Source organism: Sebastes umbrosus, chromosome 1, assembly GCF_015220745.1.
Source record: "Sebastes umbrosus isolate fSebUmb1 chromosome 1, fSebUmb1.pri, whole genome shotgun sequence".
Classification (NCBI taxonomy): domain Eukaryota; kingdom Metazoa; phylum Chordata; class Actinopteri; order Perciformes; family Sebastidae; genus Sebastes; species Sebastes umbrosus.
The window spans coordinates 1186314-1330492 of record NC_051269.1 but is presented as its reverse complement, the minus strand read 5'-3'; the positions used below and the strand labels follow the sequence as shown (position 1 = coordinate 1330492).

Sequence of the window (144179 nt, the reverse complement as noted above, 5' to 3'; positions counted from 1 at the left end):
GAAGGTTCCCGAAGCGCCCCGTGCCTCGACTGCTGAGGGGCGCCGGTCTGGCCGCGTCCTCACTAAATATATACTATACGCTGTGCTGGAGTCACAGAGAGAGATTGTCAATACAATGAAAGATAAAATATATATATGCAACGAATTAAAAAGAATGAATGACGTTCTTGGTGGGATAAGTCATATATTAAAAGACCTTGTTGAAAAATAAATGTTTGTCTCAACTCACCTCGTTGCTTTACATTCTGTGTATCTCATCTAAACGGCGCCGTATAGCTGCTGCATTTGGCTCATTGTTAGGTGTGCCAGGGTCCGGTTAATCCATCTGTAGCTCCAGGGGACACAGGCTCACCACGGTGGTTTGCCACATTGTGCAGCATGCAATTTTGTTTTTGGCACGGTGGTTAAGGCATGTCATCTCTGGGAAATTAGTTTAAATGTGTTTTTGTTGTGCCTTTGTGATGTTAAACATTATGCGCAAACTAGTTAAGAAATATATGTTGTTGTTTTTTTGATCCCACATCATAAATAAAGCTCAGTAAGTTGAGTGGAAAAATTATTTGTACACATTTAGCGAGTTTCAGTACTTTGTAGTTTGACACTGCCAGATGACAGAGTTTGGAGGACGGCCCGCACATTCTCACGACTGGTCTAGAGTTTGCGGCACGGTCCGCACATTCTCAGGTCACGTTGATTTTTATACATCCCGGCGTGAGCGTGAAACACAGCGTACGCAACATTTTAGTACGTGCGCACCGTTTATACATGAGGCCCCAGGAGTTTAGGACCAATACTGATCACACACAACCACGGAGTGCAGGACCAATACTGATCACACACAACCACGGAGTCCAGGACCGATACTGATCACACACACAACCACGGAGTCCAGGACCGATACTGATCACACACACAACCACGGAGTCCAGGACCAATACTGATCACACACTCAACCACGGAGTGCAGGACCGATACTGATCACATACACAACCACGGAGTCCAGGACCAATACTGATCACACACATAGCCACAGAGTCCAGGACCGATACTGATCACACACACAACCACGGAGTGCAGGACCGATACTGATCACACACTCAACCACGGAGTCCAGGACCAATACTGATTACACACATAGCCACGGAGTCCAGGACCAATACTGATTACACACATAGCCACGGAGTCCAGGACCAATACTGATTACACACATAGCCACGGAGTCCAGGACCAATACTGATGTCAACACGAATCACTCCTCCATATATACTATATGTACAGTAGTATATTCAGTGTTTACCTGTTTAACTCACCAGCATTCATTGTGTCTGTGTGAATCTGTGTGTGGCTACAGCCTGTTTGTGTTGTGTATAAGTGAAGTCACTCTGTAGTGTGTGTTGTGTAGTCAGTGTGTAGTGTGTCTTGGCTCAGGCTGGTGGCGGCCCCTCTCTAGAACCCCCCAGCTCCGTCTCTCCTGCCAATAGCTAATTGATTTGGCTCCATCCTGCCTGCTCTACTTACTCAAGTAGTTAATTAACTTAACTTTTAATTTGTTTCCACGCGGCGCCGGAGTAAAACACAGAGCTGACACCGGCTGCACACGACCACTCGCTCTGTTTTTGTCTGACGGAGCACACAGAGCTGGAGTCCAACAGCTCGTAAACGGGGCCCGGAGCGGTCGGGAAGTTTACTGCTCACGTCAGAGACTTTACTTCATTCTGTTCTCTTTACTTAATGCTCTGCCGTCTCCTCTCTGCAGCTTTGTAATGGCTTCTCTGTTAAATGTACATTCATTATGATTTTAATTGGCACATATAACACCACATTACCATACTACATCTGCATGGGGTTGATGAGGTTCTTGATTAATAGCAATTACTGGGCGATTAGTTCACCAGGTGCTGAGATGTCTGGCTTTCAAAAGTCACTTTCTCTTGTGGAACAAAAGCTGGTCTCAAACCTACTCTACCTGCCTGTTAGCAGCCCAACAATACAGAACGCTGCTAAAAACAAGCTGCTGCCAACACAACGCCTCGTATGTGAAGGCCTAAAAAGCCCCATTCTCCCGCCAAATAAAAGCACACGACATAGCAGGATGATTGTTCCATTTCTAAGGCTGATATATGTATCACCTCTCACCACGTGGTACTCATTTCTAATGGGACTACTGAGGATGGAGACAGTGTGTGTGAGCACTAATGTAGACGGAGATATTCCTGAACAGTGAACAGCCAGACACTCACTAGAAAGTCTGCTGGTGATGTGTGGGAGATGGGTGGAGGGGGGGGTTTTATACAGTTTTGTTTTCTACTATTATTATTTATTCAAACCATGATTGCTACTGAGCAATCCGATTATAACACCACATATGTGTGTTTATTATTTATATAATTGCATTCAATATGTTTTTTTTTACATGTTTTTTTTTTAATTTTCTATTAATATTTCTTTATTATTTCAATCATTACAGTGAATGTATCTTATATTTTTATATTTTAATTAACTCATTATTATAATAATAATTATTATAATTATTATGTATTTAAAATATATTTGATACAAGGATGGGTTCATTATCAATAATATATCATTACCAGATTTCTTTCTATAATTATTAATTTGGGCGTTGTTGAATACCGGATTCTGATTGGTCAATCACGGTGTTCTACAGTCTATTATTTCTTTATAACATGCCGTTATAACAGGTCTGGTATTTCTTTATAACAGACCGTTACTGTGTATAACAGACAGTTGCTATCTATAACAGACCATTGCTATGTATAACAGACCGTTGCTATGTATAGCAGACCATTGCTATGTATAACAGACCATTGCTATGTATAACAGACCGTAGCTGTGAATAACAGACCGTTGCTATTTATAACTGACTGTTGCTATGTATACCAGACCGTAGCTGTGTATAACAGACCATTGCTATCTGTAATAGGCCGTTGCTATGTTTTTAAGATCGTTGCTATGTATAACAGACTGTTTCTATGTATAACAGACCATTTCTATGTATAACAGACCATCGCTATGTATAACAGACCGTTGCTATGTATATCAGACTTTTGCTATGTATAACAGACCGTTGCTACGGATAACAGATCGTTGCTATGTATAACAGACCGTTGCTATATATAACAGAATGTTGCTATGCATAACAGAGCGTAGATACATATAACAGACTGTTGCTATGTATAACAGACCGTTGCTATGTATAGCAGACCGTTGTTATGTATAACAGACCGCTGCTGTTTATAACAGACTGTTGCTATGTATAACAGACTGTTGCTATGTATAACAGACCGTTAATACACATAACAGACCGTTGTTATGTATAACAGACTGTTGCTATGTATAACAGACCGTTGCTATGTATAGCAGACCGTTGCTACATATATCAGACCCTTGCTATGTATAACAGACCGTTGCTATGTATAACAGACCGTTGCTATGTATAACAGACCGTTGCTATGTATAACAGACCATTGCTATTGTAGGGATCCACCAATGTGACTGGTGGCAAGTGACCACATAAACTCAGTAACATGATCCTTGACCCATGGACTCAGCTCAGCTCAGTAGCCATTGGCTGAGGACTCAGCTCAGTAGCCATTGGCTACTGTAGCATTCACACATAGGTGTGACATTCACCCAGGACAAAACCAGAGGAATCTCTTTGTTCCTCCTCTTTCTGCTCTTTCTTCTCACCTTTGCTGACCTGCAGAGGTCAGCTGCTGCTCTCCCCACCTAAGTTCTCTGATCAATGGCCTGTTAGGAAACAGCCATAGGAACACAAGGATCTTCTAAGGCAGAGGATGCGAGAGCCTGCCTTTTTACCTACTAACTTCAAGCAACAACCGCAAGGAAGTTAGCATTAAGCTATCAAGCTGCTGGGAAGAAAGTATTGGAGCGACCAGCTTCCTCCAATCTGCACAACTTGATTTGAGCAACATCTTTGACTTGGAACCACAACTTCAACACATGGAATTACAAACCCTGTTTATTCCATGGATTGGTAATGTACTGGGCTTACCTTAGCAGTAGCGATTGCACATGGCTGAGCAAGACTGTTCAACTTTGATTTCTAGAATGTACTTGTATTGATTTGGTTTTAATGTTATTCATTGAGATTGACTGTTGTGATTCTATTTGTAGTTAAGATATTCAGGTAGCTGGCTTCGCCACATCTGATGTGTTTAGTTATGCCTCACATAGACAAAGTCTTGCATGCAAACTAACCATCTTTTCTAACCCACTGCATTATCTGACACACATTAAGATCACATACAGAAACTGTGAATTAGTTAAACATAAACATACAGCTTCAGATAATCTTAACCCCCCACATCACCCCCCTCTCTGTCTTTCCTGAGCACATGTGAGGCCATGTGGTGACATGTTGGCGGCCATCTTTGATCCCGCCATCTTTGTAGTTTTACAGTGCTCGCCCCTTTTTTCTGTAGGCAGACATCTTGAGACAAGAAGCCATCTTGTCTCTCTTCCTCTCTCTCTCTCTCTCTCTCTCTCTCTCTCTCTCACACATACACACACACACACACACACATGCTCACACACTTTGTTTGGTTTGTTTAGTTTAGTTATTTAGTTAGATTAATATTGTGTTTTAAACCTTTATTATCTTGTAAATAAATGTTTGTGGAATATACATGCTGGTCTCTTTAATGTTGTACAAGAGTGAATAATGCCAACCTCTGCTATGTCAAGAACTCCGATATCCTTCAACCTTTACTATCTATTTTGGTTATAGTTATTAATTTAATTATTAATCAACGTTCCAAATTGATAGTTTAGTATATTTATGAGACTACATTAACGTTTTGGTTATTGGTCCCTAATTCCAGGGTGGTTCCCCGTTTATTATTAATGTTTATTGATAATTCTTATTAATACTACTAATTCTATTATTATTATTAATTAATTTGCTAATAACCAAATCTGTTGCTGCCAAGTCCCTACAATACTCACATTCCTCGAGACACCGGCCGAGGAGGTGGAGTTGCAGCCATCTTCGACTCAAGACTGTTAATAAACCCTAAAACTAAACTAAATTATAACTCATTTGAAAGCCTTGTTCTTAGTCTTTCACACCCAACCTGGAAAACACTACAGCCAATTTTATTTGTTATAGTGTACCGCGCTCCAGGCCCATATTCTGAATTTCTATCTGAATTCTCAGAGTTTCTATCAAGCTTAGTCCTGAAAACAGATAAAGTCATTATACAGACGTAGGCAAAGTTGTTGGTACCCTTCCGTTAAAGAAAGAAAAACCCACAATGGTCACTGAAATAACTTGAAACTGCCAAAAGTAATAATAAATAAAAATGTACTGAAAATTAACTAATGAAAATCAGCTATTGTTTTTGAATTGTGGTTCAGCAGAATCATTTTAAAAAACAAACTAATGAAACTGGTCTGGACAAAAATGATAGTACCCTTAACTTAATATTTTGTTGCACAACCTTTTGAGGCAATCACTGCAATCAAGTGATTTCTGTAACTCTCAATGAGACTTCTGCACCTGTCGACAGGTATTTTGGCCCACTCCTCGTGAGCAAACTGCTCCAGCTGTCTCAGGTTTGAAGGGTGCCTTCTCCAGACTGCATGTTTCAGCTCCTTCCACAGATGTTCAATAGGATTTAGATCAGGGCTCATAGAAGGCCACTTCATAACAGTCCAATGTTTAGTTCTTAGCCATTCTTGGGTGTTTTTAGCTGTGTTTTGGGTCATTATCCTGTTGGAGGACCCATGACCTGCAACTGAGACCAAGCTTTCTGACACTGGGCAGCACATTTAGCTCCAGAATGCCTTGATAGTCTTCAGATTTCATTGTACCCTGCACAGATTCAAGACACCCTGTGCCAGATGCAGCAAAGCAGCCCCAGAACATAACCGAGCCTCCTCCATGTTTCACATTAGGTACAGTGTTCTTTTCTTTGGATGCTTCATCTCTTCGTCTGTGAACATAGAGCTGATGTGACTTGCCAAAAAGCTCCAGTTTTGTCTCATCTGTCCAAAGGACATTCTCCCAGAAGCTTTGTGGCTTGTCAATATGCATTTTGGCAAATTCCAGTCTCGCTTTTTTATGATTTGGTGTCCTCCTGGGTCGTCTTCCATTAAGTCCACTTTGGCTCAAACAGTGACGGATGGTGCGATCGGACACTGATGTACCTTGACCTTGGAGTTCACCTCTAATCTCTTTGGAAGTTGTTCTGGGCTCTTTGGTTACCATTCGTATTATCCGTCTCTTCGATTTGTCATCAATTTTCCTCTTGCGGCCACGTCCAGGGAGATTGGCTACAGTCCCATGGACCTTAAACTTCTGAATAATATGAGCAGCTGTAGTCACAGGAACATCAGGCTGCTTGGAGATGGTCTTATAGCCTTTACCTTTAACATGAAGGTCTATAATGTTCTTTCTAATCTCCTGAGACAACTCTCTCCTTAGCTTTCTGTGGTCCATGTTCAGTGTGGTACACACCATGATACCAAACAGCACAGTGACTACTTTTCACCCTTTAAATAGGCAGACTGACTGATTACAAGTTTGAAGATACCTGTGATGCTATTTACAGGACACACCTTAGTTTAACATGTCCCTATGGTCACATTATTTTACATCTTTTCTAGGGGTACCATCATTTTTTGTCCAGGTCAGTTTCATTAGTTTGTTTTTTAAAATGATTCTGTTGAACCACAATTCAAAAACAATGTCTGATTTTCATTAGTTAATTTTCAATACATTTTTATTTATTATTACTTTTGTCAGTTTCAAGTTATTTCAGTGACCATTGTGGGTTTTTCTCTCTTTAACGGAAGGGTACCAACAACTTTGCCTACGTCTGTAGTAGGTGATTTTAATATTCATGTGGACGTTGATAATGATAGCTTCAGTACTGCGTTTATCTCTTTATTAGATTCAATTGGCTCCTCGCAGAACGTGCATAAACCCACTCACCGCTTTTACCACACCCTCGACCTTGTTCTGTCATATGGTGTTGAAATTGAACATTTAATTGTTTTTCCACAGAACTCTCTTTTATCAGACCATTATTTAATCACTTTTGAATTCTTATTACTAGACTACACACCATCAGACACAAGTGTGTATACTAGATGTCTATCTGATAGTGTTGTAGCTAAATTTAAGGAAGTGATTCCATCAGCATTAAATTCAATACCATGTCTCAATATAACAGAGGGCTCGTATGCTAACTTTAGCCCCACCCAAATTGATCATCTTGTAGATAGTGCTACAGACTCACTGCGAGTCACACTTGATTCTGTTGCCCCTCTAAAAAAGAAGTTAATAAAACAAAGGAAGTCAGCTCCATGGTATAACCCTCAAACACGCAAATTAAAGCAAGCATTGACGAAACTGGAAAGGATATGGCGTTCCACCAAACAGGAAGAATCTCATTTAGTCTGGCAAGATAGTCTTAAAACATATAAGAAGGCTCTCTGTGATGCCAGAGCAGCCCATTACTCATCATTAATAGAGACAAATAAGAACAACCCCAGGTTTCTGTTCAGCACTGTAGCCAGGCTGACAGAGAGTCACAGCTCTATTGAGCCATGTATTCCTACAACCCTCAGTAGTAGTGACTTCATGAGTTTCTTTAATGATAAAATACTAACTATTAGAGACAAAATTAATCACCTCCTACCGTCAACTTGTATAGATTATCCTCAAATTTAGGAACCTTATACAGACCTGGGGCCTGTTTCACACAGCTGGGGTTTTCCAGTTATCCTGGCTCAGTTAAGCCTTGACTCAGTTTCATGAAAGCACTGGCACATTAGTTACCATGAAGATTTATTCCGTGCAGCTAGCCTGCTCCAGACCAGACTAATAGCCAGGCTTGATTCATCCTGGTGCCTTATCTAAATGGTACAGTTAGTCCATGATCTTATGCATGTATTTTTATTAGCCTGCATGCAGGTAAAATACCATATTTTAATGCAGGTGAAAAAAAAAATCATCATTCAGTCAAGTACTATTATTTTAACATTGTGATCATCATTAATTTTATTTTTTATAATCATTCATGTGAGTCATTATTACGGTTCTATAGTGGTTATGAAGACTGCTGTTCATATTGTTGTTAGAGGTTTGATGAATATATTATTGATTAGAAATGGCTGATAAAGTTCACTGGACCAGTAACTATATAGTGTACTGTATATACATGTATATACAGTACACTATATATACATGTATATATAGTGTACTACTGTATATTATATAGTGTACTGTATATTCATGAAACAACAGGGAGAGGAAGCCATGATGCTTTGACCATTTATTATTCTTGAATCACTGGTCTGCTGAGGGAGAAACACACAGCAATGATTAATACATTGTGTTACTGTGTATACTTACAGTGTACATTGAAATTATCACTTACTTCTCTTTCTAATACCCTCAGTTTGTATTGTTAAGTGTGTGCTGTACAGACATCTGACAGTTTGTGAATTCTGTAAGACACATATCAGTTCTTAATTCTGCATGATGTGGATGTCCTACACATAACACTCACTACGATGCCAGGCTGCTCTTAGGCTGTACAGTATCTGGGTCCTGTTAAAAATGATGGTTTCCATGAGCACCACATCACTAACTTCTTATCCATTATGGACTAAATACGTATTTCCACTAGATTGACATAGGCTACATCCAGCCTTCTTTCTTTCTTTCTTTCTATATAAATAATGGTCATAATAGGGCACACCATACACAATTCCTGCTGTGCTAATTAATGTGTTTTAAAGAATTGACAAACTGTCAGATGTCTGTAGGCATACAGCACACTTAAAAAAGTAAATATAGTTTGCAGAGGTGCAAATATCAATGAAAAAAGTGATTTATTTAAAAAGAGTCGACATTTAAAACCAGAAAAAACCTGCAGGACTTGGACCGAGATCTGGAGATAAAAATACATTGAAGGAATTAGAAAGAGAAGTAAGTGATCATTCCAGTGCACACTGTCATTATGTATGTAACATAATGTATTAATCATATATATATATATACATATATATATGGTATTGTCATATTCTATTATGTGGATCAGTGGCTGAATTAAGCTTCATGGTAAATTTTCCTGAATAATATATTAACTTCCACCGATCACTTTTAAAGTGAAGTGACAGTAACTCGTTGAATGGTTTAATTATGACGGTTTCAGTTAACAGCAGTGATGAGTAAATGTAACGCTATCGCCTATTTTTAGGCTACTTACGCATTGAGTCAGTCCGCTATTGTCTGCCACTTCGTTTTCTCACTGATTTATTACAGCAGGCGACGGCCGTGTCTCCTTTGCACATATATGCTTAACTTCCTCGTAATCTTCCATTAGTAGATGTTTTTTATTGGGTTTAAAGTACGCAGAACAAGTTTACTGCATTTCAGCATCAGTAAATCTGTGATCGACCTGTGGTCTATTGAGGAAAACAGTGAAAGCCCATCTATCTGAATTACTTCCACCTGGCTCAACCTAGTCGCTCCTCCTCAGTCTGGCTCAACCTAGTCGCTCCTCCTCAGTCTGGCTCAACCTAGTTGCTCCTCCTCAGCCTGGCTTGGCCTTCGTGAAATGCATTAAGTCAGGATTAACTGACTAGACCAGGTCAAGCCTCGCTTTCTCTCTTATCCTGGATTTCTTTATTCTGCTTTTGTGAAACAGGCCCCTGGACTTAACTGTGTTCCTTGACTTGACTCCTCACCTCAATACTCCATCTGTAGCTCACTGTGAAACATCTGTTTTTAATATTAACTAAATGATGAATAAAACAGTATATATCTCCTTGACCGCTGCAACAGCTGCGAAGCAACAGAAGAAGACGCCCTATCACCTGACAAGACAAGAAGTCAGCGTCTTCTGGACATGATGAAATTAAGTGGAGATGTGAAAAATTAATAATAAAAAAACTTAAATCCCTCAAGACGCACCACCATGTCTTCACTGGTTATCAGTCTGTCTGATGCCATAGTGAATCTGTGGCTTGCAGCTGTGGTTGGAGAGCTGGTTCAGATGACCTGGACCGGCCTGTTGGGTCTCAGTAACAGCATCATATAGAGTCTCTGACTGCAGGCCCGAACACACAAACACACACAGCTGGTCTTCAGATGAATCGCTCACCGAGATCTCAGCTTAAACTGGCCTCCAACAACATGTGAATAGGATGAGGATGCCTATCGTAATGCTCAAAGTTATGATACATATAGTTTAACTAAATACAAAAGCAGGAAAAAGGAAAAAAGGTCTGCAAAGAAGCCAAAATATTCAGTTCAAATACAGAAAAGATTCAGTTGCAGCTTTGAATCGGAGCTGAGGAGAGTGACATTAACTCAGTTTCATAGTCATGTTTGTTAGGTCTGAATGTATATTGACTCTAACAAGTGTCACTTATTGAAAATTTGATGTGACATTGCTAGGGCTGTCAATCGATTAAAGTAGTTAATCAAGAATAATCACACATTTATTATTAAATCCTCTTATCAACATGGGAGTGGACAGAAATGCTGCTTTATGCAAATGTATGTATATATTTATTATTGTAAATCAGGGGTGTCCAAACTGCGGCCCGCGGGCCAACTGCGGCCCGTGGTCCACTTTTAATTGGCCCGCAGCAAATTCTAAAAATATAATGGAATGTGGCCCACACATGAAACTTGCGCGTTTTACCACTAGATGGAACTACTGCCTTCAACAAGGCAGATTCTCTGCAAAACACAATTAATCAAGGAAAAAGTTTGCCACGGATGACCAAAAATGGCAGAACCAAAGAAACGCAAGATAGTAAGTGAGTGCAGAAAATTTCAGACACGGTGGGAAAATGAATATTTTTTCATAGAAGTCAAGGGGAAGTGTGTCTGTTTGATTTGCAATGAAACTGTTGCAGTGACGAAAGAGTATAATGTACGAAGACGCTACGAAACCAAACATCAGACCTACACGTCCTACACTGGTGCTGAGCGAGAAGAGAAAGTTAAGCTAATGGCAGCCAGCCTGCTAGCTCAACAACAGTATTTTTTACGCGCTAACAAAACACAAGAAAATGCTACAATAGCTAGCTACAAAGTAGCTCAACTTATAGCATGACACGGGAAACCTTTCTCAGATGGGGACTTCATAAAACCGTGCCTCACTAAAGTCGCAGGAATAATGTGCCCGGAAAAGAATCAGGAATTCAACAACGTGAGCATGTCCAGAAACACAGTTGTGCGGCGAATCGAAGACTTGTCAGCTAACTTAAAGCATCAAGTGTCACATAAAGCTTGTGCTTTTGATTTTTACTCGATTGCATGTGATGAGAGCACAGATGCCACAGACACCGCACAGCTGTTCATTTTTTTGCGGGGAGTTGACGATAACTTTTGCATTACGGAGGAGCTGCTTGATCTCAAGGGTCTCAAAGGCACAACAACGGGTAAGGACATGTTTGAAGCTGTGTCAGATGCAATTGACAAGATGGGACTTAAATGGGACAAGTTGTGTGGAGTTACAACCGATGGGGCTCCAGCTATGACGGGCGAGCGCAAAGGAATGGCCTCTATGATGTGCGCCAAGGAGGTGAGGCTGTTAAAATGCACTGTACCATCCACCAAGAAGCCCTCTGTGCCAAGACAGTTCAGATTGGCGATGTGATGAACACAGTTGTGAAAACTGTCAACATAATTTCGAGCATGAGGGCTCCACCACAGAGAATTTCAAGCTTTCCTATCTGATGTTGATGCTGAATACGGGGACCTACTTTATCATTCTGAAGTGCGCTGGCTCAGTCGCGGCTCCGTGCTGCAGCGGTTTTATTCCCTGAGATCAGAAATTGACCAGTTTTTGAAAGAGAAGGACCGACCTCTTCATGAACTGAGTGACCCTCTATGGCTGGCAGACCTGGCATTTCTAGTTGATCTTACTGGTCGTCTCAACACACTGAACAAGAGCCTGCAAGGCAAAGACCAGCTTGTGCCACAACGTTACGCACACATGAAAGCATTCCGTGTGAAGCTTCGTCTCTTTGAGACACAACTACGTAACTTCAATGTTGCGCACTTCCCCACGCTGTCCGAAATCAAAGCTGCTTTTCCAGAGGTTAACCTTTCTGCTAAAAAGGGGAAATATGTGTCTGTCATCACATCTCTCATGACAGAATTCAGTCAGCGCTTCCAAGATTTTTCTGCCATTGAGAAAGAAATCAAGCTGTTCTCCACTCCCTTCCTGATGGATGCAGAAGAAGTGGAAAAGAGTCTGCAATTAGAACTTATCGAAATGCAGTGTGATGATTCTTTGAAGAATCAGCATCAGCTTCCTCCCTAACCGACTTCTACCGGAGCTTGGAAGAGGCCAAGTTTCCTCTGATGCGACGCCACGCAAAACGAATGATGAGTCTGTTCGGCTCAACATACATATGTGAGCAAACATTTTCTCTGTTAACTCTGAACAAAAGCAGACTGAGAACCAAAATGACCGACAGCCATCTCTGTGATGTCCTTCACATCTCAACCACCAAACTTACTCCCGACCTGCCAGCCATCCTTCAGTCCAAAGCGCAGCATCACTGTTCCCACTAAGTGCAGCGCTGTTCCCATTATAGGTGAGTTAAAATATATTACACAGTATTCATATGTTCACAAGCCCAATTACTTAATAAATTCAGTCAATTAAAGTTGATAACATTTTATCACAAACGTTAGTTGATTTGTTAACAACCCCAATACCTTGTTATTAATATACCCATCCCCTTGTCCCCTTATTGTCCCCCTGTATACAGGGCTGTGAAGGGGGATCACCATCCTGACTAAGAAGCAATCTCAGGCTGCTGTTTGGAGAATGAGCTGCCAACCCTTTTTGTAACAAAATAAATGAAAACACATTAATGGAAAGTTGTGATGTAGGATGTTTTTTTTTCTTTAAGCCTATTCAAATATCAAGCATAATTTATCTCATTTGATTAATTGTGTTAACTTTAAAACACTAGAGGTGAGGCAATATACCTCACCTCTAGTGAGTGGCCTAACCTTTCGTAAATTGTTCTGTATGTGGCCCTCAGTGAAAAAAGTTTGGACATCCCTGTTATCCCTGTAAATCAATGAACAACACAAAACAATGAAAGATATTGTCCAGTGTGTCAGTGTGCTGACTTGACTATGACTTGCCCCAAACTGCATGTGATTATTATAAAGTGGGAATGTCTTTAAAGGGGAGACTCGTGGGTAACCATAGAACCCATTCACATATCTGGAGGTCAGAGGTCAAGGGACCCCTTTGGAAAAGCACATGACAGTTTTTCCTCGCCAACATTTAGAGTAAGTTTGGAGCGTTATTTAACCTCCTTCATGACCAGCTAGTCTGACATGGTTGGTACCGATGGATTCATCAGGTTCTATAGTTTACTATGATACCAGTAGTAGTAGTAGTAGTAGTAGTAGTAGCAGTCTGACATGGTTGGTACCGATGGATTCATCGGGTTCTATATTTTACTATGATACCAGTATCTTCACTCTAACTTTACAACTGAGCCACTACAACCTAAAAATCACAAGTTGTGTTGATGTGTTAAAGACGAATTTGCGTTATTATCACATTAACAGCCCTAGACATTGCTCATTTAAAGGTTTAATGACGTGAAACATGTTTTATAGCAACTCTATGTCAGGAAAAGCATCTGTGTGTATTTGATGTCAGAATGTGTGTTCTCGACGTCTACAGAGTCACGTCTTTTTCTCAGGAACACGTTTCTGTGTCCGTACTGCAGCGAGCAGCTCGCTCCGTTAACACAGACGAGGATATTTAGGATGTCTGTCTGTTTCACAGTCTCAGATCCAGTCTGTGGTGACGTTATCAGAGCACAAACACATTTCATGGCACCTGTAGCATCTCTTCCTCCTCCTCCTCCTCTTCCTCCTCTGTCTGTCTCTTTCTTCCTGTCTTTGTTTCTGTTTGTCTCTTTCTTTTCCTTCGGGTCCGTCTGTTCATTTGTTTCGTCTTTGTCCTCGTGGGCTACAAAACACTTCAATAACCCTCTCTGGCTGACTGACTGTTTATCACTGCTGAAAACGTTCTGTTTCTGTCTGTCTCTGTTGGTTTGAAGATAGAAGGAAGAGTTAGAACTCCCAGAGTGGACGTCTCTTTCAGCTGCTGTCTCTGGACCGGTTCGGCTGTTCTGGTACAATAGAAGCCAACAGTTCATGTGTCTCTGTGTGTTCATTCATGTTCAACAGTGACAGTTTCATTCCAAAATTAAATATCCTCCATTGTGAACAAAAGGGACGAGCGTTACAACAAGACGTGTAGGAATCCCAACCAGCACGCTGTCAACATGGAGCTCATCCATTAAACGCATTACACTCCATTATAAATATAATGGAACTATCTCGGAAGCTATTCAAACATACGATGGCGCTGCACTTCAGCTGTATGGGTTTATAAAGTGTGTCTGGAGACAATAAATCTACAATAGGCTGTACATTTCTACCACGACTCTCTAGTGAACAAAGCTCTCGTTGGCCACAGACTCCTGATGATGAGCTCGTTCTATTTCATGTCATTTTCTAACTATCTGATCCACAGCGGTCCCCGACCACTCGTCTCACAGCCGGCTGCACATAGAGACCGATGTTATGTGTCCAGCTTGGAGAACTAAAGGCTGGTTGTTATTAAAATGAGCTTGTAGCTCGTTGTCTACCTCACTACGGTTAGAAAGAGCCCTCGTTGGTGTTTTAACTCTGTTTCTCTGATGAGTTATTGATCTGGGAAGTTTGAATCTGTCAATATCTTTCCCACTTTACCGAACTATCCAAGTTAGCCAAAGCTTCTGCTGACACTGGAATAAGAACTCTGACTAGTCACAATGACGTTATAGATATCTGGAATAAGAACTCTGACTAGTCACAATGACATTATAGATATCTGGAATAAGAACTCTGACTAGTCACAATGACGTTATAGATATCTGGAATAAGAACTCTGACTAGTCACAATGACGTTATAGATATCTGGAATAAGAACTCTGACTAGTCACAATGACTTTATAGATATCTGGAATAAGAACTCTGTTTTGTAACAATGACGTTCCAGATATCTGGAATAAGAACTCTGACTAGTCACAATGACGTTATAGATATCTGGGATAAGAACTCGGACTAGTCACAATGATGTTACAGATATCTGGAATAAGAACTCTGACTAGTCACAATGAAGTTATAGATATCTGGAATGATAACTCTGACTAGTCACAATGACGTTATAGATATCTGGAATAAGAACTCTGACTAGTCACAATGACGTTATAGATATCTGGAATAAGAACTCTGACTAGTCACAATGACTTTATAGATATCTGGAATAAGAACTCTGTTTTGTAACAATGACGTTCCAGATATCTGGAATAAGAACTCTGACTAGTCACAATGACGTTATAGATATCTGGGATAAGAACTCTGAGTCTTCACAATGACGTTCCAGATATCTGGAATAAGAACTCTGACTAGTTACAATGACGTTATAGATATCTGGAATAAGAACTCGGACTAGTCACAATGATGTTACAGATATCTGGAATAAGAACTCTGACTAGTCACAATGAAGTTATAGATATCTGGAATGATAACTCTGACAAGTCACAATGACATTATAGATATCTGGAATAAGAACTCTGACTAGTCACAATTACGTTATAGATATCTGAAATAAGAACTCCGACTAGTCACAATTACGTTATAGATATCTGGAATAAGAACACTGACTAGTCACAATGTAGTTGAAGATATCTCTGTTAATTCCTGATAGTCAAGCTTAGCCAATAAAGCTAAACCACAGACATCCATCCTGACATCCATCCTTACATCCATCCTGATATCCATCCAGACATCCATCATGACATCCACCCTGACATCCATCCTGACATCCACCCTGATATCCATCCAGACATCCATCCAGACATCCACCCTGACATCCATCCTGACATCCATCCAGACGTCCATCCTGACATCCATCCTGACATCCACCCTGAAATCCACCCTGACATCCACCCTGACATCCATCCAGACATCCATCATGACATCCATCCTGACATCCACCCTGACATCCACCCTGACATCCATCCTGACATCCACCCTGACATCCACCCTGACATCCACCCTGACATCCATCCTGACATCCAAACGGACATCCACCCTGACATCCACCCTGACATCCATCCTGACATCCATCATGACATCCATCCTGACATCCAAACTGACATCCACCGTGACATCCACCCTGACATCCATCCTGACATCCATCATGACATCCATCCCGACATCCATCCTGACATCCTCAACATCACACACAAACCAAAGAAGGAAACTATGACTCTGAGCCTGATGGGAGGAATTGAACCCAGAGATGAACTGAGAGGAAGACGAGATACAGCAGGCTGGTTTCAGTCTTATCAGAGACGTAATGAACCCGTTTAGGAACATGTTCTTTAACAGTACAGCGACCTGCTGAAGAGTCAACAGCTGCTTCTATGACTTATAATAACTAAACTGCATTAGTTATATCAAACCAAGTTATATGAGGAAGTAGAGAGGCTTCATGTTGGAACTGGAGAATAATGCAGACACCAGTGTCCTCTGCTGGACAATAAACTAAATAACCAGCAGTAATAACAACAGGTTGTTTAACAGGTGATAATGCACCTACCAATAGATACTGAGCTCAGAGCGCAGCTACACAACCATAGTCCATGGAAATAAAGATATACATGTTTAATATAACGCTGGTTTAGGGTAAGGGTTGTCTGTGGTTGGACGGTGCCTTAATATCACAATCTTAACATCATTAAAATAAAACAGAAATCCAAATCATACAGATCATGTGTTTATGTTGTTGATGTGTATTTATTTGCACACACATAAAACTTCATAAAATCCAGATAAAAATAAGAAATGTGAAGGAGAGATCAAGAAGCCACAGGCTTATACAACAGACAAATTAATCAAAATAATTTAATAAATACAAAAAAGATAACAAAAGCAGACACATAAAGCAGAAAAACAACAATAAAAAAAAACAAATTACTACATACAAATACACACGTCAAGAATTAATTAAACATCATGCATTAAATGCAATGATAATTTAATTTTAAAATGGCATTCTATATTTGTACGCCGGGATATCTGAGTATATATCCGGTGAAGATGATCAACCTGTCTGGTATTATATGAGTGATGATATAATATGTATTTATTATGGATATATACTGTATACTGTATAATATGAGTGAATTTGAGAATTCAATTTGAAGAAGTTGCTAAATGGTGATGGTAAAGAAAAAGGCAAAAACATGTATTTATATATGAACACCACATATCTGATAAATATTTATACTGTAAAATGATCAGTTTCCTGAATAGTGGAGCAGAGACTTTTTGTTAGAGTTTGATAAAGTCGCCAATCTTAAAAATGTTTTTTGCAGTAAATATAGTTTATGAAGAATGGGGGGGGGGGGGGGGGGGGGGGGAAGGGGGTTTTTACCAAACTGTATTACCATAAATCAAATAGGGATAATTCATGGAATGATATATTTATAAAACTTCATAGTTTGTTGATGATCTCCAGTGACTTCACAGTTTTCTTACGAACAAAATCAAAATGTGTTTTTTCAAGTTTAATTTCTCCTCAACTACAATGAAGAAACTATGCCGTCCAGTTTATAATAAAGGTTTATGATCTATTCCTCATTCAAACCTGGATATGATCCGTCACTTGGTGTTTATTTTATTTCTATCTTTGTGATGGCAGTTATTATTTTTTATAATAAATCAAACTGAAGATATACTGCTTCAGTTGTTCTTTATGCCGATGTCATTCATTTATTATTGGGCTCATTGTACAACAGCTGAAGACTGGAGAGGGTCAGCGAGCTATCTGGATCTCAATCTGTGTATTTGTATGTTGTGTTATAGAATGCCGTTGTTGTGTGTATGTGTTTTATAATTGTGTATTTATGTGTCAATATTATATTATTGTCTTGAATAAAACCTGTTGAAGCAACATGTAGAATAACATGCAGCTCTCACCACTGAGCAGCAGAGGGCAGCATCCCTCAGTCACTCTGAGGAGGAGCACTGTTTCCTAAGAGTGAATCATATTATGGGATTATATTAACAGTCACTTATAAGAGCACTTTCCAGGTGGTTGATAAAGTCTTCTGTCTATTCGGAGCAGAAGACAACATGTGATTATTGATCAGGAGGCTACTTCCTGTTCTCGACTGGATTCATCTCAACAGTTTGACTATCTCTGGGTGTTAAAACTCAGCCTGTTAATATCCTCCCTTTACTTGGTGTCACTACCAGAAAGAAAACGTGATCACATCTCACCAGTTGTTTCCTCCCTCCACTGGCTTCCTGTCTGGTCCAGGATTGTTTTTAAGGTTTGAAATGGGCTGGCACCACCTTAACACCGACAGACAATTCTATTTCTTATTGTTTAGTTTATGAAGTTTAGTCCTGAAAACAGATAAAGTAATGATTGTAAGTGATTTTAATAACGATTGACTACCAGAGATACTGGTATTAATAACTACGTATATATCTCTGTGTTTGATGTCATTCACTGTAATTCATTTTATACGGTATAAAAATCATTAGTAGACTCTTGAATCTTTATTTTTGTCTTTATATGGTATTGTAGTTTATAGGCAGATTGATTAGAAACATCTGTACTGCATTACCTCATAGTGATGTTTTAAATAAAAAAATAAGAAAAAAGAAATAGGTTGAGATGGATTACAGGACTTCAGCTAATAGAATGTCATATCATTCACAAACAAACAACAGATACCCGAAAGAGTACAACACTCCATTAGTCTCTTTGTGAAGGGATCTGTAATAAACAGGTTACATAATAATACTAATATAATAATAATAATTATTGTGTCTGTGCTTCAGAAATAGAAACAAAGATCAGATTATTATCCAGATAACTGGATAACATTATTGGACATAATTAACCAAACTTATCCACTGTCACCTTCTACACACACATCTGGATCCTCTTTACACACAGTCACTGAGCGTGTGTGTGTTTGAATGACTATGTATGTAATCATATGATGTAAACGTGTGTGTGTCTCCCTTGCCCTATTACTGAATTTGAACCAGGGCTGACAACCGATTAAAATGGTTAATCACGATTAATCACAAATCGATTGCACATCTCTTATCTGTTCAAAATGTAATTTAAAGGGAGATTAGTCAAGTATTTAATACTCTTAGGGATGCACCGATACTGACTTTGGATTGGATATCGCTGAGAATGGAGACGATCTATTCAATTAAATTCAATGTTTATATACTGTATACATTATACTGTATACTGGTAAGCTGTTTACATTTTGACCAGTTTGTTGCTGCATTAAAAAGGTTTACACTTGAATTGTAATTCCTGTTAATTTTGAAGATATTTTACCAAGTTGCTGGAGAACGATTTATTATTCATCCATCCATTATCTGTAACCTCCTATCCTACTGAGGGTGGCGTGGGGCCTGGAGCTGATCCTAGCTGACATTGGGTGAAGGCGGGGTACACCCTGGCAGGTCTCAAGACTATCACAGGGCTGAGACATAGAGACAGAAAACCATTCACGCTCACATTCACACCTACAGTACATTTAGAGTCAACAATGAACCTAACCTGCATGTCTTTGGAAAAATCCATACATTATCACAAAACATAAAATTGAAATATCCTATATTTTCTAACATCACCAAGTGTTGATATTGAATTTCAATAAGCATCTTTGTTAAATTGTAAAAAAAAAAAAAAAAAGAAAAGAAAAAAGGCAAAAGTGAGCATGGTTCACATAACCCGGTCACCGCTTGACCCTTACTAAAGTAGGACCAAAGGTTTTGCCCTTTCGGAACCAATGGGCATTACATAATTAACTAACGCGCACCCTGGACTTCAAACCCCCAAAAGACAAAACTAAGACCACAGTGTCAACCATTACACCAAACAACTAGAACACACTGGTAACCATCACACCAAACAACTAGACCACACTGTCAACCATCACACCAAACACAACTTGACCACACTGTCAACCATCATACCAATAACAAATAAGCCACACTGTTAACCATCACACCAAACACAAATAGACCACACTGTCAACTACCACACCAAACACAACTAAACCACACTGTTAACCATCACACCAAACACAAATAGACCACACTGTCAACCACCACACAAAACACAACTAAACCACACTGTTAACCATCACACCAAACACAAATAGACCACACTGTCAACCATCATACCAAACACAACTAGACCACACTGTTAACCATGACACCAAACACAAATAGACCACACTGTCAACCACCACACCAAACGCAACTAGACCAAACTGTTAACCATGACACCAAACACAACTAAACCACACAGTCAACCATCATATCAAACACAACTAGACCACACTGTCAACCATCATACCAAACACTAGTAGAACACACTGTCAACCATCATACCAAACACTAGTAGAACACACTGTTAACCATCATACCAAACAGCTAGACCACACTGTCACCCATCATATCAAACACAACTAGACCACACTATCAACCTTCATACCAAACACAACTAGACCACACTGTCAACCATCATACCAAACACTAGTAGACCACACTGTTAACCATCATACCAAACACAACTAGACTACACCGTCAACCATCACACCAAACACAACTATACCACACTGTCAACCATCAAACCAAACACAACTAGACCACAATGTCAACCATTATACCAAGCACAATTAGAACACACAGTCAACCATCACACCAAACACAACTAGACCACACTGTCAACCATCACACCAAACACAATTAGAACACACCGTCAACCATCAAACCAAACACAACTAGACCACACTGTCAACCATTATACCAAACACAATTAGATCACACTGTCAACATCACACCAAACAACTAGACCACACTGTCAACCATCACACCAAACACAACTAGACCACACTGTCAACCATCACATCAAACACAACTAGACCACACTGTTAACCATCACACCAAACAACTAGACCACACTGTCAACCATCACACCAAACATAACTAGACCAAACTGTGAACCATCAAAACAAACACAACTAGACCACACTGTCAACCATCATACCGAACACAACTAGACCATACTGTAAACCATCATACCAAACACAACTAGACCACACTGTCAACCATCACACCAAACACTACTACACCACACTGTCAACCATTATACCAAGCACAATTAGAACACACTGTTAACCATCATACCAAACACAACTAGACCACACTGTAAACCATCACACCAAAAACAACTAGACCGCACTGTCAACCATCATACCAAACAACTAGACCAGACTGTCAATCGTCATACCATCACAACTAGACCACACTGTTAATCATCATACAAACACAACTAGACCACACTGTCAACCATCATACAAAACTTAACTAGACCACACTGTCAACCATCATACCAAACAACTAAACCACACTGTCAACCATCATAGCAAACAACTAGACCACACTGTCAACCATCATACCAAACACAACTAGACCACACTGTCAACCATCATACCAAACAACTAGACCCCACTGTCAACCATCATACCAAACACAACTAGACCACACGGTCAACCATCAAACCAAACAAAACTAGACCACACTGTCAACCATTATACCAAACACAATTAGAACACACTATCAACATCACACCAAACAACTAGACCACACTGTCAACCATCACGCCAAACAAAACTAGACAACACTGTCAACCATCATACCAAACACAATTAAACCACACTGTCAACCATCACACAAAACAACTAGACCCCACTATCAACCATCATACCAAATTTGAAGTTCCTAAGTTAAATAGTTTCAGAGTTCTGCTTCTGAAACGAAAGTGTGACATGCGAACGGATGGACAGACACCCAGAGTGCTATATACCCCCCGACTACGTTGTCGCGGGGTATAAAAAGTGGTTGTTGTTGTTTACAGGTGGGGGCGGGTTCTGTTTGGACTGGGGGGGTACTTTATTGGTCAGGGTTTACATTGGAGTCAGTTGAGAGCTCAGTGCATCTCATATGCTGAGGGGTGTCTCGGTGCGTCGGTATCAGACAGCGAGGGGCGCTGACCAGGCGGAAGCTGGGAGTGAGAACGTGTTGGTGAAAAGCACCATCATGGATTTTATTCTATTATGTGCTACAGTGCAGTAATCAGCCCAATGACTCCTCTGGTCTGTCTAATAAAGCTCAGGCTTGGAGCTCGCTGCTCTATTAATGCATGATGGCGGGATGTCTGCACCCTGAAGCAAAGAAACTCTGCACGCAGCGGCGTCCTGCTGCTACGATGATCACATCAAGCTTTATTGTTTCTTCTGACCTCAGAACAGCGGGCCTTTTCTTTGTTCCTCTCTTGTTCTCCTCATGAAACCTGTGTGGAGAATGTTGCGTGATGCCCCTTTATTTCCCATCAGGTTGATTGAGTCAAGACCCAGGAGGAATCTGGTTCTGACTCTCTACGGGAGCTCCGCTTCCCATCCATCACCAGCTGAGTCACTGCACCAACAACTGATTGGTCCCATACAGAGAATACCAGTTTTATTGGTCATCTGGATAATGAATGGATGGCTTCTGTGTTGTTTTGTATATGCAGGTACTAAACATGGCATTCAGTGGATGCTGTTATCCAGAGAACCCGTCAGTGACATGACAGCACGGTATTATGGAAGAGTCCATTTCTTTACAAATATGTTTTTAGGTCTAGTTTTGGTTATCATTATAATTTATATGATATTATTTCAATTTTAATATTCATCAAGTTAATAGCTTAGAGCTGGAGATACAAGTATGGTGATTGTATATTTTGATTTATTGTGATTGTTGTTAACTTCTTTAACTCTAGACCATTGGAAAAAGTTGAATCATCCACTTCTAGGGACATTGACTTTGTATAATCTCTAAATAAATCCAGTAAAAATGTTTGATTTTCAGCATGTATGCAGTCAGAGATGTCCTGAAGTCAAATATATCAGTCATTGTTAGGAATTATTTATTACATTTTTTATCCAGCAACCCAAAAATCAAAGAATTAAGGCATTTCCCTCACAGATTAGTGGTATTTTCTTTTTCATTTATAAAGGACATTTAATGCTTTATACTTCCGGTGAATATAAGCCATCAATCTTATTTCCATAGATGTATTTTGTATATAAAGTTCCCTTTGTTAGCACCTTATTTTGAAAAGCAGACGTAGTCCCACGTGTCTACTTCCTCTAACTTCTCCAAGGTGGTCTCTAACTCTCCCGTCAGCTTCGTTCTCTTTATCCTTCCATGGTCAGCTCCATCGGGGCCGTTTCAATGCAGAGAACAGAAATGTCAGTATTGGTCCTCTACAGTTGTAGCGTCGGCCCATTTGACCACGGAGATGAGAGCGACGGCCGGCTCGACCGCACATTACCGCGATACGAATGTTTCTTGTCTGTGACAGAGTTAACATGCAGCTTTAGCCTTGATGACTACCTCTGCTTTTCCTGTCAATGTGTGAAACCCAAAGTGTTTCTATCCTTTACATGATGTGTAGTGTTTACCACACTGGATTTAACATGGGAGGGTGCAGGTCGAATCCACGCTGACCCTCCAACGTTTTAGACTTTCTGAGGTTTGTTTTGGTTGATGGATACGGAACAGATATGACGTCACGTTACTCAGACTACAACAATAAAAGCGGTAACTTCCTTCTACCTCCACATAGACTCAGATGAAGCAAATATATTGATTCTGGTATTAAAACATCTATTAAAGGGCGCCCTGAAAAGCTCGGTTGGTGGAGTGGGCACCCATATAACAAGGCTGAGTCCTAACCGCGGCGGCCCAGGTTCGAATCTGACCTGTGGCCATTTCTGCATGTCGCCCCCTCTCTCTGTCCCCCTTTCTAGACTATCCACTATCATATCAATAAAGGCTTGAAAATAGCAAAAAAATAATTTTAGCTCAATGTTACAATATCCGTAACCGACAACTACTATCACAACTAGAGATCGATGAAATACTACAACAATGCTACGGGGGAGCCAGGACAACAGGTCAGTTGGGGGATTTCACCATCATCCCCACAATCCGAGATTGGGTACCAAGCCCCAATAGATAGCCTCAGCACAAGGGCAGCTGACCTAAGAAAACATCGTAACCAACCTGGAATCCTGGAGCACCGACAAATATCAAAGTTGAGTTGCCAAGTACTTTCAGAAGATATGCTAGAAGATGTGAATGCTGCACTGAATACAATCCCTACAGGGACCATCACTGAAACCAACAAGCTGATACACAGTACAGCAACAGTAATCCTAGAGATGCTTGGGTACAAGATGAACACAGTACAGAAGAAGCAGTACCCTCCATGGAAGAGATGGTTAGAGGCTAAGATAAAGGCACCATGGAGAGAAGTTAGCCAGCTAGCAGAGCTTCAGAAAGGCAATATGGTGAATAAAGGGGTACCCAGGAAATACAACAAGCTCTCCATACCCGAGGCACAGGAGACTGCCAGACAGAGGCTAACAGCTCTGGCCACCCGGCTGAAGAGCTACACCAAAGAGGTAGAAGCCAGGAAAATAAACAGGATGTTCTCCACTGAACCAGCCAAAGTGTTCTCTCAATGGCAGGGCAATAATAGCCGGTCAGACCCACCAAGAGCTGAGATGTAAAAATACTGGAAAGGCATATGGGAAAGAGAAGCATCACACAACACCGGTGCCCAATGGCTAGTGGACCTGAGAACTGACCACAGCAGCCTCCCAGAACAAGAACCAGTAACCATTTCAATGACAGACATCCAAGAAAGAGTGTCAAAGATGAAGAGCTGGACAGCACCGGGCCCCGACATGATCCACAAATGCAGGCTGAAGAAGCTAACGGCACCCCATGAACACCTAGCAGCACAGATGAACCAGCTGCTAAGGGATGGGACCCACCCGGAGTGGTTAACCCAGGGCAGGACAGTCCTAATCATGAAGGACCCCCAGAAGGGAACCATCCCATCCAACTACCGGCCAATAACCCATCTCTGCACAACATGGAAGCTCCTGTCAGGCATCATAGCGGCTAAGATGAGTAGTCACATGGCTCAGTACATGAGCGGGGCACAGAAAGGAATTGGCAGTAACACCATAGGAGCCAAGCACCAGCTACTGGTCGACAGAGCAGTCAGACCAACCTGTGCACCGCCTGGATTGACTACAAGAAAGCCTACAACTCGATGCCACACACATGGATACTGGAATGCCTGGAACTGTACAACATCAACAGAACACTAAGAGCCTTCATCAAAAACTCAGTGGGACTGTGGAAGACGACCCTAGAGGCCAACTCAAAGCCGATTGCCCAAGTTAACATCAAGTGCGGCATATGCCAAGGAGATGCTCTGTCCCCAATGCTGTTCTGCATAGGCCTGAACCCCCTCAGCCATATCATCACAAAGAGTAGCTACGGATACTGATTCCGAAGCGGGGTAACAATCAGTCACCTGCTCTACATAGATGACATCAAGCTGTACGCCAGGAATGGGCGAGAAATCGACTCACTGATCCACACCACCAGGATCTACAGCAACGACATAGGGATGTCATTCGGATTGGACAAATGTGTTTAGATGGTATCAAAGAGAGGCAAGATGATCAGAACTGAAGGGGTTGAACTACCAGAGGGGAACATAGGAGATATACAGGACAGCTACAAGTACCTTGGGATCCCACATGCTAATGGAAACCATGAGGAGACCGCAAGTAAGTCAACCCCAGCCAAATACCTCCTGAGAGTAAGGCAAGTCCTGAGAAGTCAGCTGAATGGTAAGAACAAGGTCAGAGCCATCAACATGTACGCACTGCCAGTCATCAGATACCCAGCTGGGATCATAAGCTGGCCAAAGGAGAATAAAAAAGCCACAGATATCAAGACAAGAAAGCTCCTTACCATGCATGCAGGGTTTCACCCTAAGTCCAGCACCCTAAGGCTATACACTAAGCGGAGAAAAGGGAGGCCGAGGACTAGCGAGCGTCAGAGCCACTGTCCAGGATGAAACATCGAAAATCAAGGAGTACATCAAGAAGATGGCCCCAAATGATGAGCTTCCAAGCAGCAGAAGAGGGCAGTGGTGATAGATGTGGCGATACCAGCTGACAGCAACATCAAAAAGAAGGAACATGAAAAGGTTGAGAAGTATCAAGGGTTGAAAGAACAGCTGGAACAAATGTGGAAGGTCGACGTGGAAGGCCAACGTGATCCCCATGGTAGTAGGAGCACTCGGAGCTGTGACCCCCAAACTGGGAGAGTGGCTCCAGCAGATTCCAGGAACAACATCTGAAGCCTCAATCCAGAAGAGCGCAATCCTAGGAACAGCTAAGCTACTGCGCAGAACCCTCAAACTCCCAAGCCTCTGGTAGAGAACCTGAGCTTGAGGAAAACACAGATACAACCCCATGGAGATGAGAGGGAGATTTTATATATATATATATATATATATAAACTGGGAAAAAAAAGTTCGGAAACTTGTGTTTGGTCGAATATTTCTCTTTTGTTACAATGCTAATTGGCATTGTATTTTACATCGTTGGAAAGTCTGTTTATTTACCTTCACAATGATGTCCAACTTGTAAGGATCATGCATTTGTGGGATGAGCAGCACAGCTGATTATGTGGGTAGCGCCTAAGAAAAATTTGCCAAAATACTATGCCAATGGTAAACAATGTATCGATTCAAGGACGATATTTGACTATTCTAGAGCGATACGATTCAAGGACGATATTTGGCTCATCTACAGCGATACAGTACGATTCAATGACGTCATTTGACTCATCTAGAGCGATACGATACGATTCAAGGACGATATTTGGCTCATCTAGAGGGATATGATTGGATTCAATGACGATATTTGGCTCATCTAGAGAGGTTTCCATACAATTCAATGACGATATTTGGCTCATCTAGAGTGATACGATTCAAGGACGATATTTGTCTCATCTAGAGTGATTCAATACGATTCAGTTACAATATTTGACTCACCTAGAGCGATACAATACGATTCAAGGACAATATTTGACTCATCTAGAGCGATACGATACAATCAATGACGATATTTGACTCATCCATAGCGATACGATTCATGGACGATATTTGGCTCATCTATAGCGATACGATACGATTCAAGGACGATAGTTGGCTCATCTAGAGCGATATGATACGATTCAATGATGATATTTGGCTCATCTAGAGCAATATGACACAATTCAATGTCTATATTTGGCTCATCCAGAGTGATACAATACCAATCAAGGAAGATATTTGGCTCATCTAGAGAGATATGATACGTTTCATTGACGATATTTGACTTACCTAGAGCGATACAATACGATTCAATGAAGATATTTGGCTCATCTAGAGTGATACCATATGATTCAATGAAGATATTTGGCTCATCTAGAGCAATACCATACGATTCAATGACGATATTTGGCTCATCTAGAGCGAAAGGATACGATTCAATGATGATATTTGGCTCATCTAGAGCGATACGATACAATTCAATTACGATATTTGACTCATTTAGAACGATACGATACGGTTCAAGGACGATATTTGGCTTATCTAAAGCGATACCATAAGATTCAATGATGATATTTGGCTCATCTACAGTGATATGATTCAATGACGATATTTGGCTCCTCCAGAGCGATACAATACCATTCAAGGAAGATATCTGGCTCATCTAGAACGATAACATACGATTCAAGGACGATATTTGGCTCATTTAGAGCGATATGATACGATTCAATGACAATATTTGGCTCATCTTGAGCGATACGATACGATTCAAGGACGATATCTGTCTCATCTAAAACAATATGATACAATTCAATGACGATATTTGGCTCATCCAGAGCGATACAATACCATTCAAGGAAGATATCTGGCTCATCTAGAACGATAACATACGATTCACTTACGATATTTGGCTCATCTAGAGCGATACGATTCAGAACGATATTTTGCTATCTAAAGCGATTCGATTCAAGGACGATATTTGGCTCATCTAGAGCGATATGATATAATTCAATGACGATATTTGGCTCATCCAGAGTGATACAATACAATTCAAGGACGATATTTGGTTAATCTAGAGCGATACAATATGATTCAAGGACGATAGTTGGCTCATTTAGAGCGATATGATACGATTCAATGACGATATTTGGCTCATCTTCAGCGATACGATACAATTCAAGGGGGATATTTTGCTCATCTAGAGCGATACGATATGATTCAAGGACGATATCTGTCCCATCTAGAACAATATGATACAATTCAATGTCGATATTTGGCTCATCCAGTGCGATACTATACCATTCAAGGAAGACATTTGGCTCATCTAGAGTGAAATGATACGATTCATTGACGATATTTGGCTCAACTAGAGCAATACGATTCAATGACGATATTTGGCTCATTTAGAGCGATATGATAAAATTCAATGAAGATATTTGGCTCATCCAGTTCAATACAATACCATTCAAGGAAGATATCTGGCTCATCTAGAACGATAACATACGATTCAATGACGATATTTGTCTCATCTAGAGCGATACGATTCAAGGACGATATTTGGCTAATCTAGAGTGATACGATACGATTCAATGAAGATATTTGGCTGATCTAGAGTGATACCATACGATTCAATGACGATATATTTGGCTCATCTAGAGCGATATTATACAATTCAATGATGATATTTGGCTCATCCAGAGCGATACAATGCCATTCAAGGAAGATATCTGGCTCATCTAGAATGATAATATACGATTCACTTACAATATTTGGCTCATCTAGAGCGATACGATTCAGAACGATATTTGGCTATCTAGAGCGATTCGAATCAAGGACGATATTTGGCTCATCTAGAGCGATACCATACGATTCAATGACGATATTTGGCTCATCTAGAGCGAAAGGATACGATTCAATGACGATATTTGGCTCATCTAGAGCAATACGATACAATTCAATGACGATATTTGAGTCATCTAGAGCGATACGATTCAATGACGATACTTGGCTCATCTAGAGCGACACGATACGATTCAATTACAATATTTGTCTCATCTAGAGCGATACCATCATTTCAATGACGATATTTGGCTTATCTAGAGCGAAAGGATACGATTCAATGACGATATTTGGCTTCCTAGAGCGATACGATACAATTCAATTACGATATTTGACTCATTTAGAACAATACGATACGGTTCAAGGACGATATTTGGCTTATCTAAAGCGATACCATAACATTCAATGATGATATTTGGCTCATCTACAGCGATAAGATTCAATGACGATATTTGGCTCATCCAGAGCGACACGATACGATTCAAGGACTTGAAATCGATACAGTAAATGTGAAATAAATAGCTGATACTGGACAGAGCAGGTCAGGATTCCTCAAAGGTTTTCTTGTAAGGGAATCAGGGATAAATTCATTATGTAGTAAAGTTTTACATTTCATTAATATTAAAAATACTAAAAATATGTCCATATAATGTTTGTCCTGATTAAATACAAGTCGCAAATTCTTAGTATCGATACAATTGATTATTTACCTTGTAAATTAATATTCAATCGATATTTACCACCTGTGAAGGCCAACTTGCTTAGTACCTATCGATGTAGTTGGATCAAAGGAATATAAATAGAGACATCGATGTAGTAGATGAATCGGTATTAATATTAATGTTGTCCTTTTTTATGTTTATTTCTCATGTTTTCCATTCAACTCTTTAATGCATCACTATTACATAAAACTAAATAATCTAACTAAACTAAGTGAGTCAAATAGAGTTAAATCAATGAATATCCCTTAAATATTTGACACTTTTCAAATGCTGATCAGTCATATTTTGGTCAGAGTTTCCATCAGCCCAATTATTAATACATTTTACATTAAATATTAATATATCTTTCACATATTTCACTTGTATTGTAAAACAAATGCTCCTCCTTATGCTCAACAAACAAACATTAAATTAAACATAACCTTTGGTGTTGAGATCATTTTACTACCTGCTTTGTTATATTGAGCAGAAACGTCAAAATAAACGTCATTTTTTAAGACAACTTTTAAAAGTATGTAGCATGGTTGTAAAGCGCATTAACATTTGACAGCTCACAGCAACAGACCGGCTGACCTGAGTTCACCTCTCAGGTATGAAATAGTGCAGCATGTGGAGGTTTTTATCACCGCTGCATGCCTCTCAGATCGCCAAATGACCTGCAGCTCCTGATTGGAAGAACAGGGGGGTGGAGAGTACCAGGACCACATATCACTTATTTGATCTTTTAACTGACAATGGCTGTAAAAATAAACACTATATTAAAGTGAAGTTACTTTTAGACAATGTCCTCTATCTAGATCCAAGACCCCTAATAATAACGTTTAAATCCTACTACAGAGTCCAACGGAAAAATTTGAAAATGCATGTATACAGACAGACAGATAGACGGATACTATAGATGGATACTATGGATAAATACTTTAGATAGATAGATAGATAGATAGATAGATAGATAGATAGATAGATAGATACTGTACTGTAGATAGATAAAACGATAGATAGATAGAACGATAGATAGAACGATAGATAGATAGATAGATAGATAGATAGATAGATAGATAGACAGATAGATAGATAGATAGATAGATAGATAGATTCTTTAACAAGTTACAATGTTGTGTTCTTTAATAAGTTCCAATGTTTTATTCTTTAATAAGTTACAATGTTTTGTTCTTTAATAAGTTACAATTTTTTGTTCTTTAACAAGTTACAATGTTTTGTTCTTTAAAAAAAAATATGTATATAGATAGTAAATGTGCAAATGTAGTTGTGCAAAATTCAACATGTGCAAGAATATTACAGGACCTTTAATATTACAGGATTTATGTCGGTCTGTTGTGTTTGACCAGAGCCGAAGCAGCCAGAAGTCGATGTGCCAGAGATAGGACTAAACAGTCAATAACTCACACACAGAGCATCTGTTGTACATTTAGCCTGTGGTCGTAGCCTCGGGGAGCCCCCTGCTTCTCTTCTCTCTGATCACTCTCATTCTTCTTCTCCACAGTGCAGCCTTCATCCTCCTCTCTGTCTCTATCCTCCTCCTGCTCCTCCTCCTCATCATCATCATCAGCCCTCCTCTGTTTCCTCTCTCTATCGTTTCCTCTCCTCCGTACCTCAAACCAGGAGATTTATATCTTCAACCATACCGTTTAGTGGACATGAAGAATGTTTTTCAAGTAACTTATTTAAAGGGACTGTTTGTAACTTTTTACAGATATAAATCTACCGGGTCGGGATCCCATGCGTGCTCGCATATGCGCGCTCGCGTGTGGCTACGCTGTTCAGACCGCTCCTCTGCCTGCTTGTCTTCACTCACACAACGCGCGTTCTCGCTCCACCTCACGTTCATGCGCGCTCACTCCACCCTGCAGAAGAGTTATTGGCTCTGAGAATATCTATTGAATGTACAGTGGACATTTGTGCAGAAATAACTGCTGCAGCTCCTCCAGACCAACAGAGGTTTTCTGTGTCTTGTGAAGTGATGGGGCTCCGCAGCGAGTTACGTTATCGTCTCCGACCAAAAGTCCGGTGTCTCCCTGTTCACTCCGGCTGCGATCGGCAGACCATAACGTTTCTCTTCCTGCCTCAGCTGAGGCAGGAAAAGCCAACACTAGGATCAGCATTGATTCATGGAGAGATCTTCGTCTGGTCAGCTAACATTACTGCCAAGCAGCTGAAATATAGAGTGATATTGTGGTTTTAGCTGACGTGTGTCGCCTCACTGTTTTGAGCGATGCTCCTTCATGTCTATGTAGAGCCAGCTGACTTAACGGCCACAGGGGTCGCTGTTAACGAGCATTTCTGAAAGTCACAAATAGTCCCTTTAAAGAAGTTCAGAAGAAGAAGAAGAAGAAGAAGAAGAAGAAGAAGAAGACATACTGTTACAACCCGGCTCAAAGGTTGCAACAAAAATGGGAGACCAGACAGGTTTAAAAATAGTAACAGGCATTTATTTAACAAACTAACAATAAATAACTAAATAAACGTGGAAAGTCAGTAATCAGTGATGTAGGCATGTGTGGGTGTGTGAAAATGTCTCCCACAAACAAAACCAAAACAGGTGTGCCAGCCAAGGAAGAGAGCGGCATCTGCTGAAAGGTAGAGAGCTTTTATCCCAACCACACCAAGCCCAGGCGTGGCTCATCAGCCTGACGACCCTCTCTCCTGCAAAACAAAGGAGAACCAGCAAAAAGACACGGGACACCTAGTGGGTAGGAGGGGTTGTCACACATACGTTGGACTTTTCTTTTGCATTTCTTCGGCCTTTTACGGATATTTATTCGGACATTCTGTTGGACTTTTCTTCTGTGTTTCTTTGGCCTTTTTTCTGATATTTTTTCAGACATACGTCGGACTTTTCTTCTGCTTTTTTCGGCCTTTTTTCGGATATGTTTTTGGACATTGTTCGGACATATGTCAGACTTTTCTTCTGTGTTTCTTCATTCTTTTTTTTTACATTTTCCTGACATTTTTTGGACTTTTTCAGACATATGTTGGAATTTTCTTCTGCGTTTCGTCTGCCATTTTATGGATATTATTCAAACAAAATTATCTGGCCTTTTTTCCAGACATTCTCTGGACATTTTTAGGCCTTTCTTGTATATTTTGCACATCTTGGAGCACTGAGGGATCCACCAAGTAGTTGGAAGACACAGCTGAGTGTCGCTGCTTTTCTGGAACAACTGTAAATGGATGAATGAATGCCTTAATGTATGCATGGAGTGATGACATTATGATTAATGACATTAAAACACCTTTGGAGACAGCTTTGTACTGATGTCTGTCAGCTATGTAGATGGAACATGAAACAGGAGGACACTGAGGACTACAGATGATGTCTGGACTATAAAGTGTAACAACTGACTCATCTGGACATGGAGCCTGTTGTCTTTTCAAATTACAAACAGGCACAATTTCTCCAAACTCCCATATGATGGTTTGAATTATTCCTCAAATTATAAATGTGTAAAAAGTTGGCTATGTTATAGACTGGAAGGCACATACAGTATACAGAATACAATATGAAGCTGTCAGAATGAGATGATGGAGGGACTTTACCGGCGTCCTGGTTGGTGAAATATGACAGCGGTGTGAAGTTAACAATGTGTTTAGTGTCAGTCTGTCAACAGCTGCTTCAGTCCGTCAGTCAGTCAGCAGACAAACAGCCGCTCAGCGTTTTACTAATGATGACGGAGGAGTCTGGTCGACCTGCGGCTGTCAGCACTATCCCACATTGTAATGTGTCTTTAGTATCCGACTGCTGATTGGCTGCATTAATGAGTATTATGTTTTCTTTTGACTCAGCACGTCAGCGTTCTTCAGACCGTCCTCTGAGATGGCGTGAGACGGCGTGAGACGGCGTGCATTGAAGTGTTTCTGTTCTTCTGATCAAAATATGAGTTTTCTTTTGGGTGAGCGTGCCAACTCTTTATGGACGTTCATCTAATTGGTTTCTAGACTCTGAACTCTGCATACTTCAGTGAGTTGTTTATATGGTTTTTGAGTTCACTCCTCTATAAAACAGATTTTTCCCATTCTCCTATGACATTCCTGTTCTTTTAAATGATGGGGAGATGCTCAGCAGCGCCCGCTGAGAACGTACCAGAGACGTGTAACCTGCTAACAATCATCAGCTCACTCACTCACTTTACTTTACTCTTTATTGACCAAGAAGGAATGATTTACAATGAAAGAGAGCTTTGTAATATATATATATATATATATACTGTATATAGATTTATCTATATACAGTATATAGATGTAACTTTGCTTTATCTATATATATAGATATATATCTATATATATGGACTTGCATTTATATAGTACTTTTCTAGTCTTCCGACCACTCAAAGCTCTTTACACTACATGTCAGCATTCACACATTCATACACACATTCATACACTGATGGCAGAGGCTGTTAAGGGGGCCAACTTTGCCCATCAGGATCTAATCTAAATACTCATTCACACACCGATGGCTATCCCTTCGGGAGCAATTTGAGGATAAGTGTCTTGCTCAAGGACACATCGACATGTGACCTGGAGGAGCCGGTTATCGAGCCACTGACCTTCCGATTGGTATCTATATCTATATAGATATAGATATAGATATAGATTTAACTTTCCTTTATCTATATATACATCTATATATATGTATATGTATATCTATATCTAAATAGATATAGATATACAGATACAGATGTAACTTTGCTTTATCTATATCTATATCTATATCTATATCTATATATCTATGTCTATATAGATATAGATATAGATATATGTAACTTTGCTTTATCTATGGAGTTCTCATCTGATAGCTCTGTGCTCTGTTTCTTGTACTTATTTTAGGATCAATGAAGTCTTTTTAAAATTATGTTATGCATAAACGATGTAATAATAGCGTGCGTTGAGTTGGAGGTGAACGCTGTCTCACAACTACGGATCTGTTTTTACGAAGGCGGTCCCAGATACCGTTTTTTGGGCTTAGTAGCTTTGGGAAAGTGACGCTGCTGCACTACTGTACACAAACACCTCTACACACAACAAACTGCCATTTCCGTCTGAGAATAACTAATAATAATTAATGTTGAATATGAATAATAAATAATGTTGTGGGATTATTCCTTATTTCATGGGCTATTTTGGGATTTACTCATTATTATTATTATTACATACTTAAAAACAAAAAAACAAGCATTCAAATACTGATTTGAAGAACGATTACCATGGCAACCAACGGTTGAAGAGTCGAAGCCTTCGGGTCAGCCCCACTCTTTACCTCTTGGCTCAGTGTTTTTTTTGTATTTATTATGTATTGGGTGTCAACATGTACAACATGTTTAGGCAGCATTAAGATGCTACCAAAACAACTACTGACAGCTGCAGTGTGCACATCTGGCGATATCTAGCGGTGAGTACCCAACTGAAGCCTTTCCCGTGTGCCAAGCGTGTTGGAGAGCTACAGTAGCCGATGTGAAAGGTCGTATCTAGAGCCAGTAAAAATCCATTCACCTACAGTATGTATCACAACGATTTCTAAATAGATGTTTTAATGCCAGAATCGATATATTTCCTTCATCTGAGTCTATGTGGAGGTAGAAGGAAGTAGCAGCTTTTATTGTTGTAGTCTGAGTAACGTGACGTCATATCTGTTCCGTATCCGTCAACCAAAAAAAAACTCAGAAAGTATAAAACGTTGGAGGGTCAGCATTGATATTACCTGCACCCTCCCATGTTAAATCCAGCATGGTAAACACTACACATCCAGTAAAGGATGGAAACACTTTGGGTTTCACACATTGACAGGAAAAGCAGAGCTAGACATAATGGCTAAAGCTGCATGCTAACTCTGTCACGGACAGGAAACGTTATGGTATGGCGGTAACGTGCGGTCGAGCCGGCCGTCGCTCTCGTCTCCATGGTCAAATGGGCCGACGCTACAACTGTAGAGCACCCAGATACTGACATTTCTGTTCTCTGCATTGAAACGGCCCCGATGGAGCTGACCATGGATGGATAAAGAGAACGGAGCTGACGGGAGAGCTAGAGACCACCTTGGAGAAGTTAGAGGAAGTAAACACGTGGGACTATGTCAGCTTTTCAAAATAAGGTGCTAACAAAGGGAACTGTATGTACAAAATACATCTATGGAAATAAGATTGATTGATTATATTCACCAGAAGTATAAAACATTACATTTCCTTTATAAATTAAAAAGAAAATACTACTAATCTGTGAGGGAAATGTCTTTATTCTTTGATTTTTGGGTTGATGGATAATAAATGTAATAAATAATTCCTGACAATGATCCTGATATATTTCACTTCAGGACATCTCTGACTACATACATGCTGAAAATCAAACATTTTTACTGGATTCATTTAAAGATTTTACAAAGTAAAAGTCCCTGGAAGTGGATGATTCAACATTTTCCCATGGTCTAGAGTTAAAAATCACAATTAATCGTAATATTGAATCGCAATACTTGAAAATTGCAATATATATTGAATCGGCACCCAAGTATCATGATGGTATTGAATGAGGAGATATGCGTATCCTCCCCGCTCTAGTATATATAGAAGAAGAGGTGACTCCCTAAGCAGCAGCTCCACAGAACAATCAGAGATCTTCTAACTAAAGTTGACCACAGGCCACAGTTTACTCTGCCAAGCCTAGTAAAGAGGCTGTGGCTGCAAAGTATCTAAATAAAAACTACAAGCAGGCTTCATGAGGAAGCCTGAGAGTCACTAGAGGGATCCCTTTACTACTAAATGTGTGGGGTGGGAACCAATTCAAACCTTGAATCTCAATAGAGTCGTCTCTGCTGGAACTAAAGACGGAACAAATCAAAGTAAACTGCCAGAATAGATGAATGATGAATGTTCAGGTCTGTTGATTTCTATCAGTAAAACTAAAAATACATATTTAAAAGATACAAACATTTGAAACCACGACAATAAAAAGACCTTGAAATTGATATGTGGGTGAGTTTCATTTTTGAAGTCCACAGTCTGCATCATGTTTGACTAGCTGCTGACTGACTCTACTTCTTTTCAAGTTCAAGTTCAAGTTCAAGTTTAGTTTATTCATCACATACACATTGAGATGGCAGTGAGATTCTTTGTTCCTGTTTGTTACTCTCTCGTCCCTGTATAATAGACAATCGATCTCTCAGTCAATTGAATAACAATAATGAATTAAAATACAATCATCCTTATAAACATATAAATATAACAGCAACAATAGTAAATTGTTCGATAATATACACAGAGAATATACACCCACCCGCACACCCATAAGTGTGTGATGCAATAAGTGCAGTGTAACCAAGGTCGAGGAGGTGGGTACGAATGGATGAATGGATAGAGACAGGGCTGTAGTGGGTCAGGGTCAGTTGTGAGACTCAGCTCAGCATCCGGATGGCCTGGGGATAGAAGCTGTTTCTGAGGCGGTTGGTTTTAGCTCTGATGCTGATGTAGCCAGGCTTCCTCTTGGACTGCTTCCTGATGAAGAGGGCGTGGCTCGGGTGACTGGGATCAGCAATGATCTTGTTTGCCTTGGTTACACATCTCTTGGTGTATATGTCCTCCAAGTTAGGCAGCACTCAGGTGGTGATGCAAACGGTCATGATGCTCTCAATAGTGCACCTGTAAAAGTTCCTCAGTACAGGTGAGGACATTCCAAATTTTATCAAACCTGTTACCTTTCCTTTACGGCTTCTTTCTGAACCGTTGGGCCACCCTGACCATGTCTCAGAGACGTGAGGTGGTCGCTCAACGTGCATGTAATATTCCAGCCGTGTGGGCACGCTGCACGTTTAAAGCTCGTAGCTCATCAGGGATCCTCTCGGTTCAATAGGGCGTCTGACTTGGACAAAAACGTTTAAATGATTTCCTTGAATTCCTTGAATAGAGCAGCATTATGAAGAGATTATTGAGAGAGACGTCTGGGTTTCTTCCTATGCTGCTACCCAAAGCTGTGTCAAAGCTCTTTTACTTTTTAGAGTGTGCAAAGACAAAGTTTTAGTCCAGTCCATTAAAGTGCAGATGTTTGATCTGGTAATGAGGACTGCACCGAGTCACTCCGTCTCAATAGAGACATGACAGTGAACATGAAAGGGAGGCAAAGACAGGACAAACAACCGAGGTTAACATGCAACTAAGTGAGTGAGTCAAAGTTAAAGCCACAACACTGAGACCGCATGCTGGAGCTAATACACATTTAAATATTTAGTGTTTCATGTGACTTGATGAATGATCTGGTTAGATTGTTTTATTCACCATTGAGATGCAAGATTCGAATGTATATGTGGGAAATAGTTGTTAGCCCTCTTAGACCCTCTGAGACCCTCTGAGACCCAATCAACTTTACTTTCTTTACTGTCTTTACTGTCTTTACTGTCTTTACAATCTGTAGCAGCTGCACTTTTAAAGCTGGAGTGAAGATACAGATACAATCTAAGAAAATGTCCGTAAACTTAACAGAAAATGTACTGGTCATTTTCTGCCAGGACATTACGTGTTTTTCTACGTTTTTTTTATTAGACTGTACAGAGAGTGTTTGATATATCAAACAAAACTATAGAACCTGATGAATCCATCGGTACCAACCATGTCAGACTAGCTGGTCATGAAGGAGGTTAAATAACGCTCCAAACTTGCACTAAATGTTGGCGAGGAAAAACTGTCATGTCTATTTTCAAAGGGGTCCCTTGACCTCTGACCTCCAGATATGTGAATGTAAATGGGTTCTATGGGTACCCACGAGTCTCCCCTTTACAGACATGCCCACTTTATGATAATCACATGCAGTATAATTGTGTTATTGTCTCCTATTCTTAAATGATGTATCTGAATATTTCTGCATACTGGGGATCTTAAACATTCCTGAATTACATAAATTGTGTCTCACTATAAAGCTGAGACTCTGGTGGATCCAATGAGCCCAACTGTATTCATGTGTGATGGTGTTAGTCCCCATAGGAGACATTTCATTGACCTCCCTGTATAAAATGACCTGTGGTGACCTCTAGGATAATCACAGCCTCATGAAACTTTACAGCCACAAACTACAGACTTAGAGCATTCAGAGGATGGGCGGATCAAACTAGAGACCTAGAGCATTCAGAGGATGGATGGATCAGACTAGAGACCTAGAGCATTCAGAGGATGGATGGATCAGACTAGAGACCTAGAGCATTCAGAGGATGGATGGATCAAACTAGAGACCTAGAGCATTCAGAGGATGGATGGATCAGACTAGAGACCTAGAGCATTCAGAGGATGGATGGATCAGACTAGAGACCTAGAGCATTCAGAGGATGGATGGATCAGACTAGAGACCTAGAGCATTCAGAGGATGGATGGCTTTCCTATCTACACTGACAATAAGGGATTTTCTGAGCAGTTTACACAACACAAGTGCTCGCAATCCAATCCCCGAAAAATGCAATTCTTGCACAAATCTCCAAAGGTCAAAAGTTTTTGATTCCAAATCACAGCATGTCTTTTTCTCTGGTGTTCCTCAAGGTTCCTCTTGGTGTCTTAATATTTGGAGGGATTATTGATCATTTTTATCAAGTCTCAAGTGGTAAAAAATGATTAAATTTAGCACCAAATCTGTGTAACAAATGGTATCAACCCAACAGTTGTTGCTGCAACAGCTTCTGAGATATAATAGAGCATGGGGATGGACATCATATACTTCTGTCATAATGTTCTAAACCCTTATAGACTTTTAATGTTTATTTATTACTGTTGACCTGCCATCTCCCCCTAAAGACCTCCTGTACCCCCTAAAGACCTACTGTACCCCTTAAAAAAAGACTAAATCAGGTTTATGTGGGTCTCAGAGATCATATCATATCATGATGTTTATGTACCATTCAGATGAAATGTTATTCATTCATATATTTATGTTGATACTGAACATATTAGCAAAATGTTCACCAACAACTTGTGTCATTATCCACTCAGCAACTAAAGCATGATTGACCTTTTCTCCAACACCAACTAATCATGGATTATTCATCCACTATATAGTGTTAACAGTAACAGGCCCAACAGTACAGTAGGTTTATGATCATTCACACACTACCTGACTCCTCACACAGACAAACTAATCAATTTGACAGACATCAACAGCTGATCTCTAGTCCAACGTTGTCCAGCTGCTCTTCCTCCTCTCAGGGTGGTCACATTAACTTCAATGACTGACCACATTTTACAGGATTGCCACAGAAAACCACTTTGCCCAGAACAGGCAGAGAAAATAGAGGCGGCTAATAAAAAGAAGAGAGTGAACAACAATAGATAGAGCCAGGAGGAGGGGGCTAAAGATCACGCTGCAAATATGGAACCACTTAGGCCCTGAGAGCACCCCATAAAGGGTTAAAGATGGCTACGGGATAAGTGGAGCTCGTTTATCGCAAATTTGACAGTGGTAGTTAAATGGTGAGTTTTCCCTCCAAGCTGCCAGTCTGGGGAAGCAGACGAGGCTCTCTGCTCTCCTCACCTCCGCTCTTCTTCTGTGGTTTACGGCCGCCAGTCCGCTCATCTCAGCCCTAAATTTTTAGCGTGAAACAGGACAAAGAAGAAGAGGATTTTCTCTCCTCATCGCTGCTTTCGGCCTGAAACATCTTCTCCTCTTCATCTCCATCCAGACCTACAGCTCTCCTCCTGTCCCTTGCTGTGGAACTAAACGTGCCAACCCCGGAGTCCTCGCAGATGTCCGCAGTCTGGCGCTGAAACGGGCGCTCGCCAGCAGCCCAGATGCATTATCGACTCGTTGCCATTGTGATGTCCTCGCTGTGTGAGGTGATCAAAATGGGGTCAGGCGTCCTGCAGAAGCAGAGCGGTGAGTACACCAAGGACCAACCTGCATGTTGGGCTTCTCTAAACTCAGCTCATTCTTTACTTTATACTCAATGCAAACATGCAGAAATGCTCTTTATAAAAATCACCATGTGATAAATGTATTAATAGACAAGTCTAACTTTAACACTGAGATGACAGTATAACATTCTAACATGTTGTTTCTTATTAAATAAACTTGAATTCCTAAATGTATTATTATCATTTACTACATGGGAACACTAGACAGAGCTGACGTTGATGTTCTCTGTCATTGATTTTCATTAAATATTTGATGATAATAAAAAACAAAAACAGGCTTCTCATCACATGACGTCTCTTCACTATATGAATATTTATCTGATTTAATCAGGATAAAAGACGACATTTACAACCTCCACGGCTTCTGTAAACTATCTGTCATGTCAGCTGTCCCATCCATCGCTCCACATCCACAAATCAAACCTTCATATAGAGGAGCAGCTGAACCATCATCCACATATTTACATTGATTTATTTTGTAGTTGTGAGGCTGAACTGCTGCTCATTGTTACGCTCCACAGTGGGTTGAAACTCTCCTCCAAACCAGATCAATGGCTAACGGGTCCTCATGAACCCCCCCACTGAAACACACAGGTATGCGGTGACCCTCACGCTCACCATGTCTGGCATTTCCTCAGGAATTTGGGACTAATAGACGAGAGATCCGGTCTCAATTACACTGTCATTTTGCCCCCATAGAGGTGAGGCGTTAGATCCTGATGAGAGGGGGCTCGTGGTTCCTTCAGGTACCGCTGACTCACATTAAATACAGCAGCTTTAACAACATCACACTGACAGTTATTACAAGATGGGTACCGATCATAACAGTCAGACATCTGTTTTACAAAATAAATGATGGAAATGATGGCAGACCGTCTGAAATACTGTCCTCAGCAGGGGTGGAAGAAAATATCAGAAAAATCCAGTATCGCGATATTATGTTTTGTGATACTGCATTGATTCTCAAAAACACTGTATTGATTTTTAATTAACAGTTTACCTGCAAAGATGAACTCTTCATTCTCTTCATTTACAAAAAGATGTGTCCTCTCAGTGTCCTGCTGTGATGTTGGACGTTACATGGACTGGGATAAATGCAAAAACTCTTCTGATAGCATAAAAAAAGTAAAGTTTTTTTACTAAAATGTTATGCACATGGTGGGGTTCTTTATACTATAACAGTTTTCCTTGAATTAAATTTTAAAAAATTGCAATATATCTCAATATTTTGAATGGTAACCCCTCTATCATGATACGTAGGGCTTTACAGTTAATTGAATATTGATCGCGATAACGATTTTGGCTTCCCACAATTAACTGAAGATGATCGCCTGAGATATTGATTTTTAAAATGTTCTGCTCATAGAAAACTCTGCTGCATATTAAATCAAATGCTTCCTAAACTAACATACAGATGTTTTGACTTCACTTTTGGGGATAGATATTATCTATACAACCAATGTGATTAAATAAAGAGCATACAATAGTTTATGTAGCTCTTAATGTTGCTAATGTTGCTCTCAAAGTGCACCAGATTGAAGCATTTAACTTTAAAATGTAGCTAACAAAAGGTGAATATTCCGTTTTTTTTCATATTGCAGGAACAAATATTGTAATGTGAGTTTTTTCCAACATGGTTCAGCCCAAATCTGAATGTAGCACAGCTTGGAAGTGAAAACAGTGCTCTGTTTATTTTAATGTGAAAGTGCAATAAAAATATGTTGTCGCTAAAATCAGTGAATAATTGTGATAAATAATAACTTTGGCCATAATAGTGCAGCCCTACTGATACGTATCATATCACCAGATTATAGATTATTCATACACAGCCGTGGTCATCTACTAAATTACAAATTTACATTTAATTTAATTTCATTCAGTTGCTATTTTATATTTGCTTATGTTTATATTTATTTTAACTGCACTATTTGATGCCTTTTTTTACTTTACATTTACTTGTGTGATTTCCTCTTTTATATATAAATATTTGATGAACATTGTTGAAGGAACCTGAGACCAACGAGTTTCAGACTGCTCTGCTGGAGCCGATAGATGACAGATAAAGAAACTTGAACCTTGAAAAAGTACAAAACTTTATGGAAATCCTAGAATAAAACCTTTAATATGTCTGGTTACAATGTTAAAAATATAAATACACACAACGTTGTATAAAATCTGAATATGACATGATGCCAGCTGAGTGTTGGATGATGCTGATGGATCAGAGCAGCTTGAACCTAGAGGTCGTTTTTAGGTGTCGGGGTCAAACGCTGCTGCTGCAGGTGACCCGCCGTCACAATTCATCACTTCACAGCAGAGGGATTCATGTTGTCATTTTATTCTTCCCTCCCCCGTCGCCCTGTTTCCTCCCTTCATTTACCCCTCACCCCTCACCCCCCCTCTGTCACATCTGGACTTGGTTCCTTTAGCTGTTAAAACTCACAACTGAGGAGGTTTCAAGTGTTTCAGGAGTCAGAGGTTGAACCCATTATTCTATCCGCTCGTGTTTCTGAGACGCTGATCAACCTCTCACATCACATGATGATGAATGGTGATCTACACTCAGTCAGATGAGGTCTAATCCAGATTACACCAGGAATCAAGATTATTACAATACTTGACTCTGGTTTTAGTTCCTCGCATTAATAATCAATAATCAAAGTTGATTATTTTCACGTTTTGTATTTTGCAGCGATGTTTAAGTCCAGCCTGATGTCTTACACATAACAGAAAGATCTCAGTCACTTCCACACAGTGAAGCATACAGCTGATTAATTAAACACTGGTATTGGATTAGTACTCATTAGTGCTGGACGATCAGGATACTTGGCTGCTGATTCAGTATGTGTTGTGATTCTACAAGTATTGTGATTTATTGTGATTGTTGTTAACTGTTTTAACTCTAGACCATGAAGGGAACAAGTTAAATCATCCATTTCTAGGGACTTTTACTTTGGAAAATCTCTAAATTAATCCAGTAAAATGTTTGATTTTCAGCATGTACTGTATGTAGTCAGAGATGTCCTGAAGTCAAATATATCAGTCATTGTCAGGAATTATTTATTACATTTATTATCCATCAAGCCAAAAATCAAAGAATAAAGACCTTTCCCTCACAGATTAGTGGTATTTTCTTTTTAATTTATAAGGGACATGTAATGTTTTATACTTCTGGTGAATATAATCCATCAATCTTATTTCCATAGATGTATTTCATATATACAGTTCCCTTTGTTAACACCTTATTTTGAAAAGTGGACGTAGTCCCACGTGTCTACTTCCTCTAACTTCTCCAAGGTGGTCTCTAGCTCTCCCGTCAGCTCCGTTCTCTTTATCCATCCATGGTCAGCTCCATCGGGGCCGTTTGAATGCAGAGAACACAAATGTCAGTATCTGGGTGCTCTACAGTTGTAGCGTCGGCCCATTTGACGACGGAGACGAGAGCGACGGCCGGCTCGCCCGCACGTTACCGCGGTACGATAACGTTTCCTGTCCGTGACAGAGTTAGCATGCAGCATTAGCTCTGCTCTGTCTAGCTCTGCTTTTCCTGTCAATGTGTGAAACCCAAAGTGTTTCCATCCTTAACTGGATGTGTAGTGTTTACCACACTGGATTTAACATGTGAGGGTGCAGGTCGTATCCACGCTGACCCTCCAACATTTTAGACTTTCTGAGGTTTGTTTTGGTTGACGGATACGGAACGGATATGACGTCACGTTACTCAGACTACAACAATAAAAGTTACAACTTCCTTCTACCTCCACATGGACTCAGATGAAGCTAAGATATTGATTCTGGTATTAAAACATCTATTTAGAAATCGTAAAAAAAACAGTGAATGAAAGCAGCTTGTTGAACTGGTCACACTGGAGAAAAGTGTGTTAAATAACAGCACAACTTCAACACAACTGCTATCAATTGTGTGTAAATCCACATGTGTGTCATTAGGGACTTCTGCACATCTTGTGTTATTTTAACACGTCACCCCACCTGGCACCTTTTTCTTATTAATTTACACATTGTGGTGCATCGTGGGTATTTTGGCATCCAACAGAAGCAGCGGCTGCTGTACATTATTGAGAAATCACACCCTAAAAATATTTTTTGTTATTTCTACTAGTGAGGAGGTGGAGGATCATCCCACCTTTACCTTCCACTTCACAGGCTGATATCCAGGATAACTACTATACTGCTCTACTATATAGAATGAGAAAGAAAGGAACTGTGTAAGTAATAACTTTTGGTCTGTTTGTCTTTTTTATTATCAGGTCTTTCATTCAGAAATTATAAATAAATACAATTTTACTGAAGCCATAAAATTTATATCAAAATAAACATCTTTCAGATCATTTGATTATAATAAAGGAAGTTTAACAAGCAGCCATATTTAACCAAAGGTCGGCATGCTGCGTCACTAAAGCTCAGGATATTAACATGACATATGGTGATATTGGATAGGCCATTGGAGAAGCTGCAATATGATTTCATTATTATTTGTTTTCTGTTTGTTTGTTGCATAACATTTACCCAAAAGCATTTTGACAGCACTTTATGTCGGGAATAAACAAATCTTACATCATACATTTGGCATTTTTTAATGTTGTTTTGCTGTCACAACTTGGTGGCGTGTCAATCAGACTTTATTTCCTCTGTTCCATCTGTCCTACCTTTCTTAACACTTCTTACCTTCAGCATTCAGTTTTAGGGTGGAATGCCCCTTTTAAACACTAGCATGTTTCCCTGAAACCCAAATGGACCTCGTTACACCTGGTGTTTGTTAAAAACCCAGTGCAATCCCATGCAAGGTCAAAGGTCGGCGTTTTACGCTACCTAAACCTGCCGAGCCTCTAAAAGTCCCTTAAGCCTGCAGATCGATAGCATGTGTGCAGAGAACTGGTTCTCTTTGACCTCAGAGTGAGGTCCCAGATATGTTCTCCTCTACAGCGGACTCTTCTGTACCTAGTAAGCATCTTCTCATCTCTATTCTCAACCATTAATAACTCTTCTAAACTGAGATTACGTGGAAACACATCCCTAACTTGTGCAAGGTCAAAGGTCATTGTTAAGTGCTACCTAAACCAGCACAAAAACAATGACAGACTGACAAGAGAATCACTTCAAAATGGGTTTGGAGGCCCAGCAAGAGTTCTGGTGCACGGCAGCTGGATTCTCACGATATCACGAGATCACACGGAAATGTCTTCAAGTAAAGTGTCTGAGGAGCGACTGCAGCTACGGGCTGGTTCCGGTTCAGCAGCAAGTGACGGCTGCCTCGCTGAATCGCTGTGTGTCTCACGTGTGTGGCGTCCACATCGGCAGCCTTTCTGCTGCGGTTCTGCTGCTGTCAGCCTTTTCTTTCTACAGAGGGTTGTCCTTTCATAACGGCCATTTCATCTCATTAGAAATGTCATTTAGATTTAGTTTACACACAAAAATGTTAAGAAGCGTGTGGTAATATGTAAATAATAGTAATAATCCACAACTCTGTTCTTTATTCATTCATGGAGCCGTCACTGCACTTCTACTGACCACATGTCCACCTGGCAGGTTCTGGACTGGTTCTTATACTGACCACATGTCCAGCTGGCAGGTTCTGGACTTGTTCTTATACTGGCCACATGTCCAGCTGGCAGGTTCTGGACTGGTTCTTATACTGACCACATGTCCAGCTGGCAGGTTCTGGACTGGTTCTTATACTGGCCACATGTCCACCTGGCAGGTTCTGGACTGGTTCTTATACTGGCCACATGTCCAGCTGGCAGGTTCTGGACTGGTTCTTATACTGGCCACATGTCCACCTGGCAGGTTCTGGACTGATTCTGTAACCCGTCTCTGGCATCACTAATGAATTGAGGAAGAACTGACACCTTTAATTTTCAGTTGGTTCAGAAGTACATATTTTAGAATGTCATTATTATAATAATTTTCTATAAGTCTGATTAGAGTGTTGCCTTGAAAGGAGGGAACATGCTGAAAGGCTAGAAATCAACCAGTTAAACCGTGTGGCTGAAGTTAAACCTCAGGTACAGGGAGCTCTAGGAGGCCCTCTAGAGGCCCAGCCCCTGAACCAACGCTCACTGAGCCTCTACAGTAGCTGCAGGAGTCCAGGTGATCTCTACAGGACGCAGCAGCCCAGTTCAGACTGAACCACAGGTCCAGTTTAGCTGGGGGTTCTAGTGATCATGTGACGGCGACCCAGACAATGCAGGTTTTTAATGCCAGAGGAATAGTATGTAGTGGGTTTAATGCCAGAGGAATAGTATGTGGTGTATTTAATACCAGAGGAATAATATGTAGTGGGTTTAATGCCAGAGGAATAGTATGTAGTGGGTTTAATGCCAGAGGAATTATATGCAGTGGGTTTAATGCCAGAGGAATTATATGTAGTGGGTTTAATGCCAGAGGAATTATATGCAGTGGGTTTAATGCCAGAGGAATATATTGAATCAACCAGCTACTGGACCGTCTCTGACTGGAACACCTGACACCTGTCAAATCTATTATTCATCTACTGCTCCTTCAATCACAGTTGTTTGGTGTTACTACCCTCATACTCCTGTCTCTGTCCCTGTCTCTGTCTCTGTCTCTGTCTCTGTCTCTGTTTCTGTCTCTGTGTCTGTCTCTGTCTCTGTGCCTGTCCCTGTCCCTGTCCCTGTCTCTGTTTCCGTCTCTGTCTCTGTGTCTGTGTCTGTCTCTGTCTCTGTCTCTGTTTCTGTCTCTGTGTCTGTCTCTGTCTCTGTGCCTGTGCCTGTGCCTGTCCCTGTCCCTGTCCCTGTCTCTGTCCCTGTCTCTGCCTCTGTCTCTGTTTCCGTCTCTGTCTCTGTGTCTGTGTCTGTGTCTGTGTCTGTCTCTGTCTCTGTCTCTGTCTCTGTTTCTGTCTCTGTCTCTGTCTCTGTTTCTGTCCCTGTCCCTGTCCCTGTCCCTGTCTCTGTCCCTGTCTCTGCCTCTGTCTCTGTTTCCGTCTCTGTCTCTGTGTCTGTGTCTGTGTCTGTCTCTGTCTCTGTCTCTGTCTCTGTTTCTGTCTCTGTCTCTGTCTCTGTCTCTGTCTCTGTCCCTGTTTCTGTATATGTATATACTATTTATATATACTGTATATAAACTCTGAAAAAAAAGTTTGGAAACTTGTGTTTGGTGGATTATTTCTCTGTTGTTACAATGCTAATGGTCATTGTATTCTACATGGTTGGAAAGCCTGTTTATTGACCTTCACAATGATGTCCAACTTGTAAGGATCATGCATTTGTGGGAAGAGCAGCACAGCTGATTATGTGGGTAGCACCCAAGAAAAATGTTCCAAAATGCTCCGTCAATGGTAAACAGTGTTTTCTCCTGTTGGTACTGACTCTTGTTTTGAGTTGTTTGGTGGATTGGATGATTGAACTCTCTATCAGTAACAAGGAACAAACAAGACATATTGGCTATTTTACACTTTATTCATTTAATCCACCGTCAGGAGCCTCAGTAGAAGTGGAAGATCCATACGCAGCCACAACAGCCTGGCACCTCCTCCTCATGCTGGTCACCAACCTGGTCACACGTTGCTGTGGGATGGCGTTCCATTCCTCAACCAGGATTCATTGCAGGTCAGCCAGCGTGGTTGTGTTGGTCATCTCACTGCATTGAGATGGCCTTCAATGATGACAAGCCTTGTTTTGCCAGTGACATCATTGAGGGAACACACAACCACGGGGGCTGTTCTGCAACGAATCCTGGTTGAGGAATGGAACGCCATCCCACAGCAACGTGTGACCAGGTTGGTGACCAGCATGAGGAGGAGGTGCCAGGCTGTTGTGGCTGCGTATGGATTTTCCACCTTTACTGAGGCTGTATTAAATGATATATAACCATTTCACTCTGCCTCAGCCTCTTGTTCCCAGTATAACCAGTCCATTCAGCCTCTGGTTCCCAGTATAACCGGTCCACTCAGCCTCAGTCCACTTGGCCTCTGGTTCCCATGTATAACCAGTCAAATCAGCCTCTGGTTCCCAATATAACCAGTCCACTCAACCTCAGCCTCTGGTTCCCAGTGTAACCAGTCCACTCAGCCTCTGGTACCCAGTATAACCTGTCCACTAAGCCTCTGGTTTCCATAAAACCAGTCCACTCAGCCTCTGGTTCCCATTATAACCAGTCCACTCAGCATCTCGTTCCCAGTATAACCAGTCCACTCAGCCTCTGGTTCCCAGTATAACCAGTCCACTCAGCCTCAGTCCACTCAGCCTCTGGTTCCCAGTATAACCAGTCCACTCAGCCTCTGGTTCCCATTATAACCAGTCCACTCAGCCCTGGTTCCCATGTATAACCAGTCCACTCATCCTCTGGTTCCCAGTATAACCAGTCCACTCTGCCTCAGCCTCTGGTTCCCAGTATAACCAGTCCACTTAGCCTCTGGTACCCAGTATAACCAGTCCACTCAGCCTCAGTCCACTCAGCCTCAGCCTCTGGTTCCCAGTATAACCAGTCCACTCAGCCTCTTGTTCCCAGTATAACCAGTCCACTCAGCTTCTGGTAACCAATATAACCAGTCTACTCAACCTCACTCCACTCCGCCTCTGGTTCCCAGTATAACCAGTCCACTCAGCCTCTGGTACCCAGTATAACCAGTCCACTCAGCCTCAGTCCACTCAGCCTCAGCCTCTGGTTCCTAGTATAACCTGTCTACTCAGCCTCTGGTTCTCAGTATAACCAGTCTACTCAGCCTCAGTCCATTTACCCTCTGGTTCCCAGTATAACCAGTCTACTCAGCCTCTGGTTCCTAGTATAACCAGTCCACTCAGCCTCTGGTTCCCATTATAACCATTCCAATCAGCCTCTGGTTCCCAGTATAACCAGTCCACTCAGCCCCTGGTTCCCATGTCCAACCAGTCCACTCAGCCTCTGGTTCCAAGTATAACCAGTCCACTCAGCCTCTGGTTCCTAGTATAACCAGTCCACTCAGCCCCTGGTTCCCATGTCCAACCAGTCCACTCAGCCTCTGGTTCCCAGTATAACCAGTCCTCTCAGCCTCTGGTACCCAGTATAACCAGTCCACTCAGCCTCAGTCCACTCAGCCTCAGTCCACTCAGCCTCAGCCTCTGGTTCCCAGTATAACCAGTCCACTCAGCCTCTGGTTCCCAGTATAACCAGTCCACTCAGCCTCAGTCCATTCAGCCTCTGCTTCCCCGTATAACCAGTCCACTCAACCTCAGTCCACTTGGCCTCTAGTTCCCAGTATAACCAGTCCACTCAGACTCTTGTTCCCAGTATAACCAGTCCACTCAACCTTAGTCCACTCAGCCTCTGGTTCCCAGTATAACCAATCCACTCAGCCCTGGTTCCCATGTATAACCAGTCCACTCATCCTCTGGTTCCCAGTATAACCAGTCCACTCTGCCACAGCCTCTGGTTCCCAGTATAACCAGTCCACTCAGCCTCTGGTACCCAGTATAACCAGTCCACTCAGCCTCAGTCCACTCAGCCTCAGCCTCTGGTTCCCAGTATAACCAGTCCACTCAGCCTCTGGTTCCCAGTATAACCAATCCACTCAGCTTCTTTTTCCCAGTATAACCAGTCCACTCAGCCTTTTGTTCCCAGTATAACCAGTTCACTCAGCCTCTGGTTCCCAGTATACCAAGTCCACTCAGCTTCTGGTTCCCAGTATAACCAGTCCACTCAGCCTCTTGCTCCCAGTACAACCAGTTCACTCAGCCTCTGGTTCCCAGTATAACCAGTACACTCAGCTTCTGGTTCCCAGTATAACCAATCTACTCAGCCTCACTCCACTCCGCCTCTGGTTCCTAGTATAACCAGTCAACTCTGACTCTGGTTCCCAGTATAACCATTCCACTCAGCCTCTGGTTCCCAGTATAACCAGTCCACTCAGCCCCTGGTTCCCATCTATAACCAGTCCACTCAGCCTCTGGTTCCCAGTATAACCAATCCACTCAGCCCCTGGTTTCCATATATAACCATTCCACTCTGCCTCAGCCTCTGGTTCTTAGTATAACCAGTCAACTCAGCCTCTGGTTCCCAGTATAACCAGTCCACTCAGCCTCTGGTACCAAGTATAACCAGTCCACTCAGCCTCAGTCCACTCAGCCTCAGCTTCTGGTTCCCAGTATAACCAGTCCACTCAGCCTCTGGTTCCTAGTATAACCAGTCAACTCCGACTCTGGTTCCCAGTATAACCATTCCACTCAGCCTCTGGTTCTCAGTATAACCAGTCCACTCAGCCCCTGGTTCACATCTATAACCAGTCCACTCAGCCTCTGGTTCCCAGTATAACCAGTCCACTCTGCCACAGCCTCTGGTTCCCAGTATAACCAGTCAACTCAGCCTCTGGTACCCAGTATAACCAGTCCACTCAGCCCCAGTCCACTCAGCCTCAGCCTCTGGTTCCCAGTATAACCAGTCCATTCAGCCTCTGGTTCCCAGTATAACCTGATTACTCAGCCTCTGGTTCCCAGTATAACCAGTCTACTCAGCCTTAGTCCACTTAGCCTCTGGTTCCCAGTATAACCAGTCCACTCAGCCTCTGGTTCCCAGTATAACCAGTCTACTCAGCCTCAGTCCACTTAGCCTCTGGTTCCCAGTATAACCAGTCCACTCTGCCTCAGCCTCTGGTTCCCAGTATAACCAGTCTACTCAGCCTTAGTCCACTTAGCCTCTGGTTCCCAGTTTAACCAGTCCACTTAGCCTCTGGTTCCCATATATAACTATTCCACTCTGCCTCAGCCTCTGGTTCCCAGTATAACCAGTCCTCTCAGCCTCTGGTACCCAGTATAACCAGTCCACTCAGCCTCAGTCCACTCAGCCTCAGCCTCTGGTTCCAAGTATAACCAGTCCACTCAGCCTCTGGTTCCCAGTATAACCAGTCCACTCAGCCTCAGTCCATTCAGCCTCTGCTTCCCCGTATAACCAGTCCACTCAACCTCAGTCCACTTGGCCTCTGGTTCCCAGTATAACCAGTCCACTCAGCCTCTGGTTCCCAGTATAACCTGATTACTCAGCCTCTGGTTCCCAGTATAACCAATCCACTCAGCCTCAGTCCATTCAGCCTCTGCTTCCCCGTATAACCAGTCTACTCAGCCTCAGTCCACTTAGCCTCTGGTTCCCAGTATAACCAGTCCACTCTGCCTCAGCCTCTGGTTCCCAGTATAACCAATCCACTCAGCCCCTGGTTTCCATATATAACCATTCCCCTCTGCCTCTGCCTCTGGTTCTTAGTATAACCAGTCCTCTCAGCCTCTGGTACCCAGTATAACCAGTCCACTCAGCCTCAGTCCACTCAGCCTCAGCCTCTGGTTCCCAGTATAACCAGTCCACTCAGCCTCTGGTTCCCAGTATAACCTGTCTACTCAGCCTCTGGTTCCCAGTATAACCAGTCTACTCAGCCTCAGTCCACTTAGCCTCTGGTTCCCAGTATAACCAGTCCACTCTGCCTCAGCCTCTGGTTCCCAGTATAACCAATCCACTCAGCCCCTGGTTTCCATATATAACCATTCCCCTCTGCCTCAGCCTCTGGTTCTTAGTATAACCAGTCCTCTCAGCCTCTGGTACCCAGTATAACCAGTCCACTCAGCCTTAGTCCACTCAGCCTCAGCCTCTGGTTCCCAGTATAACCAGTCCACTCAGCCTCTGGTTCCCAGTATAACCTGTCTACTCAGCCTCTGGTTCCCAGTATAACCAGTCTACTCACCCTCAGTCCACTTAGCCTCTGGTTCCCAGTATAACCAGTCCACTTAGCCTCTGGTTCCCAGTATAACCAGTCCACTCTGCCTCAGCCTCTGGTTCCCAGTATAACCATTCCACTCAGCCTCTGGTTCCCATTATAACCAGTCCACTCAGCCTCTTGTTCCCAGTATAACCAGTCCACTCAGCCTCTGGTTCCTAGTATAACCAGTCAACTCCGACTCTGGTTCCCAGTATAACCATTCCATTCAGCCTCTGGTTCCCAGTATAACCAGTCCACTCAGCCTCTGGTTCCCAGTATAACCAGTCCACTCTGCCACAGCCTCTGGTTCCCAGTATAACCAGTCAACTCAGCCTCTGGTACCCAGTATAACCAGTCCACTCTGCCACAGCCTCTGGTTCCTAGTATAACCAGTCAACTCCGACTCTGGTTCCCAGTATAACCATTCCATTCAGCCTCTGGTTCCCAGTATAACCAGTCCACTCAGCCCCTGGTTCCCATATATAATCAGTCCACTCAACCTCTGGTTCCCAGTATAACCAGTCCACTCTGCCACAGCCTCTGGTTCCCAGTATAACCAGTCCATTCAGCCTCTGGTTCCCAGTATAACCTGATTACTCAGCCTCTGGTTCCCAGTATAACCAGTCCACTCAGCCTCTGGTTCCCAGTATAACTAATCCACTCAGCTTATTTTTCCTAGTATAACCAGTTCACTCAGCCTCTTGCTCCCAGTACAACCAGTCCACTCAGCCTCTGGTTCCCGGTATAACCAGTCCACTCAGCTTCTGGTTTCCAGTATAACCAGTCTACTCAGCCTCACTCCACTCCGCCTCTGGTTCCTAGCATAACCAGTCAACTCCGACTCTGGTTCCCAGTATAACCATTCCACTCAGCCTCTGGTTCCCAGTATAACCAGTCCACTCAGCCCCTGGTTCCCATCTATAACCAGTCCACTCAGCCTCTGGTTCCCAGTATAACCAATCCACTCAGCCCCTGGTTTCCATATATAACCATTCCACTCTGCCTCAGCCTTTGGTTCTTAGTATAACCAGTCCACTCAGCCTCTGGTTCCCAGTATAACCAGTCCACTCAGCCTCTGGTACCCAGTATAACCAGTCCACTCAGCCATAATCCACTCAGCCTCAGCCTCTGGCTCCCAGTATTACCAGTCCACTCAGCCTCTGGTTCCCAGTATAACCAGTCCACTCAGCCTCTGGTTCCCAGTATAACCAGTCCACTCAGCCTCTGGTACCCAGTATAACCAGTCCACTCAGCCTTAGTCCACTCAGCCTCAGCCTCTGGCTCCCAGTATTACCAGTCCACTCAGCCTCTGGTTCCCAGTATAACCAGTCCACTCAGCCTCTCGTGGCGGTGTGATTGGAGAGACGGACCGTTATGTCACCTGCTCCTCGTTTGCATAAAGTTGAGGTCTGGGCCTCTTTATAATAGGTGTAAGTTTATAATAAGTATTATAATATATAGAATAAGTATGCGAGTGCGAGTCTGACTTGACTCGCCATCCCTGGAAACTCTCTAGAAACTTTTAAACTAACCGCATGGATTATTTCTCTCATAAAATGTTCTCAGAAACTCATTTCAGTGAACTATTTTCATCATATAAGAGAAGAAAGTTTCCAAACGAGCCGCCATTTTGGTTCCAGTTTGAAAGCTGTGAGCAGCAGCCCGCATGGGAAAGAGTTCGTCCAATCAGGTGTCTAGTGTCAATTAGCAGCCCATCAAGCGTACAACGCTGAGAAGAGAAGAGAGCAGATCCCTCTTAAAACCCACCCTGTAGACACGAACCATCACTGAAGACAGATTCAGGAGCATGTTAGCATTTAGCATGTTAGCTCCGTCCGTCACGGACCTGTCGGTTTCACACCTGATCTCTAAAGCCTCATCCACACTGGGAACGTCAGGAGTGCGTGGCGGCTGCGTAGTGTGGTGGCTGCGTAGCTTGGTCGCTGCGTTCACACTAGCTGCATTTCTGCTGCGTGTCTGCTGCTGCTGCTGCTGCTGTCAGCCCTTTCTTTCTACATAGAGTTTGCCTTTTAATGGCCATTTCATTTCATTATAAATATCATTTATATTTATTTTAGACAGAGAAAGGTTAAGAAACGTGTGGTTATTTGTAAATAATAGTAATAATCCACAATTAAAACTCTTTACTATATTCATTCATGGAGCTCTCCAAGTCATTCTATGTTCTAGAACACTGTCCGGCACATATTTCAGAATAAAAGCCTCGTGTTAACAAATGAAGGAATTCTGTCCACAGAAAAAACGCTTGAAGGCTTTTATTTCAAAATGAAGTGTTGATTTAAACTCCATACTTTATCAATTCATGGAGCTCTCCAAGTCACTGCAAGTTCCACAGCACTGACTGCTCATATTTCAGAATAAAAGCCTTGTGTTAAAGGGACTATTTGTAACTTTCAGAAATGCTTCTTAACAGCGACACCTGTGGCTGTGAAATCAACGAAAGTCAGCGTCGGGCTAGCGCTTGCTCGCTCTAAATAGACATGAACGAGCATCGCTCAAAACAGTGAGGCGACTATTTTAGCTGCTTGGCAGTAATGTTAGCTGACCAGACGGAGGTCTCTCCATGAATCACTGCTGATACTGTGTTTGCTTCTCCTGCCTCAGCGCAGGCTTCAGCCGCAGGGCTCCGCAACGAGAAACTCGTCTCCCTCCGCCCGCAGCCGGAGTGAACAGGGAGACACCGGCACCCGGTCGGTAAGGAGACGACAAGGTTTCTCTCTGCAGAGCCCCGTCACTTCACAAGACACGGGAAACCTCTGTTGGTCTGGTGAAGCTGCAGCAGTTATTTCTGCACAAACGTCCACTGTACATTCACTAGATATTCTCAGAGCTAAACTAACTCTTCTGCAGTGTGGAGTGAGCGCGCATGCACGTCTAGAGGTGGAGCGAGTACGCGAGAACGCGCACGCTGTCTGAGTGAAGGCAAGCAGGCAGAGGAGCGGGGACGCCGGCCACACGCGAGTGCGCATATGCGAGCGTGCATGTGTCCCGACCCGGTACATTTATACGCTTACAAAGTTACAAACAGTCCCTTTAACAAATAAAGGAATAGAAAAAAAACGCTCGAGAGCTTTTATTTTTAAATGAAAGCAGGAAGTGTTGATTTAAAAATAAGTCTTTACTTTTTTTCATCTCCGTAACATATTCTACAGATAGACCTCGAAACTGTAGTAATGTAGCCGGTATGATGTTAATATACTGTCAATAGATCACCTTCACTGTCCGTGACATATTCTACAGATGTCTAGACATGTAAACTGTAGTAATGTAGCTGATATGATGTTAATATACTGTTAATAGTTCACTTTCACTCTCTGCTGCTGCTGTGAGACGCGCGCTGCACGCGTCAAAAATAGGCGAGACCTCTAATCTTTAGCTGAGACGCAGTGTGGCTGCTCTAACCTGTTAACAGGGACGTTGAAATAAAAAACAACAGGTAACGCAGCTGCCACGCGCTCCTGACGTTCCCAGTGTGGATGAGGCTTAATCCTACCGTGGTGACGGCACGACCCGCCCTACTCTGCCTCTTATTGGCCAAACCCATTCCACATGACTTCACTTAACCAACCAATCCAATGAATGCAGTGTGTACTAGCCAATCAAAGGAATAGCTCAGGGCTTATTGAGCCACCTCAGTTCATTTAATCAGTGAATTCAGGTTATTAATGTCTGCCTGCAGTTCTAGCACTGACCACAGGGTGTAACATGGACAGGAAAGTGCATATAGGTAAGCTGTCCTGATTAGGATCAGGTGTGGGTGAGACGTAGAGCCAAACAGTTTTTTACCGTGCCGAGCCGTGGCAGGCCGTGCCCTGCCGAGCCAAGCCTTTCCATATGAAACATTGTTGAATTAGATCCCGCTGAATGGAAACAGGGGAAGAACATGAAGGTGAGATGTGAAAGTGTAAATAAATGTAAGTGATCTATCGTTGCACAGCACACTGGACATTGGTTTGTTTGTAAAGCACGTGTCCGAACAAGTTCTCCCGTCCGCCCCTTAGTGGCATTTGGTATTTGTTTGTAAAAAGTCACTACAATAATAATAAGAATATAATAATAATAATAATAATAATAATAATAATAATAATAATAATAATAATCTTTATTTATATAGCAGCTTTCAAAACACAGTTACAAAGTGCTTTACAATAAAAACAGAACACATTAAAACAGAACAATAATGAAATGTACTGAGAGCCAACAACTAAACACATAAAAACCCAACAGGGTAAAACAACTAAAATATCCAAAAACATAAATAAAATGACAGAAAAACATTTCTAAAGAAGTGAGTTTTTAAAAGTGATATAAAAGTGCGCAGCCCTCCTCAGACAGGTCATTCATAGTCTAGGAGTCCTGACTGTAAAGACTCTGTTACCTTAGTGAATGAGTGAACTCAATGAAACACATCCGAGGAATTCAGAGGGCAGGAAGGGATATAGAGCAATAATAGATAGATAATAAAATAATAGACGTAGATGCAACCTTTATTTAACTATGCTCAGGTACAATAACACTAACCATAATAACCATAATAACCACACTCTCTATGATGAAGTGATCCTTCATTTGATGTCATTGTTGTTGGTTCTGTTGGACATAGATAATCTCTGGTGTGTCTCCACTCTGGAGCTCCGTCCTCCTGCAGGCAGACACACCTGCCACATCAGACACACCTAACTCACCAGACACACTTGACTCACCTGACTCACATGACTCATCTGACTCACCTGACTCACCTCACTCACCGGACACACCAGACACACCTGACTCATCTGACTCACCTGACTCACCAGACACACCTGACTCACCTGACTCATCTGACTCACCTGACTCATCTGACTCATCTGACTCACCAGACACACCTGAATCACCTGACTCATCTGACTCACCAGACACACCAGACTCATCTGACTCACCTGCCTCACCAGACACACCAGACTCATCTGACTCATCTGACTCACCAGACACACCTGAATCACCTGACTCATCTGACTCACCAGAAACACCAGACTAAATAAAAAACATTGTTACAGTCACGACAGTAAATGTAATCTATTACTTTCACCTCTGACAACAGGTTGAAGCTTCTCTATCTGTCATTGGTCTCAGGTTCCTTCAACAATGCTCATATAATGTGTTTTAATATATATATGTGTATATATATGTATATATATACATATATATACATATATATAAACATATAAACATAAGTAAATATAAAATAGTAATGTACATTTTTTATTTAGTTGAGGACAGTATGTATATGCATGAGGAGGAGTAATATCATCTCTCTCCAGCTCACCTACTTTAATTACAACCAATACTATTATTAGAACTATTTCACTCTTACTTAACGTTACGCTGAACGTCATTTTATTTAATTTCTTTAAGCTAAATCTATTATTTTATTTTAAAAGAAAAATAATTATAATTAAATAATAAATGTATTATCATTATTTTATCTAATTTTTTTATGTTTTCTTTTGAGTGACCGAGACCAACATCCTCTTTCTATGTTTTTATTTCATGTAACAGAGACTCAGTTATGTATTTGATATGATGACCTAACCATGTCTGTAAAACAAACAATAAGAAAAGAATTGGAAAGAGAAGTAGTGTATTTACAAAGAGGTGTAGACAGGAATGTAGGATGGATATGTAACCCGGGCACTTAGCAGAAACCCACGCTATTAGAACCCGACAACGCCACTCTGGGAATTCCACCCAGAGAATAATCCAACCAAATTACACAAGTTCTTTGATAAAGACATGGGACAGAGATGTGAGTTTCAAGTTTCAAAATCAAATAATTTTTATTTCAATTCAAAAATGGTGATTAGTTGCTGCAAAAATAAAAGCTGCAAGAGAGGCCAGGTTAGAAAAATAATGTCCTTTATTACAAACATAGCTTTAAAATGTTTTTAAAAATGTCATTACATCGCTAACCTTAGCAGTACAGGAGGAAGGGTGCCAGGGAACCCACAGGAGGAAATGCAGAATACTTCATATAGAGCAGTAATAAAGATGTGTATTTGTGTATACAGAGGTTTGTAAAACTAGTATGTAAAGTAGATAAAGGTAAAAAGCCGTTTGGAAGAGTGTGATGTGGATAAAGTGTTGTGGCTGCATTGCATTCTGGTCTATGGAGGCTTCTCCTCTATGACTGATGGTCTGCATGATGGCAGCCCTTTAAAGCAGCTCTTCTCTCTGTGGTGAAAGCTGCTGTCAGATACTGAAACTGTTGTTTTCTTCTGATGAATCACATTCGCACCAGGAGCTGCTGAGAGGAACGTCTCTGAGCCAACGAGCTGCTGAACTGAAGTCAGCGGGTCAGAAGGTTCTTCAGCACCTGTTGTTGTTCTGAGAGAGTCTCTGTTGTATGAAGCACATACAGCTGGCCATCTCCTCTGTCTTCCTCACATTCAGCTCAAGATGGTTGTTGTCACACCACTGCACAAATTCCTCTATTTCAGAGAAATAGTCCAGTGGGCTGCTATCCCTGTGTAGCAGGCTGAGTATGGCTGTGTCATCAGAGAACTTAATAATAAAGTTCTCAGGATGGGATTGCTTATAGTCATTTGTGTATAATGTAAAGAGGACTGGGGAGCTAACACAACCCTGAGGGGCACCAGTGCTGATGGACCTGGGTTCCGAGAGGGCGCTGTTGACCCTGACCTGCTGCGTTCTGTCTGTCAGAAAGGAGAGGTACCATTTTAAGGTGAAAGGATTTACACTCATCTCCCTCATCTTTCCCATGAGCAAGTGCGGCTGCACGGTGTTGAAGGCTGAGCTAAAGTCAACGAACAACCCATGTACATAAGCTTTTGGATCCTCACGGTGTTTACTTACCAAATGAGTGATACAATTAATAGCATCATCTGTGCTGCGGCCTCGCTTACAGGCAAACTGAAAAGGATCTAAATGCACCTCCACCTCCTTCCTGAGCAGTGTCACCATAATCCTCTCAAAACACTTCATGACAATGGATGTCATAGCCACCGGCCTGAAGTCAATGTTGACCTTTGGGGAATTTTTTTTAGGGACCGGTGTGATTATTGATTTCTTCCAGAGGGAGGGGATGGTGTGAGAGTCCACAGATTTTTGGAAGATGGGGCACCATGCTGTTGTTAGCTCCTCTGCACATGTTTTAAGTAGAAAAGCAGATATTCCATCTGGCCCTGTGGCCTTCTTAGTACAGAGTTGTTTAAAAAGTGATTTTATTTGATGAGGTTCCATCACCAACCTGGCGTCCTGCTCAGAGACAGAGATTGAGTCAGAAACATCTCTACATTCAGAAGAAAAGTCCCTTGTTTCAAATCTCAGGTAAAAGTCATTTAGCTCCCTTGCTTTTTGCAGATTGTTGGGGGTGCTGAGATTTTTATGAGATGGAGCCATGTTGGTGATTTTCTTCATAGTATCCCACAGTTTACTTGGGTTATTAGCCACAAAGTTATCTTCTATGGTCTCTTTATGTTTCCTCCTGGCCTCATTTAGCAACTGATTAAGTTCTTTTTGTACAGTTTTCAGTTGAATTCTGTCCTTATTTTTAAATGCTATTTTTTTTGCGGTTAATGCAGTCCTTAACCTCCTTAGTTATATATGGTTTATTGTTCAAATACACAGTTATTTCTTTCTGCGGTATGACCATGTCCACACAAAATGTAATATAATCCGTAACAGTCTCAGTAGCAGTGTCCACATCCATCCCATGGAAGATATTCCAGTCAGTAGAAAGAAAACATCCTTTGAGGGACTCAATGCTGTCATTCGTCCAGACCTTTACAGTCTTGGTTTGTGGTTTACTGCGTTTGAGAACAGTTTTGTAAGTGGGGATGAGGTGTACTGTGTTATGATCTGAGTTTGACAGTTGGGGTTTGGCTTTAGACACATAAGCATTCTTTACATTACCGTTGCATTTATCAAGGATTTTGTCCTCCCTGGTCTCACATTTGACATACTGTTCAAAACCTGGAAGTGACATTTCCAGTTTACAGTGGTTGAAGTCCCCTAAGATTAAAACCGGGGCCTCAGGGAAGCGTAAAAGTTGTTGTTGAACACAGTCTGTAACCTGGGCGGCTGCGCTAGCAACTTTCCCGCTGGGTGGAACATACACAGCGCAGAGGATAATGTTTCCAAACTCTCGAGGTAGATAAACGAGTCTCAGGCTCACGCAGACAAGTTCAACGTCGGGGTTACAGACGGTCTGATGCATCGTGTATTGTTTACACCAGCTGTCATTCATGTAAACACAGAGGCCCCCTCCTCTGTTTTTCCCCGACATCTCACTCCTGTCGGCTCGTATGAGAGAGAAGCCTTCTAGTTCACACAGGGAGTCGGGAATGTCCTGATGAAGCCATGTCTCAGTGAAGACCAACATGCATAACTCACGGTACTTGTAGCAGGTCGTAACGCATGTCCGCAGCTCGTCCATTTTATTCTTCAGGGACCTGGCGTTGCAGAGTATCATGGACGGTAGCGTCGGTCTGCTGCCTCTCCGACGGAGCCACTTACAGACACCTCCTCTCCGTCCTCTTCTCCTGTGGCGTTTCCCCGGCGGACGCGGTCGAATACTCTCCGGCAGATCAGGGGGTGGCGTGTTGCTTACAGCGCGGAAAGCCAGCAGTGCGTCTCTGGTGTATGATAACACCGCCTTTTTATTTACTGCTTGAAATGTTTGGCATGGCCATGGCAGGAGGAGGTAGATAAGAAGTGCCAACCAAAGTTTCTTAAGTGTAGACATTGTGCCATAACAGAACATTGCTAGGTATAACAGACCGTTGCTACGTATTAAAGACCGTTGCTACGGATGCTCTGATCACAGACTCTGGCGGACCACATCCGATCATGTCAATGTGCAGAAAGATGTCCGGTGAATTTAACAATGTCAGCTGTGGCAAAAAATAGCCTTTAAGAGGTTTCCGTTCCTCCATCAGAAAACACCGTGGAGTATCTAGTTCAACTAGAAGGACATGTACAGATGAATGAGGACAGAAACGTCAACGTTAATATTCCCAGCGATGTCCCATTCACCTCGTCTCACTTCACCATAACGGGTCAGCTAATCTTAAACTAAAGTTACGTTGCTATGGACTCAGTTCTAACCATTCCTACGGACTCAGTTCTAATCGTTGCTCCAGACTCAGTTCCAACCGTTGCTACGGACTCAGTTCCAACCGTTGCTATAGACTCAGTTCCAACCGTTGCTACGAACTCAGTTCTAACCGTTGCTACGGACTCTGTTCCAACCGTTGCTAAGGACTCAGTTCTAACCGTTGCTACGGACTCAGTTCTAACCGTTGCTACGGACTCAGGTCTAACCGTTGCTACGGACTCAGTTCTAATCGTTGCTCCAGACTCAGTTTCAACCATTGCTATAGACTCAATTCCAAACGTTGCTACGAACTCAGTTCTAACCGTTGCTACGGACTCAGTTCCAACCGTTGCTACGGACTCAGTTCTAACCGTTGCTACGGACTCAGTGGCGGTCGTCCACAGGTGTTTTATATTTTTGGAGGATCAGTCTCCATGCAATTGTTCCGACTCACGCACCTCGCCATCTGCCCTTCACCTTCTCAGTAGATTCAGCCCATCCTTCCATCTCTCTTTACTTCATTCCATCCCACCTCGCTCGTCCCATCAGGACTGAACTCATATCAGACAGCTGAAATCACATCAGGACTGAACTCACATCAGGACTGAACTCACATCAGAGAGCTGAACTCACATCAGGACTGAACTCACATCAGAGAGCTGAACTCACATCAGAGAGAGCTGAACTCACATCAGAGAGCTGAACTCACAGGACTGAACTCACATCAGAGAGCTGAACTCACATCAGGACTGAACTCACATCAGAGAGCTGAACTCACATCAGAGAGAGCTGAACTCACATCAGAGGGCTGAACTCACATCAGAGGGCTGAACTCACATCAGAGAGAGCTGAACTCACATCAGAGAGCTGAACTCACAGGACTGAACTCACATCAGAGAGCTGAACTCACATCAGAGAGCTGAACTCACATCAGAGAGAGCTGAACTCACATCGGACTGAATTCACTCAGTGAGTTGAACTCACATCAGAGAGAGCTGAACTCACATCAGGACTGAACTCACATCAGAGAGAGCTGAACTCACATCAGAGAGCTGAACTCACATCAGAGAGCTGAACTCACATCGGACTGAATTCACTCAGTGAGTTGAACTCACATCAGAGAGAGCTGGACTCACATCAGGACTGAACTCAGTCAGTGAGCCAGAAGACCAACGTGGAGGATTTGATCTCCTTAGGATGATTGATGGGTTTTATCACCAGTTTGTGTAGAAACACGGCTTCATGCTGACACATGAGGAACACGACCAACAGACCTACGAGAGGCAGCAGCTGGCCGTGAATACTCTATATACACTATATACCTCCTGTATATATTTATATACTGAATACTCCTCCTTACTGTATATATTGAATACTCCTCCTTTCTGTATATATACTGAATACTCCTCCTTTCTGTATATATACTGAATACTCCTACCTCCTGCATATATACTGAATACTCCTCCTTACTGTATATATACTGAATACTCCTACCTCCTGCATATATACTGAATACTCCTCCTTACTGTATATATTGAATACTCCTCCTTTCTGTATATATACTGAATACTCCTCCTTACTGTATATATACTGAATACTCCTACCTCCTGCATATATACTGAATACTCCTCCTTACTGTATATATACTGAATACTCCTACCTCCGGCATATATACTGAATACTCCTCCTTACTGTATATATGCTGAATACTCCTACCTCTGGCATATATACTGAATACTCCTCCTTACTGTATATATACTGAATACTCCTACCTCCTGTATATAAACTGAATACTCCTCCTTACTGAATATATACTGCGTACTCTATATACACTATACACCTCCTGTATATATATACTCAATACTCCTCCTTACTGTATATATACTGAATACTCCTACCTCCTGCATATATACTGAATACTCCTCCTTACTGTATATATACTGAATACTCCTACCTCCTGCATATATACTGAATACTCCTGCTTACTGTATATATACTGAATACTCCTCCTTACTGTATATATACTGAATACTCCTACCTCCTGCATATATACTGAATACTCCTCCTTACTGTATATATTGAATACTCCTCCTTTCTGTATATATACTGAATACTCCTCCTTTCTGTATATATACTGAATACTCCTGCTTACTGTATATATACTGAATACTCCTCCTTACTGTATATATTGAATACTCCTCCTTTCTGTATATATACTGAATACTCCTCCTTTCTGTATATATACTGAATACTCCTCCTTTCTGTATATATACTGAATACTCCTGCTTACTGCATATATACTGAATACTCCTCCTTACTGTATATATACTGAATACTCCTCCTTTCTGTATATATACTGAATACTCCTGCTTACTGTATATATACTGAATACTCCTGCTTACTGCATATATACTGAATACTCCTCCTTACTGTATATATACTGAATACTCCTACCTCCTACTGAATACTCCTCCTTTCTGTATATATACTGAATACTCCTGCTTACTGTATATATACTGAATACTCCTCCTTACTGTATATATACTGAATACTCCTGCCTCCTGCATATATACTGAATACTCCTCCTTACTGTATATATACTGAATACTCCTACCTCCGGCATATATACTGAATACTCCTCCTTACTGTATATATGCTGAATACTCCTACCTCCGGCATATATACTGAATACTCCTCCTTACTGTATATATGCTGAATACTCCTACCTCTGGCATATATACTGAATACTCCTCCTTACTGTATATATACTGAATACTCCTACCTCCTGTATATAAACTGAATACTCCTCCTTACTGAATATATACTGCGTACTCTATATAAACTATACACCTCCTGTATATATATACTCAATACTCCTCCTTACTGTATATATACTGAATACTCCTACCTCCTGCATATATACTGAATACTCCTCCTTACTGTTTATATACTGAATACTCCTACCTCCTGCATATATACTGAATACTCCTCCTTACTGTATATATACTGAATACTCTACCTCCTCTATACTGAATACTCCTCCTTACTGTATATATACTGAATACTCCTACCTCCTGTAGACTCTAGAGATATAAATAAAGAGTTTTAGAGCTATAGAGTTATAGAGTTATAGATATAGAGTTATAGAGTTATAATTATAGAGTTATATAGTTATAGAGTTATAGAGTTATAGATATAGAGTTGTAGAGTTATAGATATAGAGTAATAGAGTAATATTTATAGAGTTATAGTTATAGATATATAGTTATAGAGTTATAGAGTTATAGATATACATTAGAGTTATAAAGTTATAGATATAGAGTTATAGAGTTATAGATATAGTTATAGTTATAGAGTTATATTTATAGAGTTATAGATAGTGTTATATATAGAGTTATAGATTTATTGTTGTATAGCTATAGATATAGAGTTATAGAGTTATAGTTATATAGTTATAGAAATAGAGTTATAGAGTTATAGTTATATAGTTATAAATATAGAGTTATAGTTATAGAGTTGTAGAGTTATAGATATAAAGTTATAGAGTTATAGTTATATAGTTATATATAGAGAGTTATAGAGCTATAGTTTTATATTTATAGATATAGAGTTATAGTTATAGAGTTGTAGAGTAATAAAAAGTTATAGTTATAGTTATAGAGTTATAGATATAAAGTTATAGAGTTATAGTTATATAGTTATAGAGTTATAGAGTTATAGTTATAGAGTTATAGATATATAGTTATAGAGTTATATATATAGAGTTATAGAGTTATAGTTATAGAGTTATAGATATATAGTTATAGAGTTATAGTTATAGAGTTATAGATATAGAGTTATAGAGTTATAGATATAGACATATAGAGTTATAGATAGAGAGTTGTAGAGTTATATAAAATATATAGAGTTATAGTTATATAGTTATAGATATATAGTTATAGAGTTATAGATATAAAGTTATAGAGTTATAGTTATATAGTTATAGAGTTATAGAGTTATAGTTATAGAGTTATAGATATAGAGTTATAGAGTTATAGTTATAGAGTTATAGATATAGAGTTATAGAGTTATAGATATAGAGTTATAGATATAGACGTATAGAGTTATAGATATAGAGTTGTAGAGTTATATAAAACATATAGAGTTATAGTTATATAGTTATAGATATATAGTTATAGAGTTATAGATATAGAGTTATAGAGTTATAGTTATAAAGTTATAGATATAGAGTTGTAGAGTTATAGATAAAGAGTTATGGAGTTATAGTGACTAAGGCTACATGCGGACGTCCTTCCTGCCTTCTTCTCTACACTTCTGTCTGTATCTTGAGGATTTGTATCATCTTCTTCCTCATCCTCTGTCTGTCTCATGTCCCATGTGTTCTACTGTTTCCTGTCCTTCCTCATCCTCTCTGTCTCTCTCATGTCCCCTTTGTTCTACTGTTTCCTGTCCTTCCTCATCCTCTCTGGCTGTATTCGAAACCGCATACTATACTAGTAGTACGTACTGATTTGGCCAAAATGTAGTATGTAGTATGCAGTATGCGAACAAAAGCAAAATCTACAGTATGCCAAAAATACCCGGATGACGTACTGATTTGGAAAAATTCTCCAGTATGCATCGGACCAGTCTATCTCGCCTACTGTATCCCACAATGCAAAGCGCCGGAACAGTACAGGCTACGGGTACAAAAACAGCAGCCAAAAGCTGCTCGTTTTTTACGTTTTTTGCAGCCATTTCAACACTAAATTCACTTCTGAAAGTTTTTGAGGCGAGAAATCAACTGTGTAGATTATTAATATCGGCAGTTTTCCAAAGTTAGATGGCGAATAGAACATTTGTTCCACCGTTGTCGGAGTTTAGAAGCTCCACAAAATACCGTGACAGCCAGCTAGTCGCTGCCAGCAAGCCGGGTAGTCACGCTCAGAGACCGCTATGAGCTGCTGGAGCTCACTCCGGTCTCGTAGTGTAAATCTTTTTATTAAATTTTTCAAAGTACATAGTCAAAACAACATACCAAACAATATAAGGTGCACAACATATCAGACAAGTACATACGTAACTAAAATACTAAAGAAAAAGAAAGAAGAAAAAAAAAAAAAAAAAATTGTGGAACACTACTAAAATAACATACATTTATACATCCATACTTGTGTGAATGTGGATTTTGACAGTGTGTGTGTGTGTGTGTGCACGTGTGGGTGGGGGATGGGGGGGGGGGATCAGGGGAGCCTACATCTGCTGTTTAGATACATATTCATGTTCAAAGTAAAAGAGAAAAGGCCGCCACACTTTGAAAAACCTCTTAGATAAGCCTCTTGTTGAGTATCTAAGTTTCTCTAGCTTTAAATATGTCATTACACTTTCTATCCATTGAGAATGCGTCGGTGAATTGTTGGATTTCCACTGTAGTAGTATTAGCCTTCGCGCTAGCAGTGAGGAAAAAGCCACTGCATCAGCTTGAACCAATGACAGTGAGACTTCTGGAGGAGCTACCCCAAATATTGCAATTGTTGGGTCTGGCTGTATTTCTTTACCACAAATGTATGAAAAGGTTTCAAAGATAGCAGTCCAGAGTGGAACCAGGGCTGGGCAAGTCCAAAACATGTGATAAAGGGTGGCATCGTCTTGATGGCAACGGGAGCAAGTTGGATCTGTTCCTGGGAACATCTTTGCGAGTTTGCTTTTTGAAAGGTGGAGTCTGTGAATAATCTTAAATTGTAGTAATCCATGTTTTACACAGATAGATGTTGAATGGATCCGTTCAATTGCAAACCGCCAAACTTTATCTGAAATAACCGCTCCGAAGTCTTTACCCCATTGTTCCCTGAGATGGTTCAGTGAAGGCGATGCCACCCTTTGAATTTCACTGTACAGTCTAGATATCAGACCACGTTCAAGAGGATCCAAATCTAAAAATTCCTCAATCCAAACATTTGTCGGGCGAGATGGGAAGGAAACAAAAAGCTTTCTGACTAGACTGCGCACTTGCAAATACCTGAAAAAATGAGATTAAGGTATGTCATGTTCTCTAACAATGTGCTCAAAAGACATAAAGTTATTATTTTGAAAAAGATCCCTTATACATCGTAGCCCCTTCCTGAACCATAACTGGAATGCAGAGTCTATTAATGAAGGTGGAAATAGCCCGTTAGATACGATAGGTAGCAAAGTGAGCGCCTGTTTATGTTTAAAATGTGACCTAAACTGGGACCATATTTTCAGTGAGCCATTTACAATGGGGTTGACTGTCTGCCTTTTTTTGCTGAGAGGTAGTGGTGCACAAAGCATTGATGGTAAGGATACTGGATTGCAAACAAATTGTTCCATCTCAGCCCATAATAGTCCTGTGCCCTCATAGAAACTTGATACCCAGTGAATAACTTTATGAATGTTGGAAGCCCAGTAATAATGCAGAAAATTTGGCAGTGCCAGTCCCCCCGCATCTTTTGGTCTCTCTAGATATGCTTTTCTAATTCTAGGAATGTTTTTGTTCCAAATAAAGGAAGATATGTATTTATCCAAACTCTTAAAAAAAGATTTTGCAATAAACACAGGAACATTCTGAAACAGGAAGAGAAGTCTAGGTAGAATGGTCATCTTGACGGAATTTACCCTACCCACTAGGGAAATGGGTAGTAATGACCATCGGTTTAAGTCTTGTTTGGCTTTCTCTAATGCTGGCAACATATTACATTTGAACAAGTCCTTATATTTACGTATCACCGAAACACCCAAGTATGTGAATTTGTCTCTAGCTACTTTGAATGGGAACCGGTCAAAATCGAACTGCTGTAATGATCATTTATCGGAAATATTATACTTTTGGAAAGATTTATTTTATAACCTGATATTTTCCCAAATTTGGATATAATGTCCAGGGCTTTAGGGATTGATGTCTCGGGTTCGGAGATATAAAGAATAAGATCATCCGCATATAATGATACTTTATGGGTGTGGCCACCCCTGTTTATCCCCATCAAGTTTACCTCTTGTGTTATTGCTAAGGCTAAGGGCTCTATGGCTATATTAAACAAGAGTGGGGACAACGGACAGCCCTGTCTAGTACCTCTGTAAAGAGGAAAATAGTCTGATATAATCTTGTTAGTTCGGATACACGCTTTTGGAGAGGTATATATGACCCTGATCCAAGAGCAGAAAGTGGGACCAAAACCAAACTTTTTCAAAACTGCAAAGAGATATTCATATTCAATGCGGTCAAAAGCTTTGTGGGCGTCGAGGGAGATTAGCACCTCTGGTAAGGGCGGTCCATTAGGGGAGTAGAGTATGTTAAAGAGTCTACGTAAATTACCAGAAAGTTGTCGCCCGGAGATAAACCCTGACTGGTCGGGATGAATTATAGAGTGAATGACGGAGTCAAGTCGTGATGCAAGGGCTTTAGTTAAGATCTTATAGTCGTTTGAGAGCAAACTTATAGGCCGATATGAGTCACATTTCAAACGATCGTTGTCTTTTTTATGTAAAACTGAAAATAATGCCTTGTGTCATGGTGGGTGGTAATAACTTCTTTCCAAGTACTTCTGCAAACACATCTCTCAAAATGGGGACCAGTTTAAGTGCAAATTTTTTATAAAAATCAATGGGAAACCCATCAGGTCCGGGGGCTTTTCCACTTTTCATTCCTATAATTGCAAGCTCAATTTCCCTAGCTGATATAGGCTGTTCAAGATTTTTTTTTTCCTTTTCACTAATTGAAGATAATTCTAGATTGTTAAGAAAAGTTTCTGTCTCTGCTCCACCACAAGACTCTGACGTATATAAATCCACATAAAATTTCTTAAATTGATTATTAATATCCAATTGATTCGTGGTTATACCATGAGGGGTTTCTATCTCTGCTATATATCCAGCTTCAGTAGCTTGTCTTAACTGGTGGCTGAGTAATTTACTGGCTCTCTCTCCATATTCGTATTCCCTCTGCCTGGATTTTAGATACAGCTCCTCTTCTGACCCTGTAGTTAATATATCAAGTTCTGTTTGTAATGCCACTCGTTCCATGTAGAGGTTGGTATGGGGATTCTGAGAGTGTTCTCTATCTACAGCATTCATTCACTCCGGTCTCGTAGACAAGAGGCTTTGATTTCCTTGTTGACGGATAGTTTGTTTAAATATCACATCACACATAATGTCCATTATAAATTAACAGGAACCTGTGTTTATCTGCCTTTTTGGAGTTAAAAAGCTCCACAATCGCCTGCGGGCGTAGCTCGCTGGAGAGCCGGCCAGTGACGCTCACAGAGCGGCTGCAGAGCAGCAGAGTGGCGAGAGAAAGAGCAGCTTCTGACGGGGCAGAGAGATTCCTGATGAGACAACATGACACTTTTTTTTAACATTTCTCTAATATCTGGAGGGAGATCAGTCCACTTTTTTTTTGCTGTAACTGAAAAAGCAGTTTGAGTAAAGTAAATGTTGTGGATGAATGTTTTATATTTCCCGTCTCTCCTCGTTGATGATCCTGTTTGTCGGACTTCATTATGAAGTGTTAGAATAAATAGTTTAAACCTGCAGTATCTTATAAAGTAAACAAGCACAACATAAACAACAAAATCAAAGTTGTATTTTTTGATAATATTGTAATAGTGGTACAAGTTTGTTTTATTGTCCTGTGCTTTAAGAGCTGGTTTAAAGGCTTAACCTCGTCTAGCATACTGCTAAATACATCACTTTAACTGTCACATACTGCATACTACTCAGGAACGCAGTATGCAGTATGTACTGTATACTGCATACTGCGCTCTGCAGTATGCGGTTTCGAATACAGCCTCTGTCTCTCTCATGTCCCCTTTGTTCTACTGTTTCCTGTCCTTCCTCATCCTCTCTGTCTCTGTCATGTCCCCTCTGTTCTACTGTTTCCTGTCCTTCCTCATCCTCTCTGTCTGTCTCATGTCCATGTCCCCTCTCTCCCACTGTCTCCTGCAGCTCACAGAGAGACCTCAGAAGGCTGTCGCAGCTGTCTGGAGTGTTCACGTGACAACGGCTGCATGCGTTGCCCCGAGCGACTCTTCCTGTTCCTGCAGAGGGAGGGGATGTCTCACCATGGAACGTGTCTCCACGCCTGTCCCGCTGGACACTACGGACAGAGAGGAAAGGACATCAACCGCTGCATGAGTACGTCTTTACAACATCTCTGAGACTAAACAGACACCTGCCGGTCTTCTCTCTGTTCTGGTTGACGGATACGGAACGGATATGTCACGTTACTCAGACTACCACAATAAAAGCGGTAACTTCCTTCCACCTCCACATAGACTCAAATGAAGCAAATATTTTGGTTCTGGCATTAAAACATTTATTTCGAAATCATTATTTCATGTCATGTTTCATTTGATATGGACCAATACAATGTACATAGACAACTTAAAAACGGCTATCTGATGCAAGTATCATAGTGCTTATAGCAGATGCTAATTTGCAACACCTGTCCCTAGAAGGGCTTTTTGCGAAAATAAGAGATTAAAACAGGAATGAATACAGGAAAAATAAATAAATACAATAAAGCACACATTTAAAAACATTACATTTAAAAACTAGACATGAGTACAGGTTTGTCGCTGAATTAAACAGGATTTGGTTGCTCTCTCAAAAGTGGTAAAGTTTGCAGCAAATTTTAAGTGATCAAGTAGCGCATTCTAAGACTACGCTCCTTTCACAGAAAAGCTGTCCGAGCAGAAAATGTTTTCCAGAATTGAACTTTACAATTACCACCTGAAGCTGCTCCGTTGGATCTGCTAAAATAAAATCACGATACATATTGTAGGTGAATGGATTTTTTTCCACCCCTAGAAAATATATGAGCCAGAAAAAACAGTGAAGGACTGAAGTTGTTACCTGAGAGGACATTGCTGTTGTCTCATTCACTAACAAACGTATTTGACTCAAGAGATGCAGCTGCAAACTAACTCATCATTACTGTCACTCTTCTACGACGTATCAGGACCACATTGAGGGAAAAAAAATCTGAGATTTCGAGAATGAAGTGATAATATTACAAGAAAAAAAGTTGTAATTTAATGAGAATAAGGTCTTACTATTTCGAGAAAAAAAAGTCAGAATATTACGAGAATAAATTCATAACTTTACGAGAATAAAAGTCAGAATATTATGAGAATAAAATCATAACTTTACGAGAAAAAAAGTAATTTCCTCCTCCACAAAAGAGTCAGTTCCTCCATCAGGTCAGTGTTGCTCTTTCTTCAGAATAAATTCAGTTTCTTTCACAATCTCTTCCAGGTCCTCATACTGATGATGATGTGGTGCTGATGAGCCAAAAGATGAATTAATTGGTTATTTGTGAAACCTAAACTAAAGTATAACTTCACAAGAAGCTCCACGTTCCTCATTTTCATTCAGGCTGCTCTATTTCCCCTCTAAAATAATACAGATAATTACTACTTTATAATATTATGACTTTATTCTCATAATATTACGACTTTTATTCTCGTAAACTTAAGACTTTATTCTCATACTATTATGACTTTTTTTTTCGTAAACTTATGACTTTATTCTAATAATATTACGACTTTTTTTCTCGTAAACCTATGACTTTATTCTCGAAATCTCAGATTTCTTTTTTTTCCTCACTGTGGCCCTGATGATGATGAAGATGTGCGGTGCTTCTTTGTGTCCTGTCCTGCTGGGTGAGAAGGCTGACGATGATGCGTGGTTTTTCTTTGTGTCTGTCCTGCTGGGTGAGGAGGCTGATGATGATGTGTGGTGCTTCTTTGTCTCCTGCTGGGTGAGGAAGCTGGTGATAATGTATGGTGCTTCTTTTTGTCTGTCCTGCTGGGTGAGGAGGCTGATGATGATGTGTGGTGCTTCTTTGTGTCTGTCCTGCTGGGTGAGGCGGCTGGTGATGATGTGCGGTGCTTGTTTGTGTCCTACTGGGTGAGGAGGCTGATGATGATGTGCGGTGCTTGTTTGTGTCCTAGTGGGTGAGGAGGCTGATGATGATATGTGGTGCTTCTTTGTGTCTTGTCCTGTCCTGCTGGGTGAGGAGGCTGATGATGATGTGTGGTGCTTTTTTGTGTCCTGTCCTGCTGGGTGAGGATGCTGATGATGATGTGTGGTGCTTTTTTGTGTCCTGTCCTGCTGGGTGAGGAAGCCGGTGATGATGTGTGGTGCTTCTTTGTGTCCTGCTGGGTGAGGAGGCTGGTGATGATGTGTGGTGCTTCTTTGTGTCCTGCTGGGTGAGGAGGCCGGTGATGATGTGTGGTGCTCTCTCTCCTCTCAGAGTGTCGCTCTCTGGACTGTGAGCACTGTTTCAGCCGGGACTTCTGCACCAAGTGTAAGCCCGGCTTCCAGCTGTACAAAGGCAAGTGTCTGACCCGCTGCCCAGCAGGAACCTTCGCCCACCAGACAGACTGCCTCGGTGAGTCAACACCTAAAACCAGCACAAGTAATCTGAGCCTCCTCACAGAGCAACACAGGGATACATCTGGCCATATTCTGGAAGAATAGTGAGTGTATCACAGCCTGATATCTCTTCTACCGTTAAAACACATCACTGAGCCTCACAGTTGTTCCTTCATCACCATCAACACACACACATGTTGTGAAATAAAACCCAACCCTAAAGGGGTTTATTTCACAACAATGACCTGCTAGCTGTACATTGTCCCACTTATTACACGGCTACTTTCTGAAGAAATCAATACTGCAGCATGTAGACACCTTCTCCAGGTTTCTGATCACTGTCTGTCACTGTGTGCAGATGCATCCTAAACATGGTGGTAGTTAGCAAAACCAAAACTGATGATGATGATGATAGATGATGTAATGGTGCTGAAAGACAGATGAAGAGGTAAAGTCCCGACATTTACAGTGGACCCTATGGGACCTTATTTCAGAAAAAAATCAACGGAATAACACAAATATTTTTGTTGATCCTGTGTGAAGTGCTCCATGAATCACAGAGATGATGTTGAACATTTAAAAGATCATTTATCAAGTCCAGAAAGTCTCAGTTTGTAGTAAAACTGTTGAAGTATCAGACTGTGAAAATACGTCATTAGAAAGACGACACAGCAAACAGTGTGGTAGAGACGTCTCTCTCTCTGAAGCTATCATGTCTGTGTGTTTCCTACTAGGATGAACTCACACCAGAAACACGTCTGACACTTCTTTCTCTTCCTGACTGATAAAAAGACCAGAAGTCATTGATAAAACACATCAAGAGTCACTGATACATCACATCAAGAGTCATTGATAAAACACATCAGGAGTCACTGATAAAACACATCAGGAGTCACTGATACATCACATCAGGAGTCATTGATACATCACATCAGGAGTCACTGATACATCACATCAGGAGTCACTGATAGAACACATCAGGAGTCACTGATACATCACATCAGGAGTCATTGATAAAACACATCAGGAGTCACTGATAGAACACATCAGGAGTCACTGATACATCACATCAGGAGTCACTGATAAAACACATCAGGAGTCACTGATAAAACACATCAGGAGTCACTGATAGAACACATCAGCTCAGATAACGGTTCATCTGGGACTGGAACATGGCTTAGTTAGCTAGTTTGTGGTCGTGACGTGGAACATAGCTGAGTTAGCTAGCTAGCTAGTGTTGGTGACGTGGAACATAGCTGAGTTAGCTAGCTAGCTAGTGTTGGTGACGTGGAACATAGCTTAGTTAACTAGCTAGCTAGTTTTGGTGACATTTAACAAATCTGAGTTAGCCAGCTTTCTAGTGTTGGTGACCTGGACCATAGCTAAGTTAGCTAGCAAGCTAATGTTGGTGACAGTTATCATAGTTGAGTTAGCTAGTTTGTGGTCGTGATGTTGAACATAGCTGAGTTAGCTAGCTAGTGTTGGTGACGTGGAACATAACTATATTAGCTAGCTAACTAGTGTTGGTGACGTGGAACATAACAACGTTAGCTAGCTAGCTAGTGTCGATGACGTGGAACATAGCTGAGCTAGCTAGCTAGCGTTAGTGATGTCGAACATAGCTGAATTAGCTAGCTTGCTAGTGTTGTTGACATGGAACATAGCTTAGTTAGCATGTTTGTGGTTGTGACATGGAACATAGCTTAGTTAGCTAGCTAGCTAGTGTTGGTGACATTTAACAAATCTGAGTTAGCCAGCTTGCTAGTGTTGGTGACCTGGACCATAGCTAAGTTAGCTAGCTAGCTAGTGTTGGTGACATTTAACAAAGCTGAGTTAGAAAGCTTGCTAGTATTGGTGACCTAGACCATAGCTAAGTTAGCTAGCTAGTGTTGGTGACATTTAACAAAGCTGAGTTAGCCAGCTTGCTAGTGTTGGTGACCTGGACCATAGCTAAGTTAGCTAGCTAGTGTTGGTGACATTTATCATAGTTGAGTTAGCTAGTTTGCGGTTGTGATGTTGAACATAGCTGAGTTAGCTAGCTAGTGTTGGTGACGTGGAACATAGCTAAGTTAGCTAGCTAGCTAGTGTTGTTGACATGAAACATAACTATATTAGCTAGCTAGCTAGTGTTGGTGACGTGGAACATAGCTTATTTAGCTAGTTTGTGGTCGTGACGTGGTACATAGCTGAGTTAGCTAGCTAGCTAGTGTCGGTGACGTGAAACATAGCTGACTTAGCTAGCTAGCTAGTGTTGGTGACGTGGAACATAGCTAAGTTAGCTAGCTAGCTAGTGTTGTTGACATGAAACATAACTATATTAGCTAGCTAGCTAGTGTTGGTGATGTGGAACATAGCTTATTTAGCTAGTTTGTGGTCGTGATGTGGTACATAGCTGAGTTAGCTAGCTAGCTAGTGTCGGTGACGTGAAACATAGCTGACTTAGCTAGCTAGCTAGTGTCGGTGTCGTGGAACATAGCTGACTTAGCTAGCTAGCTAGTGTTGGTGACGTGGAACATAACAACGTTAGCTAGCTAGCTAGTGTCGGTGACGTGGAACACAGCTGACTTAGCTAGCTAACTAGTGTTGGTGACGTGGAACATAACAACGTTAGCTAGCTAGCTAGTGTCGGTGACGTGGAACACAGCTGACTTAGCTAGCTAGCTAGTGTTGGTGACGTGGAACATAGCTAAGTTAGCTAGCTAGCTAGTGTTGTTGACATGAAACATAACTATATTAGCTAGCTAGCTAGTGTTGGTGACGTGGAACATAGCTTATTTAGCTAGTTTGTGGTCATGATGTGGTACATAGCTGAGTTAGCTAGCTAGCTAGTGTCGGTGACGTGAAACATAGCTGACTTAGCTAGCTAGCTAGTGTCGGTGACGTGGAACATAGCTTATTTAGCTAGTTTGTGGTTGTGACGTGGAACATAGCTGAGTTAGCTAGCTAACTAGTGTCCATGTCGTGGAACATAGCTGACTTAGCTAGCTAGCTAGTGTTGGTGACGTGGAACATAACAACGTTAGCTAGCTAGTGTCGGTGACGTGGAACACAGCTGACTTAGCTAGCTAACTAGTGTTGGTGACGTGGAACATAACAACGTTAGCTAGCTAGCTAGTGTCGGTGACGTGGAACACAGCTGACTTAGCTAGCTAACTAGTGTTGGTGACGTGGAACACAGCTGATTTAGCTAGCTAACTAGTGTTGGTGACGTGGAACATAACAACGTTAGCTAGCTAGCTAGTGTCGGTGACGTGGAACATAGCTGACTTAGCTAGCTAGCTAGTGTCGGTGACGTGGAACATAGCTGACTTAGCTAGCTAGCTAGTGTCGGTGACGTGGAACATAACAACGTTAGCTAGCTAACTAGTGTCGGTGTCGTGGAACATAACAACGTTAGCTAGCTAGCTAGTGTTGGTGACGTGGAACAAAGCTAAGTTAGCTAACTAGCTTGTGTCACTGATGTAGAACATAGCTAAGTTTTTTATTCTTTATTTTATTAAACCAATTCAAATTTACAAACAACATGGCTCATAGATCATTGCATTCAAGTTAAAAGGACAAGGTGCATACAGAATGACAACAAATAGAATATGTAAAATTATACATGAAAATAATAATAAATTAAATTAAGGGCTAGGGTTGTACATGTAATTCATATCCTTCTATTATACTAAGAAGTTTCAATGCATTTTTGTTTTTCATGAATTTAAGGGCTTTTATGTAAGAAAGGAACTCGGAATCAAACACATTAAACCTAGGTTTCACTTTCATATACTTGGATTTGTGCAAATAAAATTTTCCAAGAATGAGAATGTTATTCACCAGAAAGTCATCTTTGTTATTGTCCATGACAAGACCATAAACAATGTCCTTTTGAGAGAAGTTTCCCAGATGAGAAACTTTTGGGAAAAGCCAGTCATGTATATCAAGCCATAAAACTCCAGAATACATACAATTAAAAAATAAATGATCAGTAGTTTCAGTATCATCACATACAACACACAGTTATTGGTTTCAATTCCAAATCTTTGTCGCAACAAATCACTGGATGGATACACTCCGTTTAATATTTTAAAATGGATTTCTTTTGCTTTGGGAGTTATGGGGAATTTTAGATATTTAGTTCGTAACATGTGAATAGTTCCTTTCTGATAGATTTGTAAAATTGAGTTTCTGTAAGATATTATAGGGTATGAGATGTGATTAAACATATTTCTAATTGTTTTGTTCGGGATTTTGATTTCACTAAAGTCACAGCCACCAACTAACAGTTGTTGGAGACGAGGTGTGATAGGAGGAGAATTTGTTAAAATTCCTCTAATCAAGCAGATAATAGAGATGGGGATGGCTTTAGTTATGGATTTAAATATGTCCCGATTGCCAATTAAATTATATCTAAGACAGAAATTATCATATGACATGTTACAGCCACTACTATCAACTAAGTGAGTCGCCGACCAAATTACTTTATCCATCCAGTCCTTGTTAAACAAAGATTTGTTTTTAACCACAACATATCTATTATTCCATATTGGTGTATTGTGTGGGGTGAAATTGTGATTGTATAAGCAATATTTGAATTTTTTATTAAGATAGAGAGCATTTCCGTAGCTATTATAAAGAGAAACGGAAAAATAGGACAGCACTGTTCAACACCACGTTTGATTGGAAATTGGGGTATTTAACAGTCAATTTTCCTGGTAAAGAAATTGAACTATCTGTATTTTCAGAAAGGGATTCTATAATGCTTCTATAATGCTTTGACATTTGACTCCAAAACCTAATAACTTCAGACAATGGAAAATAAACGGTTGCTCAATTGAATCGAAAGTCTTATAAAAGTCAAGAAACAAAATAAAACCATCATCTTCTATTAAATTGCTATAATCTAAAAGATCAAGGACTAAGCGAATATTGTTGTGAATGGATCTGCCCTTCATAAAACCAGATTGGGAGTCACTTATAATTTTATGCAGGTTCTCTTTAATCTATTAGCATAAATATGTGTTATAATGTTTTAGTCGGTGTTCAATAAAGTGATTGGTCTCAGATTGTCTACTATTTTTGGGTCCTTACCAGGCTTTGGAATTAAAGTTATTACACCTTGTTTCATGGTGGAAGAGAATGTCAGATTATCAGTTGCTTCTTTTAACATCAGGGAGAATGGATCTTTTAATAAATCCCCAAAATCTCTATAGAAGTTGGCAGTAAGACCATCACTACCTGGAGATTTATCTAAAGATACATTTTTTACTACTTTTTCCAGCTCATCAGGAGTAATATCAGCATCACACCACTCTGCAAATTCAGCGTCTATATGGGGAATAAGATCTTTGATATGGTTGAAGAAGGATTCAGTATCATCAATAGAAAAGGCTGAGGAGTATAAAATGACTATAAAAAGAGACTATTTCCTTGGCATCATGGCAGGATTTGTATTAACCTGGTCATGAATCAATAAGGCTTTGATTGAGTTTCTCTCCTGCCTTCTTTTTTCTAGTCGACAGAAATATGATGAGCTTCTTTCCCATTCCTCTATCCATTTTGCCCTGGATCTTATGTATTCAGCTTTTCGAAGATAGATTTCATCAAGTTTAGTTTGCTGAATTTGTAATTTCTCTTTATCACTGTCAGAAGGTGATGTCTTATTGCAACAAGTGTTTATTTCATTAATGATATTAACTTCTGATAATTTGTTACTTCTGTTGAGCAATTTCCCAAAATGAATAGAATATTCCCTAATTTTAAATTAAAAAAATTCCCATTTAGAAATATAGGATATCACAGATTCATCAGATATCACATTAGAGATTGTGGTTTTAATACCGTCACAGAAGGCTTGGGATTTTAGTAAATTAGAATTAAATTTCCAGTACCCTTTGCTCCTGTGACAAACTCCAGGGGGTTTAAAAATCAATTTAATAACAGAGTGAGCAGTCAGCGACAAAGTTTATCACAAAGGAGGAAACTAACCAGAAATCTATTCATGACTTGGCTGAATTATTTGGTTTAAACCAAGAATATTGCTTGGTGTTCGGATCTTTAAGGCGCCAAGGATCTAGCAAATTGTGAGTGCTACAGAAATCCGATAGGATAGGATTATAAAGGTTGCGTTGTGATTTGGGAGGATGTCTGTCAATGCATTCATCATAGACCATGTTAAAATCTCCTCCCATAATCACAAATGCAGTTGGATAGATAAGTTTAAGGCTTTCAATGGCATCGGAAACCTCTGATATCAACTGTCTGTTTTGCATTAGGTTATGAAATCCATAAACATTAACCAGAATACTATATTTCTCATCAATGACTAGGACGCAGATTATCCAGTGACCATTGTTGCTAATTCTAGATGTGACCAGTTTAGCAGGTGAGTTACAGAATAGAAAAGCCGACCCTGCTGATCTAGTGGAACCATGATCAAAAATCATTTTGTCTCCCCATTGGTTTACCCAGAATTTTTCATCCTCTGGTTTTGAGTGTGTTTCTTGCAACAAAACTAAGTTAGTAAGTTAGTAAGTTAGTAAGCTAGTACGTTTGTGTTATCTCTCAAGCCCTTAGCATTAAGTGAAATACAAGAAAAAACAACATTCATTGTGAACACAAATTAGCAACTGCTAATACACAGTAATGAGACCAAACTAACTGTGATTGAAGAGAAGTGAAAAAAGAAGCCAAAAGAAAGGCAATGTCCCTGAAATATCAAATATTGTAACTGAACTACCCAACCTGCTTATTACAAACAAAGGGCCCTTTTAGTGCTTATTCATATCGACCATCTACTGTATACCTTGTGTGTCCCTCCTAAGTGATTCTCTATCTATTGATGTATCCAGCACCACCTCTGTAGTAAGCCCGTTTTCCAGCTTCTCTAGCCTGGTGAATCTTTGGCCACAGCTTTGCTCGCGTCTCCCTGTCAGCCACGCAGAGGTCTTCGATGAAGCCGATCCCCAGTTCCCTGCAGACCGGTGAATCCTTGGTCATCTTCCACGGCGCGTCTCGGTGTGTTCTCTGAGTGAACTGGACGATGACATGCCTCGTCTTGTTTTCCTCACGTCTGCCGAATCGGTGAACTGAGTTCCCAATGTTGTAGATGTTCGGGGACCATGGCGGGGAAATTTTCACCAGCAAGTTAGCAACCACGTCACGTGTATTTTCACCTTCTCTTTCTTTTACCCCCCGGATCCTGAGATTCCACCGGCGCTTGTACCGCTCAAGTTCCAGGACTCGGTCCATAAGCTCAGCGTTATTCTTCTTCATTGCCGCCACTTCACGAACCGTAGTTTGTAGCTAAGTTTTGTAATCTTTGATTTCTGCCGCGTTAAACTCGACAGCTTTAGCTATGCTTGTTAGCATGACGGTGTTCTGCTGTAGCTGAGCACCGAGTGTGTCCATCTTGTCAGTTAGCTGTTTTATTGCTTCCAAGACCGCATTTAATCCTTCTTTACCTTCTTCTGTCGCCGCGTCCTTCCTTTTAGTCGCCGGCGGGTTTTTTAATCGGTGAGAATGGGTCTTTTCTTTTGGAGTTCTCGGTGGAAACTTCCATCTTAGTAGCATAATCATGGCAGTCAGTTGCTGCGATGCCTCGGGCTGCCTGCTGGTTCTTTTTTGACATCATGGTGCGAAAAATACTGGAAGGTCTATAAGCAGTTCAAAAGGACAAAACATGAGAGTTGGATAGTACAGTCTTTGTAAAATTGGGACAAGCAGACAGAGCTCTAAACGTGGCTTACACCCAGTCCGCCATCTTGCCGGAATCATCAGTGTTGTTGACATGGAAGATAACTATTTTAGATAGCTAGCTAGTGTTGGTGACGTGGAACATAGCTGAGTTAGCTAGCTTGTTAGTGTTGGTGACGTGGAACATGACTAAGTTAGCTAACTAGCTAGTGTTGCTGAAGTGGAACATAGCTAAGTTAGCTAGCTAACTAGTGTTGGTGACGTGGTACATAGCTTAGTTAGCTAGTTTGTGGCGTGACATGGAACATTGCTGAGTTAACTAGCTAGCTAGTGTTGGTGACGTGGACCATAGCTTAGTTAGCTTGTGTTGGTGACTGGAACATAGCTATGTTAGCTAGCTAGCTAGTGTTGGTGATGTGGAAATTAGCTACGTTAGCTAGCTAAGTAGTGTTAGTGACATGGAACACAGCTAAGTTAGCTAGCTAGCTAGTGTTTATGACATGGAACATATCTAAGTTAACTATCTAGCTAGTGTTGGTGACATTAAACATAGCTGAGTTAGCCAGCTAGCTAGTGTTGGTGACCTGGAGTGTGTTCCAATCCACGTACTTCCTGAAGTACACTTCAATTTAGTGCACTATGTGCACTCTGTACTTGAGTAGTGCGTGTATTTCATTTCAGCGGGGTAGGATCGTCTCAAATCGAATACTCTGCGGCACACTGACCGGAAATGACGATCGCAACATTTCACCGCGGCTCGCTACCCGCCAAAATATCTGCCTGCTTTGTTGAAGAAAAAAATTAAAGCAGAGTGGAAATTACGTTTCCAACGTCGTCGCCTATGTCTACGATGTGTATTGTATTGTTTTATTCTGTTATCTGCGTATGTTTGAATAGTGGTCGTGGTCCCGTCCCTTCCGCTACGTAGCCAAAATGGTGACAGTTGAGTGTGGAAAGTGTCCAGCGTTCCACACTCAATGATTTGACCGTTTTGAGTACAACATCCGGGTACTTTGAGTGCACTGCATTTTGCCATACTTCCCAGTGTAAACGCACTTATGCACTCAAAATAGTGTAAGTACAGAAGTACGCGGATTGGAACACACTCCTGGACCATAGCTAAGTTAGCTAGCTAGCTAGTGTTGGTGACATTTAACATAGCTGAGTTAGCCAGCTAGCTAGTGTTGGTGACGTGGAACATGACTTTGTTAGCTAGCTAGCTAGTGTTGGTGACGTGGAAATTAGCTAAGTTAGCTAGCTAGCTAGTGTTGGTGACGTGGAACATGGCTAAGTTAGCTAGCTAGTGTTAGTGATGTGGAACATAGCTAAGTTAGCTAGCTAGGTAGTGTTGGTGATGACGAGAGATGTAGTTCCCTGAGCGGTTTCACACTAAATTAAATGATACTACAACAAACTGAGACTTTCTGGACTTGATAAATTATCTTTTAAATGTTCAAACATCATCTATGTGATTCATGGATCAATACAAACAGGATCAAATCAATATTTGTCTCTCTCTGTTGACTACTGTTCATATTTTTTCTGAAATAAGGTCCCATGGTGGTCACAAGAAGGGGCGGGACTTCACCTTTCTATTCCATTACTGCTGATCAGACGTAGAAGCTACAGCAGAGACTGAGATTGCGTTTGAAAAGTCAAATAATTACATCCTAACGTCTTTTTCTAACCACTTTTCCTTGAACTCGATGGAAATTGTGATGAGGTCAAGGAAAGGTGAGAAGGAAAAATTCAGAAGGACTCAGGGAAAAGACAACCGCTGTGATCAGGGAATCCGACTGATCTGTCACTATAAGCTCCGTAAATATGATGCAGCGGCGGTAGATGTTAGTGACGTCAGTCTGGTGAAACTACAATGGTGAAACTACAATGTTCTGAAGATGGACTGCAAAAGGTGCCACTTCCCCCCCGTGCGTTTTAAATAGGTCTTTCAGTGATGGACTGCTTCACCCGCGGTGTGTTAAAGAGAGATACCACAGGTCCTCCTGCTGCTGGAACACTTTACATCAACAGATAATAAAGGATCATCTGACCTAACGTGGACAACTGGTGAAAAATATCACTTCATTACCGAGGTTGGAACTGAAATAAACAAAGAACTATATGATAAATATTGAGTTAATAGTTGGAGTTATGGAGAAGGTGTAGGAATAATATACCTCTTCAAACTTCTTTTGGGACATATAATATTTATTTATGTTGATTATTTGTTAATTGATTGTTTACCGTTCATTTTATTAGTTATTCTTGTTTTGTTTTTTACTGAGGTATTTGTTACATGTTCCAAATAAATAATTAGTTAAAAATAAACTGAAACGAAATGGATGTCTCTGTCCACTCATATTAAACATGAATCCAAATTAGTAATAATATGCAAGATCAGCATATCGTTTGTTATCAGGAATGGCCGAATGGTGCGTCGCTTTAAATGCTGCGGCGCAAGGAGTTGCGGGATGTTATTCTCTCCTTTCCTTTGGTAAAGGATGCTCCAGTGTATCCTCTGCTAAAGGAGATAATACAGGAAGAATTGAAGCTCCTTTCCTCAGCATTTAGAACATTCTAACAGCTCTCGTCAAGGCTGCTACTGAGGTACTGAGACTGTCATTTCATTCCGTTAGGAACCTTCCTGAGAGAAAAGGACTATTTGACTGCAGCCTCACTGTCACAGTTCAACCCCTTTGTGACCTTTAGTGACCTGCCTCGCATTCTAGATGCTGTTGTTACCGTCTGTGATGAAGTGGGTGAAGTATAAGCGTTAGCCAGCTATGAACTGCAGTGCATGCATCAGTGAAGCTGATCTGAGAGCTGTAATGAACAGCACACTCTCTGGCTCTATAGTCTCATGTGTGGATCACTTTGTGGTTTCTGTTATCTCCCATTGAGCTGATTTCAGTCTCAAATGCGACTGTTGATAAATTGCACCTGTTTTAGTAAACGACACATTGTGTCAGTGAAGACCGTGAAACAGAAAAGAAATCTTGAACTAATTTTTAAAGACTTCCACGTGGATCAAATGATTGTTGTCAGAGAAGTGACATTATCGACGTTAACTAAGTTCTTATCACATTAAACTCTGCTGACAGCTGCATGACTTATCTACGCTACGCGCTCTGTCTCTAGGACATTCACTCTTGAGATATTTAAGAGAACTAATTCCTCTCTTCGTCTGGTTCTGTGGACACGCATTTCTTTCTCTTCAATTTTTCTCTTTTTCTAATATGGAGCCAAACGTTCAATGCAACACACAATTCCCATTAAAAGTCTCCAGAGTTTATCTTCATATCTGGTTGTGCATCATCAGTAAGTGAGATCTATGGTTGAACTCGCTCATTGTCGGCGCTGCCTCTGCCATCCACCTGCACATCTGCACATCTGCAGCTACTGTTGCTTGCTGGCATCGTGACCACATCTGGTTCTCATGGCCATGTTAAGGTTTCATGTCTGACTGTTGGTACACACCTCAAGCAACTCCACTAAAGACTCAATGGAAATTTATCCATTTTATACCCAAATCTGACAATGATGATGATTACAGAGAAACATTGACCCGTCTTGGCCGAGGCTGCTGTTTTTTCCGGTGTGGACCTCGTGGAAAAAGCTGACATCACTCAATAGCAGCCGACCAGTGTGTTAGTGATTCAGCTGGCATCTGTCGGTCTGAGATGATAGCAGTTTGGCTGCCAGCGTTCTGGAGAAAACATTAGTCTTTATAGAAGTTATTGATTTATCTTAATCATCTCAATGTATGTGTGGAGGAGCACATTCAGCACACACTCCTTTTCTTAACTACAGTTTCCCTCATTCACTTTGGCTCGATTCTTCAATGAGAAGTGTTTCAAGTTCAAATCTCTGAACAATTAGTTTGTTGTTCACAACAGATTTGATTTTCTCATTCAAACAAACTGAGTTTTGGCACACGTGTACAACAACCATCAGCTTATGTCTGCTGATCCAAACTGATTGAGTTGATTCTCAGTGAAACTGTCGTCTTCTTCACAACTTCCTTCATCATTTGAGCCGCCACATTCAAAATGATCAAATCATTAATCCAAATTTTTCAGACATACATGTATATTCCATAAATATGTATGACGAGGAGGTGCAGTTAGTTGTTTTTTAACTGAACTACTGCAGTTTTGTTCATTGTTGCAGGTTGCTGTTGTTGTTGTTTTCTCATAGATCTTATTTTGTGGCCTAATTTCTTAATTTCTCTAAAAGTTTACGACTTTACATTAAAGATTAAAATTACATTTTCTGTTTACAGTACAGGTAACACGTTGCTGATATCGTACAGTAGAAAGTCACAGATTAGTATATGAGAAACACTTCCAGGGTTGATGGTGAAAAAACACCGAAACATTTTGACCAGTACGGCTCACACCATGACAAACCAACTTCTCAATTTGGAGTCGTTGGCCAGTTTACTGACACAGTAACTGGTTTAGAAGCATGAATGAAGTGTTGTGGGTGAGTTACTACCTTTAGCAAACATGATATAGAGTTGTGATGTCCCATCAAACAGTTGTGATAATTACAATGACAGTTTAGAGAAAGTTAAGACTTTCAGAAAACGAGCCAAAGCGATCTAGAAAACCTGAAAGGTCCTCCAGCACTCTGAGACTGAGCACAAACGCATGTTACCAGTCTGTATTTAGTCAGGCAGGCATGTAAGAGTTAAAAGCACTGACCACTTTCATCTCAAAGTGCCTGAAGAACTTTTTCTTTTCTTTTGATCCATCACATGTGAAACTGGTTGACTACTTGGCTGCTGCTCTGCTCTGTTCCCCAGTATCGTCCTCTCATCACGTGTGCTTTTATAGAGTAGAATTTGTTTTGTGTCTGACCTTGAGACGTCTTAATCCTCTCGTCTCTTAGAGCACTGTCTCCTGGCTTCGCTGGGACAGTGGAGCGACTGGAGCGTATGTCTCCGTGACGGCGTCACCTGCGGCTTCAGATGGGGCAAGCAGACCAGGACCCGGGGGGGCGGGCAGTCTGGGAGAACGCCTGAAGAGAAAGCAACATCGCTTTGCCCATCCCATAGCGAGACGCAGAGGTGCAGGATGAGGAAGAAGTGTCCTACAGGTGAGAAGAGGAGGAAGGAGGGAGATTACAGGTGCCAACAGTAGCTGTCATTATATACTGGAGGATACACATTTAAACACAGACATCTGTGGATTCCCTGCGCTGGTCGGTCTCGTGTTGTGTGCGTGTTTATAACGTGGGAGAGATTGAACCTTATTAAAACATTCCAACATGTGCTACTCCTCGTTAATACACATTAAGACTGATGTTAACAGTTTTCCTCTCAGGAGCAGTAGAGGAGTAGAAGGAAGGTAAGCTTCCACACTGGTGGTCATTTCGATGGTTCATGGTTCCTTATTGGGGACATACAGCAGATAACATCCTGCTGTGATGTATTTTACTGTCAATGAACTTACTGACATTTTGTAACTTGAGCAACTGTTTCCAAGTAGGGCTGTCAATCAATAAAAAATGTAATCGTGTTTAATAGCAAATTAATCTCACATGTTTTATCTGTTCAAAATGAACCTTAAAGGGAGATTTGTCAAGTATTTAATACTCTTATCAACATGGGAGTGGACAAATATGCTGCTTTATGCAAATTGATGTATATATTTATTATTGTAAATCAATGAACAACACAAAACAATGACAGATATTGTCCAGAAACCCTCACAGGTACTGCATTTAGCATAAAACAATATGCTCCAATCATAACATGGCAAACTGCAGCCCAATAGGCAACAACAGCTGTCAGTGTGTCAGTGTGCTGACTTGACTATGACTTGACCCAAACTGCATGTGATTATCATAAAGTGGGCATGTCTGTAAAGGGAGACTTGTGGGTACCCATAGAACCCATTACATTCACATATCTGGATGTCAGAGGTCAATGGACCCCTTTGGAAATGGACATGACAGTTTTTCCTCGCCAATATTTAGAGTAAGTTTGGAGCGTTATTTAACCTCCTTTGTGACCAGCTAGTATGACATGGTTGGTACCGATGGATTCATCAGGTTTTATAGTTTACTATGATACCAGTAGTAGTAGTAGTAGTTGTAGTAGTAGTAGTAGTAGTAGTAGTATGACATGGTTGGTACCGATGGATTCATCAGGTTCTATAGTTTACTATGATACCAGTAGTAGTAGTAGTAGTAGTAGTATGACATGGTTGGTACCGATGGATTCATCAGGTTCTATAGTTTACTATGATACCAGTAGTAGTAGTAGTAGTAGTAGTATGACATGGTTGGTACCGATGGATTCATCAGGTTCTATAGTTTACTATGATACCAGTAGTAGTAGTAGTAGTAGTAGTAGTAGTATGACATGGTTGGTACCGATGGATTCATCAGGTTCTATAGTTTACTATGATACCAGTAGTAGTAGTAGTAGTAGTAGTAGTAGTAGTAGTATGACATGGTTGGTACCGATGGATTCATCAGGTTCTATAGTTTACTATGATACCAGTAGTAGTAGTAGTAGTAGTAGTAGTAGTAGTAGTAGTAGTAGTAGTATGACATGGTTGATACCGATGGATTCATCAGGTTCTATAGTTTACTATAATACAAGTAGTAGTAGTAGTAGTAGTAGTAGTAGTATGACATGGTTGGTACCGATGGATTCATCAGGTTCTATAGTTTACTATGATACCAGTAGTAGTAGTAGTATTAGTAGTAGCGGTAGTAGTAGTAGTAGTAGTAGTATGACATGGTTGGTACCGATGTATTCATCAGGTTTTATAGTTTACTAAGATACCAGTAGTAGTATTAGTAGTAGTAGTAGCAGTAGTAGTAGTAGTAGTATGACATGGTTGGTACCGATGGATTCATCAGGTTCTATAGTTTACTATAATACAAGTATTAGTAGTAGTAGTAGTAGTAGTAGTAGTAGTATGACATGGTTGGTACCGATGGATTAATCAGGTTCTATAGTTTACTATGATACCAGTAGTAGTAATAGTAGTAGTAGTAGTAGTACGACATGGTTGGTACCGATGGATTCATCAGGTTCTATAGTTTACTATACTACCAGTAGTAGTAGTAGTAGTAGTAGTAGTAGCAGTAGTAATAGTAGTAGTAGTAATAGTATGACATGGTTGGTACCGATGGATTCATCAGGTTTTATAGTTTACTATGATACCAGTAGTAGTAGTAGTAGTAGTAGTAGTAGCAGTAGTAGTAGTAGTAGTATGCCATGGTTGGTATGGATGGATTAATCCGGTTTATAGTTTACTATGATACCAGTAGTAGTAGTAGTAGTAGTAGTCCGACATGGTTGGTACCGATGGATTCATCAGGTTTCATTAACACATTATTATCACGTTAACTTTGACTGCCATAATATATATACATACTGTACATACATACATATTATGTATATTCCCAGACGATATGTCCCTCAGGACTTTGGTGATCCGCCAACTTCCCCTGCAGCGCCACCATGAGGTTAACATTTGTGGTTTTGAGTGAAACTATGAAATCGATTGCCATGAAATGAACCTGCATGATCAGTCTCATCAGGTCCAAATGATAATGTGTCCAATACTTTCGTTTATGACCAGATACCTGCAGAACTAACGACATTCCCATCAGCCTCTGCTGGAATTTGTGTTTAGTGCTAAATAACAAATGTTTGCATGCTAACATGCTAAGCTAACATGTGCTAGCCTTTACTGTAGCTCAAAGAACAACTGTGCCTAATGCTGCGTTCCATTTAGCTCGGAAGTCGGAGCTGGGAATGACGTCACCCTGAGGTTACTGTGTTCCCCTGCAACAAGACGGAAAACCAGTGTGGACCAGTTCTAGCCAGCTTAGCCTGTGTTAGCAACACCAGCTGATAACATCGCATCATGCTGGTATTTTGTTCATACAAACATAGGCTACCAGTTTCTTCACTCTAGCTTTAAAACTGAGCCCACTACAACCTAAAAATCACAAGTTGCGTTAAAGAGTTTAATTGCATTAAAACTAATGTGCGTTGAGCCCTATACCAAATATAACCAGGTAGTAGTGTTGCATTGCGTTTTTGTGGCGACCAAAATCTGGAGAAAATACTTGAACCGTCATTGAGACACAGTTTAGGTGTTTGGGGAGATGGTTTTAGTAGGAGACAGGGTCGTGGTCGTGCTTGTTCATCCGTTCTGGTCAGTGAACACAAACAGAGTTCACCTGTTTTTGTTGTTGTTGTTGGGAACTTTTGTTTATGGCAAATGAAATGTAAGAGAAACCCAGTAGAAAGCAGAGCTGTGATGACGGCATGCAGTGAAACAAGTGAAAGGCCGAGGGGAGGAAAGCACCCTCAACATGTTTATCTGCTTTATTCAAATGGAAATCCCACATGGAGCGATGTTTGTGACACAATGTTATGGAAAAACGTGAGAATAATTTTGAAAAGTAGCGTTACTAACAAGAAGCAGTGAGAGTTTGAGTCAGACCAGTCACACTATCTTCTCATCCCATTAAAGTCAAACAGGAACTGATTGATATTGATGTTTAATTTCATTGTTGGAGTGAGACACATCTAGAGACCCTCACAGACGTGTCTTGTTGGAGCCAAATGCTTTAATTTGTTTAATTATAGTGTTGGAACCCACCAATGTGACTAGTGGCAAGTGACCACATGAACTCAGTAACATGATCCTTGACCCATGGACTCAGCTCAGTAGCCATTGGCTACTGTAGCATTCACACCTACTTGTGAAATTCACCCAGGGCAAAACCAGAGGAATCTCTTTGTTCCTCCTCTTTCCTCTTTCTGCTCTTTCTGCTCTTTCTTCACCCCCTTCTCACCCTTTGGCCCTGCTGAAGGTGAGCTGCTGCTCTCCAGACCAGAAGCAGCTCTGCTCTGATATATGGCCTCTTAGGAAACAGATATAGCAACACAAGGAACTTCTAAGGCAGAAGACGCGAGAGCCTGCCTTTTGACCAACTAACTTCAAGCAACAACCGCAAGGAAGTTAGCACCAAGCCATAAAGCAGCTGGGAAGAAGTATTGGTGCGATCAGCTTCCTCCAATCTGCACAACTTGATTTGAGCACAGCAAAGACGACATCTTTGACTTGGAACCACAACTTCAAAACATGGAATCACAAACCCTTTTCTTCCATGGATTGGTAACGTACTGGGCTTACCTTAGCAGTAGCAATTACACATGGCTCAGCAAGACTGTTCAACTTTGATTTCTAGAATGTATTTGTATTGATTTGGTTTAATGTTATTCATTGAGTTTGACTTTTGTGATATTATTTGTAGTTAAGATTTTTGGGTAGCTGGCTTCGCCACATCTGATGTGTTTAGTTTATGCTTCACATAGACAAGGTCTTGCATGCAAACTAACCATCTTTTCTAACCCACTGCATTATCTCACACACATTAAGATCACATACAGAAACTGGGAATTAGTGTTAACCATAAACATACATATTCAGATAATCTCAAACCCCCACATCACCCCCCTCTCTGTCCTTCCTGAGCACATGCGCTCCGAAGAACAAAGAGGCCATGTGGTGACATGTTGGCGGCCATCTTTGATCCCGCCATCTTTGTAGTTTTATAGTGCTCACCATTTTGTCTCTAGGCAGACATCTTGAGACAAGTAGCCAGCCATCTAGTCTCTCTCTCTCTCTCTCTCTCTCTCTCTCTCCCTCTCTCTCTCTCTCTCTCTCTCTCTCTCTCACACAAACACACACACACACACATGCTCACAAACTTTGTTTGGTTTGTTTAGTTTAGTTATTTAGTTAGATTAATATTGTGTTTTAAACCTTTATTATCTTGTAAATAAATGTTTGTGGAATATACATGCTGGTCTGTTTAATGTTGTACAAGAGTGAATAATGCCAACCTCTGCTATGTCAAGAACTCCGATATCCTTCAACCTTTACTATCTATTTTGGTTATAGTTATTCATTTAATTATTAATCAACGTTCCAAATTGATAGTTTAGTATATTTAATGAGACTATATTAACGTTTTGGTTATTGGTCCCTGATTCTAGGGGGGTGCCCCGTTTATTATTAATGTTTATTGATAATCTTTATTAATATTAATAATTCTATTGATATTATTAATTAATTTGCTAATAACCAAACCTGTTCCTACCAAATCCCTACAATAGTAATATTTTGGTTTTGTTTGTTAATATATGAATTGTGGCTATGGAAAGTGTGTTTTTCAGTTATTATTTCAGTGATTATTAGCTAATTATGCCGGCTTGCTGGAGTGAGAGGACGGTGCATGTTACACCTTGCTAGACAGGTGACTGTTTTACCAGTTCATCAGGACGTGGGGGGGCCAGGGTGTTGCCGTGGGGGGGCCAGGGTATGCAGCCGTACAGTTTTAGACCGCTGCTAAGCTCCAACTATGAGGTGAAACGTGTCTGATCGCACGGCAATGCACTGCAACGCACCGGCCTCTCTCTCTGCTAATCCGGTGAGGCTGATCCGTTTTAGTGTGTGAAAATAATCAGATGGAAAGAAGTAAAAGTTGTGACTCTTTGGATGCATCAAACTCTAGCGCGTATCCTGTAAAATCATCACTAGGAAACAAGGAGAGATTCTGTCCTGAGCTCCAGATGGAAACAGGATGAAGGGTGAAGATGAGGAGAAGGATATCTCCTGGATGTCCACCTCACTCGGCTCCCTGTGGCTAAAAAAGGACTTCTTCTGATTTCTTTATGTTGGCTGCTCCGCTGCCAGATAACATCTTAAAACAGCTTCCATCCAAGGAAATCCAGCCGCTCAGATCTGGTGTAACCATCAGAGATAGGAGTCCAGTCGTAATGCTCATCATGTGTTCTGGTTCGGGTCCGATGGAACCAAAGAAACGTCTGAAAGCTCTGTGTTGGTGGAAGTGCTGTCAATACTGGTTAGAGCTGTATGGAAGAGAACAGAAACACAGTATGTTTAGTCCACCATGCTAAGACCCTCATCAGTAATAGGACCATTGTACTGGAGACGGCGCCTGGCTGTTGTTTTGAACTCTGCATTAAATAAATGATGAACTTCATACACATCGTCCAAAACACTGAAAACAGAACTTGGCAGAACTTTCCCTCCAAAACCAAGTTGTTGTTGTTGTTGCCGTGACCTTTTTTATTGTGCCATATTTTCTTCCTCTTACACAACAAGTTGTGAAACATTTACATAGTGTGGAGGAATGTACAGAGCTCGCTCCCTGTTTTAGTCTGTGCGTGTGTGTGTGTGTGTGTTTTCCACAATGGAAGGCATGTCATTTCAAGTAATTATCATTATCTTTGTCAGATCGTATGTCCGGTGGCATTAGCAGAGGAAGAAACCCGATCCAGCAGAGTCTGGCTCAGGGATCGGGCCTGTGGACCTAATAGCACACATGTGGGATAAAAGGCTGCTGTGGCATCTCCCTGACATTCCTCTGTTGTTCCAGATTAGACGGCTCTAGTCTTTTAATTCCCGCTCTCTTGTTGTCTTATTGTTTTCAGATGATGAGGAAGGACATGGGTCTCATCTTCCGTCCTCTCTCCGTCTCCGTCCAACTGTCATGGGCTAACAGACGGCTTTGTTGCTTGTTCTCCTGGCAGTTTAGCATCATCTAACATAGACTGTTGAGATGTTAAAACATCCGTTTGGATCAACGTTATCTTTCCATGAGTGGTGGCCCAGCAATTACAGAGAGTCAAGTGTTCAAAGGTGAAGATCCAGTTGGCGGTGCTGTTCTGGCTCTGGTTGGGCTCAACAGAGCTCTCAACTAACTTTATTCACCATCCTCCCAGAATCGTCCCAATATAAAACCAAAACCGTCCCGATATACAACCAGAACCGTCCTGAGATTAAAATCTTTGTTTTTTAGTTAATCATTCAAAGTGACCTTTAACATAAATCAAACTTCAAAAGTGCTTTATTTTTGTTCATACATTTATAATTTATCCCAAACTCTTTTTTGTTTTAAAATGTCATTTTTTTGTTTTTGGGCTGCATGGTGTAACCACCGTGCAGTGCTTAGCACTGGCGCCTCACAGCAAGATGGTCGCAGGTTTGAATCCGGCTTGGGGCCCTTCTGTGTGGAGTTTGCATGTTATCCCCATGTTACCGTGGGTTTTCTCCAGGTACTCCAGTTTCCTCCAACAGTCCAAAGACCTGCATGTTAGGTTAATTGTTGACTCTAAATTGCCTGTAGGTGTGAATGTGAGTGTGAATGGCTGTCTGCCTCTATGTGTCAGCTCTGCGATAGGCTGGCTACCTGTCCAGGGTGAACCTCGCCTTCGCCCAATGTCAGCTGTGATTGGCTCTAGCCCCCCCTGCAACCCCTAATTGGATAAGCGATTGCAGATGATGGATGATGGATGGATGGATTTTATTGTTTGGTTTTTATTTATAATTTGCATGTTTGTTTTGATTTTGATGTTAACAAAGCAGTTAAATAAAAAAATTCTCTATGTGTAAAAGATAGCATTTGGTCAAAAAAACTGATTTTGCATATGGCCCCCAAAAACATAGAACCGTCCCTGCTAGCTAAAACCCTCCCTGCTCGATAGAAACGGCCCTGCTCGATAGAACCGGTCCTGTTAGCTAGAACCGGCCCTGCTAGCTAGAACCGGTCCTGCTAGCTAGAACCAGCCCTGTTTACTAGAACCGGCCCTGCTAGCTAGAACTGGCCCTGCTATCTAGAACCGGCCCTGCTAGCTAGAACCAGCCCTGCTAACTAGAACCAGCCCTGTTAGCTAGAACCAGCCATGCTAACTAGAACCAGCCCTGTTAGCTAGAACCAGCCCTGTTTACTAGAACCGGCCCTGCTAGCTACAACCGGCCCTGCTATGTAGAACCAGCCCTGCTTACTAAAACCGGCCCTGCTCGATAGAACCGGCCCTGCTAGCTAGAACCAGCCCTGCTAGCTAGAAACAGCCCTGCTCGATAGAACTGGCCCTGCTCGATAGAACCAGCCCTGCTAGCTAGAACCAGACCTTGTAGCTATAACCAGCCCTGCTAGCTATAACCAGCCCTGCTAGCTAGAACCGGCCCTGCTAGCTAGAACCAGCCCTGCTCGATAGAACCGGCCCTGCTAGCTAGAACCAGCCCTGCTAGCTAGAACCAGCCCTGCTCGATTGAACCGGCCCATCTAACTAGAACCAGTCCTGCTTGATAGAACCTTCCCTGCTAGATGGAACCGGCCGTGCTAGATGAAACAGGCCCGGCTAACTAGAACTGGCCATGCTAGCTTGAACCAGCCCTGTTAACTAGAACCAGCCCTGGTAACTAGAACCAGCCCTGCTAATTAGAACTGGCCCTGCTAGCTAGAACCAGCCCTGGTAACTAGAACCAGCCCTGCTAGCTAGAACCAGCCCTTCTAGCTAGAACCAGCCCTCCTAATTAGAACCGGCTCTGCTTTCTAGAACCAGCCCTGCTAACTAGAACCAGCCCTGCTCGATAGAACTGGCTCTGCTAGCTAGAACCAGCCCTGCTCGATAGAACCGGCTTTGCTAGCTAGAACCAGCCCTGCTCGACAGAACCGGTCCTGCTAACTGTTATCGGCCCTGCTAGCTAGAACCAGTCCTGCTTGATAGAACCAGTCCTGCTCGATAGATACGGCCCTGCTGGCTAGAACCGACCCTGCTCGGTAGAACGGGCCCTGCTAGGTAGAGCCAGCCCTGCTAACTAAAACCAGCCCTGATAACTAGAACGGGCCCTGCTAGCTAGAACCGGCCCTGCTAACTAGAACCAGCCCTGCTAACTACAACCAGCCCTGTTAGCTAGAACCAGCCCTGCTAACTAGAACCAGCCCTGTTAGCTAGAACCAGCCCTGCTAACTAAAACCAGCCCTGCTAACTAGAACCGGCCCTGTTAGCTAGAACCAACCCTGTTAGGTAGAACCAGTCCTGCTAGCTAGAACCAGCCCTGCCAACTAGAACCGGCCCTGCTAACTAGAACCGGCCCTGCTAACTAGAACCAGCCCTGTTAACTAGAACCGGCCTGTTATCTAGAACCAGTCCTGCTAACTAGAACCGGCCCTGCTAGCTGGAACCTGGAATATACAGTATATATACAGTATACACATACACACAGAAACATGTGTTTATGATATCTATCTATATCTATATATATATCTATATAAATTATATATAGATATATAGATATGTATCTATATATCTATATATCTATATATCTATATATGAGTCCATCACAAACATGTCTCTCAATGATCACTACTGCCTCCCCTACTTATTAAAGTTAGAAGAGTTAAATAACATAACATCATGTTTAATCTCCGTGATGTTTCACGATGCTGCCAGAGCGTGTTAGTGTCTGTTTTCTTTGATAAAACAGTAGGACTGCAACAGATTAAAGAAACAAAACATTGTTCAAATTAAGAACGGTCTCCTCAAGGACTTGATTTTATAGCATTTCAACTCACTGAATCACAAAGGCCAGGCGCCGGCTCCATGTTATTCTGTCTGAGGACATCTACCATTACTTGAAGCTGGCCAGGATGACACTGATCTCACATCAGAGGATCACTGATAACAGATCAATGTGTTTGATTACAACAGGGATGTTGCAGACAAGGCCAGGGGCCTCATGTATAAAAGACTGCGCAGCTTTCACACTGGAAGATGGCGTACTCACAAAATTGGAAAAGTACGTACGCACAGAAATGTTCACATGTATAAAACCGTGCGTACGCCTGTTCCTGCACACCTTTCCTTTATACATCCCAATTGACGTGAAATTGAGCGCAGCTGCACGTGCCACTTAGCCCGCCTTGTCTCCTCCCATTAATAACTATGCAAATGACTATATACACGCGCCATGCTGTCACCTATTGTCCAAATAACAACGGCAAATCACGCTGGAAAAGGAACAAAAAAGAAGAATTTCACAGAGTGTGAAATTGAAGTGTTTGTTACTGAGGTGGAAGCTAGAAAACATATTTTATTTGATGGTCTTTCATCAGGAACCAGTAACAAACGCAACGTCTCCAAAGCAGCTGACCGTGCGCTCCCGAAGGCTCCCGAAGGCTTCCGAAGGCGCACGGTCAGCTGCGCCCCGTGCCTCGACTGCTGAGGGGCGCTGGTCTGGCCGCGTCCTCACTAAATATATACTATACGCTGTGCTGGAGTCACAGAGAGAGATTGTCAATACAATGAAGGATATACAGTATATAGATATATCTATATATATCTATATCTATATAGATATCTCTATATATAGATATGCAACGAATTAAAAAGAATGAATGACGTTCTTGGTGGGATAAGTCATATATTAAAAGACCTTGTTGAAAAATCAATGTTTGTCTCAACTCACCTCGTTGCTTTACATTCTGTGTATCTCATCTAAACGGCGCCGTATAGCTGCTGCATTTGGCTCATTGTTAGGTATGCCAGGGTCCGGTTCATCCATCTGTAGCTCCAGGGGACACAGGCTCACCACGGTGGTTTGCCACATTGTGCAGCACGCGATTTTGTTTTTGGCACGGTGGTTAAGGCATGTCATCTCTGGGAAATTAGTTCCAATGTGTTTTTGTTGTGCCTTTGTGATGTTAAACATTATGCGCAAACTAGTTAAGAAATATGTGGGGTTTTTTTTGATCCCACATCATAAACAAAGCTCAGTAAGTTGAGTGGAAAAATTATTTTTACACATTTAGCGAGTTTCAGTACTTTGTAGTTTGACACTGCCAGATGACAGAGTTTGGATGACGGCCCGCACATTCTCACGACTGGTCTAGAGTTTGCGGCACGGTCCGCACATTCTCATGTCACATTGATTTTTATACATCCCGGCGTGAGCGTGAAACACAGCGTACGCAACATTTTAGTATGTGCGCACCGTTTATACATGAGGCCCTAGGTGCATATTAAATCTCTCACAGCGGGTAGAGAGGCTCCATATACCTGCCAAGGGATGGACTCTGGGAGCTTTCAATCAAACAGGAATCAAAAGTTTTTTGAAGTAAAAACAAACGGTATTTTGTGCCTCCCTGTGGTTAAAACTCAGCTCATAAACAAAGCAGCCAAAACAGGTCAGAGCTCAAAGTCTTTTTCATCCATTAGTACACCACAAATCACGTTAAACTGAGCGAGCAGGACTGGGAAAAAAATAACAAATCACACACTGTGATGATACATACTCTGTCCATATGTTGATAACTCAAACTTTTCTCTTAGGTTTGGCCTGTACATATATTAGTAGAAAGACTTCTGTGGCTACAGACACATGTTTGGTGTTAGTGTGAAAGCTTATTAGTTGTATTTATGGTGGTGATAATCTCCCAGAGTCGGGCTGATTTACTTGTCTCCCTTTTAAAGAAAGAGAGCGGCAGTGCAGCGCTTATTTAGGAAATAATGCTTTAAAATTCAAAGAAGCTGCATAGCTGGTGTTTTATGATGCAGTGAGACACAAACTGTGGTATCCATGGTCAGAGTCCAGCAGCATGCATCTGTCTTGCATCTAGATTACAACCGGCTAAAACAACTGTGGCTGAACTCCCCTGTCAAACGTCCATCCTTCATTATTAGTCCAATAGTGCTGCAACGTTTTGTTTTTGAAACCCCGTAAAGTAGAAATTAATGGATAGAAGTCGTAATAGAAAACTCCAGCCCTCGTGGCTCGTTGCCTGCTCATTACTTTTCTACTCTGAATGCTGAAAACAGAGCAATGGTTAATTTGTACAAGTGATTTCTCTTGGGAAGAGAATACTGCAGCTGTACTTCAGTGTTCAATGTACTGTATGCAATAAAAAATGAAGCACAGGCTTGGTACAGTCCCACAGCACACTCAGAGTTCTGCACGCTACAGCTAGCTCGCCAAAACAAGTTCAGATCACAATGTGAGGCTGAAAATAAGACACGGAACAGGAACAGGGCTGTCCACCGGGATCAATACGCCCATAATAATGGATATCCCATAATACTGACAACAAACGACCCAACATGAGCACCGACTATTAAAACAAAGAAACACTATATTTATAAAATATGAATTCACATAAAGACTTCTTTTATTGTGAGGACATCAGTTAAACTGCTGCCAATTTCAGATGTTTTAATTTGACAATCAGTCAACCTGCCATCCTGTGAGTAGCTGAGATGTTGATCTATAAACCCAGCATACATATCACCATTGACTGGTTAGCTCGTAGCACCACATATTCCCCCAGTAGTCTTCGTCTAATCTTTGCCTTTTTATCTGGACCGCAGAGCGCCCGCGCTATAAACACAGAAGTCTGTCACTGACTGACTGATGAAGTTACACGATTGGTGAATAGGTTTACAAGCAGGGATCAATTAGGTGCATTCCGCAATAAAGCCGTGGGCACACTACCCGCTTCAGGCTCGCGTGACGGCAGCGTCGCGTCGTGGCTGCGTGATGCCCACCTAGGGTGTTCACACTAGACGCGAGTTAGCTGCCTGTCGGGAGCGTGTCTGCTACCTGTCAGCTGTGTTTCTGATGCTGCTGTCAGCCCTTTCTTTCTACGTAGAGTTTGCCTTTTAATGGCCATTTAACTTCATGATAAATATAATTTATATTTATTTTAGACAGAGAAAGGTTCAGAAACGTGTGGTAATTAGTAAATAATAGTAATAATCCACAATTAAAACTCCGTACTGTATTCATTTATGATGCTTTCCAAGTCACTGCTTGTTCCACATCACTGTCCGGCACATATTTCAGAATAAAAGCCTCGTGTTAACAAATGAAGGAATTCTGTGCAAAGAAAACCCGCTTTAGGGCTTTTATTTCGAAATGAAAGCAGGAAGTGTTGATTTAAATCCCAAACTTTATCAATTTTTTGAGCTCCCAAAGTGACTGCGTGTTTCCACAGCACTGACTGCTCATATTTCAGAATAAAAGCCTTGTGTTAACAAATGAAGGGATTCTGACTATAGAAAAAATGCCTGAGGGCTTTTATTTTTAAATGAAAGCAGGAAGTGTTGATTTAAAAACAAGTTTACATAACTTTACTTTTTTTTCATCTCCGTAACATATTCTACAGATAAACCTAGAAACTGTAGTAAAGTCTTGCTGGTATGAAGTTAATATACAGTCACTAGATCACTTTCACTGTCTGTGACATATTCTACAGATGTCTAGACATGGAAACTGTATTATGTAGCTGATATGATGTCCATATACTGTCAATAGATCACCTTCACTGTCTGTTGCTGCTGGGACACGCAGCTGAGACGCGAGAGGCTCGTGTGTAAAATGGGCGACCCTTCTATTCTATAAAATAGACGCGCGTCTCATGCGGGCAGTGTGTCCACTCTAACCTGTTAACATGGACGCCGAAATAAAAACAACACGCCACGCGAGACTCACGCGAGCCTCAAGCGGGCAGTGTGTCCACCACTTAAGGTACGTCACCACTTGAACTGCCAGTTGAGTGGAGCATCGCGTCCCCTCGTCACAGAGTCGAGAAGCAAAGAGACAACAGCCGCCACCGCCATTTTGGAATAAAAACACTTATTATATTTAGAACATTTTATTGTTCAACACAGGTCATTTCAGTAGAATATGACAATAGAATATAAATAATGTAATTTCACTTTTGTAAGGCTCTTAGTTGGCGGACAATTTACTGGCGTCTTTTAGTCGCTTTCAGTCCAAAATGGTGGAAGTGTAGCTCTGCTGCTGGGAGCTGCACTGAGACAACAACAACAATACCGCACTCAGTATTATGTAAATGGACTTGCATTTATATAGCGCTTTTCTACTTTACCTGTTTTATTTACTTTATAACTGTGTGTGTTTTACCTGTTATATGTTTTTTCCGCCTCGTTTAGTCTTGTCAAGTATTTGTTTTAAAGGTCTCATATTATGCTCATTTCCAGGTTCATAGATGTATTTTAATGTTGCACTAGAACATGTTTACATGCTGTAATGTTCAAAAAACCCTTTATTCTTCTCATAGTGTCTCTCTCACTCAGCCTGCATTTAGCTCTGTCTGAGAGATCCTGATTTACAGCCTGTCTCCTCCCACTCTGCTCTGATTGGTCAGCGTTTCTGTCAATCAAACGTCCTCAACACAGCGTCACCGATAGAGAGAGAGCTGCCTGTAGCTCTGACAGTAAGGAGAGGGAGAAGCAGCTAGAATAGAGCTTATAAACCACTTTAAAGTTTATAAACCAGAAACTTCACCCAGCGCACGTTACCGGAGGAATCTGATCAGAAATCGGCCACAAATGATCAACATCTGCGGTCCAGATTCAGGTTTTCCTGACGGTTTCTCTCAGGTAAATAATGCTATTTATATCTCTGTTAGTTAGCTCAGTGTTTACCTTCTGCATCAACTCTGTAAACCGTAAACACACACTCTGTTTTACGTCTGTCTTTACAGATCCATCTGTGAGAAATGACCGACAGAATCATCCCAGAGGAGGAGAAAACATAAGCAGTGAGCAAATAGTTCTGTTTACATGGAGATACAGAGCTAACCCGTTAGCATGTAGCTACATGCTAACAGGTTAGCTACATGCTACCGCTATGAGACGGTGTGTAAACACAGCGACCATCAGGGTGGAAAATAGAAGATGTGAAACAGTAGTCAGTTCATTATTTCTGCTAAAAGACACCTGATAAATGTATGGAAGATCAGAGTAATGGTATATTATTTACTGTAGGAGCTGTCTCTGTGTTACCATGACTACAGACCACCGGAGCTTAGTTTACCGTAGTGTACCGGAGCTGAAAGACATTCTCCTGTACCATGTCAACATAACTAACAGGTGGGATGATTACAAATGCTGTGAATAATTAATATTGTCATCTGTCTACTCAAATAAAGTTTGACTGTGAAACAGAAATGTGTTGTGTTGCTTACAGTCACTATTTACTACCTGTACTCTTCTACATGCATGACATCAAATATATATAATATATAAATATCAGCTGTTTAAACAGTGTAATTACATAAAGCCTTTGTGAAAGAACATGTTATATTTAGATGATGGGAGTACATGAAGACTGTTCTGCTGGTTCTTGCAGACTAACAGGAGCTACTTTGCTCATAGTTCGGTTGAGAGTGTGGGGCGGGGTCAGCTACTGAAGGTTCTGCTCTGGTTCCAGGAAACCCTTACATGGCTTGCAATTCTCTTATGACGTCAGAAGAGAAGGAAAATCTGCGAAGTGATTTTCGACACCCATTTCCGGACAAACGGAGCAGGAGAAAAAGAGAGAGGATGGTCTTTTATGATACTATGGTGACCTGTAGACACACTGGGGACAGATATTGATGTTTAAAAGACATGGAAAAGTGCATTTTGCATAATAGGTGACCTTTAAAACACTGACCAGAAGTGGCAACTGTGAATCTCGTTGTATTTAATACAATTACAATAAAGCTTTCTATTCTATTCTATTTTAGTCTTCCGGCTACTCAAAGCGCTTTACACTACATGTCAGCATTCACCCATTCACACACACATTCACACACACATTCATACACTGATGGCAGAGGCTGCTAAGGTGCAAACCTGCCCATCAACACACCGATGGCTATGCTTTCAGGGGCAATTTGAGGTTAAGTGTCTTCTTCATGGAAAACACTATTTTCTAACAAGCATTGCACTTGGTGGATTTCTGTCATTTGTAGCTGCAAATGTGGCATTACGCCGATGTGGTGGCGCTAGGGTTGTAATGATACGTTTTTACATCAATACGATACGATTTCCATGGCTCCGATACGACTCAAGGACGATATTTGGCTCATCTAGAGTGATACGATACGACTCAAGGACGATATTTGGCTCATCTAGAGCGATACGATACGATTCAATGATTTGAAATCAATACAGTAACTTCTTTTTGCCAAAACTTCAGTCAGTGTGACTGTGAAATACATATCTGATACTGGACAGAGCAGGTCAGGATTCCTCAAAGGTTTTCTTGTGAGGGAATCAGGGATTAAATTAATTATGGATATAAACAAGTAAACAACGATTAATGGCAAATACATACAACTTTTATTAGAAAATCATAAAAAGTGCAACTGCAGGACCTGCTGATTCAGTTCTCAAGATACAAGGCAGTGAAATATTTAACATAAAATAAAATAAACCAACTTCTATTCAAGTCAAAGGAACAGTGGTTTAACCTGCTGCTTCTGTCCTCATGTTCAATATAAACCGTCTGGCCGTCACCGGGCAATTTCCTCTGCGACCCTAACCCTAACCCTAACCCTAACTGCTCTTGTTCAGCTCGGAAATACTCAAGTAAAGTACAAGAAGCTCAAAAGTGTACTTAAGTACAGTACTTGAGTAGCCTACAGTCCACCACTGCTAGAGCACAAGATCTAGTCTCTTTTTTAGTGTAATTTTCATCATCTCAATGTGTTTAACAATTAGGGGGATCTATTGGCAGAAATGGAATATAATATTAATAAGTATGTTTTCTTTAGTGTATAATCACCTGATAATAAGAATGGTTGTGTTTCTGTTATCTTAGAATGAGTCCTTCATATCTCCATAGGGAGCTGGTCCTCTTTACAGAGACCTCCATGTTTCTACAGTAGCCCAGAATGGACAAACCAAACTCTGTTAACATCAACAACGTTACTCGCTCCCGTACTATCTTTACTATTTTTTAAGTCGTCAGCGTCTATTCTAATTTGTATAACTATTAGCTGACAAACAGCTGAAGATCATCACTTCATGTTACTGTCAGAACTGATCAAATCATGATCAACTATTTTCCAAATGTCTTTATCATGTAACATTCATCATCAGTGCACATTTCTAAACATGTAGAGAGACTCTATTTTGTAGGTTACAAACACATATAACCTTGTTATGAACTCACCTTTAGAGGAATACTTGCTTTTATCCCAGTTGTCCAAATCTACTTGTAGGCTCTTGGCGCTATTAGACGTGATGTCCATTTTACAAATCAAAACTTCTGAATTGAAGGCATAGGGAAAACATCATTGCTTTAATATATGGGACTGGATTACATTGCAAAGACCAATCTTAGAGTATATCCACCAACCAGTCGGACTAATCCCGCCTGACAGAAAGGGAGTTACTTTAGATTTGACTGAGCTACTTCAATATGCAGCCTGGACACATGGATCTTGGTAGAGCTTACACTCTACTGTAACACAACACAGACAGTCAGCTAAAGTCCATTTTCACCAGCATCACATGCATTAAGTTAATGCACAGCGATCCCGCTGCAGACGTAGCCTCGGGGGATACAACAGGTATTCATTAGAGAACAAGGAGCTCTCTGCAAACCAACTCTTTTTTCTCACGTCTACGCCTCGAATGTCCTTAATGTAATTTAAAGGGAGGCCTGAGTGAAAGCCAGTAATGAGATTTTTTCCCTCTCCCTCAAAGTTGTGGGCAGAGATGAGAAAAGTATGTTTCTGGGTGGATTCCAGGCATTTTCATGAGACTTTGTGTCAGTGGGACTGATTCAATTTGACTGCATTCAGTCTCTTTCAGTGTACCAGCTTTATATAAGACCATCAAGAACTCAGAGACCCAGTATGCTCCACAGGTGGTCCTGCTATACACTGGTTTAAGTTCTGAATGCATCAAAGATCTGTCCTAATGACAGTCAGTCCATTACTTTACAACTCGCTGGCGTCTTTTGTCCTTAGTATGATTTTGCACGACACGTCCCCCAGCTGTTATCTATTGAAGCTCCTCTTTGGTCCCTGAGGAGACCTCATTAGGACAGATTTATTTAACGTGCTCGTGAACTGAAATGAGGATACTGGTTCCAGTAATGACAGAGACCTGCTCCTGCTGCACCTGCTGTGATTAGTCTCTGCTATCTCAGGTATGAGAAAGCGTCTGAGTCGGTACACATTAGTGTGCTGCGTTCTTATGACATCATCACAGCATTGCTGGAAGTTGACATTCCCGTTAGTTTGTGACCATATCTGTGGTATTTGCACAGCATGTTATCTCTTCATTATGAACTATTCCCATCAAGGGGATTAATGGGAGGACTGTTTCCATTACGCTCTGAGCGACAACAAGTTTTGATAAGAAATAATTAGGGCTGTCTTAGTTAACGCAAATTCATTTTAATGCCACTAAATTCTTGAACGCATTAAAGCAACTTCTGATTTTTAGGTTGTAGCGGCTCAGTTTTAAAGCTAGAGTGACGATCCTGGTATCATAGTAAACTATACAACCTGATGAATCCATCAGTACCAACCATGTCATACTACTACTACTACTACTACTACTGGTATCATAGAAAACTATAAAACCTGATGAATCCATCAGTACCAACCATGTCATACTACTACTACTACTACTACTACTACTACTACTTCTACTACTACTACTACTAATGGTATCATAGTAAACTATAAAACCTGATGAATTCATCGGTACCAACCATGTCATACTACTACTACTACTACTACTACTACTGGTATCATAGTAAACTATAAAACCTGATGAATCCATCAGTGCCAACCATGTCATACTACTACTACTACTACTACTACTACTACTACTACTACTACTACTGGTATCATAGTAAACTATAAAACCTGATGAATCCATCGGTACCAACCATGTCAGACTAGCTGGTCATGAATGAGGTTAAATAATGCTCCAAACTTACACTAAATGTTGTTGAGGAAAAACTGACATGACCATTTTCAAAGGGGTCCATTGACCTCCGACCTCCAGATATGTGAATGTAAATGGGTTCTATGGGTACCCACGAGTCTCCTCTTTACAGACATGCCGACTTTATAATAATCACATGCAGTTTGGGGCAAGTCATAGTCAAGTCAGCACGCTGACACACTGACAGCTGTTGTTGCCTGTTGGGCTGCAGTTTGCCATGTTATGATTGGAGCATATTGTTTTATGCTAAATGCAGTATCTGTGAGGGTTTCTGGACAATATCTGTCATTGTTTTGTGTTGTTCATTGATTTACAATAATAAATATATACATACATTTGCATAAAGCAGCATATTTGTCCACTCCCATGTTGATAAGAGTATTACATACTTGACAAATCTCCCTCTAAGGTACATTTAGAACAGATAAAACATGTGTGATTAATATGCGATTAACTGTAATTAAATATTTTAATCGATTTGACGACCCCAATAGATATTGTAAGGAAATACCAATCTTATAAATCACAACTGGAGTTCGGAGTGAGAGCTGTCAGTGTGTCAGTGAACAGCGCATGGAAAAAAACATTTGTCGTACACCGATGCAATGCTGGGCAACGGAGGAACTTTTCTTTTGGACCAAGGCCAAGTGAAAAGAACTAACATAGCGAGCTATTAGCAACGAACAAAACAACAACATGCCACCAAAGACAACCAAACAAAGCAGTGCAATCTCGGACGAGGAGATCGAAGAGGTAAAGAAAGCACTGAACTTTATGTCTGGAGAAATTGCAACTGTTTCTAAACAGCAAAAACTAATAATGGACTTGATGGGGGAAATTAAGGAGCTGAAGAGACAACATGCCGAGAAGGACAAGAGGATAACCCTCTTAGAGTGCCGGGTGGCGGACCTGGAGCAGTACTCCTGCATAAACGATGTGATCGTTAGCGGGTTGGAGACCAGGCCTCGGTCATACGCCCGTGCGGTGACACCAGTGGACGGCGGGGGGCTCACCGAGCCCGACCAGGAGTCCCTCAAACAACAGGTGACGGCCTTCTTCAACAATAAAGGCATCTCCATCAACAACACCGACATCGAGTCATGTCACCCTCTCCCCCGGAGGAACAAGAGCGACAAACCGGCCATAATAATCCGATTTACCAACAGAAAGCACAAAAATACGCTGCTTAGACAAGGAAGGAAGCTGAAGGGGTCCGACGTTTATGTGAATGAAAATCTTACAAAGAAAAATGCAGACATTGCCAGAAAGGCACGCTTTCTAAGAAAGCAGAGGAAAATTCAATCAATGTGGACTGCAAACTGTAAGGTGATCATCAAACTGAACGGGTCACCAGAGGAGGCCAGAGTGCTGGTTATCAGAGAAATTGAAAAACTGGACAAATACCAGTGACATCAGAACAACACAACAAGGTAATCATACCTGTCTGTGGAAAATGGGTTCTTGTGGAATTACATAACATTCACTGAACACTATCTGAACACAATATGCATGAACTGGAACTGGAAGATATTGATCCTGACAATATTTTTTTTAACCATCTAAACAACACATGTTGCTACTACACCGATGAACAGTATAACAGCAATGTGGAGTCAGCTCAAGGAATATCAATTATTCACTTCAACAGTAGATGCTTATATGCTAATTACCAAAACATCAAAGAATACTTAGGTCAATTCACAAAACTATTCAATGTCATTGCGATATCTGAAACCTGGCTCAATTCTGAGAAGGAAGCAGATTTCGAGTTGAATGGATATGAATTCAATTACATGAACAGGAAGAGCAAAAAAAAGGAGGGGGTGTGGCCCTGTATGTGAAAAATAGTCTGAAATATAAGATTTTAGAAAACATGTCAACCACTATTGATGATGTGATGGAATGCATCACTGTAGAGATCTGCATGGAAAAACAAAGAAATGTAATTGTCAGTTGTGTATACAGAGCACCAGGAGACTGCATGGAAACTTTTAAAGACAGTATGGAGAGAATATTTGCCAAAACTAATCAGAAGGTTACATTCATTTGTGGGGACTTCAATATAGACCTGCTAAATCCTAACAAACACAAAATGACAGACAAATTTATTAACACAATGTATAGTATGAGTTTATATCCACTGATCACCATATCAAGCAGAATAACAACACACTATGCCATTCTAATCGACAATATATCTACTAATGACATGGAAAGTAGCTTAGTGAACGGGCTGCTGATGAATGACATCAGTGACCATTTGCCAGTTTTTGTGATCCAGAAGAAGAATCCATAAATGCATTCAGAACTGAATTTCTATCATAAAACTGGAAAACCCTCTATGAAGGAAATGATGTTGACAAAGCATATGAAACATTTCTAAAAATATTTAAGTCATTATATGACCAAAAACTGTCCAATAAAACAAGATAACACTAGGCATAATAATACAAACAGACCATGGATCACAAAGGGACTGCAAAATGCCTGTAAAAAAAAGAATACTCTATATAGACAATTCATAAAATGTAGAAATAAAGAGGCAGAACATAAATATAAGAAATACAAAAATAAATTAACTAATATTATGAGGAAATGCAAGAAGGAATATTATACCAAATTATTAGAAAATAACAAAAACAATATCAAAGGCATATGGAATATATTAAACAGTATTATTAGAAACCGTTCGACTAGCTCAAGTTACCCTGAATATTTTATTGATAATGATAGGTCTTCAAATGATATGAATGATGTGGTTAATGGGTTTAATGATTTTTTTGTAAATGTGGGACCAAAGTTGGCAGGAAAAATCAACGACACGCCTCCAAAGGAAGGGGAGGTTGTTGACAGCTATATTGCAAGAAATTGAAACTCAATTTAAAGGGACTATTTGTAACTTTTTAAGCGTATAAATGTAGCGGGTCGTCACACATGCGCATTCGCATATGCGCGCTCGCGTGTGGCTGGAGCCTCGTCTCCGCCGCCTGCTCTCCTTCACTCAGAATGCGCGCGCGTCCTCGCTGTCTCGTTCCACCTCTAGACGTGAACGCGCGCTCACTACACACTGCAGAAGAGTTAGTTTAGCTCTGAGAATATCTAGTGAATGCACAGGGGATGTTTGTGCAGAAATAACTGCTGCAGCTCCTCCAGACCAACAGAGCTTTCCCGTGTCTTGTGAAGTGACGGAGCTCTTCAGATAGTTACGTTACCCTCTCGTTACCGACCGGGTGCCGGTGTCTCCTCTGCTCTCTCCGGCTGCGGGCGGAGAGAGCAGGGAGACACGGTGCAGAGCCCCGCTGCATCAGCCTGCACTTAGGCAGGAAAAGCTAACACTAGGATCAGATCTAAATCATGTTCATGGAGAGACCTTCGTCTGGTCAGCTAACATTACTGCCAAGCAGCTGAAATATAGAGTGATATTGTGGTTTTAGCTGACATGTGTTGCCTCACTGTTTTGAGCGATGCTCGTCCATGTCTATTTAGAGCGAGCAAGCGCGAGCCCGACGCTGACTTTCGTTGATTTCACGGCCACAGGTGTCGCTGTTAAGAAGCATTTCTGAAAGTTACAAATAGTCCCTTTAACTCGAAGCTGTAGACAGAAAAGAAATCATAGACATAGTTAAAAAGTGCAAGAATAAAACATACAGTATACTGACTGGAATGGAATCGATATGACGATAGTCAAGAAAGTCATTGACAGTATTGCAAACTCACTAACCTACATCTGTAACTTATCATTCACAACTGGCACATTACAAATCAACATGCTCAGGCTTGAGGGGTCCCACAGGGGTCAGTATTGGGTCCAAAACTGTTTATTATGTATATAAATGACATAGGTAGGGTATCAAGGACACTGAATTTAGTTTTATTTGCGGATGACACGAATATTTTTTGTTCTGGGGAAAATCTGCAGCCGCTTTTGGAGGTGGCCACAACAGAAATAGGAAAATTGCAACGGTGGTTTGACAGAAATAAATTGTCATTACATTTGGAAAAAAACTAAATTTATGTTATTTGTAAACCAAAAAATAGACATACAAGAACAAATGATAATAGATGATGTGAATATTGAAAGAGTATATGTAAATACATTTCTGGGTGTAATACTGGACCACAAAATCTGCTGGAAACCTCAAATAAATTATGTAAGAACAAAGCTGGCAAAGAGCATGGCAGTTTTAGTTAAAACAAGACACATACTGGAGCATAAATCACTGCACATTCTGTATTCTTCACTTGTATCACCATATCTGAATTACTGTGTGGAAGTTTGGGGTAACACTTATTAAAGCAACTTACAACCATTATGCATACAACAACAGAGAGCAATCAGGATAGTAAATCATGTGGGATATAGGCAAGACACGAACACACTGTTTTTAAAGTCACATGCATTGAAATTCATGGATTTGGTCAAATTTCAAACCGCAATAATTATGTTCAAAGCAAGACATAATTGACTTCTGGGCAATATTCAAAAAATGTTTTGTGACAGGGAGGGGGGTTATAATTTAAGAGGAAAATTTAATTTTAAAAAGCATTGTGTTCGTACAACAAAGAAGAGTATGTGTATTTCAGTCTGTGGTGTGGATTTGTGGAATGGGTTGGGTGATGGGTTGAAGCGGAGAACAAATATAAATCACTTTAAAAAGCTACACAAAAAAATAGGGAGGTAAATGGTTGAGGAAGAGTTGTGATAAGAGTTGCGTTAAGGGTTGGTTTATATCTACTTTTTAACTCCGGATGGATTTGTGGGTTGTAAATAAACTTGGGATGCTGTTCATATATTTAATTTGGGATGTAAATAAATCTGGGATAGTTTATATATTATATCATATTATCATTCTATGATATATGAGTTATAAGAGGAGAAGTGAGAAAAGGGTAGGGGAATATAAGTTTTATTTCTACCTACTCCTTTTCAGACACTATTACTCTTGTTTTGTTTGTTATTATTTTGTATCTATTTTTATTTATTTTTTGTTCGAAATAAAGTCTTTCATTCATTCATTCATTCATTCATTCAATACATACAACAAAATATAATACAACTGTCACATTTCAGTTCTACATTTTTAGCCATGCTGATGGCGGTCGGATGGTCCGTCACAACTACTGGATGGCATTTGGTACCAACATTCACGTTCCCGAGAGGATAAAGCCTACAGACTTTGATTAATTTTTCTCTGGTGACCCCAGTAGGTTAAAGTTTTCACTTATCCTGTGAAACATCTCAACATCTGGGCATCATCAGGTCAACATTTTAATAGATCTGGTACGATTCACCTTTCTCCTGATCCGATACTATCACCATACTTAGGTGCCGATGTACGTATTGTGATTTTTAAGTATTGTGATTCAATATTGTGATTTTTTGTGATTGTTGTTAACTTTTTTAACACTAAACCATGGGAAAAAGTTCAATCATACACTTCTAGGGACTTTTACTTTACACATCACTTCCTGTACAGTCACTCTGTTCTAATGATACCTTCACTGAAACACACCACAAAATTACATTCATTACAAGACCAACAAAAACCTCCCCACAAATATGCATTTTTAAAGCTGAGACATTCAACAGAAGTGTCCGAAACAAGCTAAAGGTCTGGTGCTCAGCTCACCAGTATACTGTAGCTACATATACAATAGGTTTATTACACGGCTGTGTTAAATACCCGATTTTGATTGGTCAATCAAGGCGTTCTGCGGTCTGTAATTTTTCTATAACAGACCGTTGCTATGTATAACAGACCGTTGCTATGTATAACAGACCATTGCTATCTGTAACTGACCGTTGCTATGTATAACAGACCGTTGCTATGTATAGCAGACCGTTGCTATGTATAACAGACCGTTGCTATGTATAGCAGACCGTTGCTATGTATAGCAGAACGTTGCTATGTATAGCAGACCGTTGCTATGAGTAAAAGACCGTTGCTATATATAACAGACTGTTGCTATATATAGCAGACTATTGCTATGTATTACAGACCATTGATATGTATAACAGACCGTTGCTATGTATAGCAGACCGTTGCTATATATAACAGCCCGTTGCTATTTATAGCAGAAGGTTGCTACGTATAACAGACCGTTGCTATATATAACAGACCGCTGCCATGTATAGCAGACCGTTGCTATGTATAACAGACCGTTGCTACGTATAACATACCGTTGCTATATATAACAGACTGTTCTAGGTATAGGAGACCGTTGCTATGTATAAAAGACCGTTGCTATGTATAACAGACCGTTGCTATGTTTAGCAGACTGTTGCTATGTATTACAGACCATTGCTATGTATAACAGACCGTTGCTATGGACACAGCTCTGATGTCAGACTCTGGAGGACCGTTTTTGGCAAAATATTCATTTGTTCAGTAATAGGTTAGTGGGAGGACACCCAAAATTTCGAGATACCCCTACCGGAGGTAGAACAAAGCACAACAATGATTTTCATATTCTCTGAGGTCTTCCATATATGAAATGGATTCTTGTATAAAAATATTTTACTGCAAAAGTGGTTAAATTGACAGGTATTGTGACATAACCCATAAATAAAAAAAGCGCAAAATGAAGCGAGGCCGAATGGGAGATGGTACACCAAAGCTCATGTAATTTAATAATGCTAGCTCTGATTGATCCCACATTTGATGTGATAATGGCCAGGGGGTTCCTCTACGTGTGTGAAGAAACAGAATGTGAATATATTGATGTATTGAGGAAATACAGTACTACAAACACATAAGTACAATAAACGGAAGTATCAAATTTGAAGGTCATTGATGAATGTATTCATTTACTTTTAGGTAGCGTTGGCTGGGATTGTCCTAGAAACACCAATCAGAGTTTTCTGGAATGGTATGACTGTGCTGAATCCAGCAATATAGGATATGTAACTGTAGCAGGTATGGTCAATGGTCTACATTAAGAAATGTATCACATGTTCCAAGCATGAAATGGGGGTAAATGGCATATCTGCGGTCAATAGATACTTATTAATACACTTCAATCAGGGAAAAATTGTTACACACCAGTTATTGAAAGTTTTGTATCAACTTAAATTTAAGGAGTAGATAAATGTTCTTGATTCAATTGCAAGGAATAATTTGCACTTAAACCTTTAAGTAAGGGATAATGTGCAGCGAGCCGGTCAAAGCATCGCCCTGAAGGGGTTTATTTCACAACAATGAAACTAGCTGTACATTATCCTGCTTATTACATGGCTAATTACTTCAGAAATCAATAATTTGACACGAAAACGGTCCTCCAGAGTCCGAGATCAGAACTGCGCGCATAGCAACGGTCTGTTATACATAGCAACGGTCTGTTATAAAGAAATAACAGAGAGTAGAACGCCATGATTGGCCGATTAGAATCGAGTATTCAACTGAGTAATGTAATAAGTATGAATATATAACACCTATATAAACATAAAACGTTCCCTGGTCTATTTTTGTCTTGCTTTTTCCATCTTTTGAATGCAGCATGTCCATCCACATTATCTTCGGTGACAAAATATGTCATGTTTGGACACTCAGGAAAGGTGCACAAGCAAAATTCAGTTCACACTGAGAAATGCATTTGAATTTCATCACTGCAGTATGGGTGTGGGATGTTTCTGAGCTTTTGTGGAGCTGCTGGTCTCTGGAAGAACATGGTCTCATGGATCCGTCTTCTGACTGTCTATCCTTTTCCAATGGGATTCCAGACAAGTGCCTTTGGAAGATGGCTTTGACGCCACATTGCTGGCTGACAGAGTATGGTCTAGACCTGCTCTATATGAAAAGTGTCTTTAGATAACTTCTGTTATGATTTGACGCTATATAAATACCTTGAATTGAATACATTACTCAGAACATGTTGCTTGAAAGCATCTTCAGTCGGGGCATGTTGTGCCACTGATTCATTGGTTGTGGATGCCAAACTGACTCTCAGCTCATCAAGGCTAGTGCATGGACTCCTGTTCTCGTTTGTCCTCACAGATGAAGTAGGGCTGCACGATTATCAAAATTGTATTGATATTGCCTACTGCAATTCTCAAATCGCAGTATTTGTTAAAATCACAATATTTGTTAAAGGTAACTACACCACCGAACTCGGTGGTGTGCGCGGTGATGTGCTGCAGACTGAGCCTCTGTGTTATTAATTTAGTATCTTGTACATATATAACAGTATAACAGTATACTGTACATTTACAACAGTATAACAGCCTACTGTGCATATATAACACTATAACAGTATACTGTACATATATAACAGTATAACAGTATACTGTAAATATATAACAGTATAAAAGTATACTGTGCATATATAACAGTAAAACAGTATATAGTATGTATATAACAGTATAACATTATACTCTACATTTATAACAGTATAACAGTATATGGTGCATATATAACACTATAACAGTATACTGTGCATACATAACAGTATAACAGTATATTGTGTGTGTGTGTGTATATATATATATATATATATATATAACAGTATAACAGTATACTGTACATATATAACAGTAACAGTATACTGTATATATATAACAGTATAACAGTATACCGTACATATATAACAGTATAACAGTATACTGTGCATACATAACAGTATAAAAGTATATTGTGTGTATATATATACATATATATATATATATATACGTATATATATATATATATATATATATATATATATATATATATACATATATATAACAGTATACTGTACATATATAACAGTATAACAGTATACTGTAAATATATAACAGTATAAAAGTATACTGTGCATATATAACAGTAAAACAGTATATAGTATGTATATAACAGTATAACATTATACTCTACATTTATAACAGTATAACAGTATATGGTGCATATATAACACTATAACAGTATACTGTACATATATAACAGTATTACAGTATATTGTGCATATATAACAGTATACTGTGCATACATAACAGTATAACAGTATATTGTGTGTGTATATATATATATATATATATATATATATAACAGTATAACAGTATACTGTACATATATAACAGTAACAGTATACTGTATATATATAACAGTATACCGTACATATATAACAGTATAACAGTATACTGTGCATACATAACAGTATAAAAGTATATTGTGTGTATATATATACATATATATATGTATATATATGTATATATATATATATATATATACATATATATACATATATATAACAGTATAACAGTATACTGTACATATATAACAGTATAACAGTATACTGTGCATATATAACAGTAAAACAGTATATAGTATGTATATAACAGTATAACATTATACTCTACATTTATAACAGTATAACAGTATATGGTGCATATATAACACTATAACAGTATACTGTACATATATAACAGTATTACAGTATATTGTGCATATATAACAGTATAACAGTATACTGTGCATACATAACAGTATAACAGTATATTGTGTGTGTATATATATATATATATATATATATATATATATATATATAACAGTATAACTGTATACTGTACATATATAACAGTATAACAGTATACTGTGCATATATAACAGTAAAACAGTATATAGTATGTATATAACAGTATAACATTATACTCTACATTTATAACAGTATAACAGTATATGGTGCATATATAACACTATAACAGTATACTGTACATATATAACAGTATTACAGTATATTGTGCATATATAACAGTATAACAGTATACTGTGCATACATAACAGTATAACAGTATATTGTGTGTGTATATATATATATATATATATATATATATATATATAACAGTATAACTGTATACTGTACATATATAACAGTAACAGTATACTGTATATATATAACAGTATAACAGTATACCGTACATATATAACAGTATAACAGTATACTGTGCATACATAACAGTATAAAAGTATATTGTGTGTATATATATACATATATATATATATACATATATATAACAGTATAACAGTATACTGTACATATATAACAGTATAACAGTATACTGTAAATATATAACAGTATAAAAGTATACTGTGCATATATAACAGTAAAACAGTATATAATATGTATATAACAGTATAACATTATACTCTACATTTATAACAGTATATGGTGCATATATAACACTATAACAGTATACTGTACATATATAACAGTATTACAGTATATTGTGCATATATAACAGTATACTGTGCATACATAACAGTATAACAGTATATTGTGTGTGTATATATATATATATATATATATATAACAGTATAACAGTATACTGTACATATATAACAGTAACAGTATACTGTATATATATAACAGTATACCGTACATATATAACAGTATAACAGTATACTGTGCATACATAACAGTATAAAAGTATATTGTGTGTATATATATACATATATATATGTATATATATATATATATATATATATATATACATATATATACATATATATAACAGTATAACAGTATACTGTACATATATAACAGTATAACAGTATACTGTGCATATATAACAGTAAAACAGTATATAGTATGTATATAACAGTATAACATTATACTCTACATTTATAACAGTATAACAGTATATGGTGCATATATAACACTATAACAGTATACTGTACATATATAACAGTATTACAGTATATTGTGCATATATAACAGTATAACAGTATACTGTGCATACATAACAGTATAACAGTATATTGTGTGTGTATATATATATATATATATATATATATATATATATATATATAACAGTATAACTGTATACTGTACATATATAACAGTAACAGTATACTGTATATATATAACAGTATAACAGTATACCGTACATATATAACAGTATAACAGTATACTGTGCATACATAACAGTATAAAAGTATACTATGCATATATAACAGTAAAACAGTATATAGTATGTATATAACAGTATAACATTATACTCTACATTTATAACAGTATAACAGTATATGGTGCATATATAACACTATAACAGTATACTGTACATATATAACAGTATTACAGTATATTGTGCATATATAACAGTATACTGTGCATACATAACAGTATAACAGTATATTGTGTGTGTATATATATATATATATATATATATAACAGTATAACAGTATACTGTACATATATAACAGTAACAGTATACTGTATATATATAACAGTATAACAGTATACCGTACATATATAACAGTATAACAGTATACTGTGCATACATAACAGTATAAAAGTATATTGTGTGTATATATATACATATATATACATATATATAACAGTATAACAGTATACTGTACATATATAACAGTATAACAGTATACTGTGCATATATAACAGTAAAACAGTATATAGTATGTATATAACAGTATAACATTATACTCTACATTTATAACAGTATAACAGTATATGGTGCATATATAACACTATAACAGTATACTGTACATATATAACAGTATTACAGTATATTGTGCATATATAACAGTATAACAGTATACTGTGCATACATAACAGTATAACAGTATATTGTGTGTGTGTATATATATATATATATATATATATATATATATAACAGTATAACAGTATACTGTACATATATAACAGTAACAGTATACTGTATATATATAACAGTATAACAGTATACCGTACATATATAACAGTATACTCTACATATAAAACAGTATAACAGTATACTGTGCATATATAACAGTAAAACAGTATACTGTACATATATAACAGTATAACAGTATAAAAGTATACTGTACATATATAACAGTATAACAGTATACTGTACATATATAACAGTAACAGTATACTCTACATATATAACAGTATAACAGTTTCCTGTGCATATAACAGTATAATAGTATACTGTACATATATAACATTATAGCAGTATACTGTACATATATAACAGTAAAACAGTATAACAGTATACTGTACATATATAACAGTATGACAGTATAATGTACATATATAACAGTATAGTGTGCATATATAACAGTATACCAGTATACTGTACATATGTAACAGTATACTTTACATTTACAACAGTATAACAGCACACTGTGCATACATAACACTATGATAGTATACTGTACATATATAACAGTATAACAGTATACTGTATATATAACAGTATAACAGTATACTTTACATTAATAACAGTATAACAGTATACTATACATATATAACAGTATACTGTACATATATAACAGTATAACAGTATACTGTACATATATGACAGTATAACAGTATACTGTACATATATGACAGTATAACAGTATAATGTACATATATAACAGTAACAGTATACTGTGCATATATATAACAGTATAACAGTATACTGTGCATATATAACAGTATAACAGTATGCTGAACATATATAACAGTATGCTGTACATATATAACAGTTTAACAGTATACTGTGCATATATAACAGTATACTGTACATATATAACAGTATAATGTACATATATAACAGTATAACAGTATACTGTACATATAGAACAGTATAATGTACATATATAACTGTGTGTCTGTGTGTGTGTGGTTAGCGTGTTATGTGATGAGGCAGTTTTCCAGCAGAGCGCTTGATTCAGTTAAGATGGCTGAGGGATGGTTCACTGTGATGACAGACCAGCTACATCCCATCTGGTTCACTGTCTCCATCTGTATGTGTGTGTGTGTGTGTGTGTGTGTGTGTGTGTGTGTGTGTGCGTGCGTGCGTGCGTGCGTGCGTGCGTGCGTGCGTGCGTGCGTGCGTGCGTGCGTGCGTGTGTGCGTGCGTGAAGACACCTACAGCAGCTGAGAGAGGACTTAAGTGTTGTTGTGGTGAGCAGCAGTTTGATTGGACTCATGTGTGTTCAGAGTTATTATATTTGGGTGAGAACTTCATGAAACAGGTCTTTATGATGAACACATCACTACACTTTTGTTCTTTACTTCACTGCACATATTTCTTCCACTACATTTCCCACATTTTACTGTTACATTAATCTAGCAGGATTTTATATTCATGTCGTAAAAGTATTATTTAGTAAAATGTTTTAATGTACTCTGTAGAACAGGGAAGGCACTTTGAAAACAAAACTTGAACTGAAAAAGTAAACATTGGCATAGAAACACACACAAAAAAACTTGATTAGGGCTGTCAATCGATTCAAATATTTGATCGCGATTAATGGCATGATTGTCCATGATTGATCACAATTAATCACACCTTTTTTTATCTGTTCAAAATGAACCTTAAAGGGACATTGGACAAGTATTTAAGATAAGATAAGATAAGATATTCCTTTATTAGTCCCACAGTGGGGACATTTTAAATTTAATCCTCTTATCAACATGGGAGTGGACAAATATGCTGCTTTATGCAAATGTACCCACGTAGGCAAAATTGTTGGTACCCTTCCATTAAAGAAAGAAAAACCCACAATGGTCACTGAAATAACTTGAAACTGACAAAAGTAATAATAAATAAAAAAATACTGAAAATTAACTAATGAAAATCCGACATTGCTTTTGAATTGTGGTTCAGCAGAATCATTTTAAAAAACAAACTAATGAAACTGGCCTGGACAAAAATGATGGTACCCTTAACTTAATATTTTGTTGCACAACCTTTTGATGCAATCACTGCAATCAAGCGATTTCTGTAACTCTCAATGAGACTTCTGCACCTGTCGACAGGTATTTGGCCCACTCCTCGTGAGCAAACTGCTCCAGCTGTCTCAGGTTTGAAGGGTGCCTTCTCCGAATGCATGTTTCAGCTCCTTCCACAGATGTTCAATAGGATTTAGATCAGGGCTCATAGAAGGCCACTTCAGAATAGTCCAATGTTTTGTTCTTAGCCATTCTTGGGTGTTTTTAACTGTGTTTTGGGTCATTATCCTGTTGGAGGACCCATGACCTGCAACTGAGACCAAGCTTTCTGACACTGGGCAGCACATTTCGCTCCAGAATGCCTAGATAGTCTTGAGATTTCATTGCACCCTGCACAGATTCAAGACACCCTGTGCCAGATGCAGCAAAGCAGCCCCATAACATAACCAAGCCTCCTCCATGTTTCACATTAGGTACAGTGTTCTTTTCTTTGTATGCTTCATTTTTGCGTCTGTGAACATAGAGCTGATGTGACTTGCCAAAAAGCTCCAGTTTTGTCTCATCTGTCCAAAGGACATTCTCCCAGAAGCTTTGTGGCTTGTCAATATGCATTTTGGCAAATTCCAGTCTCACTTTTTTATGATTTGGTGTCCTCCTCGGTCGTCTTCCATTAAGTCCACTTTGGCTCAAACAGCGACAGATGGGGCGATCTGACACTGATGTACCTTGACCTTGGAGTTCACCTCTAATCTCTTTGGAAGTTGTTCTGGGCTCTTTGGTTACCATTCGTATTATCCGTCTCTTCAATTTGTCATCAATTTTCCTCTTGCGGCCACGTCCAGGGAGGTTGGCTACAGTCCCGTGGACCTTAAACTTCTGAATAATACGTGCAGCTGTAGTCACAGGAACATCAGGCTGCTTGGAGATGGTCTTATAGCCTTTACCTTTAACATGAAGGTCTATAATGTTCTTTCTAATCTCCTGAGACAACTCTCTCCTTAGCTTTCTGTGGTCCATGTTCATTGTGGTACACACCATGATACCAAACAGCACAGTGACTACTTTTGACCCTTTAAATAGGCAGACTGACTGATTAAAAGTTTGAAGACACCTGTGATGCTATTTACAGGACACACCTTAGTTTAATATGTCCCTATGGTCAAATTATTTTACATCTTTTCTAGGGGTACCATCATTTTTGTCCAGGCCAGTTTCATTAGTTTGTTTTTTAAAATGATTCTGTTGAACCAAAATTCAAAAGCAATGTCTGATTTTCATTAGTTCATTTTCAGTACATTTTTATTTATTATTACTTTTGTCAGTTTCAAGTTATTTCAGTGATCATTGTGGGTTTTTCTTTCTTTAACGGAAGGGTACCAACAATTTTGCCTACGTGTGTATGTATATATTTATTATTGGAAATCAATGAACAACACAAAACAATGACAGATATTGTCCAGAAACCCTCACAGGTACTGCATTTAGCATAAAACAATATGCTCCAATCATAACATGGCAAACTGCAGCCCAACAGGCAACAACAGCTGTCAGTGTGTCAGTGTGCTGACTTGACTATGACTTGCCCCAAACTGCATGTGATTATCATAAAGTGGGCATGTCTGTAAAGTGGGTACCCATAGAACCCATTTTCATTCACTGATCTGGAGGTCAGAGGTCAAGGGACCCCTTTGGAAATGGACTTGACAGTTTTTCCTCGACAACATTTAGTATACGTTTGGAGCGTTATTTAACCTCCTTCATGACCAGCTAGTCTGACATGGTTGGTACTGATGGATTCATCAGGTTCTATAGTTTACTATCATACCAATAGTAGTAGTAGTAGTAGTAGTAGTAGCAGTATTAGTAGTAGTAGTAGTAGTCTGACATGGTCGGTACCGATGGATTCATCAGGTTCTATAGTTTACTATGATACCAGTAGTAGTAGTAGTAGTAGTAGTACTAGTAGTAGTCTGACATGGTTGGTACCAATGGATTCATTAGGTTTTATAGTTTACTAACTCTAACTCTTAACTCTAGCTTTAAAACTGAGCCGCTACAACATCCGAAAGATCGTTTGCGTTAATGAGTTAAACGTGGTGTAATTTTTTTTATTTCGCTGACCGTCTTTTGTCATTGACGTGGTTTTCAGTTTTACCTTTCTGACGCTGTTTTGGCATGGAGGGGAGGGGTCAAAGAGAAAGTGATTTTCATATAATCTGCATACTAAAACTGAAGTTATACCTTCCATGTCCGCAAGTATGTGAGAGTCCGTTTGACGTAATGTTCATCATCAGAGGATGTATGCGTAGGCTGGGTGTGGAGTTTGTTTGTTGTGCGGTGGCGTAGCAATCTGCTGCACATGTGTGGAACTTTTCCTCCAAGCGGACAGTGTAATGGTCCGTGTCCACAACCTCTGTCCTTTCTACGCTTCTATCCAATGCATTCTGGTAGCGTAGCGGCGCATGCGAGAGTCGGACTGTCATGTTTGCCGCTCTTCATTTATATAAAGTTGAGGTCTTGGCTACTTTATGTAAATCAGGGCCATCTGACGCGACTCGCCGCCTCTGGAAAGTCCCTAAAAACTTGAAACTAAGCGTTGTCAATCTAAGATAAAAACAGATTCAGTAATTGAATGCCGACATTTACTGTCCCAGCTCCGTAATAATCTGATAACTGATATGAAAACAGACACCAACACCAATGATTTAAAAATAATAACTTAATAACGACAAGAGAAGCAAACGGCAAGAGGCAGAAATATGTTTGGACTGAGTTGATAGTGGAGGCAAACCTCGAGTCAATGAAGAGGCAGCACGAGAGGCTTTACAACCTCGCAGCAGAAGCATACTTCTCCTCTCAGCCGAGACCGGTGAAGAGCCAACCAGCTCCGGCTGAGATGTGAGGGGGACTAAAAGATCTGAGATATACGGAGCTTCTAGTCCCTGAAGAGCCTTAAAAACAAACCGTAAGACCCTGAAATCACTTCTCTGCACAGGAGGCCAGAGAGGCCAGCTCAGAGTGATGTGCTCTCTATTGTCTGGTGCCAGTCGGAGGCCTCGACGGTAAAGACTAGCTAAAACCTCCCGCGGCTACAGGCGCCGAGGTGGCAGGGAATTAGCGGGATGATCAGACTTAACTGCTGGTATGTTCCGACTCAGTTTTTCAGTCAGAGAGTTGTCTTGTTCTGTTGCTGTTCTGCAGGGGAAGGATTTGATTGTGAACTAACCAAACATTAGTGACTGACACATCCAGCTGCTTTGACGGTGACGTAGAGCTTTCCCCGACCAGTTAGAGGACTTTCTGCCCAGCAGCACTTCATTTCTGTTTATACCTGTAATCTTGGAGGAATCCTAAAAACTATAATATAATAATATCCTGCAATGACAGCATGAAGTAAAATGTTCCCTTTTCTTGTGCCTCTGGTTGATCCTGAGCCACTGGCCGCCCTGTAATGCTGTGAATAGAGATTCACTCACATCCCAGCTTGTATCCAATGCATACATACCTCCACATATGAACAGATATGGCCATATCTAATTAGTTACTGTAGGTCTTTAACCCTCAGAGACCCAAAATAGACCCGTTTTTGTCTTTTTTAGGGGGGTCCTGGGGGAGGGTCTTCAGGGGGAGATAGCAGGTCAACAGTAGACGTCACATAGAAGTGGTGTACAGCATCTAAAAGCTGGAACCTGACTAATTAAAATAAATAGTGAAAGCGTATAAGGGTTTAGAACATTATGATAGAAGTATGTATATGATGTCCATCCCCATGCTCTATTATGTCTCATAAATCATTGCAGTAATTTGTGGGTTGATATCATTTGTTCCACAGATTTGGTGCTAAATTTAACAATTTTTTTACCACTGAAGAATTGATCAAAATGATCAATAACCCCTCCAAAATACCACATTAAGACTCCAAGACCTTGAGGAACACCTAGAAAAAGCCATGCTGTGATTTGGGATCAAAAACTTTTGACATTTGGAGATTTCTGCATTTTTCAGTGATTGGATGGCGAGCATTTGTGTTGTGTAAACTGCTCAGAAACCATCTTATTGTCAATGTAGCTAGGAAAGCCATCCATCCTCTGAATGCTCTAGGTCTCTAGTCTGATCCATCCATCCTCTGAATGTTCTAGGTCTCTAGTCTGATCCATCCATCCTCTGAATGCTCTAGGTCTCTAGTCTGATCCATCCATCCTCTGAATGCTCTAGGTCTCTAGTTTGATCCATCCATCCTCTGAATGTTCTAGGTCTCTAGTCTGATCCATCCATCCTCTGAATGCTCTAGGTCTCTAGTCTGATCCATCCATCCTCTGAATGCTCTAGGTCTCTAGTTTGATCCATCCATCCTCTGAATGCTCTAGGTCTCTAGTCTGATCCATCCATCCTCTGAATGCTCTAGGTCTCTAGTTTGATCCATCCATCCTCTGAATGCTCTAGGTCTCTAGTTTGATCCATCCATCCTCTGAATGCTCTAGGTCTCTAGTTTGTGGCTGTAAAGTTTCATGAGGCTGTGATTATCCTAGAGGTCACCACAGGTCATTTTATACAGTGAGGTCAATGAAATGGCTCCTATGGGGACTAACATTATCTCCTGGGTACCAATAAAAAACCTTTTCATTCACATATTTGGAGGTCAGAGGTCAAGGGACCCCTATGAAAATGGCCATGACAGTTTTTCCTCGCTAAAATTTGGTGTAAGTTTGGAGCGTTATTAACCTCCCTCGCAACAAGCTAGTATGACAGGGTTGTTAGTTTCGTGATATCTGAACCTTCAGTAGCTCTAAAACTGAACCTGCTGCAGCCTCTGAAAGACAGTAACGTTGGTTGGGATCACCCGTGATCCTGTGGGTCTCAGGGGGTTAAGTATGACCTGAATATAAATTATCTATGCTGAGAGGAGCATGCGTACAGTTTAGAGATGTGACGATGAGGACATTTTCCCACCGGTTAACAAACTTGTGACATCACCGGTGTTACCCGTTACACCGGACATTTTAAAGAAAAGATGACGCTCAGTGTGTGCAGAGCGCTGACCCTGATCCTTACTGTCGGGTGGCGGTGTGTCAGATCTCTCCCGTCCAGCTTTCTCTGTGAGGCCACAGGTTTCCGTTGCCGCAGCTCTGCCGTGCACACGGGCTGTGACCGCTCCGTCCTCCTCATGGTGATTACCTCATTAACGTTAAAGTTCCCTCATAGCATTACAAATATTACCAAATAGACGCGTTTGCTTTCACTTCGGCAGCAAATCCTCCGCCACCGTCTGTCTGTCAACTCTCTCTCTCTGTGTGTGAAATGTGACTCCTGCTGCTCTGAGCTGAGACTCCGTACGGAGCAGACACTTTCACTGTCAGTCTGTAGCGTCCGTCATCTGACTATCTGTTGATAACACAGAGCTGATACGCCAAAAGGAACTAAATGGGTTATATTACTGTAAAAAAACAAACCAACAGTGGGGGGGCTGGGTACGTAACGTAATCGGTGTGTCTGACCACCGTGTAACACCGGTACCACCGGCTACCGGGGCAAGGATATTGTGGTTTTGCTCATGTTTACCATCTCTTTCAGTTCATGCATGTAGATGCTAATGTCCAGACACAGAGAGAACATAGAGTCATTTCAGGACAGCCTGTCTTCATTCACAATCATCAGCACAACGTCCAAAATCAAAACCATTGTTACAGCATCACTAATGAAGGACAGATTACAGGAATGAAGGGATGGCAGAGGAGGAGGAGAGGAGGGAAGGAGTGCATGGAGGAAAGGAGAGGAAGAGCTGATTTGTTTAAGGAAGAGGATGAGGAGAGGAGACGGGAGGGGATTAAAACGATGGGCTCTCATTACTAATGAAGGGCAGATGACAGCGGGGCATCATGGCGTGGCACCGCGGCCGTCCTAGAACTGAGGAGGTCTGATGTAAACAGCTCATCACTCTGGCCTCTGATGCCACACGTAAACAACTAAATATCATTCAGAGCAACGTGTGAGAAGCAATCTGGGCCGACCTCCAGCGTGGAATTAACTCTTCACTGCTACACCGGCGGCTACGATGTCATGCAAGCAGCTGGCTGCGAATCAAAACGTTGTCAGTTTGAAATGTCGGTGGGTGGAAACTGGGAACTCCACTGTGATGTGCCTCTGAGCAGGGCATTACCACCACACTACTCTAAAGGGCAACCAGTAGTTCAGCATGATGGATGTGAGCTAATATGCACGACGAGTGAAAGCACCATCTGTATTTTCTTTATCTGGGTAATAATGTGTGTACAGTGTCCGTCCACCTGGTTCACATAGAAGCAAAGAGGAAGGAAGCCAAATGAGGGAAGGAAACCATAACTCTTTCTGAATCTTTGCTGTTTATCCCAACGTTACTTTCGGAGTTCACCCCAGTAGGAAAGTTGTCATGGCGTGGTATGTGGAGTAAAAACGGCGCAGAAACAGGCTCGGTTTACGTGATAAAGACTGTGATGTTGTTCTGGAGGAAGTCAGGGTGGACGGTCGGGTCAAACAGCATGCTGACTTCTTTTCACCATTATCCAAATCTAACAGTTCTTTATAGACACAACTAGAGATGTATACAGTGATCAACCGCTTATATGGATCAAACAGCTCAAAACATAATCATTGCCATACAACCAGTATTTTAAGTGCCACTACTCACCGTTGCAGTACCGGCACATCTTCATTTGACTCCTTGGCGTACCGGAGCTTCTCACAAGCTGCCGGTACTTTCCTCTGCCCTCTCATAACGGTGCGCCGGCAGGTTATTTACGCCACGCCTCATAACACCTCTTCCTAACTGGACGCGATGCGAACGAGCGAACATCAGATTATTTCAGTTTTTCCCAATAAAAATGTCCGAACCTGCTCCGTGCTTCAGCCAACAGGCTGAGTGAAGTGTCACTTGTTTGAAATAACGCTTGTCCTGTCTCTACTAATTAGGGGTGGGAAAGAAAAATCCATTCACCTACGAATCGCCATTCTTTTTTTTAAACAATTTTGAAGGAAGGAAGTTACCGCTTTTAGTGTTGTAGTCTGAGTAACGTGATGTCATATCCGTTCCGTATCCGTCAACCAAAACAAACCTCAGAAAGTATAAACCGTTGGAGGGTCAGCATGGATACGACTAGCACCCTCGGGCCGGCTGTCGCTCTCGTCTCCATTGTCAAATGAGCCGACGCTACAACTGTAGAGTACCCAGATACTGACATTTCTGTTCTCTGCATTCAAACGGCCCCGATGGAGCTGACCATGGATGGATAAAGAGAACGGAGCTGACGGGAGAGCTAGAGACCACCTTGGAGAAGTTAGAGGAAGTAGACAGGTGGGACTATGTCCGCTTTTCAAAATAAGGTGTTAACAAAGGGAACTGTATATACAAAATACATCTATGGAAATAAGATTAATGGATTATATCCCTGGTCCCTGGAAGTGGATGATTCAACTTGTCCCCTTCATGCACTCACCTCCATATATATATATATATATATATATATATAGAGAGAGAGAGACAAAAAGATCAGAAGGGTTCGAGGTAAAGGTTTGGGGTTGGCTTCTTTTCTTTCTTTCTTCCTGCATTTATTTTTTCTCTCTGATGTCCAACCAACCTCTAAATCAACCTCAGAGCTGAATATTACACTAAATAATTCCACTTTTAAAGCGCAGCCAAAAATACTAAAGCTCTCTTCTCCATCGTCGAACATCAAAACCACATTTTCTATCGGGGCCTTACCCTGCTTTAATACCACGAGACAGATCGAGGAGATATATGGATGCGTTTTAACCTGGTGTATTGTGAAATATAAAAACATTTATTGGTTGAGTTTAGATCTAAAGTCCTGAGGCTTTTAAAATGACATCTAATCTGATCTATCTGTGTGTTCACATCAGAGAATGTGTGTAGAGACTTTCTCTCTTTCTGCAGCCAAAATTCCCCTCTGAAAGCAGCGATACATCACCGAGAATACTTCACTGACACTTCAGCAGAATCACTTCACATAATACTTCACAGTAATTATCCTGGAGCAGGATTTAGCCACCGTAAGCTTTTCTGCAATTGTGCACATTTTTCATAATCTTTTGATGACATATGAACAATGGATGGACGGAGTCAGAGGAAACGTAGGCAAACATGTAATCTAGTGATGTGAAACGTAAAGTAGGGACCAGCTATCTGAAGGCTCAGGTTCCAGTCTGATAGCCTCGGACACTTTCGTGGGTTGAAGGCCGATAAGGTGAACTTTGATCCAGTACAGCACAATGTGAGAACCCAGTTCACTTTCTGCCTCCAAAACACAGAAACTGTCTGTTAAAGGAGTCTCAACAATAACACACACATATATTTGAACTGAAATTCAATTTCAGTTTTGCTAAGAAATTAATTATGGCTGTTAATCGATTCAAATATTAAATCACGATTAGTTGCATGATTGTCCATAGTTAATCACGATTAATCCCAAATGAATCTCACGTGTTTTATCTGTTCTAAATGTATCTTAAAGGGAGATTTGTCAAGTATTTAATCTTCTTATCAACATGGGAGTGGACAAATATGCTACTTTATGTAAATGTATGTATATATTTATCATTGTAAATCAATGAACAACACAAAACAATGACATATATTGTCCAGAAACCCTCACAGGTACTGCATTTAGCAAAAAACAATATGCTCAAATCAAAACATGGCAAACTGCAGCCCAACAGGCAACAACAGCTGTCAGTGTGTCAGTGTGCTGACTTGACTATGACTTACCCCAAACTGCGTGTGATTATCATAAAGTGGGCATGTCTGTAAAGGGGAGACTCGTGGGTACCCATAGAACCCATTTACATTCACTGATCTGGAGGTCAGAGGTCAAGGGACCCCTTTGGAAATGGACATAACAGTTTTTCCTCACCAACAATTAGTGTAAGTTTGGAGCGTTATTTAACCTACTTCATGACCAGCTAGTTTGACATGGTTGGTACCGATGGATTCATCAGGTTCTATAGTTTACTATGATACCAGTAGTAGTAGTACTAGTAGTAGTAGTAGTAGTAGTAGTAGTGGCAGTAGTAGTAGTAGTAGTAGTAGTAGTAGTAGTAGTAGTAGTAGAAGTAGTAGTCTGACATGGTTGGTACTGATGGATTCATCAGGTTCTATAGTTTACTATGATACCAATAGTAGTAGTAGTAGTAGTAGTAGTAGTAGTAGTAATAGTAGTAGTAGTAGTAGTAGTAGTAGTCGTCTGATATGGTTGGTACCGATGGATTCATCAGGTTCTATAGTTTACTATGATACCAGTAGTAGTAGTAGTAGTAGTAGTAGTAGTAGTAGTAGTCTGACATGGTTGGTACTGATGGATTCATCAGGTTCTATAGTTTACTATGATACCAGTAATAGTAGTAGTAGTAGTAGTAGTAGTAGTAGTAGTCTGACATGGTTGGTACCGATGGATTCATCAGGTTCTAAAGTTTACTATGATACCAGTAGTAGTAGTAGTAGTAGTAGTAGTAATAGTAGTAGTAGTAGTAGTAGTAGTAGTGGTATTCTGACATGGTTGGTACCGATGGATTCATCAGGTTCTATAGTTTACTATGATACCAGTAGTAGTAGTAGTAGTAGTAGTAGTAGTAGTAGTAGTAGTAGCAGTAGTAGTAGTAGTACTATGGTTGGTACCGATGGATTCATCAGGTTTTATAGTTTACTGATACCAGGATCTTCACTCTAGCTTTACAACTGATTGACTGACTGAAGTAGCGGCTTTAAAACCAATTTGGATTAATTTGTTATTATCGCATTAACTTTGACAACCCTAAAATGAATATATATTGTTGGAGTGTGTTATTATTTAGGTGTATTTATTTTCTTACCATGACTCCTGTGTTAATAATGTCCAGCAGGGGGCGTGACTGATATCTGATTGGTTTCATCACTTTATTCTAATTAAACAGCCACATTGTCAGCTGTTGCTTTGTACCAAACAACGTGTTGATAAGAAGTGAAAGTCAATAGTTTGTTCCATGTCAACATCAGCGCCCAGCAGCAGAGCTACGCTTCCACCATTTTGAACAAAAAACGACTACCAGACACCAGTAAAATATATAGAGATATATAATATATATATACAGTACATGTCATATGAGCGTGCAGGGCGGTGCGGTCCCGTGGGTCTGATGACCGTTCATTATGACGAGGAAAATAACTCTGGATTCAGCAGTTAGTTCATTGTACTACTTTTAGGACATCATGATTTAAATGAGGGATATTGAAGTGGGAAGTTGATTTCTGTCCTCTGATCTACAGGCGTCTGTTTAGACATCCATGGACACAGACTCATTGGCAGCGCCATCTAGAAGCTGTTATCAAAACAGCACCAGAGTTTCGTCTCTTTGCTTTTAGAATGTTCGGTGAAAGTTGCATCATGTACCAAAGGGATATATGGAGACAGATGTATATTTCTATTGTATGCAACATGTCTGCACTGCTTTATAATTCTGAATGAAAGTGAGGTCAGGGCTTCTCACTCAGTCAGGCTTGTTGATGTGGACATGACAGCAGCGTTAATGTGCTTATTCTACACGATCTCTGGAGGTGAGACTGTTTATAAATGATTCAATAAAGTATGCAGTCACTCAACTGGGACCAAATACAGATGTCCAACAAAATAAACTGTGGACTGAATCAACAATATTGGTACTTTTTACTGTTTTAACTTTGCTTTTCGTCCGTCAGAAAGAAGAAAGAATAAAAAAGGAGGACTTGGAAAGAAGAGGGAGAGAAAACGACAACGGCTGCTCGCCAACAACAACGCTGCCGGCAACTCACCGAACGGAACAACGGACACACAGCCCACCATGACACCTGACGCCTGTTGGAATATCAGTCAGCTGGCTTTATAATCTGACAACAGCCGTTATTAAAACACACTCCACAATCTGGTTTACTGGACATATCAGAGTGGACAATTCTCCCTTTAAGGTCCATTTTGAACAGATCAAAATGTGAGATTAATCCCGATTAACTATTGTAATCGATTGCAGCCCTAGTTGAGACACAAGTGAAATGGGTTCATTTGCATTTAAAGGGACGATTTGTAAGAATCAGAAATTGGTTGTAACAGCGACACCTGTGGCCGTTTAGTCAACGCACGCGCTACCTGAATGTGAGCAAGCATCCGTCAAAACAGTGAGGCGACACACGTCAGCTAAAAGCACAATATCACTCTATATTTCAGCTGCTTGGCAGTAATGTTAGCTGACCAGACGAAGGTCTTTCCATGAATCAATGCTGATCCTAGTGTTGGCTTTTCCTGCCTCAGCCTCCCGACCGCGGCCGGAGGGAACAGGGGAGACACCGGAGTTTTGGTCGGAGACGATAATGTTTCTTTCTGCGGAGCCCCGTCACTTCACAAGACACGGGAAACCTCTGTTGGTCTGGAGGAGCTGCAGCAGTTATTTCTGCACAAATGTCCGCTGTACATTCACTAGATATTCTCAGAGCTAAACTAACTCTTCTGCAGTGTGGAGTGTGCGCGCATGCACGTGAGATGGAGCGAGCTGTGAGTGAAAGCAGGCAGGCAGAGGAGCAAAGGAGCAGAGTACAGCAGAGACTCTGGCCCTGGAGACCAAAGCTACGGTCTCCTCCGCGTCCTCCGACCGCGGCCAACACTGTTTAACAGACGGGCTGCACTAGATACAACCAAGAGGTTTTGGTGCTTCCGTGTAGTTTGTGTTGGAGTCTGAGTCTGAACAGCGTAGCAACACGCAAGTGTGCATGGGACACCGACCCGCAATGATTTATATGTGGAAGAAGTTACAAACAGTCCCTTTAAGAAAGAAAATTAACACAACGTACCCTGACCAAAAAGACATTTATTCAAGTGTGCTATTAGTGTACTTCTTTTAAACTTCAGATAGGAGAGTATACTTTCAGTTTACCTTATCAGAGATATACTTAACAAATGTATACTTAAAGGGACTGTTTGAAACTTCTTACACATATAAATCACCCGGGTCGGTGTCCCATGTGCGCTCGCAAATGTGTGCTCGCTTGTGGCTACGCTGTTCAGACAAGACTCCAACATAAACTACACGGAAACACCAAAACCGCAAAGTTATATCAAGGGAAGCCCGTCTTGCAAAACAGTGTTGGCCGCGGTCGTAGTATGCGGGGGAGACCGTAGCTTTGGTCTCCAGGGCCGGAGACTCTGCTGGACTCTGCTTCTCTGCCTGCTTGCCATTCATGGAGAGACCTTCGTCTGGTCAGCTAACATTACTGCCAAGCAGCTGAAATATAGAGTGATATTGTGCTTTTAGCTGACGTGTGTCGCCTCACTGTTTTGAGCGATGCTCATTCATGTCTATTTAGAGCGAGCAAGCCTGACGCTGACTTTCGTTGACTTAACGGCCACAGGTGTCGCTGTTAACAAGCATTTCTGATTCTTACAAACAGTCACTTTAACAATACTTGGCTCATACTGACAAGTATACAGAAAAGTCTAAGTATACCTGGTTTATACTTGTACTTAATCTTTTGATCGACATATACTTAAGAAAATTACAAATTAGTATACTTGTAGTATAAAAACAATTTAACTAGTAGTTTACTGAGAGTATACTTTAAAGTGTACTTTCATAAACTATAAAGTAGGCTACACGTATAAAACTAGTGAACTATCAGTACAATACTTACACTTAAAGTATACTTTTATAAACTAAAAAGTGGGCCTATTTAGTCCCAAGAAGTATTAAAGCAGTAAACTTATAAGTATACTACTAGTCCATTGATATTAGTATACTCACTACATAAAGTAGACTTGGGAAATATATACTTGAACTTTACTTAAGTATACTTTATAAAATAAACTTGAAGTATACTACTTTTTTGTCAGGGTAGCAACGGATCCTCCAAACAGTCGCAGCAGCTCGGAGGTTAAAGGTGTCCTGTGGAGCTGTGCTGTAAACAACATGCATTGTGTGTATCCTTATTAAGGTTTAATGCATTTTATTTCTCATAAAACCTTTGCTAAGCTGAATTTTTTCTTGAAACCTGCATTGTTTACATTCATGTTTACTGGCTGACTTCTTCTTCTTCTTCATTGGTGCATTAATGTGTTTTCTAACACGTTAGTGCCACCTGTTGTTGATAAAAAAAACACTGCTCCATGGCTTTAATAAACTCCACCACAGAGAACCTTTAATATTCACTAGAGCTGACAGTCTGACCTGCAGCAGCCTTTATATATTATTATATATATATATTACAAATCATCAATCCACCTGTCAAAGTGTTTGTGGTGTCACTTGCAGATAACCTATAAATCTATTAAATTAAAGATGATGAATGTGTCATTGTGGTGATGTTACCTGCTGCTTCCTGTCAGTCTTTTCCACAGTAGATAAGTAAACTCTGGAAAGAAAAATCAAGAAAATCAGAAAATCATCACTTCATCACAAATCATCCCAAGCTCAATATGTTGACTACATCCCAGACTTCCCCTCTATAAAAAGTCCCCTATGAATCATCTCATTAAAGAGTGGATGGTTTTGTTTTTTAATTAAAATGCTGTAAAATGCAGACAGAAATATTACATATTGTGTTTCACTAAAGTTTGTTGTATTTGTCAGAAAAAAAGAAGAAATGCCCTCAAAGTGAAAGCAACATGTTGAACCTTTAAATCACATCTGAAGTATTTAAGTGTTTTTCAATATGCATGAAAAAGGACGACTGACACAAAATATGCATTAAATGTTACGTTATTATCTGATATTAATTTAAGTAAAGCTAAACTGAACATATGGGGGTTCCTTCATCAGCTTCTGTCACTTCTATATTTATAAATATTTCTATGACTGAATGGGATTTTATTCCATAACATGAATGTATGTTTCAATAAATGTATATTTTGATGCTGCAGCCATGGTATTGTTTTATTTATACCTTTTTACCGACTTCCTAGGACTATTCGCAGACTTGTGTTCAGTACGGAAGTAAAATTCTTTAATTCCTAACATTAAAATATAAAAAGTATACATATATGATATTTTCTACTGTCACTGATTTGTGGAGCTTTTCCTGTCAGTAAAACAACAACAGCTGTCCAGATGTCTGAGTTAACATAGTGGTTCCATTTGAACCACATTGAAATAAGTATATTATAATGTAAAGCAGGTAAAGTACACATTTAAATATCATAGAAATGCTGTTTAACAATACTCAACCTAAAAATCTAAAACTATCAAAGATAGATTTCATGAAAAAGTTATACTGTAGTATGTCAAAAAATTTAGTGAGAAAAAGTCATAATTTAGTACGTTGCTAAACTTAGTGAATAAAAAGTCATAGTATGGTATGTTGAAAAATGTTGTGAAAAAAAGTCATAGTATAGTATGTCGAAAAATTTTGTGAAAATGAAGTCATAGTATAGCATGTCAAAAAATTTCATAAAAAAAGTAATTGTATAATATGTCGAAAAATGTCATAAAAAAAGGTCATAGTAGAGTATGTCGAAAAATATATTGACAAAAGTCATAGTATAGTATTTCGAAAAACTTAATGAAAAAAAGTTACAGTACACTATGTCGAAGAATTTCCTGGAAAAAAAAACATAATAAAGTATGTCGAAAAATTGTAGGAAAAAAAATCATATTATAGCTTGTCGAAAAACTTAGTGAAAAAAAGTTATACTATAGTATGTTGAAAAATTTCATGAAAAATGTCATAGTATAGTATGTCAAAAAATTCATGAAAAAAAAGTCATAGTATTGTAAGTCGAAAAATGTAATGAAAAAAAGTCATAGCATAGTATGTCAAAATATTTTGTGAAATAAAAGTATGTATGTTAAAAAATTTAATGAAAAAAGTCATAGTATAGAATGTCGACAAATTTCATAAAAAGGTGATAATATAGCATGTTGAAAAATTTAATGAAAAAAAGTCATAGTATATATGTCGAAATATTTCATGATAAAAAAGTCATAGTATAGTATGTCGAAAAAGTTCATGAAGAAAATTCATAATATAGTGGTTCGAAAAATGTCCTGATAAATAATTCATAGTATAGTATGTCGAAAAATTTCATTGAAAAAAGTCATAATACAGTATGTCGAAAAATTTTGTTAAAATAATACATAGTAAAGCTTGTCGAAAAATTTCATTAAAAACAATTTCATGAAAAAAAATTATACTGTAGTTTGTCGAAATATTTAATTAAAAAAAATCGTAATATAGTATGTTGAAAAATTTCATGAAAAAAAGTGATAGTACAGTTTGTCAAAAAATTGAATGAGAAAAAGTCATTGTATAGTATGTTAAAAAATTGAATGAAAAAAGTCATAGTATAGAATGTCGAAAAATTTCATAAATAGGTCATAATATAGCATGTTGAAAAATTAAATGAAAAAAAGTCATAGTATTGTATGTTGAAAAATGTTGTGAAAAAAAATTCATAGTATAGTATGTCCAAAACTTTTGTGAAAAAAGTCATAGTTTATTATGTTGAAGAACTTCCCGAAAAAAAGTCACAGTACAGAATGTCGAAAAATTTTAGGAAAAAAAGTTACAGTACAGTATGTCGAAAACTTTTGTAAAAAAAACAATTCATAGTATAACTTGTCGAAACAAAGTCATACTATTGTATGTCAAAAAATTACATGAAAAAAGGTCACAATATAGTATGTTGAAAAAATGGCATGAAAGAAAGTCATGTCGAAGAACTTCCTGAAAAAAAAACATATTAAAGTATGTCAAAAATTTCTATGAAAAAACTCATAGTAGAGTATGTCGAGAAATTTCATGGAAAAAAGTCATATGTCGTATGTCGAAAAATTTCATGAAAAAAAATTATACTGTAGTATGTCAAAAAAAATTCATGAAAAAAAGTAATATCATTACATGTCGAAAGATTTCATAAAAGAAAGTTATAGTATTGTAAGTCGAAAAAGTTCATGAAAACAATTCATAATATAGTGGTTCAAAAAATGTCCTGATAAACAAGTCATAGTATAGTATGTCGAAAAATTTCATTGAAAAAAGTCACAATATAGTATATCGAAAAAATGTTATGAAAAAAAGTTACAGTACAGTATGTCGAAACATTTTGTGAAAATAATTCATAGTAAAGCTTGTCGAAAACTTTCATGAAAAAAAATTATATTGTAGTTTGTCGAAATATTTAATAAAACAAATTCATAATATAGTATGTCGAAAAATTTCATGAAAAAAGTCATAGTACAGTTTGTCAGAAAATTGAGTGAAAAAAAAGTCATAGTATAGTATGTCAAAAAATGTAATGAAAAAAGTCATAGTATAGAATGTCGAAAAATTTCATAAAAAAGTCATAATATGGAATGTTGAGAAATTTCATGAAAAAAAGTCATAGTATTGTATGTTGAAATATTTCATGAAAAAAAAGTCATAGTATAGTATGTCAAAAACTTTTGTGAAAAAAGTCATAGTTTATAATGTTGAAGAACTTCCTGAAAAAAAGTCACAGTACAGTATGTCGAAAAATTGTAGGAAAAAAAGTCACAGTACAGTATGTTGAAAAATTTTGTAAAAAAACATTCATAGTATAACGTCGAAAGATTTCATGAAAAAAAGTCATACTATTGTATGTCAAAAAAATCCATGAAAAAAGGTAATAATATAGTATGTCGAAAAATGTCATGAAAAAAAGTCATGTCGAAGAACTTCCTGAAAAAGATTATAGTATAGTATGTCAAAAAAATTCATGAAAAAACTCATAGTAAAGTATGTCGATACATTTTGTGAAAATAATTCATAGTATAGCTTGTTGAAACATTTTAGGAAAAAAAGTCATAGTACAGTATGTCGAAAATTTTGTAAAACAAAATTCATAGTATAACTTGTCGAACAATGTCATGAAAGAAAGTTATAGTATTGTAAGTCAAAAAAGTTTATGGAAAAAATTCATAATATAATAGGTCGAAAAATGTCCTGAAAAAAAGTCATAGTATTGTATGTTGAAAAACGTAGTGAAAAAAAAGTTACAGTACAGTATGTCGAAAGATTTTGTGAAAATAATTCATAGTATAGCTTGTTGAAAAATGTCATTAAAAAAAAGTATTCTGTAGTATGTTGAAAAATTTCATGAAAAAAAGTCATCATATATTATGTTGAAAAATTTCATGAGAAAAAGTCAGTATAGTATGTTGAAAAAAATTAGTGTAAAAAAAAGTCATAATATAGTATGTCGAAAAAAGTCATGAAAAAAAGTCATGTCGAAGAACTTTCTGAAAAAAATTATAGTATAGTATGTCAAAACATTTCATGAAAAAACTCAAAGTATAGTATGTCGATACATTTTGTGAAAATAATTCATAGTATAACTTGTCGAAAAATTTCATGAATAAAAAGTATACTGTAGTGTGTCGAAAAATTTCATGAAAAAAAAATCATAATATAGTATGTAAAATAAACGTAATGAAAAAAAGTCATAGTATAGAATGTCGAAGAATTTCATGAAAAAATAGATAATATAGCATGTTGAAAAATGTTATGAAAAAAAGTCATATTATAGTATGTCGAAAAACTTAGTGGAAAAAAGTCATAGTATAGCATGTCAAAAAATTGAAAGAAAAAAAGTCAGGAGGGGGGAAACGGGGAACCATCCAAGCTGTGTACAGTAAGGATGGGACACTGTTGACCTCAACTGAGGAGGTAATCGGGCGGTGGAAGGAGCACTTTGAGGAACTCCTGAATCCGACTAATACGCCCTCTATTATTGAGGCAGAGCTGGAAGCTTATGGGGGACCATCATCAGTTCCCTGGTGGAAGTCACTGAGTAGTCAAACAACTCGACAGTGTTAGCCCCGGGATTGAAGAGATCCATCCAGAAATGCTGAAGGCTTTGGGTGTGAAGAGGCTGTCTTGGATGACACGTCTCTTCAACATTGCGTGGAGGTCGGTGACAGTGCCTAAGGAGTGGCCGACCGGGGTGGTGGTTCCCCTGTTCAAAAAGGGGGACCAGAGAGTGTGTGCCAATTACAGAGGTATCACACTACTCAGCCTGGTAAAGTCTACTCCAAGGTGCTGGAAAGGAGGGTTCGGCCAATAGTCGAACCTCGGATTGAAGAGGAACAATGCGGATTCCGTCCAGGCCATGGAACAACAGACCAGCTCTTCACTCTCGCAAGGATCCTGGATAGTATGCCTATCTAGTCTACATGTGTTTTGTGGACTTGGAGAAGACGTATGACCGGGTCCCCCGGGAGATACTGTGGGGGGTGCTGCAGGAGTATGGGCTGAGGGGGGCACTTCTAGGGCCATCCGATGTTCGCCCAAATGGAGAGCTGTGCATGGGTTTTGGGCAGTAAGTCGGATTCGTTTCCGGCGGGGGTTGGCCTCCGCCAGGGCTGCGCTTTGTCACCAATCCTGTTCGTGATATTCATGGACAGGATATCGAGGCGTAGTCGGGGGGGGGGGGAGAGTTTGCAGTTCTGAGTGTGCTGAGGATCTCATCGCTGCTTTTTTGCAGATGATGCGATCCTGTTGGCATCATCGGTCTGTGACCTCCAGCACTCACTGGATCAGTTCGCAGCCTGGTGTGAAGCGGCTGGGATGAGGATCAGCACCTCTAAATCTGAGGCCATGGTGCTCAGCAGGAAACCGATGGATTGCCTACTCCTTTGATCTACTGGTCAATCTTCGTTCCTACTCTCACTTATGGTAATGAGGGCTGGGTCAAGACCGAAATGGGTTTTCTCAGGAGGGAGACTGGCGTCTCCCTTAGAGATAAGGTGAGAAGCGCAGTCATCCGTGAGGAACTCAGAGTAGAGCCGCTGTTTTTTTGCGTTGAAAGGAGCCAGCTAAGGTGATTCGGGCATCCATTAAGGATGCCCCCTGGGCGCCTCCCTAGGGAGGTGTTCCAGGCACGAACAGCTGGGAGGAGGCCACAGGGAAGACCCAGGACTAGGTGGAGAGATTATATCTCCACACTGGCCTGGGAACGCCTCGGGATCCCCCAGTCAGAGCTGGTTAATGTGGCCCGAGAAAGGGAAGTTTGGGGTACCCTGCTGGAGCTGTTGTTTCGGCAAAACAATAATATGACTCATTTTCATGACATTTTTTGACATACTATACTATGAATCTTTTTAAGGAAATTTTTCAACATACAATAAAGCATGACTTTTGAATGAAATTTTTCGAAATACTATAGTATTACTTTTTTTAGGCCATTTTTCAACATTCTATACTATGACCTCTTTCCATGACATTTTTCGACATACTATACAGAATGACTTTTTTTCACTAAATTTTAGGACATATTGTGCTATGACTTTCTTTTAGGAAGTTCTTCGACATGATTTTTTTTCAGGAAGTTCTTCGACATACTATACTATGACTTTTTTTCACTCAATTTTTCAACATACCATACTGTGACTTTTTCTCATAAACATTACCATGAAAGCCATATCCGTCCTTGTTCTCTCCTACATGTGCTAACATATGTGGTACATGGGCCTGTACGTAATTTGTTCGCAATGGTTTGCGCGAAGCATCACACAGGTCTCATAAACACTTGTAGACAGGTGCATGACATGCCAACAAACCAGGAGAAAGAACAGCTCAATAAAACATGACCATCTACCGCCACAATCGGGACCTTTTGTAAATATACAGATCGATTTTGTACATATGTCAAATTCATAAGGTTTCAAATAATTGTTGGTGATCACCGATCAGTTCTCAAAGTGGACTGAGGCTTTTGCAACAAGGAAAGAGGACGCAAGAACGGTCGTGAAGTGTCTTCTAAAAGATGTCATCCCAAGATTTAGGGTGCCAATGGGAATAAAGAGCAACCGGGGTCCATGTTTTGTGTCAAAGATAACACAGGGTCTCGCAGCAGTCTTAGGGTTCACAAGGCAGATACATGTTCCCTACCATGTACAGAGCTCAGGACAAGTTGAGAGAATGAACTCCAGAATCAAGGAGAAGTTGACCAAAACAATGATGACAACAGGTCTGAAATGGCCTGACGCACTGCCAATTGTGTTGTACTCCATTCGCAGTACACCAAGTGCTATGACAGGGCTACGCCCACACAAGGTGCTCATAGGAAGAGCAATGTCAACAGGGTCAATTCCCCCGTTGACACCGCATAAAACTTCACTGCTTTGGACTGAGGAATCCCTGGTTGATTATGTTAAAGCACTAACCGAAGTTTTAAGAAGGTACCTCTTACAAGTGGCAGAACAGCTCCCAAAACCCTCAGAGGAGCCAATTCACCCTTTTCAAAGTTGGTGATAAAAATACTAATTAAGTCCTTGGACAAGGTGTGCTCTCTGTTTGTCTCCTAGGTGGAAAGGCCCATAGGTGCTGTTGGTGACCAAAACAGTGGTGAAGGTCAAGGGCAGAACGGAATGGGTCCATGCTACGAGGTGCAGAGCAGCACCCCTTGCAGCAGTAGAGGTCATGCAGGGGGATAGTAAGTGACAGGTCTAGTCTAGGTAAAGTAAAGTTATCATCCAAGATGGCGCTAACTACGGCTGCCTCGGCGAGTTGGTGCGCTCTGTTTTTCTTGTTTTTTTGTGTTTCTTTAGTTTTTTGTGAAAGTTCACGGATTGTTTTCTCTAGAGAAGACATTCTGAACCTCAGGGAATCCCCCCCATCAGATATTTTTCCCACATTTTTGGCTCCTTCAGCGGATTTAATGCACATATTACTGGGAGCGGTGGCCCTCGGCCGAGCCATTAAGCGCAGGAGGGGAAAGCGCTCTGGAGCGCTGGTTCGCTTCAGACAGAGAGGACTAAAAACTCCGCTGCCCGTGATATTCCTCTCCAACGTGCGCTCACTGTGCAACAAAGTGGACGAGTTGCTGCTGATGGTGAGAAACAACAGAGACTTTTCCCTCTCTTCAGTCTTGTGTTTTACTGAGTCGTGGTTGTGTGGAACTATACCGGACTCTGCGCTGCAGCTTCCCGGCTTCCAGCTGTTCCGAGCCGACCGCAACCCGGAGTTATCACACAAGTCAAAAGGAGGGGGAATATGTTTCTACAATAATGACGGCTGGTGTAAGGACGTGACAGTGCTTCTGCGGACATGTTCTCCGGATCTGGAATCCTTTTTTATCAATTGCAAACCATTTTATTCCCCCCGTGAATTCTCCTCCTTCATTCTGGTCGGTGTTTACATCCCACCGCAGGCTCACGTGGAGCTCGCGCAGCGGCAGCTTGCCGACCAGATACGGGAGGTGGAGAGGAACAACCCGGACTCTCTTGTTATCGTTCTTGGGGACTTTAACAAGGGGAACTTATCACAAGAACTCCCAAAATACAAACAGTTTATTAAATGTCCGACCAGAGAGGAGAACACGCTGGACAAGTGCTACTGCAACATCAGAGACGCATATCACACCGTTCCCCGCGCTGCGCTGGGAAACTCCGACCACGTCTTGGTCCACCTCATCCCCTCTTACAGGCAGAGGTTCAAACTGGCTAGACCGGTTGTGAGGACGACTAAAAGTGGTGCAGCGAGGCGGTGGAGGATCTGCGGGAGTGCCTGGACTGCACGGACTGGGAGATGTTTAGGACCGCCACTGACAGTCTGGACGAATACACAGAGGCTGTGACGTCGTATATCAGCTTCTGTGAGGACAGCTGTATACCGACGCGCACCAGGGTTCACTATAACAACGAGAAGCCCTGGTTCACAGCCAAACTCAAACAGCTTCGTTTGGTTAAGGAGGAGGCATTTAGGAGTGGTGACAGGGAGGGTTTAAAGAGGCTAAATACGCGTTTGGCAAGGCGGTGAGGAAGGCCAAACGGCAGTATTCTGAGAAACTACAAGAGCAGTTCTCAGCCAATGACTCTGCCTCAGTCTGGAAAGGGCTGAGACAGATCACAAACTACAAGCCCAAACCGTACCACTCCACAAATGACCTCCGACTGGCAAATGAGCTGAATGAGTTTTACTGTAGATTCGACAGACAAAGTGCTGGTCCTGACTGCATCTCCTCTCCCCCCAGCCGTCAGCTACCAGCAGTTAACACTGTTAACACCAGCACCCCCCAGCTTTCTCCACAAACACCGAGCCTGTGCACACCCCTCCCCCCCTTCACACCTCTGTCCATCCAGGAGGGGGAGGTCAACAGGCTCTTCAAAGGACAAAACCTCCCGCAAGGCAGCCGGCCCAGACTCTGTCTCACCTGCAACCCTCAAACACTGTGCAGACCAGTTGTCTCCAGTGTTTACAGGGATCTTCAACACCTCCCTTGAAATCTGCAGGGTGCCGGCCTGCTTCAAAGCCTCCACCATCATCCCGGTCCCCAAGAAGCCAAGGATCACAGGTCTTCAGGATTACAGACCCGTCGCTCTGACCTCTGTGATTATGAAGACCTTTGAACGCCTTGTGCTCCACCACATAAAGACTATCACCAACCCCCTGCTGGACCCACTGCAGTTTGCCTACAGAACCAACAGATCTGTAGACGACGCAGTAAATTTAGCCCTCCATTACATTCTCCAGCACCTGGACTCCCCTGGCTCCTATGCCAGGATCCTGTTTGTGGACTTCAGCTCCGCATTCAACACCATCAGCCCAGCTCTGCTACAGGACAAGCTTTGCCTGTTGAGCGTGCCTGACTCCACCTGCAGGTGGATCACAGACTTTCTAACTGACAGGAGTCAGCATGTAAAGCCTGGAGCACACAGCCTGCTTCATGCTCGCGTGACGGCAACGTCGCGTGTTGTTTTTTATTTCGGCGTCCATGTTAACAGGTTAGAGTGGACACACTGCCCGCATGAGACGCACGTCAGACGCGCGTCTATTTTATAGAATAGAAGGCTCGCCTATTTTACACGCGAGCCGCTTACCTCTCGGCTGCGTCTCGCAGCAGCAACAGACAGTGAAGGTGATCTATTGACAGTATATGAACATCATACCAGCAAGATTACTACAGTTTCCATGTCTAGACATCTGTAGAATATGTCACTGACCATCAATATTTTACACTTCCTATCTAGATTTCAAAATAAAAGGCCTCTAGCGTTTTTAGTGCACAGAATCATGCATTCGTTAACACAATGCTTTTATTCTGAAATACTCTAAATAAAGCAGTGGTGTACTTGCAGGTTTCCATCAAGTTAATATAGTACAGGCTTTTAATTTTGTAAACACTGTAGTAGTGATAGCAGAAACCCTACATATGCTATAAATATAATAGACTGGGTTAATAGGTTATAAGAACATCAGGTGATGGGCAGTATTTTTCCAATGCGCTCTCTCTCCCTCTCTCTCTCTCTCTCTCTCTCTCAACAAACACCACGTAACTTTATTGTTCTTTCTTTTAGAGGTGTTATTTAATTTTTTTAAAGATATTTAATAATAATTTTCGTTTTCTAAAGGTTAACAAATAACGAAACTGTTTATTTTGCTTTGTTTTATAATAATAAAAAAAAAAAACACTTTACTTATATTTACTCTGGTCTTTATTAATGCAGGTCCATGAATTGAAATAGTTATAATTACCTCAGTGTGACGGCAAGCCGCTGTTTTGGTTCAATGGCAGCCCTGTAAGTTGTTGTCTGCCTGGTCAGGTCAGCTCCAATCAATGAAAGTAAATTGTCCATTTGTTCAGCGCTCATTCTGAAATACTTCAGGTGTTTTTCTCCATCAAGGCGCAGTTTTTTGTATTAATATATAGCTCACAGAAATCCCTCTTCACTGTCAATGAAGAGGGATTTATATATATATATATATATAGCCCATAGAAATCCCTCTTCACTGTCAGTGAAGAGGGATTTATATATATATGTATATATATATATAGCCCATAGAAATCCCTCCTCACTGTCAGTGAAGAGGGATTTATATAGGCTATATATTAATATTTATGTATGAATTTATTTGCTTGTTTTTAATAATATTTACAAATTACCACACAGTTCTTACCCTTTTTTGTCTTAAATAAATATAAATCACATTTATTATGAAGTTAAATGGCCATTAAAAGGCAAACTCTATGTAGAAAGAAAGGGCTGTCAGCAACAGCAAAAACACAGCTGACAGGTAGCTGAGACGCTCCCGAGACGTGGGTAACTCGCGTCTAGTGTGAACACCCTAGGTGGGCATGACGCGGCCACGACGTGACGCTGCCGTCAGGCGAGCCTGAAGCGCGCTGTGTGCCCCGGGCGTAAGGCTGGGGAAGCAAGTCTCCGACACCCAGACCATCAGCACCGGTGCCCCCCAAGGCTGCGTTCTCTCCCCACTGCTCTTCTCCCTGTACACCAACGGCTGCACCTCCAGACACCAATCTGTCAAGCTCCTTAAGTTTGCAGACGACACCACCCTCATCGGCCTCATCTCCGAGGGTGACGAGTCTGCCTACAGATGGGAGGTAGACCATCTGGCATCCTGGTGCAGCCAGAACCACATGGAGCTCAACGCTCTGAAGACAGTGGAGATGGCAGTGGACTTCAGGAGGAACTCAGCCCCGCTCCCCCCCATCATCCTGCGCGGCTCCCCAGTTAACACGGTGGAGTCGTTCCGTTTCCTGGGCACGACCATCGCCCAGGACCTCAAGTGGGAGCTAAACATCAAAAATTCAACCTGCCACAGACCATGATGGTGGACTTCTACTCGGCCATCATCGAGTCCATCCTCACCTCCTCCATCACCGTCTGGTTCGCCGCTGCCACCGCCAGGGACAAGGCCAGGCTGCAGCGGGTCATCCGTGCTGCAGAGAAAGCGATCGGCTGCAATCTTCCCTCCCTCCAGGACCTGTACACCTCCAGGACCTTAAGGAGGGCAGGGAAGATTGTGGCCGACCCCTCCCATCCTGGACACCATCTCTTTCAGACTCTGCCATCTGGCAGGAGGTTAAGGTCCATCAGGACCAAAACCTCACGCCACAAAAACAGTTTTTTCCCCATGGCAGTGGGGCTCTCCAACAGCCCATCCGCCCCAACCCCCCTCTCTCACACACTCTCAATACCACCCCCTAGTGTATCCCTCTCTCTCCCTCTGATACCTGATTGTTTGCACTCCTGGAATATTTGCACTATCTGTTTTTATCATGTTTATTTTTGTTTATAACTATTTTGTATATTAGTAGAATTTCAATTTTTTATTCTTATTTTATTCTAGCGTTTATATATTCTTCTGTTATTATACTGTTTTGACTTGCACCAACATAACCAAAGCAAATTCCTAGTGTATACCTCTTACACCTGGCAATAAATACGATTCTGATTCTAATTCTGATTCTGATTAAACGACATTTCCCACAATCAAATGCAAATAAATTTATAACTTTTATATGATGTGATTTTCTGGATTTTCTTTTTTTATATTCTGTCTCTCACTGTTAATATAAACCTACCATTAAAATTATAGACCGTTCTTTTCGTTGTCAGTGGGCAAACTTACAAAATCGGCAAGGGATCAAATACTTATTTCCTCCACTGTACATACAATACAGATTGCAGTTAAGGTACAAAGGATAGACATATATTATATTCTGATGAATAAGAGTAAAGTATAAGTTGCATACAGGTGAAATATTGTATAAGAGTATTATAAATAATATATTATATATACAGGTTGAGTCATGAGTTATATAAACTGGAAAAACAAAGTTCGGAAACTTGTGTTTGGTGGATTATTTCTCTGCTGTTACAATGCTAATTGGCATTGTATTTTACATCGTTGGAAAGCCTGTTTATTTACCTTCGCAATGATGTCCAACTTGTAAGGATCATGCATTTGTGGGATGAGCAGCACAGCTCATTATGTGGGTAACGCCCAAGAAAAATTTGCCAAAATGCTCCGTCAATGGTAAACAGTGTATTCTCCTGTTGGTATTGACTCTTGTTTTGAGTTGTTTGGTGGATTGGATGATTGAACTCTCTATCAGTAACAAGGAACAAACAAGACATATTGGCTATTTTACACTTTATTCATTAATACACCGTCAGGAGCCTCAGTAGAGGTGGAAGATCCATACGCAGCCACAACAACCTGGCAGAAAACAAGAGTCAATACCAACAGGAGAATACACTGTTTACCATTGACGGAGCATTTTGGCAAATTTTTCTTGGGCGTTACCCACATAATCAGCTGTGCTGCTCATCCCACAAATGCATGATCCTTACAAGTTGGACATCATTGCGAAGGTAAATAAACAGGCTTTCCAACGATGTAAAATACAATGCCAATTAGCATTGTAACAACAGAGAAATAATACACCAAACAAAAGTTTCCAAACTTTGTTTTTCCTATATATATATATATATATATATATATATAGGAGAGGTTTGTACAGATGAAGAGATATCCATAGGAACTAAATTAATATTATATAGGATGAACATTACATATAAGAATGAGTTGTATGAATCTATATCGCGAAAACTGGGGAGACGCAGAGCCTTGCGTTGTACACGCGACACCATCTTGTCAATAATGAAAGCACAATTCTCCAAATGTGATTACACATCAGATAAGG

At 40.4% G+C, this 144179-nt stretch overlaps 1 protein-coding gene and 2 long non-coding RNA genes across 4 annotated transcripts; 2 read left to right on the top strand and 1 right to left on the bottom strand.

Moving 5' to 3' along the window:
* Positions 1–40140: 40140 nt before the first annotated feature.
* rspo4 (R-spondin 4) lies at positions 40141–85997 on the top strand. Of its 2 annotated transcripts, none has more exons than XM_037786487.1 (4): positions 40141–40585; positions 70371–70559; positions 72682–72819; positions 85377–85997. In XM_037786487.1, the coding sequence occupies exons 1-4, from the start codon at positions 40501–40503 to the stop codon at positions 85625–85627; spliced, it is 663 nt and encodes a 220-aa protein (XP_037642415.1). In that variant the 5' UTR covers positions 40141–40500; the 3' UTR covers positions 85628–85997. The 2 variants fall into 2 exon arrangements, with proteins under 2 accessions (XP_037642415.1, XP_037642422.1); XM_037786494.1 differs by lacking the exon at positions 85377–85997 and adding an exon at positions 73538–73587.
* Positions 85998–95410: 9413 nt separating this feature from the next.
* LOC119498111 lies at positions 95411–95649 on the bottom strand. Its single transcript, XR_005209059.1, has 2 exons — positions 95604–95649; positions 95411–95566 (listed from the first exon to the last, which is right to left on the bottom strand). It is a non-coding gene; the product is annotated as an uncharacterized LOC119498111 (long non-coding RNA).
* A 3738-nt stretch (positions 95650–99387) lies between these two features.
* Positions 99388–100305, top strand: LOC119498080. The gene is made up of 2 exons (XR_005209043.1): positions 99388–99735; positions 99840–100305. It is a non-coding gene; the product is annotated as an uncharacterized LOC119498080 (long non-coding RNA).
* The last annotated feature ends 43874 nt before the right edge of the window (positions 100306–144179 follow it).

Bases quoted from the DNA above. Each gene is read 5' to 3' on its own strand.
- rspo4 (XM_037786487.1), top strand. From the start codon at position 40,501: ATGCATTATCGACTCGTTGCCATTGTGATGTCCTCGCTGTGTGAGGTG. The intron at 40,586-70,370 runs GTGAGTACACCA...TGTCTCCTGCAG, and splicing joins CGTCCTGCAGAAGCAGAGCG to CTCACAGAGAGACCTCAGAA. The intron at 72,820-85,376 runs GTGAGTCAACAC...CTCGTCTCTTAG, and splicing joins CCACCAGACAGACTGCCTCG to AGCACTGTCTCCTGGCTTCG.